The sequence below is a fragment of the Lepisma saccharinum genome, chromosome 2 (assembly GCF_977018435.1).
Source record: "Lepisma saccharinum chromosome 2, izLepSacc3.1, whole genome shotgun sequence".
Taxonomy (NCBI): Eukaryota; Metazoa; Arthropoda; class Insecta; order Zygentoma; family Lepismatidae; genus Lepisma; species Lepisma saccharinum.
The window spans coordinates 29,335,320-29,479,498 of NC_139230.1; the positions used below are offsets into that span (position 1 = coordinate 29,335,320).

At 38.2% G+C, this 144,179-nt stretch overlaps 3 protein-coding genes across 3 annotated transcripts; 1 reads left to right on the forward strand and 2 right to left on the reverse strand.

Annotated features, from left to right (window-relative positions):
• Positions 1-11,591: 11,591 nt before the first annotated feature.
• Positions 11,592-67,423, reverse strand: LOC145984388 (complex I assembly factor ACAD9, mitochondrial-like). The gene is made up of 10 exons (XM_083118049.1): positions 67,251-67,423; positions 34,277-34,485; positions 33,296-33,532; positions 32,286-32,411; positions 29,529-29,649; positions 27,650-27,861; positions 25,648-25,816; positions 17,492-17,658; positions 15,446-15,652; positions 11,592-11,887 (listed from the first exon to the last, which is right to left on the reverse strand). Exons 1-10 carry the CDS (start codon positions 67,285-67,287, stop codon positions 11,711-11,713), a joined length of 1,662 nt encoding a protein of 553 aa, XP_082974175.1. The 5' UTR covers positions 67,288-67,423; the 3' UTR covers positions 11,592-11,710.
• A 1,699-nt stretch (positions 67,424-69,122) lies between these two features.
• LOC145984389 (thioredoxin-like) lies at positions 69,123-88,285 on the forward strand. Its single transcript, XM_083118050.1, has 4 exons — positions 69,123-69,219; positions 75,820-75,930; positions 83,604-83,729; positions 87,973-88,285. The coding sequence occupies exons 1-4, from the start codon at positions 69,166-69,168 to the stop codon at positions 88,075-88,077; spliced, it is 396 nt and encodes a 131-aa protein (XP_082974176.1). The 5' UTR covers positions 69,123-69,165; the 3' UTR covers positions 88,078-88,285.
• A 26,615-nt stretch (positions 88,286-114,900) lies between these two features.
• LOC145981587 (uncharacterized) lies at positions 114,901-116,055 on the reverse strand. The gene has a single exon (XM_083114948.1). The coding sequence runs from the start codon at positions 116,053-116,055 to the stop codon at positions 114,901-114,903; it is 1,155 nt and encodes a 384-aa protein (XP_082971074.1).
• Positions 116,056-144,179: the final 28,124 nt, after the last annotated feature.

Below are 144,179 nucleotides of genomic sequence, written 5' to 3' on the forward strand. Positions count from 1 at the left end.
CAGAGCACATATTAGTTAGTGGACATAAGATCGCAACAAGGGAAGTTATCAGGAAAGTGAACAACAAATTGGATAGAAATGTTTTATGAAACAGCCTGTATATGCACAGATAATTGGAATAAACTTAATAGAGACAACGGGAATTTGGAAGACGGGTGGATTGCATTTTTCAAAAAATGGGATAAAGCCGTAAATATTAACGCCAAGATGGGTTTCCATTTACATCAGAGGTCAAGAGGGCTGCCGAGGTGGAAATTGAGTTCACCTTGGACTGGTGACGCACCAGTTTCAAGAGGGAAAAAACTACGGAGGGGAAGGGAGCTTCCTTCTCGGTGTTGAGCATAAGCTGCACATTCGCTTCTCCCGATCACTGGCCAGGTGGCTTGTAACAGCCGCTTAGGAAGTTTCCTTTAGTCTTTTCCATAGGTGTTTTATACCATAACCTTTTACCTGTATCCTCAACTAACACTTTCTTAACGTGACACCATGTCAGGTGCCTTAAGAATACTCATCAACCTGAAGGAGGCAGTCTTTGACTTCTGAAATGGTGTTTCGTTCGACATTTCATACTCACACACGTAAGTAATTGATCTTTTTAACGATTTCTCTTTATTCAGCAGTGAGTAATATGCACATCACAATATGTTATCCTAGTTTATCTGATGTGATGCAACATTTCATTGAACAAACCTTTTGGCTCTTTTTGTGCATGTGATTTTTGTTAGATGTTGCAGTCCAAAGACATCCAACAAAACGTCAAACATACAAGTTTGATACTTGTCATTCTGTGACATCTAACAAAAATCACATGCATTCCTGTATTATGAATCCGATGTTGGATGTTTCAGTGTGACATTTTTGTTACGACATCCAACAAAAATCACATGCATAAATGGAGCCTTTGTCTGCTGCACCACTGCAAATATGCTGCTGGAATTTTATTACTCTTCTGGTTCACTTAACCTTATTTAATGTAGTAAAGCGTGCAAAAGTTTTCATCATCCAGGCATAATACTGGTTTTGCACAAGTTAACATAAGTTTACAATGGCATTGAACTGTTGTTCAATGTCAAGAAGAGTCATAAAAACACATCAGGATATATATGTTCAATAATATCATGAAAAAGTGAAACCGAAATCTGCATTGGTAAATGTTATAAAAATTTGACAAGTGCATGCTCCCAGCCTCAAGTTATCTGCAATACTCATATTGCAATATACGTCCCTCTGTCCTGTCTGTCTTAACTCATGCTAGATGGGTATTACTCTGTCACTAAGTGAAAATTTCCAATATCATGAAATAAAATACTAATAAATAGGGATGTACCGAAGCCGATTACCGATGTTCGAATATCGGCCGAAATTGACACATCGGCTTCGGCATCGGCATCGGCAAAAGTCCGATATTTAAACCGGTACCGATTATACTTGAGTTTTACCTTGAAATAAGTTTTATATTTTAATTTTGTAAGATTTATTGAAAATTAGGTTAAATTGAGTTAAATCCGAGACTGTGCTTATAATGTTCACATAAAAAACAGAAAACCAACTAAAGTACAGTACCGGTGATGAACGTATTCACAAACACATACCGACTTGTTTCTTCTTTCCATTTTATTATGATTAATGCGTTTTAGGTTGGACAATCAGCAAATGCTAAGCCAAATTATATTTGCACCAACAACTAAAATATATTTATCATTATTTGAATGATATAATCTAATTTTAACATACATTGCAACAGCACGTACGCCGTAAGACGAAAAAGGTTAATACACAGGTTATAAAATGAAGTATGAACCTGTGTATGCAACCAGTGTTACTAACTCGAGTCAAGTTGTCATTCGTGCCAGATAAAGAGTAATATCGGCCCTCTTCTTGGTGTGTGCGGGATCCCGGAAAGTTGGGATCGGGAAAAAAATTTCCCTTCCGATATCGACTTGGGGAAATGGCTTCCTGACTTTTCGGGATCCCGAGCAGTCGGAAAATACCGAAAGGTCGTTTTACAAATTCGTGAATTCTCGACATATTCGGCATTGAAAATGTCTGGAACTTATCGGAAGTTGTTTGTTTTTAATTATTCCAGATATGCAAAAATAATCACTTAAGGTGAAAATGACGTGTAGAATTCGAGATTTCCCGAGGTTCACAAAATTTCGTACATTTTCCCACTTAGTCAGGAAATTGCGAATTTTTCTCGTCCCGACCAAAAAAAAAAAAAAATTGTCCGGCACGCCCCTACTCCCCTACTATTCTCACACGCTTCATGTGATCCCTAATCAGCATTCAGTTGTGTGATTCCGAAAAATCTGTTCAGGGACTTCGGGAAATAATTTCCCAATATTTCGGGATCCCGAAGTGTCAGAAATTGTCCAATAATCGAATTAAAAGGGGCTAATTCTCGATGCTTTCTTCACTTTGACTATCGGATGTGAGGGATAGAAATGTTTTGATCGGAATGGCACTAGGACTTTTTTTTAATCCTGACGTTTGGGATGGGAAAAATTTACAAGTTCCTGGCCAAGTTAGGATATTTTCAGTACGAGAAATGTTCAATTTTTCCCAACACTAGTAGTGCTGCAAAAACTCATGTTTTTAAAGTTGAATCTTACAGAATTGAACTTATTACTAAGAACAGGAAGTCCTTTGACTCATAACAACTGCTTTTGTACTAATGCTAAATCTCTGAAAATACATATGTATGTGTATAATGTGCAAATATAAGTGTTTAAAGGAAATTTATTTTTGTCATTCTCAAAATAACATTCCATTTTCGTTAAATAGTCTTATGTATCGGAATCGGTTAAATATCGGCATCGGTATCGGTTCCAAAAATAATCGGTGAGTACATCGGCATCGGCAAATTTTCAGCTTCGTCACATCCCTACTAATAAATATGTAAATATTTTAATATGATTACTTGAATAAGTCCTAAAAGCACAAAAGTCTCTTAAGTAATTGAGGTTTCTCTGCCAGGCCTGACAAATTTTAACTTTTCATCTACTGATTTGTACGAGGGCCATCCAGAAAGTAAGTTGCAATTAGTAGGACTTTGATTTTTTTGCAAACGCGATAACAGTGAAAAAGTTTAGTTGCTGCGAAATAGTGTTTAAGAATGTGCAGTGATGTGTGGACACATTTTTCACCCATTCGAAATAGCAAAATAATATAAATTAGGGATGGGACCGATTAATCGGTACTCTATCGGTATCGGCCGATATAGGCATATCGGTGTATCGGTTTATCGGTAAAATTACCGATTATTTTACCGATCCGATATATCGATAAATATCTTATAATTTAGTGCAAAATTCTGCCGTTTTGTTGTAATTTTTATGGATAATTTCCATGCTCTTCTTTCTAAAAAGTAAATGTCTAAATATTTAGCTTCTCTTGCACTGCAGTCACCTCAAAACACACAGTTATTAAGGAGATCAATGAACATTTCAGGTTCTTCAAGGACCATTTCTAATTTTATATCGGATCGGTAGAATATCGGTTATCGGTATCGGTAAATTTTATATCGGTACTTTATCGGTATCGGCCAAAATTTCATATCGGCCCATCCCTAATATAAATTATTAAAAAAAGTTCTTCAATACCACAAAATCCAATATTCTTATCTTTTGTATTCTTAAAGAAACAAAATAGACATTTTTCCAAGAGAAAACAACAAAATGCATGTTAGACAACTTCTGTCAGAACAATTTACATCACAGCAAAGTGGCAGAATTCTGACATGATTGAGTGCGTAACTACCATCAACAGGAGCTGCATCATCAGTATTTGTCCCACGAGGAGTGCTTTGAATTACCGAGCTAAGTAGTGGAATTTTGGTGAAGACCTAGTGCTCACCTACTGCCACAGTGGAGTCATATTATTCGCATTTGTCGAACAAGAAATGTTGGAAAATAACTTCCTCGAAAATCTGTTCCAACATGTCGCAAATTTCATGAAAATACATATGGAAGTATAAGTTTTGGTATATGTGGCAGGAAAATTTTATAAAATAAAATGCGAATTTTGGTAAACTTGACAATGCCAATTTTTGGTGTCATAATATATATGTGTATGTCATGTGAGATTGATTGATTTAAAATTTTTGGGTGTGTGCATTTTGCACCCTTCAGTATATACAGGATATATATATAATGCCTTTATCTAAAATGCTTACCTTAAAATTATAAAGGAGGTATGGACAAAGAACTTCCAAGGTATCAAACTTTCATGCATAGGCCATGTGACCTACAATTTAAAACAGTAGTTTAAAAACACCATGAAGGTATAATTTTAGGTAAATTTGGCAGAAAATGAGATAAAACTGAATTTTGGGAAAAATAACATCAAATAGTAAACCCATTTGCAAAAAAATTACAAAATTCACGTCCCTACTGATTAAGCACAAACAAAACAATAATATCAGTGGTAATGTAAAGCATTAGTTAGTTCTGACGCCTGACCTTATTTTGGCATAATCACCACTGTTGTTCTGGCATTTGTCTAGTCTGCCTACATTTTGTATGCCCATGGCATTGACAGCAATGACTGGAACTATCTGTACCACAGTGTAGCTGCCAAAACTTTGTCCTGCCATGAACCTCTTCAGCTGAACAAGGGAGATGAAAGTACATGCTAAACCAGAGCTGTACAGGGAGTGGTCCAAGATCTCTCACTTGAAGTAATGCAACAGTGTCTGCACCATCGTCGGATCATACTATCGCTCATGATGTCGTTATGGTCTCAACATAGAAAATAGTTCAGAAATGTCCTTGATGTAGAAAGTATTTTTTAAAACTTACTCGATTTTATATTTTCCCACATTTCAAATTTTCCTCAGCTTGGTTCCATGAAAACACAAAATCGAGATTCTACTGTATTCATAAAATGTTGCAGTGCAGCTATCCATCTCAGTTCTGAGAGTAGATATACTCACTAACCAAAACTATATTTACGATCCAGTCAAAGAACTGGTGGACATGGTACAGCCAAGGGCAAAGGTAGGCAAATTGTCCCATCACTATTTTCATTCTACGTTATGTGTCTTGAGGAATAGGTTTGTTGATTCAAAGCAGATATTGTCCTACATGTTAAGGTTTTTATTTCTATTCGCATATTGTGGAAAAAAGAATGAAAATGGTGGACAATTTTCCTACCCTTTCTTTTGCCATTGGGTGTACAAGCAAAGTATTATTAAGAGAGAATGATATTCAAATGGTAGATGATTTGATACATTTCTATTTTGGTTATTTCACATCACTTTTTGTGCCTCTTTGGGTAATTCTAATGATAGGAATGATGAATTGATGGAAAGTATGATGGGTAGGGACACAAATGTATTCTGAATGATAAATGGATACCTAAAAACAAACTTTTTCTTTTTTTGTTGCTGTAAATTTTTAAGTCATGTTATGTATATAGATAGATTGGATGAATTTTATTATGGCAAGAAATTTGCTTGTAGTAGAGACCTATTAAACAAGGTTTCGAAGGGCAGCAAGGTTTGTTTATATTTTACACATGATTCGTTCTCATATCTTATCTTGCCATGCAGGTGTGTTATTAGCAGAGCCACATATTTATGGTGAATAAAAGATGAAAATTTCGGTACAAAAACTCAGCACATTTTGGGATAAAAAGCAGTATATAAAATGGTGCATAAAACCCTAAATTAATTTAAAAACTACTTATGCAAAATTAACTTTTCCCTTCTAACGGCACATTTACATAGTTGTCAGGAGTATCAAGTTTATTCCTGTGTAGAGGAGCCCACTTTTGCCTCTGAAAATATTTACAGCAAAATCAATAAATTTTCCATGATTAGGAAACTCTTAAAGATAATTCAGACTTCAAAAAAGTCTGTAAATAAATTCTAGATTTCATGTTAATCACTTATCTCACATTTTGCAGTTCATTTTGTGACAAAACAAGGTAGGAAAATGCACTTAACAGAAGCGTGAAATATAAACATTACAGTGTTATATTTCATAGTTTCTGTTTCCGTCAAAAACAAAGTATGCATGCTTCTAGTTATTAGGAACTTGGGCACAGCAAATGAAAAGCAGAGCAGGTAAGAAAGTGTGTAGCAGCTCTTGCAAGAGAGATTGGAGTGGATTGGGACGGAAGTGCTACTCAACATTCATATGGTACAAATGTGCAATAGAAACATGTAGCCTTGTTTATGCATATTTCTGATCGAATTTGGTAATATTTTGCAAAACAATGTTCATTTTGCAGAAAATTAATTTTGTGTCACTTTGTAAATAAAGTTTGTGTAATTACATCAGTTTTTCACATTTTACATTTTTGCTCACGATCAAAATTCAATGTCATGGGACACATCCATGTGTTAACCAAGGTTCAAATCTGGCAGCCATGACTTTGTAGTGCATTTTGCTGATCATTCTACCATGGAGGTTAGCACTCTCTATAATGAGGAACAAAGATTCACAATTGTGGAAATAACCATCTGGGGAAGGGTATTATTGTTGCCATCCCTGGAATATGAACACGCATGATTTAATTTCCATCACTGTAATTTGAGTTTATCATAAAGGACCATTAAAAGTATGTCTCGTGGATAAAGTGAGATACTGTCTTTTATTCTCCAAACATGAATAAAGGAATACTGATACCGATCATTGATTGAACGTAATAAATTCAAACTAACACAGTGTTCCGGAGGGATTGTAAAAGGATAGTTTCTTCCAAATTACATCAGAATACAAATTCAGCTACGATCATCAGCATTGCTTGTTTGCAATAATAACAGCCTGGAACCTTTTAATTGATGCTATTATGTTATTCTTGTTTTTATCCTTGAAATTTTCTTGCTAGATAATAAATGCCACCACACTAAAGGGGAAAAAAAAATCGTGGATTCAATTTGCAGAATGAATTTGAAACACTTCAGTTCATGAGCAGTGCACTACTAGGTGTAACTAGGTGAGATTAAACCTCTTATGTAAACCCTATAGCGCTACAGCCCAATAATGGGCCAAGGCTTACCTACAGACTGCTGGCCTCCCTCCCACATGGGCCACCAAGGGGGCGTGGAGATCTGCAGTCAGACTAGGGGGACGGGTGGTCAGCCCGACTGACCCCAGTCATTGTAGGACTTCACGACCGGAAGTGAAGTAAAAGTGCCAACAGATAAGGGCCCCAGGTTTATTATTGTGTATGCCGGTGGTGAAAGTGGATTTGTGGAGGGGGCGAAGTTAGTGTTCCTTTCAAAAACAACTTCTGAGGACTATCATGGGGAGATGAACACTAACAATTTTATGTTGTGGTTCGAAGAACAGTGTCTTCCCAATTTGGCCCCAAACTTTGTTATTGTGTGTGACAGTGCTCCGTACCACAAGAAGTTAGTGGAAAAAACCCAACATCAAACAACAGTAAGGATGAAATGAAGTCGTGGCTGACATCTCACTGTATTCCGCATGCAGAAGGTTTGCTGAAAGCCGAATTATATGAAATAATTAAAATAAACATCTAGCAGTGCTAACATTAAATTGAAAATTGGTAGTTTGCGCCGCGATCCTTGCTGCTTGTACTCTTACTCGTGCCATGGTTCCTTTCATAGTAGTTGGCAACACTGACTTAGCAGGGAGTGACGTCATTGCCAGGTTTTTCCTTCCCGGCTGTAGTTTCATGAGGAATAAAAAAAATATATATATTTTCACATTTACCAAAGCAGATATGATATGAGGGAAATAAGTAATGCCTATAGTGATAAAATACCAATAAAATATTTACTGATAATGATAATCAATAACATTTGATATAAAATTGCTACTTCCATGAGTAACGCAAAATTTGAATTCACCTCTTCCTGCAATAACTTTTTGCTTTTATCTTACCTTGGTTGTTAACACAACCATGGAATACCCTTCATATTCACCAAAAACTCAATATGGCGACCAAGGCAGAAATTTATTTTATTTTAAAACAGCTAAATATTTCGTTTCAAGATTTTGTATTTGGTACAGTCTCTAAAGAAGATCTTGCTAGAAGGTTGAAACAACGTTTAGCTTATGTTTTAAAATAAATTTCTGCCTTGGTCAGCATATTGAGTTTTTGGTTATCATGGAAACAAGGCTTAATGGTGTTATCTTTATATTCATAAAAATAGTGACAAATGTCAGAATTTTGCACTAACTAAAGTTTACTTATAGAAATATTGGATTGTTAAAATTATCAGCAACTTTAGCAATAGACCAATATGTCCATGAAATACAGATTAAACAGAACCAATATTGAACCCAGGACCCCTTGATTATGACAAGGTGATGATGTTACAACTGTAGCATCGGGGAGGCTCATTGTATGTTGTAAGACAGCCATGTCAAACTCATTTCGTAAGTCGGGCCGCATAACGATAACCTTAAAACTCTCCGGGCCACACATCTCGAACATCAACCCCTTGAAGTCTAAAATTAATCTAGAAACTTACAAAATTATCAAAAAATATTCAGTGAACATGTGTGTAACAGTTAACAACACAAAAAAGCTTCCCCTCTCACTCTTGTTGAGAGAGATGGCTGTTACATTACTCAGTGGCGTAGTGATAAGAAGTCACCTTGTAATTACCCGGTGGAGGCACATATTCATTCAGATCCCACTTTCAACTGTAGGTCTAGTCCTGATTAGCCTATCTGTGCATAAAGTATAGTTGAAAACAACATCAATATTCAATAGAAATACATCATACTCCCAAGAAATAAATTAACAACTAACAATAAACAAGCAAAGAATACAGTTTGTGACAGCTTCAAATTACAAACCAGTGTTTTTTTTTCTGGTGAAAAGTAAAGGTGCACCATACCAGCACCTTCTTACAGGTGAGAATAAAACTATCATTTATGAACATACCAAAATATTTTGAGTAGTTGAAATGATGAACGCAATAACAATCACGATCGAAGTTGAAGGGTACCGGTACCTGTTTACGCAGATAAAAAGCAATGCTTAAAATCATTGTGGTATTTGAAGGATTACCAGTTGAGGGGAATCAAGTGATTACCCTTGCAGTATCGGTTGGTTCTTGGTTAGTTACTACTAACAATTAACAACTGGAGGGGATGCAAAAAACATAACCCCCCTTCAAATACCACTGTTCTTAGAACTGAATGATTATGAAAAATGTATAATGGAAAAATAATTAATTATAATAATCTTTATGTATTTTATTGAAATAAAATTAAACTGAAATATCTTTTCATAGTCAGTGATACCATTTTACACATTTGTTTTGATTATAAATTGGTTGAAATTGTGCAAACCTTTGTGGCAAGAAACAGTTTAGTTTCATTACCCAAAGATTTCACACCTTTTTTTTAGAAACCAGTTTCTCGATGTCCACATTTTGTTTTTTGAGAGCAGGAGACTCTTAACCCATCCGCTTACCATTTAAATGCAAATTTTTTTGCCATGAAATACCATTTAAATTTGGCTATCTCCCGTGAAGGTTGCACACCAAGACAAGATGTCAAATATTGTTTAAACTATCCAAGCAATTTACGTGAAAATTTTATATATTGAAGTGGAAGTATAGTAATAAGTATGCACATATGCAGTTTACTTGAAAGATAATTAGAAACTCACCTAATAAATTTGATCACACACATCATTGCATTCCATTTCCATTCCTCAACCTTTTATATTTTTCCTGCCACAGCCACCTCTTCCTCACTTTCACTACATTCTTCAATTTCACTAACATAAAATGAACCCCCGTGTTCATCTCCCTTTCCAAAATCCACATTTTCCTTTTCATCGCTATCGAAAAGCAACTTATCAATCGCAGAATCATCTACAACATTCTTATGCAACATGTTTGCAAGACGTAACAAATGAAGGTTTGTTTACATGAGAAATTACTGAACAAAACATGCTTCAATGGTATGAAAAACTTAGCAGCACAAACATACACGTCATAGATTTGAAAGATCATACAACCTCTGCCATCTATTGAATGATGAACATGATCTACATGATGAAAATCGGGAACCCGTCGATTCGACGACTAGGTATGGGAAGCGAACGTCCAGTCAGGCCGTCGATTCGACGACTAGGTAAGCGGATGGGTTAATGCAGACAACAGATGTTTGTCAGTCATTCTTGATCATTGGGCTGTATTGCTAATCTTCATGATTGAGAACAATTGTTCGCAAAGGTAAGTGCTACACAACATCACTAAAATTCCAGCATCAAAATGACTGCTGTGGGAGATATAAGAAAAACAGTAGGATTGTCGGTACCAAACGCAAGTGCTATCGTGAAGAACGATGGCGGTTGAAGTTCTGTGCTAATAGTACTGGCAGATACACAAGTAGGACACTTGATATATGAAGTGCATATCACTGGCAAACACAGCTCTGTGCTGTGCGTGTTCTTCCTATGGCATATTTACGTGGTTTCGGGTCAGATCCCCACTTCAATTTCTCCTCATTCTGCATTCTTCAATAGTTCTTTTCTTACTACCGCAAGGCTTAGACAGCGACATGGTTGTTTGAAACATTAACAGAAACTGACTTTTCTTTGAGAAAAACCCTTCCCATAGGTGACAGAACCCTCCCCCAGCCAGCAAGATATTTCAGAAGCAACCTGTCAATCAACTTCCTTCATTGACATCACAGCTACCCCTTCATGGAATGCAAGAATGTAAGCGGGTAGGGAAAATAGGTCAATCTGGTGTAGGTCGGATAATCGAGGCTTGTTTCTTGAGAAAAGGAAAAGCGGGATAGCTACAAATATACAAATAGTCCTGCATGCATTTCATTTTCATGGGGCCAGGGCAGGCCACATACAGCCCGCGAGTTTGACATGGCTGTTGTAAGAAAGTATGCAACTGAACATATGAAAGCTCCTCATAGCATCACTTAAGAAAGCTAGTAGTATACCAACCAAAAATACATTTCATATCTGGACTGCAGGTCCTAAATGGAACCACTTTATATGTAGAAAAAAGTACACTCAAATGCTCTTGCCCCTGAATAGAAATTGCAAGTCATTTAGGTGATTTCTCCCCATGTGAAAATTCAGCTTTTCTTTTCAATAAATACAGCCAACAGCAAAGACAATAGGCAAATTGTGCATTGCTATTTTTATTCTACATCCTCTGTTGTAAGGAATGGAATTCTGTTGGTACAAAGCAGATGTAGTCTTCTGCTTAATGACCTTTTTATTTGAATTCATGATCATCACATTGTGGAAAAAAGACTGGACAATTTGCCTATTGCTGTTACTATTGGGTGTACTACTTGAATTCATAGTCCTGTCTAGTGTGCTACACTTTTTGACACCAGGTGTAGTGCAGGTACATCCCAATGTCAGGCTGGTGCAAGGACATTGCATTCGACGGATTTCACATTTTACACAAAAATAGCTGTATAAATTCAACAACTACTTTTCTGCTGCTTTAAACGTACATTTCATTATTTAGCACACACCAAATACACTATGTGACACCAAATCGATGTTGCACTTCATAACCAACTAGGCACAAGAGTGCAAAAAGTGCAGAAAACTACATGGGGCTCGTGTTTTGGCCATGCTTTGCAAAATATTTGACACAAATTTGATTTTCACAATAATTTACTTTATTTAAAATAAATATTTAACAAATCAAAATTCATAAAAAATCATTATTGCTTGCAACATGTGTAAAAAAGTTTCTTATTACAATATTACAAAAAATATGATGCACTAAATTTTAGCTGTAATTTCTAGTGAGAGGGTGTTCTGCAAAATAACCACCAGCTGAAAATATTTTCTCAGCAATGATCTTGTAGTTCTGGTCAGAGGTATCGAATGGTCCCATTTCAAGTTCTTTAACATTGTTTTTCACTCTGTTGTGTGCATCACTGCAAAATGTGGATGCAAGGATCATCTGAAAAATAAAATTCATTGCTAGAACTTTATCACATCTCTGAAATGCAATGAACAATGTACAGTAGACTGAGTTTAAATATACATCAAGTAAATAATATTTATTTGATTCTCCATCATGTTAAAAAAATTAAAAGAGCCTACATATAATGAACAGTTTACAGAGTATATGCTCCCTACTACGTGGAAAATGTTTCACATTTCTGGCTATGTAAGAATAAATATAATTGAATGAATTGGTCTACCATAGTCAGCCACAATTCTTCCAGTCTGGGCATTCAGTATTATAATGTGACTAAATTACATTGCCTACTAGATGACTGTGATGCTGCTGTGTGAAGGATTTAGTAATTAGCATGATGTAACTAATCCTGAATTAGGTACATGTGTGAGACAGTTTGTAAACAAATGTCCAATGGACATTGTGCAGGTCATGTTTAACTTTGTCAATCGAGTGGTATCATTGCATTCAATGCATTTGTATTATGCATATATTGTATAAGAGAAGTTACATTGTACCAGAGAAGCAATAGCATGCACAAAACTACACACCTAGGATCATTTCAATGTAGGGTAGGAGTCTCATATGCAACCCTGCCATTGTGTATTTTGTTTCAGGTCCCTATATCTGAAAATTAAAACTTCAAATACCAGCTCCTAAACAGTAGAACTTTGTGATTTACCATGCACAATTTACATATTAGGACGTTGACGTTCCTTCAATGCATCTTTATTTGTACAAGACTTCATGCTTTAAAATTAAATATTCCTTGAGAACTATATTAAACATGACATGTCCAATTTATTGCATTTGTGGCATGGAAAATTTCATACTGCTTGTAATAGGAAGTTGGAAGTGAATTGTGAAATGCTGCTCAATTAGGAGACATATAATGTAGAAGTACGTGTTCAAGTTTATGCAGGATTTTATATTCACACATGCTGCAACATAGTATGGGGATTACATGCCACTTTAAAGAACATGGCATGCAATATAAAAATGACGTCATTCTGTAGAGGAGAAATTTATTTTTATATTCTGCTTCCTTGTTCTGTTATTACTGCTTTTTCAACTACATGTTATTTATCTGCATCCATTACGTTGGCAGTATATTACTTTCCACAAGTCTACTATTCTTGCTACCCTGTTGTTTTCTATCTGAACTGCTTCAACATTTCAGGAAAATGTGTAGTTTAAATGCTACTCATAACACAAGTGCTCCATTATGCCCTTATGCTTGGGCAACTTTTCCAAATTGTGGTCAAATTCATTTCTACTCTCTTCATATAAAGCATCTACATTCAAGGTCTCATTCCTGCATTTCAACATGACGACAGTGAATGTTATTTTTATTTAAATAATTTGGGGGGAGGGGGCTTGTGAAGCATAATTTGAGACTTGGAATTCTCATTTTCAGGTTCGTAATATTCACGATTAAAATTACAGCCAGAGAACTACGAACAAAAGACGCACGCCAAGCAACAGCGCAGCAAGTTCCAACGAGGATGGTGGCAGTGGCCACTGAAATTAATCGAAAAAGAAGAAAAAACAGCTTCGCGGATAAAAGTGAGTACTAGTTTCTCCGTATTTAAAATTACAACTTGAGAGCCAGTGTCACTTCGAATATAGCCGCTGCATGTGTGTTTACGCTCTGTCAAACAGTGCTGTATCATCTGATGATTTGAAAATAAAGCAATTGATCTGTACTTGCAAAGCTGGAGCAGAAGAAAAATGCAAACTTATTGTTGCCACTTCATATTAATAATAATATTCACAAATTGATGACCGGGTTATCTACACTGGGGAAGGATGCCATACTGAACAAAACAGTGATATTAACATGACTCTTTCTTTTTCTGGTTACATTTAAGACATTCTCAAACTATTTTCATCTTCGTACTTAATCAACTTGCATTTATCTCATACAGAATACATTATTAATCTGGAAGCCTTGAGCAAGACGCCTCATGACTTTTTGAAAAAAGAAAAAAAAACTTGTTTTATTTATAAAGTACAATTTAAAACTTTACTAGCCTGGCAATACATAATATTCTTTCAAAAGATGAAATGAGTAGACTCGTGCATTCTTCATGATTTTCTTGCTGCCACATTTCAGTATCATCTCTCATGCTCGACTTATGTCAATCAAGTCGGTTTCCTCTGATTTATTTACAAATTTTACTTTGTTGATTCCTTGGGGTGGAAACATGATAACTTGTCACATGTTCTGACCCATAAAATGATTTAGAGCCAAAAACTGAAGAGTAGACAGTACTTTTTTTTCATCTTCCCCATGCTTTGAATGACTTCAATGCAGCATAGTGTCCTACATGCAGTAGTTTCCAGAAATCTCACCAGATGGCATATCATATAATTTAAATCTCGAATTGATTTCCATGTTAAGTTATCTTGAGCCCTGAGTGTTAGTTTACCCTATGTACTGTAAATATATAATGTCATGTTTTGATGCAAGGATGCTTGAGAGAACTGGACTCATTTTTGACGGTATTTGTCACATCGTATGGGCAATTCCAATTTCACTATCCTATTTATTTTGCATCTTCATCACACTCTATTTGAGAGAGTTTTTGGATTTTGAGTTGTGCCGTATTCCTGTCTTGCTACCTGCACTTTTCCTTTGTTTTTAGTACAGGATCTATACTTGATGTGGGTTCGACTTACGCTAGGCAATGCACTGCATGTATATGATTGTTTTAAAACCAAAATGACTTAAGTGCCAAGTTTTCAAATATACAAATTCGAAGATGAATTGATAGTCCTACCTTACATGTACAGTCTTTGAGTCACAATTTGATTTGATTTGATTTTTTTCTTTAGCATCATTTTTCTGCCACTTTCACGATGATGAGGATGAGTGATGATATGATGAAGGAACACTCAAAAAGAACACCGATGCCCAGGTTGGGATTTGAACCCGGTAGCATGTAGCAAGTGGTGCTACCATTCCAAAAGTCAAATTAACTTCCAATGGAATCATTACAACCCAGAAGTGTCCACGACTGTACAATCAACATACACAAAACTTTTAGAACTCTGATGCACTAGGTGGCAAAAAAAATCTTTTTCACACCTCGTATTGATAATTAGAAATACCAGAATTTTGGCACAGGCCAAACTGTACTAGGGTGGGTTGAAAATAAAAATAAAATATACAAGTATCTACTGTAATAACAAATTTTGAAAACTGTTAAACAAAAAATGCTCTTGTGGCACACCTTAATGATGAACTAATGCAGTGAAATTTTGCACATGTACTTTTGAGGTATGACTAACTTTTATTTCTGTATTACAGGTTCATTTTATTTAAAAAGTGATTTTCAGCCCACCATAATGTATATAATATAAACAATGAATTGTAACATTTGTAACTAAACTTTAGAAAATGGATAGTAGGAAACTATACTTTAGAAAATGGGCAGTTGGAACTCTTGTGTTAATCTGATTCTTAATACTTGAAATGACACTATAATCGACTTCTTGTTAATTTAGCAAGAAACGTGCCATTACAGTAATTTAAACTATTTTATTTGTAATTACCTCTTCATGTGAATTCTTTAGGCCTATGCAGTATGAACGGGATGACCTTGATAACACAGCTGTCATTGCATATACATCTATAACTATGTCGGCTAATCTTTTCAACTCCATTTGGAAATCCATCACATTTCGACCATTTCTTGCCAACAGAATCTCTACAGCATACTGTAATCGAAGTACACTATATTCCAACAAATCAGATGCGTTCTATAAAGAAAGAATAAATGTAATTAGTTACTGTAAACAGCTAAATTGTTCTAATAGGTGTCAAAAATCTACTTTATATTTTAAGATGGCCTTTACAAATTTTGAATTTTTATCACAACCTTTTACATAACTTGGACAACTACCCAAAAATGAGACAAAATTTAATTTTGAGTTCAAGTGTTCTCAAATAGAGATTTGAAAATTTCAAGTTTAAAAAAATAATATATCACAAACTTTTGCCATGTTATTTAGTGTCACTTTTTTGCCACTTTTGGTAATCACAAAGATGAGAATGAGTGATGATATGATGAAACTGATGAAGGAAGACTCACAAAGAATACCCATGCCCAGGCCAGGATTTGAACTTGGGACACCTGGTTTTGTAGCACACTCTGATAACAATTCCACCACAGAGCTCAGTGCCAAATTTTGATGAAAATTGTCACAAAAATCCTAACAACATACTGTTTAGTTTTCCTAAAGGTTAAAAAAAGTGTAAAATAAAATACTGGTGAGCACCACATGTATCTTCTGCCTACTATAAATACAGGGTGTCGACTGGCCCCATGGCCAATATAATTTTATTTGTGTTGTCCTATGTTTTTTCCTTGAGTGCTTCTTTACAGCCTCAGCTTTTGACGAAAGTCAGAATATTTTATGATTTTAGTTATGCAACGTTAGAGTTGTTATGTGGAACGATAAGGGGCTGAACCCCGTATAATGTGACGGGTGCAAAATAGCCTTAGTGCTGACGCACCCAAAATTTTAAATTCAAATTCAAATTAAAAAAAATACAGGGTGTCCTTTTTGTAACTGACAGTTTTTAAATAGTTATTACATTTTGACAAACCAAGCAAATTTTCATACATGTATAACTACGGTCCTCCATTCATATTGGGGGTTAGGCATAGAGCTGACAACTCTGCACTGTAAAAAGACATGTCAAGAAACAGCAATAAGAGGCCATGGTGAAAGGCCTGTGTTGCTGCAGCCATGAACCTTTGGGTTTAAGAAGGCTACAGAGTTAGTTAGTTAGTATAACTAGTGGTGGTGGCGCTAGTGTTGCTCAAACAAAAATTGCATTGGTACAGGAATTCTAAGGTCCACTGTTCACAAAGTCATGCACAAAAGGATACATTTGTATGCATACAAGGTGCCATTGCTGGTTGCACCAAATTAAGCCAGATGACAAACCAAAAAGACATTCATTTGCCATTGACATTCTGCAGAAGATTGACGTTACCCCTCTGAGCTTTTTTCTTTGGGGGTACATTGAAGACATGATGTATTCTGGTTAAAAGAAAGATGATCTACAAGAACTGCAAGACCGTATTCGGAATGCTCATGCTCCTGTAACCCATCAGATGCTAAAGAGCACGTGGAGGGAGATTGAATACAGGCTGGACATTCTCCATGCAACAAACCAAGCTCATGTAGAGCTATACTGAGCTATACAAAAACTGTAACTTCTTCCAATAAAACTTGATGAGTTTGCCTTCAAAATGTATGTTTTTGTTTCTAGCTACTCCTTACCATATTAAAATAACACTTTTAAAAACTGTCAGTCCCACTCTGGACACCCTGTATGTAAGGTGGTCACATTGACTGGTATCAGGTGAACTTTTATACTGGCATACATGGCAAACATCAGCAGAACAAACAACATCATGTAAGTGTGGGTGGTCACACTGCTGCAAAGCTACTACCCTGGTATGCAGTGTTGACACTTTTCTCCACCCAACCAAAAGTAACAGAGCAAGTACTTAAGCACAATACAGAGGCAAGATGAGGTTAAATAACACACATGTCTTTAGTATAATTCACTATACATGAGCATACCTTTAATGATGGATGTAAGTACCCATCAATACCAAGGTTTAACTTGGGTGTATCCTTAGTTTGTCGTCTCCTTTCCATAAATTTTGAGATAATAAATCCTGGGTTAGATAATGGATTTCTCAACTTCTTGACAGTTTCACTTAATTCACCCCCAGCATGCTGAAGTCCTGTAAATGGCACAGTTGTAATTTGAAAAAGTTACTATGGTTACATATTAATTCATATTTTCAATAAATTAAAAATACAAAACTTTTGTTACATGAAATGAGTATCTATTTTGTGCAACGACGTTTTGGAAACAACTGTTTCCATCTTCAGGTTCTATTCTCGGCTATCCGAGAAAATACGAATTAATATATATAAAGTGAGTAAGTCGCACATATCGTGAATTATGAATACTATGGTTACATTTATAATTTATGGCACCTGGCTGGCCACACAAGATATTTATTTATAGTAGCGATTGCAGGAAACTCAAATCGCAGTGTTCACCATTATTATTGCATAGACATGGATCCTTCTAGGCAAGAGACCACTCACTACTAAACATATTCATCAGTGCATTTCAAGACAATATAAACACACAGGTGGAAGCATTGGGTGGTTGCACAAGTAGTGAGTGCATATACTGTATGCCCAAGTGGTGGCAGTACCAGTTTTGAATACTTCCTGCACATAAGGCATGTTGCCAAGTGTTAATGTGCAGGAACAAATGAGGGACAGGGTCACAGCAGTGGCGGCTTGTGGTCTGCACTTCAGTCTCGCATCCAGAAGTGTTATACCACCCCTGTGAAATACTCTCGCCCGTTTTTGCATACATAATGATGCTTAATATACTGGCAACCCAAGTTTTGATCACCTTTCACTGAAAATGAGGCTATGAATTATATCTCATGATTTTTTTAACACTGATTTTTTTACAAAATATCAAATATTTCGGAAATTATCCACCCAATCACGAGAAGAGTGATGTTATTGTGCAATATGTAATTCAACATTTGATAACCTGACAATTTCACTCAAAACGTAGAAATACGGATCTACAATATCAATACTATTGTCGATTTACAAAATATTTTTTTGAAAACTTTCTCCCCCACTCTGCTGATATTAATGAACAAGGAGAATAATAACAATGGTGTACACCAAAGAAGCCGATCCAACTACCACATGGAGGAAATCAGTTGTAATCTATCTAGCTGTTGTTTATATCTAATGACAGACTGATCAAATCAAGAGAATAATAAATGTTAAAGAAGCAAATAGCAGTAATCACTAAGTTCACACTGCTCTGCTTCATAATCGTACTTCAGAATTTTACTTCTCTTTCGCCATATCCATATATTACTGCAGTTGCTACAGGCTTTGTAGCTAACTTTCCTCCAAAAATTCAATAACGTTAATGTTAAAAATTAAGTCTGCTTGTGCTACCTACAGTTTCTCTATTCATCATGAAATCAAACACTTTACACTGAAACAGGAAATTACCTTTTGGCAGCGTTAAAACAATTTTATAATGCAGTAACAGCCACACAATGCAAAACAGCTGACTATTTGATGCACGCTCCCTCCCCGCGGGTTGATAATTCGGCTACTGCGCCACAGAGACAGTTTATTTTAGCCAAGATGCACTAAGCAAAGGCATGCTTAGAACACCAGTTTTGGTTTCAGTTGCCCTCTCCTCCTTTTCTTTCCCTGTTATGCTCGGGACAATATACCATCGAAATTTCCCTTTCATAAAAAAAAATCCCTCAATTTGCGATGATGTATGGGTTGCATCAACTCAATTAAATGGGTTTGCAACACTACATTTGCTAGCACACAGATCGCTGCATTCTCAGCCTTCCTAAATGATGCAACCTTCCCTCACACGGCACTCAAGCCAAAAGACCCAATCAGCATCCTCTATGTGACTGCTGTAACAGCATCATAGGGAGTGAAACTACCATTGTGTTCAAGGCCCGATCGCTGCTCAGTCTACATGGGTTGGTATCACTGATCGCAGGCTTCTCCACCATCCCTCTTGGTGGAGCGGCGTGGGAACACTTGATGTTTCGAAGGAGATAGAGTAAAATAAATAAGTATAATAATAATGATTTGCATTACAGATTTATTTGGGTGTGCACGTGTGAATGTACGAATAGGCAGAAGCCGTTACTGAGTCATAGGCGGTCGGTCAGTAACATGTGGAGGTGCCCCAGGATATAAACATCCCCAAGGGGCCCATTTCCCAACATTGGAGGAGGTTCAACAAGGACAAGGTTGGAACATTCAATGATGATCAGGTAGTGGATGTCCACATGTCAAAGTAACTTAGAAAAACTGGCACTAAACACTTGGTGTTTGAGATGAAACACAACAGGGGAGCCTCGTAAATGGCCTCGTGTAGTAACAGACAGTTGTATCGTTTCATACAGTAGGCTCTCATGGTGCACACCCTTCACTGCAATCTAGAGAGAGTTGGTTGGTGTGGACTAGAATCATGTTGGGTACTACTACACAACTCTGCATGTTTGTCAGTGGTACCATTCAGGCAGACAAAACAGGATGTACACCAATGTCTCTGACTTTGCTTATCGGGTCCTCCTGGTGGATAAGAGGACATTTGGCACACAGTTTGGCCAGCCTTTTTGCAGACACAAATCCCATCGTTTTTGCCTGAAGCATTTCAGAACTCCAAACAGCCTTGGACAGGGTGGCCCTACTGCATAACAAAAGAGTCTGTATCACCAGACAGCAGTGATATGATGGGAAAGTGTGCCAGGCATTAGCAATAAGATGGCATCTGGCATAAAGATGTTACTTGTTTCGAATCAGGGCTGCCACTGGTCTTGGATTGTGTTTCTAATCTTTGAAGGTGCTATTGCATGTGCCTGGCAGGTTTGGTAGTGGCTGGATGCCTTGAAAAATCCAATCCTGTGAATTCCTTAACTTCTGAGCAATGTTGTTACCAGTGGCGCAGGAACGGGGGGGAACAGGGGTACATTGTACCCCCGCAAATTTTTGAAGGGGGGTACTGTACCCCCCTAAATCCGTAAATCGAGTTGTACCCCCCTTTGGTAATTTGACAGCAGACGGAAGGTGCTGCTGTTAAAATGACCTATTATCAATTCGCCCAATAAAAAATGTATTATTGTTTATAAATTTTAAGCATTATAGTCCTTACCACAGAAATTCAAAACATTTAATTGTAAACTTATTATACTACATTGTGCTTGCTACTAGTTAGTTCATTGACCTAAGTTCTTGGAAACCTCTTTAACGAGATGAAAATTGTTTAAAATGTGTGTGGAACGATGGAATCAGATTGACTCTCAGAAAACCACGCTGCAGACGATTGCTGCTTTGCGTAAGGGGGGGGTACACATTTCTAAAGCAGTGGTCGCGTCGATTCGAAGATAAGATACAAATCTTCATCAGAAGAGTATATGAATGACCCCATTTTCTTTTGAATATTTATAATGGAATTTTCCGAAACGGAACACTTACACGAAAGAGACGAGACACGACAGACCAACTGGGGGGGGGGGGGTTACAATGCACTCCTGTACCTCACCCATATTTTTCATAAATTTGTAAGATGGTGTTGGGAAAACTATACTTAAACCTATATATTAAGATATATTTTTTTAAAAAAAATAGTGCCGATTAGCCTATCTGAGAATGAGGTGAATTTGGAATAAGTTTTCATAACTTCAGAGTGGAAACCGAAAGAAAAATAAGCACAAACAAGAACAAGAAGGACCTCACCACACAGGATACAAGATGAGACTGTGACAATTCTCGACTCATCGCATCGCGATACCATTCCTAGGTGAAATGAAATATTTCCTAGACATTTAAACAGGGTGCAATTTGCGATTTTATCAGAGGGGGGACTATTTTTTACCTATGTATTAGGTATACTTATAATTGGACATAAATTGCTTAAAATCTTATTGTGATATCGAATGCAACACAAACACAACGCCATTTTATGTTAAACTCTAAAGTCAAATTGTAAGAAAATTACATTAGTCAGATGAATGCACGAGATAAATGAGACTCACTGCAGGTTCTATTGGTAGATTTTGGATTGGATTTACAAGGTCTCTGGGAGTAAGATGGGAATATTTGATTGATTGATTTGGTTTATTTTACTTCGCATTTCTGTCACTTTTGGCTAATTGCGAAGATGAGGATGAGTGATGATGATATGATGAAATTGATGGACACTCAAAAATAAAAGCCCGACCCTGTGGCCGAGTGGTTAGCACATCGCGCTGCGACGCCAAGGGTCCCGGGTTTGAATCCCGGTCGGGCTTGGTTGTTTGTGAATGTCCATTCATCAATTTCAACATTTCATCACTCATCCCCATCTTCGCAAATTAGCCAAGAGGCACAAAACGCGAAGTAAAATAAACTAAATCAATCAATCAAACAAAAATAACACCCATGGGCAGGCCAGGATTCGAACGTGGGAACTCAGGCGTCATAGCGAGCTATGCTAACCCCTCCGCCACGGAGTACGGCGAGGTGGGAATGTGTTTTGGATTTTCTTTGTAGATGCGAAAATCTTTAACAGTGACGCGCACATGCTTCTGCTTAAATTAAAGTTTACATTTTCACATAAACGAGAAATTGACATCTCATCCTAACACACACGCATGTATCTGCATTTAATACCACTACATACGAAAATAAACCTTGGCCGGTTCTTCACATTGTCCACCAAAAATTGAAAAGAAATAATAAACTTTTGAGGGTATGGATTTCCTTGCTACTTCTGAGAGCTGAAGGATTTCGGTTTTGTAAATGAACCGAATGATATTACTTTCAGTACTTGAAGAGCGTCATTAGGTACAGCTAATTATATTACAAATAAATGATTTGTCATATTTTTCACAAATATTTCAAAGTTAGACTTCTTACGAGTTGATTGGGAACCATCTGAACTCATTTTTTTCTTCTTTAATACAACACCCTATAGATGTCTGAGAAAATACCAAATACATGGCTTCTAAAAGGCATTGGATATGGTACACACCTGCCATAAATTGTTTAAAGATATTTTTATGCGTAGCTATGGGACTTTTAAAATTAGAAAGAACGGAACTGAAGTGGAACTCTATATAATGTAGTTTCTATATCCAGTGGGTGGGAGATGATTATTCCTGGTTGGGGTGGCTCAAGATCCCCCTCACTCATGATTTTCCATTCCGTGAAATCCAAATAAGCCTAGAATGAGGTCCAGAGCTTAGCCTTATATGTTTCAGAATTGTTATCTGATTTTAAAATCTGTTTTTTCTTTTAAACTTAAATTCTAACAAAAACAATGAAAAATATTTATGCATATTTTTTATGCATATTTTGCATTAAATAACAGGACATTCGTGTGTGCTGTTCTAAACAAGAATATTTCTCATGGCTTCACATTATACCAGTAGCGGCTCGTGCCTAAAATAACAGGTGAAGAAGTATATTTATAGGCAATGAAAACAAATAGTAAGTGCCAGTGCCCCCCCCCCCCCAATTTAAAACGCCTTTTTTGTCTTCATCCGTCCATCTGGAAAATGGTGTCTGCAACAAATTACACACTAAGTCATTTACTGGGTTCATTGTAGAAACCACAGCTCAACACATGAACACAACACACGATAGGAAACGCGAAACACACACGCGGAACAAGATCTCGCGAGAACGCGAAGATTTTGCCACAAGCACTGGATGCGATGTTTTCTCCGACGAGAGAACTGATTCACGTAGAGGGCGACACCATGTTCAAGGCCAACGCTAGGTGACGTCACCGTTGCCATGACAACCGGCTAAGTCTTCCGCAACCTAGCGGTGTTTGCTCTTGGGTTGGGACGAACTCAATACGTGTGTAGCGCCGAGCGGCGTGTTATTTGAGTATTATCGTGTGCGTTCTGCTGGGAAATAGTTTAATTTAATAAGCAAATGAAAAATGTCAATATTAATTTGAAAATTAGGTGAAAACATCTGCACTTGTTGCACTTGGCCAGCCGCCACTGCATTATACCTATGTATCAAGGACGTTTTTGTGGGGGTCCAGGGGGTCCGGACCCCTTCCCCCAAAAGACTTACCAAGTAGTAAAATTAATTTATCAAAATATAATTGTTTAGCATTTGTTATACTCAATTTTCGTCAATGCCAATACCATGCTTGAACAGCGTAACAATTAAAAGTTAGGGTGCGGCAGAAATATATCCCGGATTTCATTTGTGAATAACAAAGCAATGATAGATGTTATGCAAAATTTATTGCACAGTTGGAAAGAACAAGGTTTACCATTTTATTGCACATTTGCAAAGAACAAAATGTTCCAATTATTTTTTACAAAATTGCCACAAGTCACCATTTTGGGTGACATAGTTGACTTTGTTTTAAAATGATATTGTCCAAATGCCGATCTGCACGGTGTACGCATTTCTGAAGTCTCGCCCTGAAGTTCTGCATTACCCTCCTAGTCATGTCTGGTCGGTATTGCCGCTCTTTCCTCTCTGATACCATCTTTCAGATCATTGGCTGTCCTCGGCCTTCCTTGGTAAACTTTAGCCTGCAGGTACTCCCACAGAAAGAAGTCGCAGGGTGCGAGCTCGGGGGAACGAGTTGGCCATGGAAGGTGACTTAAAAGTGAGATCAGACGCCCTGGAAACATTTCACGTAGCACGTTCATCGATACGCGTGCTGTGGCACCATCCTATTGGAACCACACAGCCAATTTGCCACGTTCGTTCAATTGCTGCTGCAGGAAGTTGCGTAACATCCATGCATTACGGTCAGACGTTACATTAACTGCGTGCCGTCTTCCTCATGGAGTTGTCTCGGTACATATGGGAAACAAAATGGTAATCCTTGTTCTTTCCAACTGTGAAATAAAATTTTGCATGACATCTATCGTTGCTTTGTTATTCACGAATGAAATCCGTGAGTTATTTCTGCTGCACCCTGTATACTCGATGGTTTTATCCGCTGAACTTATTGGAAGGCAAGGAATTTGGCTCATACGGCTTTGAAGGATTCCAAAGATTTATGCACACTACTAATGATAATATCCATAAAATATTAATCAGGAACTTTACTTTTCGTTAATTGGATCTAACTTCTTTTTTGTTATTCAATAAATATTCAATTCTTTTTCTATCTGACATTAAATTCCTTGCCAGGGCAGTTGTTTTTGTGCAAATCTTGGCGATCTTAACTACACGTAAGCTAGATAATGAATACTTGCTGTTATATTTCTATTCTTTTACTATCTTTTACCTATTCATGTAATAATAACAATACAATCTTAATTAATGTACATATTTAATTAATTAATATATTAATTTAATTGAATATAATTATCCTAATTATTATTATTGCGACACTTGATTCGACATATATATATGGGAGGCTGAATTTTGTACCCCCCCCCCCCAAATGAAAAACGTTCCTGCGCCACTGGTTGTTACTAGGGATGGGACAGATTAATTGGTACTCTATTGTAAACCAATTTTTCAGTAAAATTACCAATCCAATATATCTATAAATATCTTATAATTTAGTGCAAAATTCTACCATTTTGTTACAATTTTTATGGATAATCTCAATGCCCTACATTTATGAAAGTAAATGTCTAAATATGCAACTTCTTTTGCAGTGCAGTCACATTGAAACACACATTTATTAAGGTCAATGAGCCATTTAAGTCTTCAAGGACCATTTGGAATATTATATCGGATCGGTAAAATATCAGTTATTGGTATTGGTAAATTGGTCTGTACTTTATCGGTATCGGCCCATCCCAAGTTCTTACTTATTCTGAGATATGAAATATGGTTATTGACTACATGCATATGTTGTTTGTGATAAGATTAACAATCTTGATGATGTTCTGTCAAAGTTCACCATGAGCAGCATCAAATTTGATATGAGAAATTCTTTAGCAAGCAACACAGAATTCTTGTTTTCTACATGTGACAAAGTTGTTCCAGATTCATTTTATAGCAGCATACAACCATGTTCACTGTACACTTGATGTTCATAAATTATCTTTCATATGTACGATGATGTTCTTTCACTTGCATATTGGTGTCAAGATTGATTTGAGCCCACAGGAACAAAATATATAGCACTAATAAGGTAACACTGGAAATAAAATAATCTTACATACCCATTAAAGCAATAAACAAACGAAGTATTTCATTTGTGCCTTCGAATATCATCATGATTCTACTATCTCTTAGACAGCGTTCAATAGGACAATCTCTCATGTACCCCATCCCACCAAATATCTGCAGTATTTCACTTGTAGCATTCCAACATGCTTCTGAACTAAAAACCTGCAAAATGAATAACAAAATACACATCAAGAACATGACCTCTCATATAAAGTTCTTATTGAATGAACTTAAAAACGAACTTATTGATGTGTACCAATGCCGATTCTCTTATAGATTCCCACTGGTAGTGAGTGATACTTGAAAATTGCAACAAGCAGTTCAGAGTATTTACAAATTGTTTCACATAAGCCTGTGTAATCCTAGACATGATATTTTATCTAAAATGGTGTACTAATATTGATGTCCTCTTTTTTTTTTTTTTCTGGTAGAACATTTTGACATCCTATACCATATTTAAATTAACTGAAGAAGATATCTCTGTGTGTGGTGTCAAAAGGTTCCAATAGAAGAAAACATATTTTTAATATTTTGGTTCCGTTTCAGATACGCAATGTTACAGCCCCATTTTCTAGACCTTTAGATTTTACATGAATCACAATGGGAGTGAAATAAGAGTACATGGATTGAATTAATAATAATAAAATTTCCAAACACAAGAGTAAAATTTCAAACATCTTCAATCAAGTTCAACACAACAAGCAAGTTTTGTTTATCTGACAGCTTTTGCAAGGTAGAAGAGAGGGTAGGAAGAAGCCTAGCAGATACACTTAGTGTTGTTCAGTCGACTTAAAATGCACCTAGAAGAAAGTTCTAACTATGGCCTTGTAATGACAGCACTTTGTTTGCTGCCATCCTTCCACCTTTCTATTTTATCCTTTTAGCTGTTTACCTTTTGGCCAATGAAGTGAGCTTTTTAATGCTTGAACCCTCCGTTACTACGAGATGCCAGAGTGTCTATCAGTAACGATAACTTCTGAAACAAGGTAGCTCTGGTATTCCCCATCCCTGTACCTTTCTGGTATGAGCAAATGATTATTCAGAATGAGTTACGACATTTTTTGCGGTGAGAAGTTATTAGTGATATTGTCTGCACAGAGTCTCTCAGATGCCACGCGAGTACTTGTGTTACAAAATCGTACAAACAACATATGTTATAAAACATGAGTTCTAGAAACAACAAGGCTAACAATGTGTTTTATCCAACTAAAAATATAAGTTTTTGTTGTGTACTGCTCAGGTTTTGTATTTTAGAACACTCAATGCATATTTGTTGCATTTGTGCCCAAAACAAATAATGTGTTTTATTCAACTAAAAATGTAAGTTTTTGTTGTGTATTGCTAGTTTTTTTATTAAATATGTAGGTTTTCTATTTTTTTAATAAATATATGAGTATGAAATACAATTGGGTTCATGCTTCGATTCATCTGAACCACAATAATCCTCAAAAAGAAATATGCTTCAACGCAGGTCATCATGCAAGTCTGTCAGACGCCATGCGAACATCAGAGTTAGGAATATTGGTACGAGCAAGGGAGGGTTAAATGTCATGGAAAACACAAAGAAGACCTAGAAAACAGGGCTAAAATGTTGAGTATCAGAAATAAAGCTACAAGTATGTACTTTTAAAATATTTTTCTTATTGTGAAACTGTGATTGTGTGGAAAGTGTTAAATAAGACATCACAATAAGTATACACCATTACAGGCGAAATATGCAAACTGCACTTAGATAAATGTTTGTCATGTTTTATTAGACATATTATTTCTTACCGGAAAAATTGACATGATATAAAGCAGTCACACATACATATTGGATTGGATTGAGTTGGTGTTTCAAGTCCACTTTATGCACAGTAAGGCTAATCAGGACTGGACCTACAGTTTAAAGTGGGATCTGAACCACTACGTGCCTCCACCGGGTATCGAACTCACACATACATATATTTGCCTTGCAAGTTTTTAAAATTTAAAAATCAACAGAACAAATTTTACCTTAACTACTGCTGCTTCCACTGAACAATCAGGACTTTCAACACTATCTAATATCCCAGCCGTGAGATATGCCATACTTTCCATTGCATATGTTGAACAAGCCATTTTCGCAAACTTTTCTTGGATGAGTTCAAAATCCTTCAACTGTTTACCAAATTGTTTTCGGTTGACGGCATGTTCTACTGCCATTTGCATCAAATACTTCAATACACCTGTGAACAATAATCAATAAATATAGAGGCTATTCTGTTACAGTAAGCAGAACTATATTTTTTACCTTCATTGAACATTTCATTATCAAAAGGAAGTAGAGATATACATTGATTTTACATTTTTATGGTCCTGTGGATTTTAAAGAGGGAAAAGAAAGACCAAGAGTTTGGAGGAGAAGATGGTTTGAGTTGCTCTTTGTTATTTAGCATTGCTTTTCTGCCACTTTTGGCTAAAGATGAAGAGGAAGTGATGATATCATGGAATTGATGAAGGGGACACTAACAAAGAACAGGCTGGGACTCGAACTTGAGATGCTGGCATCGTAGCATGCTGTACTAACTACTCTACCATGCAGGTGAGCTAGAGAAGAGGATGGCAGAGATGTAGCTCAATTGCATGCAACTCATAATTAAGAAAGAAAATTGATACAAAATAAGAAAATAACAACATTATCAATTGCAAGAGGGAATTTGATGCATTATCAGTTTTCCTGATATAATGTGCTGGAAAGTTACTGTACTAAGAATATTAAGGGGAAGGGGTAGCCTTCTCAACCTTCCTTCCACATTGTACACCCTGGACAGCATTTTGCAGACTAAAGATGCTTTGTCATCTGGACTCATAGTCAGTATAATCCTGTGCAATTTGTGCTGTCCATGTTTGTGATTGTCCTTTCATCCATTTCGCCTCATCTTCACAATTAGCCAAATTGGCAGAAAAGCAAAGTAAAATAAAATAAATAAATCAATCAGCTTAAGTAAGTAAACATTTCATGAACACATACATTTCATAAGAAACACAAAAATTCAGATTTATGTCTTTGTAGGCTTGCTAAAGAGAGGTACTCATTTCTATGGACTGTATTGTTGTCTAGATCAGAAACCAACAATGTGTAAGAGAGGTAGGGAAATACTACAAGCATTTGAGATGTGGGTTTGGCAGAGTGGAAAGACCTGAGTAGCCCATGAAAAGCTAAAAATTTGAAAGGAACAAGTACCTGAAACATTTTAGAAAATAAACCAACAGAGCCTGTTTTGCAAGAGGTGAAAGGAAACTGGGAATGGCAGGAAAGCTATGTGGAAGGAAGTGAGCACTACTCACTTGATGGGAATAAAGGGATACAAAATATTGAAGATGAAGATATAAATTAATGAAAACTTAACACTAGAGTACCACATGATTACAACAAAATAACAAAGTGGAATAACAGGTCTTGTAATGCATTTAATGTAAAATCCAGTAACATAAAACTGATCTTTAAAATATATATGTATTTTCATTGCATTTATAACTACCACACAATGGAACACCATTACCTAGAAGTACAAAAATTTGAAGAACATAAATCATTCAGAACATGTAGCAGCATATATACAGTGGAAACTCAGATTTACGTTTTTCAGGGAACCAAGTTGAAAGAACTTAAAATGCAGGAAATGTAAAATCCTGGAAAATTTTATAGCATTTGCCTCTATTGGGGCCATGAAGATTGAATATATAATGCAGGAATATGTAAAACCAGGGAACATAAAATCAGGGTTCCACTGTAAATGTATGTATCTGTATATCTGTATGTGTGTGTGTCCATCCATCTGTCCCTTCTTAACTGCATAAAGTACAAAAAATGTAAACACTACTTCCTACAAATAAAAGGTAAACAACTTACCTGCTCCTGAACTTCCCATGCTAAATCTGCCACTATTAAGTATATTCATAGCAACTTTAAATCCACCACCAACTTCTCCAAGAACGTTTTCAACTGGAACTGGAGTGTTTTCAAAATAGACCTTAAGAAAAAAGGGAGAATTTGTTACAAAAAAGTTTTACTTTAAGAATTTGTTATTAGGTGGCAATGCAAGAGATGTTACATTTTCAATAATGTTAATACTTCCCTTACAAAATGGAATTGTATACTAATCAATGATTTCTCTAACCTATGGCAGATCTATATATAGGATCTCTTAAAAGTGGTCTTTTTTTGCAGAGCATCTATACATAAGACAGTATTTCTAAATTAACAGTTGTTGCATTGTGGTAAGTCATTTTTATAGACACCACTTTTTGTGCTTTCAATTGTCTACATGGGCAAACAATTCATTGTTGATGGATTGTCGGTTCCTGAGAAATATATATTTTTTGCAATGAGTATTTTCCTACAATTTACAATTTGCGGCAGAGTCTACATTTAGATTGCTTTCCTAGCTTCATTATGCAGATGATCTATATAAGTGTAGTTAAGTGCTCCCCTGTGCTTTGCACCACGCCATGAAGGCATATAAGGGGTGTGGCATTAGGGCCCCACACTTTCTTGATCTTGGCCGGGCTGGGGGTGATGTGATCAGCACCATGCCCCAGATGATCTATATACAGATGATTTATTTTCGGAAGTACTGCCCTTCAACATCACTGCAGAGAAGGGGTTCATGGAATTTTGTACTGAAAAATGATTTCTTTAAAACAAACTGTTATACACTGGTCAAAAAAATTAGGGGAGCAAGCAAGAAATCCCAAAACCAAAGTTGGTAAGTCAAAAGTAGCAATGTATTTTGATTAGGTGAGTATGTCCTCAACCAGTACAATACATGTCTATTGAGTCATTAGCACAACAGAGTTCTAGGGGTGATTTCTGCAAGGTACTGCACAAAATCAGGAGAACAGCACGGTGATAAGACAACAGAAATGGACAGATACGCAACAGATCCATACCTCTAATAAGGCGTGTGGTCGCCATGAACTACTATGACAGCTGCACATCTGTTTTGCATGGAACCAATAAGGTTATCAACAACAGCCTGCGGGATATTCACCCATTCCTCCAGAAGGGCCATTTCCAACTGTTGCAGAGTTGTAGGCGGCGCTGGCCGAGCAGCAATGCGTCTTCTGAGTGTGTCCCACACATGTTCAATGGGATTCAAGTCTGGGGAGGATGCTGGCCATACCATTCGTTCGATACCCTCATCCCGTAGCATGGCGTCAACCAGACGTGCTCCATCACTGATATCTGCAGCCATTGGGACAACATAAGGCCTGAGGATCTCATCCCGGTATCGTAAGGCTGTCAAAGTACCGTTCCGGATAATGTGCAGGGGGGTACGTCGACCAACACTGATCCCTGCCCATACCATTAAGCCACCGCCACCATACTGAGACACTTCACGCACATGTGCGGGATAATTGCAAGTCCCACGTTCCCTCCAGATGAGAATGTGTCGATTATCTGACTGGAGACTGAAACGCGACTCATCCGACAAGAGAACTGAACTCCACTCTCCATGTCCCCACTCACGATGTTCCACAGCCCACTGTCTGCGGGCCCTACGGTGTTGGGCATTCAGAGGGACACACACCATTGGTCTTCCTGTATAAAGACCCCTTTCCCGCAGGCGATTTCATACAGTTTGGCCTGAGACTCTTCGTCCTGTTGCCAAAACAAGGCCGCGTTGCAAGTCAGTTGCAGTTTGCTGCCTATTCCTGCAAGCCGACAATGCTAAGTACCGGTCTTCCCTAACTCTTGTTGACCGTGAGCGACCTTGCCCAGGCCTCCTTCGTACTGTACCTGTCTGTTGAAATCGTGTCCACAACCTGGAAATGACAGTGCGTGACACACCAAGGGCTGCAGCCACCTCACGTTGTGTTTGCCCTGCTTCCATCCTCCCAATGGCTCTCCATGCACTAGATTCCCCTAAATCGTGTTGTTCTGTCATCGTTCCTATTCAACACTACTCAACTGAATCCCACCTGCACTTACGGTCTGCCAGCACCACACAAACTGTGTTCCCAAGTGACCTCGTGATTGCTCCTCATATCACAAATTCTGCCACGTGCCTTATGGTGTCACTAGAGAGCTCTTCATGCTGATGATTCATCACAGATGAATTGTACTGGTTGAGGACACACTCACTTCATCAACATACATTGCTACTTTTGACTTTCCAACTTTGGTTTTGGGATTTCTTGCTTGCTCCCCTAATTGTTTTGACCAGTGTATATCGAGAGCACTGCATAAATTAACATCAGAGCAGTTTCAGTACTAGCCTTTGAAAGGTGAACAATGAATGGCTTGAAAAGAACTGATAAACTTTGGAATCTTTGTGAAAGAATAGGTTTGCTTTCAGAATTGAAGAGGGTGCTCACTATCAGAAGAAAAATATACCATAATTATAAAATTTAATCATCCAAGGGGAATATATGATACACAGATTATTTAATGGTGAGCCTTACCAAAATATGAAAAAGGAACTTTGAGTTTAAGTTCACCTTATGCACAGATAGGCTAATCAGGACTGGAATAACAGTTGAAAAGTGGGATCCAAACCACCATATGCTTCAAACCAGGTGTTGATGCAGGAACCCCTTCATTACATCCCATTGGGGATGCCCCGAAACTTTATTTGACATTTGCTACTAAACAATATGAACTTACCTCAGACGTATTTGATCCTCTTATTCCAAGTTTATCTTCTGACTTGCCACTTGTGACACCTCCAAAATCTCTCTCCACAATGAAGGCTGTCACTTTATCTACCTTGTTTCCCAAATTATCTTCCACCTATGCAAAAAAGCAGAATATCAAACATTTTCCTAACAGTTTATTCTTTTACAGTAAAAAAAAGGTATAAAAAACTTACGTGAGCGAGTATAATTGATTCTTTCATTCTGTATGGTAATATGGGCACACTGTTCTTTTAGAATTATCTCTTAGCCTCATGGCATTTTTATCTTCATGTAATTTTAAATTCCATATCCAAACACCCCCTTTTACCTAATCCTGGATTTTTTACATATATGACGAAGTATTTTATGTACTGAAAAGAGACCTGAAGAAGCGGAGTGTAGCTTCGCGAAACGTCGTCTGCAACCATTATGCTCACTCACGTAAGTTTTTTATACCTTTTTTTTTTACTGTAAAATAATATATTTAGTGAGTAAACGCACAGATTTCCAAAATGTACATTTTCCTAACAGAAAAAGAATTACAAATATTTAAACAAACAAATTGTAATTGTTACAATATTTATCTGTATAAGCAGGAATCTAAGTGTATTGGCACCAGTATTGTTTCTACGATGTTTCAACTACACACAAAAAAATTAGTTCCTTTAGTTAAAGGCCACTTTATGCTCAGTTTAAAGTGGCATCCTAACCACTGCGCAATATGCCTCCACCGGGAATTGAACAAGAGACTCCATGATTACAAGATGACAATGTTACCACTATGGTATCAAGGAGGCCCTTAAAAAAACAATACATACAATGATCAATCTGCGTATGATTCAAGTAATCAGTTCTTCAGCAGTAGGCAAATTACAGAGTCAGTCTTCCAGAAAACACCACTAATATCCTGCATGGATGTTGCTCTTAAAGCAAATTTAAAGTGACAAATTTTATAATAGTAAATGAAAGGAAGGAAGGCCACCAAATTCAAATACTCACTTCTGTTTTTGCAAAAACAGTGAAGAAATTTGCCCATCCGCCATTAGATATCCATATTTTGCTGCCATTAAGTATCCAGGTTTTTCCATCTTCAGAAAGTTTTGCACGTGCCTGTATAGATGCTGCATCAGATCCACTACTTGGCTCTGTTAAGCAGAATGCAGCAATCCACTCTCCTGATGCTAATCGTGGAAGATATTTCTCCTTTTGCTGCTCATTGCCTGCTATAAACAAGCCCTCAAAAAAGAAAATGAATAATAAATACATTACTTCAAACAGCAAGAAGTAAAATAGCTACAAAACATAACAAACAAAAAAATAAATAAATCTAAATTTACACTGTAACTAATGAGATAAATTGTGCATTCATTTAATATTTGGTGCACACAGCAGATGCTCAATTCTAAAAATCTGGATATGTCACATCTAAGTTCATCTTTTTCACAAAATCTTTATGATTGAATATCGTATGTTCTGATATTACACATTTAATTAAACGAATAAGCTAATTCACTCAAACAACTGTACCTAGGTATAACTGTACTCACAATTGGAAAATATTTAAACACAACCATGGACAGATACAAAGTGTTTATACATATATTAAGGCTTGCATATCATTATCTATTTCTAACATTTCTTTCATATTTCATATGCAAGTGGAATGTTACCTGTATCTGTGACACAGCCAGACATGGGTTCAAAAGATGTAAAAATTTTAACAATATCTATGAAATTTCATTGTTGTGATCATTTTTTACTTTTGTCTCATTCTTATTACATTAAAAAGTGAATAATTTAAAATATATAACCTTGAATTTCCATTTTTCTTAGGTTTATTTTTATTAATTTTGTGATAAAATTGTGTGTATACATGAAAACAATTTAAACACACATTACATATAAAAGTTAGCAAGCACAAAGTATACACATAATTTACTTAATATGTAACACAAAACATGATGTGTCTAGCTGACTTACTTTAAATCCTATTGCTTGATGTGCTGCTAAAGTAACAGCTATCGAACCATCACGAGAAGTAACTTCTCCAATTCTAGCATACTCAGTTGCACTAAGGTCAAGCCCTCCATATTTTGTTGGTACTTGCTGGCCAAAGAGACCCATCTCTTTGAGTGATTTTAAAGTCTCCTCTGGTATTTTCCCTGTCTCATCTATAGTTTTTGAATCCACTGCAAGTCAAAGATATGAATATGTGAGAATGTTGGAATTAACAGTAAGAATGCAAATTCAAGCAGAAATGCACATATATTAAAAAAAAAAACAAGTTCATAAATTGTTCTTCTGTATCCAAGGTCAATTTTTGTTATTCACATTGCTATTAGTTATTTCATGTCCTGTGTTGAGGTTATAATCTTGGCAAAATATGACAAATAAACTTATTAATAATAATGTTTAAATGATAGGTTTTGCCTCAGAAAAATATATTTATTTTTCAAAACTAGAGTACACGAATGTAACTTAAAAATTCATAAAAGTATTGACAAAGTAAGAGAATAGTACTATATATATATATATATATATATATATATATATATATATATATATTACAGTCTGTAAGTATTAATAGAAATACTGAATTGGTAAAATGTTCAGAATTTAACCTCAAACCAAATCTGGCCTATTCATATTGTGTGTGTGTGGCGGTGGTGGTGGTGGGGGGGGGGTGATACAAGGAAATGAAAGAACCAAGTGAACAGAGAATATCAAAATTTGAGGAAACCAGTAACACTAGCCAGACGAAACAAAACAGTTGAAAATTTCATGGACTAGCCTCATTTTCATCAGAGAACAAAAGATTACATCAGATGACTGTACCCAAAGGCATGGTATTACTACAAACAAGCATCAGACAATATGGTTCTTGCACCAGTGACAAGACTGACTAGGTGCATGAGTGAGGGTTGGTGGATAGATGTCAGCTGAGTATTGGAATAAGTGAAGAGGAAGCCATTAGGTCATTGAGTGGCTAGGTTGAGTTCATGGGCTATGTGTACATGATTGGTTTGGTCTTCACAAGTTGGAACAGAGCCCAAATTTACTGCAAATTGCAGCTAGTAATGGATTGGAGGGCAGAATTTTTCCCAAGTCAGACCCTCACCCTGTTCTGGTGGTTGTGTGAAGTCTTTCTCAATGTACAAAAATTTCCTGACAGTAAACCGAAAGATTTGAACCCATCAACATATAAAAGTGCAATGAAATTCAGTACAAATTACTTGAAATGTATGGAGAAACCAGTACCAGGGCTGTGCTGATATCCATACTGATACAAATTTTCTCTACAATTCTCACTGATACCAATGTTTGAAAATACTGATTAATATTAGTGGGTCCAATATTTCACTCCAATCACAAGCTACAAAAATACCTGTTATGTAATTACAAAATAAAAAAATTTTCAAATAATATTAGCAAATAAATTTTGTGGACCAAAATGTCGGAAAAGTATTGGCTGGTATTGGTAAATAAAATCTAACTGAAATTTCCGATACTGATGGCATCGGTATCAGCTCAGTCTTAACCAGTACCATGGATGAGCAAAGGCATGAGTAAACACTGGTGAGTGTAAATGTGGCTGATGTATAACTAAATTTGTCACAGAACTATCATTTAATGTTTAAAATGAAAAATTATGTAAAAAAGGTGCACCTCGATAGTAAAAAGTTCACACTTAATATGACTAATAGTCAGTGGCGGATTACCAAATAAGCCCACTAGGCACGTGCCTAGGGGCGGCAACTCTTGGGGGCGGCAAATCTTTTTTCCAGAATATCAAGAATAATAAAAAGTGTCTTACGTACACAGTGACAATTTAGACCTATGAAACCAATGTTTCAAATCAACGGTTTGCAACACTTTGGCTTCATATGAAAGAAACCTTGATGAAATCAAGAAATGTTTTGTCTGCTCTGCCTCCTTCAGGCGCCAATCAATTTGTTTTTAACCCTTGCTGTGGCTTTTATCGCTTATAATAACAATGCAAGCCACCCAGCCTTTGTTGGTTTGTTTTTGTAAATAAGTACATACCCCTCGATCTTCCACTAAGCGTTTGTTAATGGCCAGGCAGGAAAGAAGACTGATTGTTTGAAACTCGCATCTGTAACAATGCCAGTCTTAAAAAAAAATAAACACATAAACACTGCTGATAAGTGAGTGAGTGAGTGCAACTAGTTTTTGTCTTACTGTATTCTCTGGCTGGTGCATTCAGTTTAATTTGTCGCTAGTGCGTTTGCGATTTGGTGTTTTTTTTTTTTGTTTTTTTTTATGCAGCAGGCAGCATGAAGTGAACAAAGTTAAGTGGGGCGGCTTATCGTAAACTTGCAAACGAAAAGTGTGCAAGAGAAGCAACCTTACAGAAAAAGCTTGGTACAGTGGACACGTTTTTTAGGAGAAAGGAACAAGTGATTTCCGAAAGCAGTTAAAAAATTGAAGTGGAAGCGGCTACATCGAGTGAACTCTGCAAAATGCAAAATGTCGAAAATATTGTGGGTTTAGTGGAGGAAGAAAGTGCACCTGAGGCAGTGTCCCCTCAGTTCGTAGGAGTTCCTGATTGTGACAGTGAGAGTTCAAATTTCGTTAGTGACGATCCTGCCGAGTGATGTCTGAATGAGTCTACAATTGACATTCTTCTAAGACGTGGAATTAATCAGAATGCTGAAAACGATTTTTCTAAGATTTTAAAGTAATAGTGTTTTTTGTGTACTGCTGTAGCAAACTGTTCAGCTGAACGTTCGTTTTCTGCCCTAAAAAGACTGAAGACTTATCTCCGTTCAACCATGTGTAATAAAAGACTGAACGCGTTATCTATTCTCTACATCGAAGCAGACATCTTGACTGATGGACACATTAACTTTGAAGAACTTATACAGGAGTTTGCAGCAACCAAAGTGAGGCGGAAGCGGCTTCATTTATGACTGGTGAATTTAATTTCTCAATACATTACATAATTTTAGGTATAGCACATACAGAAAATGAATAGTTTGTTATTGATTTTTATCCTTTGTTTTTTATTTCAGTATGTTCACTAATTTTTATATTAGCCTGTAAAATTACTGCAAATAAGTTACTACTTTTCTTTTGAGAAGGGCGCATATTAAGTTTGTGCCTAGGGGCGGCGAGGAAGCTTAATCCGCCACTGCTAATAGTACTGTGAGATTATCTAGAAGCTCTACACCAAAACAGATCACCTTAGAGAGCTGAAAAAATTCAATGAAAAAAAACATATAAAAAATTATTGTATCAAATTTAGTGAGGTAGGATGTGTTAAGACAGTACACAACAGTATCATCAATATGCATTTCTTTGTATAGCTTATTTCTAGTTAAGTCATTATTTACATAGAAAAGCATGATATTCTGCAAAACAAGCTAACTATAAGATACAGAGACTAACATGAAGCTTCCAAAGCATAAAAAAAGGTTGTTAGTGATAGCTGAAGTAAAGCTCTTGAATATGTAATTAATATTTTTAATCATCCACTTTTAAGTGGCGTTGGGGGTCATAACCCTCCCCCATCCCTACTTTGGCCCAGTATTCCTAAAAAAAAAGAACATCAAAGGCACAAAAATGTGACCAAAGGAGGGGCACACCACTAAAAAAAATTTTGAATTGTCGCAACAGTAAGGTCAGCTGTGTGTGGGCGGGAGTTGTCATGAATAAGCAGAATTCCAGACCGTAACATTGCTCTTCGCCGGTTTTGGATGGCAAGCCGCAGATTCGACAGTGTTTGGTTGGTTGGTGTTTTAAGTCCACTTTATGCACAGTAAGGCTAATCGGGACTGGACCTACAGTTTAAAGTGGGATCCGAACCACTTGTGCCTCCACTGGGTATCGAACTCGACAGTGTTTGGCAATACACATCTGCTGTGATGGTTCATCCCAGTTCCAGGAATTCCACGAGGATTACACCTTTTTGGTCCCAAAACACGGTTGCTATGATTTTGCGATGTGATGGTCTTTGCTTGAATTTCTTCAGTTTTGGTGAACCGGAGTGACACCATTGCATGGATTTGTGCTTCGACTCACCAGTGATGTACGATATCCAGGTTTCGTCTCCAGTCACTATGTGATAAAACAAGTCATCCCCATCCTTCTCCCAACGGGCCAAAAAATCACATGCTGATTGCATTCCTTCAACTTTGTGAGTGTTCGTCAATATTTTTGGCACCCACCTCACACACAGTTTGCGGTAACCCAGATTGTCCATTACAATTCGGTGCAATGTTTTATCAGACACTTCAGGAAAGTCCTTGCATAGATCAGTAATGGTGAAATGGCGATTGGATCGCACTTTCTCAACACATTGCACAAGGTCGTCCGTCTGAACACTAGGCCTGCGCTCCACTTGTCATCATGAACAGTTGAACGTCCTTCCCGAAAAGCACGGCACCATTGTCTTACCTTTCCTTCACTCATTACTGTTGGTCCGTAAATGGCACACAATTCCTGATGAATGTCAGCTGCACTCAGTCCTTTTGCATTGAGAAATCTAATCACCGACCTAACCTCGCATTTGGCAGGATTTTCTATTACAGCAGCCATTTCAACTTCCTGCTACTCACACGTACAGACCTCCACACTAAGAAATATACCTCTGTTGCAGACACAGAATACTAAAGCATGCTTCCGTGCATGCACAGCTTTGTCAGTGTTGTCAGTCCCAAGTAAAAAATTATCGGCCCTTTTTTTTACTTGTGCCTCGTACTTATGTAGAGATATAGTGAAACCACAGGCAAAAGAGCCTGCGCAGACCCGTGACTTCTGTGCATCCTACTCCCACATGAAGGGGAGGGGCAAAGTGGAGTATGCTTCCATATGGCCAGAGTTGAATGGATGAAGGGAAAGGTGCACGAAGGATTTTGGCCGAAGATTCTTTTCCTTGTGGTCGCTCTACATGAAAATGTGATGTAATGGAAAGAAATGCCAACATATTCCCACCCTAAGCAGCTGTCTTGATCATTTGAAGGGTAAGCTTTCCACCATCACTGAATAGTGGACAGACATTGATGACCATCGGCATCTAGTGCACATATATCGCTGAGACCAAGGGTGATAGAAGCAGGGATAGACAGAGAACCCAGAAACATTTATTATGTGCAGGGTGAATCTTTAACAGGCTAATATTGCTGACACTGATAATACAGGGTTCAAATTTAGAATGTCACTGCATGACAACCTATGGGCTGAGCGATGAATATTGTTTGCAATATTCAGTGGGGAAGAATGGTCCTAAGATGGCCAGCAATGTTTAAATACAATAGATATTGTACATTGAATACCTTTGCATTCCTGAAAGGAGGTGGGGATGTATAAATTATAAAAGTATATAGTCTAATTGGCAAAATTCTCATTAGGTGGAAAAACGATTTATGATTCATTAAGGGAGATTTCACATCAAAGCAACATGAGAATTTCACACTGAAACGATACTTGTTTCTCTGCTCAGTTAGCATGATAGCTTTCCTTTCCAGTCTGGATAAATCAAAGACAAACACTAGAGCAGTGGTTCTCAACTTTTGAGACTTTGGCCCAGTAAATTATTTCTTTAAAAGTCAATGCCCGAATCCCAAGAATTTTCCTCGTACATACCTTTCAGTATTACAAATTTTATACAATGAATTAACATTTGTCCTTGAAATTAAATACTGATAAATAAATTCTGGCAAAATCATCAAGAGTAATACATTGATTGCTTCTAGGCTTGTTGACAAATATAAAAATATGGATGGTGTAGCAGTAACGTTGATGCATTGTAATCAATTGATTATGGGTTCAATATCTGGTGGAGGCACATAGTAGTGGTGATCCCCCTTTAAACTGTAGGTCCAGTCTTGATTAGTCTATTTGTGCATAAAGTGGACTTTAAAAAACAAACACAATGTTGACATGATGTTCAAGGCAAATTTTAACCGATAACTGAACACAAACTTGATGAAGCCAAAAGAACGTCGTGTTTAAATTTTGAAACATTGTACATATTGGTACTTTATTTTATCAACAAATTAGAGATTCAAAAATGAAATAAGGCCTCCGGTTGGGCTCTCTCTCTCTCTTCTAGAGATAAAATATAGCTCATAGGGGTGAAGCATATGTGAACAACAAACTAAGGTGACACGATGAATGAATGAACGGTATTGAGAAATCGACCCAGTACAAGCAGCATGTGCAGCGCAGCTTGTCGTGTCATTTCATTTCAAAAGGTTCAATTTATTACTGAGAGTTTGCTTCCAAAAGACATGTGTCGCTTGTCGCTTCAGTGTGAATTCTTCCTAAAAGACAATAATATTAAAAACAAAAGCATATCCCCCCCAACAGCCATATCCCCCTTTCAAAATTCCCAGTGGCATTACTGACATATAAAAATGCTTGCTATAACTTACAGTTTCTTCTCGTGGCTAAAATATTAACTGGTCCTTTTGGTAGATACATAAACATTACCTTACACTTCAAAACAACCAAACTACAGTAGCAGAAATCAGATATTATTCTGATGATCTATCACAATAGAAAAATAATACCACTTAGCAGATTAAATTATGTGAATTAACTAATTTGTGTTAATTAATTAATTGGTAGGGATGGGAAAGAGTATATAGATCTTGCTGAAGATAGGGAAAGATGGAAGGCCTGTGTTGCTGCAGCCATAAACCTTCGGGTTTAAGAAGGCTAGAGAGTTACATATGTCCACATATTATTAGAATAATTAAATCAAGAAGACTTAGGTGGGCACGAATGGGAGAGGAAAGAGGAGTTCACAGGATTCTTGTTGGGAACCCTGATGGTAACAGACCTGTAGGAAGGCCAAGACAAAGATGGAGGGATAACGTTGAGATGGACCTAAAGGAAATCGGTAGGGATGGAAAAGAGTATATAGATCTTGCTCAAGATAGGGACAGATGGAAGGCCTGTGTTGCTGCAGCCATGAACCTTCGGGTTTAAGAAGGCTAGAGAGTTAGCTAGTTAGTTTTTTAGTTAGTTAGTAGTTCGAGCTTAGTAAGACATAGGGTTTAACTTGTGTGTTAATATTTGCAGACGTCAGAAGACAGTTTCATTGCTTTCTTCATCTCTAAATTACATGTACAGGGTGTAGCAATGAAGAAGGCAATTTTGCAACATTGGATATAGCTAGTTGTTGCACCAGAGGTAATACATGACTACCACCATGTTGCAGCCTCTGCTTCACCATTCAGCTATAATAGTCATGGAATGGGGCACATTTGCTGTAAAAGCATATTACAAAAACAACAATAGTTACATGTCTGCACAGTGTGCATTTTGGGAACATTTTAATATTCCACACCTTCTGCTCATGCCATCAAATATGGATCAAGAAATTCAAGAAAACTGGTTCTACATTGAAGAAAAATGAAAATTTCCTGTGCCCATGCTGCACACTGTCAGGGTATGTGGAACAAAATGGAGGCTATCATAGGAATGTTATTTTTCAAATAAATCAAAATGTATGGATTTCATTTGTATTTCTTCTTCAATGAAGAAAGTAGCTTATTAATTATGTATGTTTTGGTACGTATTATGAATTATTTTGTCTTAAGCATGGAGTATTTAAAATAGCCAAATCATTGCCGCACTCTGTAAAAGGCTAAGTTTGGGTAGTGTTGGGGCTTGAATTTTAATGCAGATCAACCTTTGCTATGTAATGCACCAGGTGCACTGGTTTTCCTGTAGTGGCAAAGTGCTTCCTACCAGGGTGGGAAATTCCGGGGGAATCCCCCCCACCAAACTTTTAAGGCGGGGAGAGCTTTTGTTCTAACAACAAAAATAAACAATTAATTTGGTATCCGAATATATTTTACTGGAATACTATCGAAAACATACAGAAAGAACAGACAACAAAGGACATCTCTGACACAGAACCCAGCAATTCCCTTGTCCATTTCTCATCATCTTTCATCAGCAAAGTATATAATATATTAAATTATTAAAACCTGTAATAGCATTTGGATGTGAATTTTATGTAGGAAACTATTATTTTCTTAATATGTCTTAATTTTTGCCCCTCTCCCCTTTATCACACACATCATTTGCAATTGAATTCTGAATGAAGGGCAGTATATAATGTAATATATAGTATATTTATAATATAATTTAATTGATATTTGATTATAAGTGACACATATTTATATATATAAAGAATGAGAAAGGAAACACTCACCAGACAGTGAAAAAATTAGAATTTTCAGACTATCGCTGCATCTTCGGTGTAAGAAAAAAAAACGGAACCGGAAGTTGGAGGTTTGGCAGAGTTGCCAGGGCCCTTTTGGCCCTCCTTCCCTTTAACCATTATATACAGGGGATGGACAAAAATATGGAAACACCTGCATAAATGCACATTACCTTTATTAATATCGAGTAGGACCACCTTTGGCACGCATAACGGCATGCAGTCGACGTGGGGTGGACAAATACAGGTCGTGTATGGTTGTCAAAGGGATGTTGTAGCATTCTTCCTCCAAAGCAGCTGCAAGTTGTTGTAGAGATGATGGTGGTGGGTAGTGAGCTCGCACCTTGGTCTCCAAAACCAACCACAGGGGCTCAATAATATTGAAGTCTGGCGATTGTGGAGGTCATGGCAGATGTGACACTTCATCTTCGTGCTCATCAAACCAGTCCTGGACGATGTGAGCTGCATGAACAGGGGCTCTCATCTTGAAACACGGCATCACCATCTGGGAACAAAGTTTGCACCATGGGATGCAGCTGGTCACTCAAAATGGTTACGTAGTTCACGGGCAGTGACATGTCCATGCAAGGTCATGATAGGTCCGGCAGAATACCAGGAGATGGCTGCCCAAATCATCACCGAACCATCACCATGCTTCACTCTCGGTAACAGACAGTCTGTATCGTACACTTGTGCTAGTGTTCTCCACACGTACATTCGGCCCAGCAGTTGGAAACAATGTAAAGGATGAATCATCCGACCAGATTACAGTCTTCAACTGCTCCATTGTCCAGTTTTTATGGGCATTGCACCACTGTATTCATCTAGCAGCATGGTCAACAGTCACGAGTGGTTTGGGAATTGCAGATCTGCCATGAATACCCTGCTTGTGGAGTTCTCTTCTGACTGTGTTGATGCTAACAGGGTTTGTAAGCTGTATTCAGCTCAGCAGTGACTTTTGGAGCCGTGGTGATCTTCTGCTTGGTCACAATCCTACCCAATGTGAGTCTGTCTCTGTCGTGCAACACACACTTGCGTCCACGCTGGTGCTTCACTGATGCGGTTTTTCCGGAAGTCTCGTAGGCAGTCATGATCTTCGAGACTGTGCCTCTTGATACACCAAACATTTCCGCTACTTTCGTCATGGAAGCTCCCACCATACGCGCACCCACAATTTGCCCTCTTTGAAACTCTGTCAGCTCAGACATGATTCACGATAACCTGCACGGACCGATCGCTGAACTGTAACTGGCCCATCTGTCAGGTTGACCAGGGTGTATACCTCGCAGGAAGTGCCAGTGACTACAGTGCCACCTACCATTCAGATGCAAATCGTGTTTGAAATGGCTACCTGTTTTATACCAGGTGTTTCCATATTTTTGTCCATCCCCTGCATATATATTGTGTGTGTGTGTGTGTGTCTGCTCCTTCCCCTCACCAATCTGCAGTGATTTTGCACCCTGCAGTTCCAACTGAGCTACTGAGGGAGCGTGGGGATGTAAATTTTCATAAAGGCAACATTGGTGACCCTTCCCATTTCACAATCACAGAAAGGTTTTCCAATGTAGAAGGAACAGTTCAGCTGCTATCAGTTGTGTACAATGACGAAATTCACATGGTGGCCTGTTACTTGTGCACACACACAAAAAAAAAGATAACCCTGCAATTTACTGCACATTCAATAAAGTGAGTAATACAATGAACAATTATCAAAACAATAAAGCATTTAACAAACTTTATTTTGAAAGTATTGAGAAATATTTATGGAAAATGAAGAGAGAATACTATGAGGGTTAAAGGATAGGAACAATAAGATATGGAAACAAAGATTTAACAGTGATTTTCTAGGATTAAAAAATTAAATCACAGGGTGGTCAAATACACTGTTTCAGAAAGGAAACTAATAACAATGTAAGAAACATTTACATTGCAAGCAGTTCAAAGGCACATTAAAGATCACCCATACAGTGCATCACATGGTCAACTTGGCCATGGAGTGATGCCGGACGGGGGGAGTGCATCTGCTGACATATAGACCCAAAGCTTTATGCTGACTTTGGCACTGGATGCCTCAGTGCTTCAGCATCCAGATCGCTGTTGTCCAGTTTGTACATGTTTGTGAAGTGTTAAGGTGCTAACAAGTGTTTTGTTTTAGTTTATGCATTACTGGTGCTTTTCTACAGTTTTTTAATATATTTTTTTACAATTTTTATGAATGACTCTTATGTCATTACAAATTATTGTAGGGAAGGAAGTTAGAAGGCATGTTGCAGCAAAATTCCCAGAAACTCCTGTTCCAAACAGAGACAGTTTTCAAAAACTTGTGAAGAATTGAAAGAAAATACCAGGAGAGAAATTGAAGCAATTTCAGAAGAGGAATTGATACGTGTTAGCGAAAATTTCCCAAAAAGATGTTGGGAAAATAAATGTATATTTATTTGTATATATCTTTGGAACTAAGAGAGAGAGAGCAATGGTACATGGTATGTTTTCTCCAGCTTGGAAGGGGCTACACGATGATGTAAGCGGTGTCACGGCAAAGTCGAGTCCAGTGTGAAACTAAATGCGAAAAAGGACATACTGCTCATCAGAACTCGGCGAACAAGTGCAGTGCTTTGAAAATAACGGATTCTCTCCACTTGAAACGCTAACCTCTGAGCCACCGAGTCGGTTACCTTTTCACACAAGGATCCAATGTTAAGAATTCACACAGTAAGGATAGTCTAACAGTCAGCATCTTGGTGCAAGCAGAGGCAAACCACGATTGCAACTGGAGGTTGCAGGGATGCAAAAGGGTTAAGATTCGGAAGGTTGAATGTATGTCAATACACTAACATGAGAAAAGACAAGTGTGGCAATAAGCATGCCAGGTTGACCAATATGTCATGGGTTCAAGTCATGAAATGGGTGATCCATGCATGTGTATATATATAGCACTTGCAAACTTTGGCCAGAAGGACAAGGTCTCCAAGAAGCTCATTTATGTCAAGCCGAAGCAATTGATTTCCATTATGTTTTGGCAGGAAACTCGGAAAAGGAATGACATGTGATCAAAATGTGAGAAAAACAAACATAAAGGGTGAGTTTTTAATGAAAATTAAAAAATAAAAAAGGCTCTAAATCCTAGTCAAAGCAAGTTCAACAATGGCAGAAAATGTCCCATTGTTGATGAAAAAGGAAAGATAAAGACACATAATGTGATCAAAATTAAAGAGAAACATTGCAGGAGGGCTCAGATTTGTAGGGAAAAATGAACGAAAAAGGCTCAAAAATGCTCGGCCCTCAGAACCCGAGTCCACTGTTCACAACTGGGCATGCAGTAAAAATCTCGAATAACTCGCTCGAAAATGAACACAGAAACAATTCACAATCACGTGCAAACTGGACACCAGCTATCTGGATACTACTAATGTGTCCAGTGCCAAAGTCAGCGCAAAGCTTGTTACCTTGCCCCCATGTCAGGGCAACAGTGCTTTTTTTCCTTATTTAAATATTTTATCAATATGTTAATTAATTAGGTAATCAAGTGTATAAACATATTTATGTGTGATTAGTGTAAATCAATTTATTATGCATTTTTTTTAGGTTCGTATTATTAAATGTATAAATACCATGTAGCTCTCTGTTCTTTCTTCGTGTTTCGTACGTTCAAAAGAAAGGTGGGCAGTTTAGCTGTTAAAGATTAAAAATTTGAAATAAGGGCCGTTGGCAACAGACGCCAACAAAACGTATATAAACTCCAAGATGAGAGTGGAGGAGGTCGGCTGTTGGAACTGAGACTTAGAAGGGAGAGGCTGTTTTTGCTTCGGTCAGCTAGAACCGGAGGACAGGTCTCCTGAAAAGGATGCTGTCAGAGATTGGATTGCCGAGCAAGCTAGTGCCTTGGTGTCCAGTTTACAGGTGAAAAGGTAGTTTGTACTGGATGTTATTTTGAAGTAATTATGGTGAGCCGGGCAGCCTAGTGCCTTGTCACCATGGTGTGTTGAGAAATGTACACATCGGGCGACCTCACACATGTTAAGACGTTTCTTGGAGTAACGGAAGTCTACCTTGTGACAAGCATACTCCCGATGTAATTCATGAAATGTAAAGCATCCAGGTACAGTGTCTCTCAAAAGTTTTAGGACAACGACATTTTAAACCAGGCAACCCAATTTACAGAAGGCGTTGGTGGGTTGCGTGTAGAGTTAGGCTCAATTTCAGGGTTGCCACATGCACAATAGATATTTATAAAATACGCGAAAGAAATATAAACAATTATTATTGTATAAAATTATTAAAAATATCACTATTATATCGCAAATGACAAAATTCTTTCTGAAAGAAAAAAATAGGTTTTCTAGTATTTCATCGCTGATGAGTCTACAGTAAGGAAAAGAGGTGAGAGGAAACGAAGGAGAGGAGAAAGAGAAAGCGAAAGGAGAAGAGGAAAAGTAGAGGAGAGAAGAAAGAGAGGATAGACGAGGAGAGGAGATGTAGTGAGGAGAATGGAAAAAGATTCGAGGAGAGATGAGGAAAAAAGAACAAAGAAGAGAAAAGAGGAGGAAAACGAGAGGAGAGGAGAGGAGAGGGGGAGACGAGAAGAGGGAAGTGGAGAGTAGAGTAAAGGAGAGAAAAAGAGAGGAAGAAAAAAGAGAGTGCAGTGGAGTCGGAAATCTAAGACAGGAAAGGAGATAAGAGGAGTGGAGAAGAGTGGGATGGAGATAAGATGCGAGAAAAGTAGGGAAGGCGATATGAGATAAAAGCAGAACAGAAAGAGGGAAGAGAAGAAGGAGAAAAAACTGGAGAGAAGAGGTAGTTACAGAAAATATCGTCTGAGCGTCAAGAATGGATGCATTGGTCAAATTATCGACATGAAATATCCAATAACATTTTGAAATGTATTGGAGAATATATTAGATCGGTGCGAAATGCCTTTTGGCTGAGTTCAGAGCAAATTAAAATCTTCCATGTAAGATCTTTGATTTTACCTGCGATTACACCACTAAAAAAATGAACGTAATTTTTAATATTTATAAGAATTATTCAATATTTCTCTACTTCTCGGTTCGTTGAAATTGAGATTTTGTAATTCAATCATTCCCCTCCCCCCATCGTTAATTCCAAACTGAATCATTCCGTTTCACACGGCGTGGACAATGAACACAATGAGATATGTCTAAAACTTACGAAAATTTTCTGCCACCGGAAGGGTTTGAACCTACGTCCATCAGATTGACAATCCTGAACGGTAGCCACTACCCTACAAGCTTTCGTTCCTTAAACCATTTAGAAGAACCGCTACACCACGCCTTTACCTTCGAATTAAACAACAATTTTTTTTAAAATATTCTGTCCCTTTAATATTGTATATGTCGTTTGGTATACGCGTAGTTGAATTTTGACTTTAATTTTGATTTCCTTTCTTGTAGTATAACCGATAACTTCGAGAAATAATTTTCGAAGTGATTAAAGCGAGAATATTGGTAGTTGTGAAAATGCCAGTTATTTCTTCTAACTTATTATTGTGATTAGACATTACTAATGGAAAATATCTAGAGGCTTGAACATTACAGGACGATGTTCTTTTCCTGTGATACTGTAACAGACAAGATGCTTGTTTACTGATGCAAGTATTGTGTCCAGAACAGTCTTATGAAATGTATTTGCTGTTGCGTAAGGTAACACGAAATAATTACACCGTGTGCGAACTACCAAATCTGTGCAACGTTATACGTAAACAGGAGGAAAATTTTATTCATAAAATCATGTCACATTTGACAGTATTAGTCAAGAGAGACTCGTGGGACACTGTGTTAAGGTGCTGGACTATATCCTTCCAATTTTTCTTCCTCGAAGAACAACAATTTCTAAGGAAGAGCAACAGTGATGATCTTTCTTATTTCTTTTAAATGCTTACACTTTCCTTTAATTGGGTTAAAAATAAATAAGAATATTGCTTGTATTTCCTGTCATTGACGTAGACCAGAGAAAGAGACAGACCGACAGATATTACAAAATAGTTCAAATAGTGCGAGCGCCATTAAAAAGTCATGATAATTCTATGTTGCGTACTTAGAATTATTCATACAATAAAGAACATGTCTAATTATGAGTTAACAAAAAAAAACAATAATATAGAGACATTTTCGCATCACGATTGCAGTTCGAAAAAGTCGGGACAGGGATTGAAAGTAACGCACTGTCCTGACTAAATCGGTGAATCGGGCGTCTGCTAGCCTTGCATCAATGATTAAATTTAAAAAAAACCACCCAATATTGCAGCTTGAAGACTTTTGCGCAAGAAACAGATTCATTTATGCAAGAGCAAAATTGAAATGTTTACACATTTCAAAAATCGACGATGTTATTTTCGTATTTATTTATTTATAGGTTCACATTTAAATATTTTAGGGTTCGAGGGGGTAGCATGGCCCACATGGCCACTCCCCTGGGTACTGACCTTACGTAGACAGTGGAAGAGAAATTTTGGAGAATCTTTCTATTAAATTTAGTATTTACATTCACCTTATGCTCAGATAGATTAAACCGTTTATTGACAATCGTGAACTTTTCGTTTAATAGATACTATTTGGTTTTAGACGACGGGAGAACATTGGTCGAATTTCCTTTCTTGCTCTTTTGAGAGAATATATATTTCTACAATAGCAATCGTGTTCGGAAACCGTGAAAAAAATGACTTGGTTTTCAAAGGCAGACAAGCTTGGTAGTCTAGCTTGCTCGCGATCAATGTGACTCACTCACGCTATTCAAGGCCGCTTCTTATCGCAAAACACTGTGGTTCGATGCACAGTGTCTGCACCCAGCACGTTACAAGTGACCAGAGTCGAATTTTAAAGAGAATCTGAAGAATGGTAGATTTCATCAGAGGCGGCTAGGTAGGCACCAGCTCAACATGCAATAGTTTAAGTGATAATTCCTGACAAACAAAAAACCGTATTGAATTATTATTGGGATAGTAATACGTGTATCCGCTCCTTTTTAACAATGTAAGCTCGAAGACAATCTGTATTCCATTTATTTATATTGGCAACTTGGTCAACCGGAGGTTATTTTATCGCCTTCGATGATCGAATTGTCTTTTGTTTACCCAGGAACATGCCCCATAGGAGATTTCCGAGACCGGGCTACGCTACTCACTCGTAGCTCCCCAATTTCTTCACGATGGTGGGTTTCTACCGGTCCCATACACAGGCCGAGAACCTAGAGAGTGAGCATAGGCGGACTCGAATTCATGCCGTCCTGCAGTCGGAGTCCAAAGCACAGCTCCTTTGACCGCACGGTCACGGAGGAGAACTTTTCTTATCTTACCTTTGGCTAATCGCGACGATGAGGATGAATTATGAATAGAAAAATAAAGAAGGTCACGCACAAAGTAGAGGACGATCTTCAACCTCTTGGGATGACGAGTTCAAGCCCTAAATATGAGGATTTCAACCTTAGACGACCTCAATTTCAAAATTATAAACAAAATGCCTACTTACACTAAACTTCTCATCAAGGCCAAAATAGTTTGTAACTGTGAAACTACCCCTGAATACAAATTGACATTTTTTATCCATGTGAGTAAGAATTCAATGTGTGGCATACAGAGATAGATGAGAAACCTTTTGAGAAACAATTAACTGTATTCTGTCCCAGCATCTCTGGAGCAAAGCCACGCATAGCGGAAGAGAAGTGGGGAGAGGGGATCAAGTGGACAGAGCGAATCAGTGCACGCTGCTGGGAAGGCTGGTAACTGCAGTGGTTTTCCTCCCTCCACGCAATCCCATTCCTCTCACGTGTTCATAGCTGCTCAGATACTTTTTTTTCGTTCACCTGCTCCAGAGATAAGTGGGACAGAGTGTAGTTCGCATACATGTAGCAAGTAAAGAAACTTATCCCAGAATGAAAATTCCACGTAGTTTTAAAACGTTTGTTTAAGCAATGAATGAATGCCAAAATCTAATGGTCGAAAATTAATTTCAAGACATTTCATATCTATTCACCATATTCCAAGTTATAAGGAACTATTTCGTAAATGTTCATGAAACCGTTATAAAATTACAAATAAAATATATTCACAAGCTTAGATATACTAATACGAAGAAAGAACTTCAGAGTTAAATTTCAAATGCATGTGTATAAAGTAATTCTAGAAGTACAGAGCTATATCTGAGTATTTAACTTCTTTTTTGCAGATAACGTTACAATATTGAGGCGACAGAATAATTAGGAACTGTAGCTCCAAGAAAACAAAGGGCGTAGTGTATTGGTAAGAGTTCGTGAAAGCATCGCGGTCCCACGTTCGATCCTCCATACTAGATGTTCCTTAAAAAAGAATCCCTTCCATTAAACAAGAGCATGGTAACATCATTTGTAATAGCAGTATATAGTCGCTACATTGTTCTGCATATGAAATTTATATAAAAAAATAAACATATAAATGAATTGACACACGTTCAACGGGATATTATTATATATAAGATCGTGAATTATGATACTCTAACGGTAATTGTGTACTGCTTCAAAGACATTGACAAATATTAATGAAATAACTATTTATATGTGTGGCAATTCAGGACATGCTTTTCCCACTTAATTTCAATGCAAGGATACCTCCGCAAATATCCAATGAAAAGTTCTCACCATGTGCAATTCTCCATTAAATGTTTTCGCCGAGTCTTACTACTTTCGTTTTCTTTGTTACAAACAATACTTGTTTGCACGTTACATGCAGGAGAGTTACATCTACATTTCACATTGGTCAGCTCCTTTTACCTTGCTTAAGGAGCGAAAGCTTGTAGGGTAGTGGCTACCGTTCAGGATTGTCAATCTGATGGGCGTAGGTTCAAACCCTTCCGGTGGCAGAAAATTTTCGTAAGTTTTAGACATATCCCATTGCGTTCATTGTCCACGCCGTGTGAAACGGAATGATTCAATTTGGAATTAACGATGGGGGAAGGGAAATATTGAATTACAAAATCTCAATTTCAACGAACCGAGAAGTAGAGAAAAATTGAATAATTCTTATAAATATTAAAAATTACGTTCATTTTTTTAGTGGTGTAATCGCAGGTAAAATCAAAGATCTTACATGGAAGATTTTAATTTGCTCTGAACTCAGCCAAAAGGCATTTCGCACCGATCTAATATATTCTCCAATACATTTCAAAATGTTATTGGATATTTCATGTCGATAATTTGACCAATGCATCCATTCTTGACGCTCAGACGATATTTTCTGCAACTACCTCTTCTCTCCAGTTCCTTCTCCTTCTTCTCTCCCCTCTTTCTGTTCTGCTTTTATCTCATATCGCCTTCCCTACTTTTCTCGCATCTTATCTCCATCCCACTCTTCTCCACTCCTCTTATCTCCTTTCCTGTCTTAGATTTCCGACTCCACTGCACTCTCTTTTTTCTTCCTCTCTTTTTCTCTCCTTTACTCTACTCTCCACTTCCCTCTTCTCGTCTCCCCCTCTCCTCTCCTCTCCTCTCGTTTTCCTCCTCTTTTCTCTTCTTTGTTCTTTTTTCCTCATCTCTCCTCGAATCTTTTTCCATTCTCCTCACTACATCTCCTCTCCTCGTCTATCCTCTCTTTCTTCTCTCCTCTACTTTTCCTCTTCTCCTTTCGCTTTCCCTTTCTCCTCTCCTTCGTTTCCTCTCACCTCTTTTCCTTACTGTAGACTCATCAGCGATGAAATACTAGAAAACCTATTTTTTTCTTTCAGAAAGAATTTTGTCATTTGCGATATAATAGTGATATTTTTAATAATTTTATACAATAATAATTGTTTATATTTCTTTCGCGTATTTTATAAATATCTATTGTGCATGTGGCAACCCTGAAATTGAGCCTAACTCTGCACGCAACCCACCAACGCCTTGTGTAAATTGGGTTGCCTAGTTTAAAATGTCGTTGTCCTAAAACTTTTGAGAGACACTGTACAAACAATAGAGATTTCCAACTTCCAAATTAGAGTTTTGGCCCGATAAATTAGAGAAATGAATGTTCGGATAAGACTCGTATATACTTAAAATTTTACGTTAATTAAACTATAGAAAATATCCAAAAATTCAGTTTGTAATTTCACAAATGCTGGACAAGGTCATTTATCCCCTATAGCAATAAGGTTTTGCAAAGGTTTTCCGTTGTCTCTTGTAGTTAATTATATAATTATGTTGACTTGTAGCAACCCACGTGCATTGTCGTACAAAGAAAGATACCCCTAGACAAATCAGAGCCGAGTACGAAGTGCACAGAACCTCGAGTGTGGAGGTAAAGTGTGTGTGTGGGGGGGGGGGGCATGCGAGTAACAAGCTGAGAGTAAGTGAAAGTCTAAATGGTGGCAGTCAAGCTGGGGCCAAGTTTTCCGTAAGATACACTGCATAAAATGTGAATAAAAAATACTTCATAATTGAATATATAAGAAATAAGAACCCAAGCAATACATTTTGCAACAACCAGCAAATTTAAAAAAAGCGTAGATACAATTTGAATTTACCTTCAAATATCATCAATAATAATGGCTTTCAAGGTCAAACAACATTGGAGATGGTACACATATGACTTCAATTGGCCAGACCCTATAATTGACATGCGGTGTTTCACACTGGTGCATTTGAAGTAATTATACGGTAAGCATTGTGGTGGCACTATCGGCAAGTAGATGAGCATCTCTTCTTTAGACAGTCTGTAGAAACAATGCAACACTGGTGGGTCATATTCCTAAATGAGACTTAAATTGAAATTACATACCACATTTCTTGCTCAAATAGAAACCTATGACTGTCACACTAGAAGTACCGTATACTACATTGCAATCTTGGCTGTGTAAAAAAATAGATAAAGGTAAAGTTCCCCGTGCACTTTGCACCATGCCAGGAGGCATATATAGGAGGATGTAGGTGTAAGGCCCAACACATTCTATTGACCTCTGCCATTTTGAAGGTGATGTGATCAGCACCATGCTCTGGTCACCTTTACCCCCAGGTACCCATTTAATTGAGGCTGGGTGAGTCACTTTATGCAGGGACAAGGTCGGAAAAATCACACGCCCTGGAAATCAAACCCTGGTCTCCCATGTGGCAGTCAGACACCCCACTGACTACACCACAGCACCTTACATATTAAAATAGAGGGTGCCTGTAATTTCCCTGGGGCTAAGATTCTAACATTACTATTTTGGGAAAATCAGATCACTGTCATAAAATGGATAACTTAACATTCTATTAACTTGCTTTCAGTTAAGACATTCAGTTTTAATAAAATTGAAAATTTACTTATGTTTAAGAACTGACCTGCTTACCTAATTGGGTACTACTTCCGTATAATGGAAACACCTAGAAATCATTTCTTTCACACTTTTTTACATTGCTAGCCTACAATTCTACATTGCTGAACATTTCTTTAGGTGTAATAATGAATTTCTAATGAAAATAATGTCTATTTTTTTTAAAATTTATGAGTACTCACTATTTTTCCTTTCTCCGGTTCTGTAACACACAATGTGGCGATAGCATACTGGTTCATCGTGCATTGTGGCAGTGTTTTGTCGATTTGGAGTGTACATGCAGTGTTTCCAACCTTCTTCACCGAAAAATACCTAATTTCGTAGCCAGATTTGAAATTATGCTAATACCTCGTTAGCCTCACAAACCATTGGCGTTAGCCCCACAGACCATTGGCGTTAGCCCCACAAACCTTTGACGTTAGCCCACAAACCTTTGATGTTAGCCCCACAAACCATTCACGTTAACCCCACAAACCATTCACGTTAGCCCCACAAACCATTCACGTTAGCCCCACAAACCATTTCCAGTAAGGTTAGGCAAGCATAGTTTGAATTTTCGAAAAATAAAAAATCGTTCAACAAAAAAGTGTGATTGGAAACACTGACAGGGGGGTTACGTCATGAAACGCATGGACCATCCTTGACGTATAGAAGCAAATGGAAGCAACAGGGATTGCGTGTCGGAGAGATATTTTTATAGGGAAAAAAATATTTCACGCTAAAAAATATTACACGGCGAAAGAAAACACATTGAGGAACTTCAACGATGATACAGAAAGTGATTTCCGTAAGTAGTTTCTTCTGTAAAAATGAAGAAATCCATTTCCACTATATGGAAGTGTTACCCCTAATTCACAGGTAATTTCCAGATGCTGGAAAGCACTAATATCAGATTCAGATACAATGACAAGAATACAGGCAATCGGGGTGGCTACAAACAAGCAGAAATGAAATTCCCTGACTTTTCCAGGTTTTCCAGGACAAAATTTACATTTTTCCCTAACAGTTACAAACTAAACTAAATCGATGTTTTTGCAAATGGAAATAATAAACTCATACAGATCCATGTATGGTTGTGTTAAGTACCAATATTATCTTCTATGAAATTGACTTTTTTTCTCTATTCTCTGTGATATTAATTCAAACTGCAAAATAGTGAATTTGGAAAATTATTAAAATTCACAAGCTAAAGAAGGATTACGGAATTCTGTCATATGCAGTAAGTTTAAAATAAAATACTTGATTATTTTTAAAGTTACGACTGAATGAGATAAGAGTGAAGAGTGATTGACTAAGAAATAAAGTCACTTAACATTTAATGAACTAATGACAAATCTTTTCTTTTTTCCAAGTGATCTGATAAAATATACTCTACAGAAGAGAAAATAGCCATTGTTTGTGCTCATCTGCGTGGAATGACGTATGAACAGGTGCGGACGGACTTCACTCGGAAATTCAGAAAACCAGGCCCCACCAGGCTGGCTATTAAGGACCTGGTCAACAAATTCAAGTGAATAGGTACTGTTGAGGATGAAGAACGTCCTGGTAGGCCAGCCATAACACCACAAATTGTGGAAAATGTACAGGACGCGATCACACATAGGCCCACCGCATCGACCACGCGACTCAGTATCCATAATCCCAGCATCCACCAACTGTGGCTCATAGTACGGTGGAGTGGGCACACCAAGCTTCTTACTATGCACCAACAGGATTGGGCACCACCCCATCTTGCCATCATCGTTTGTGATCACCTAAATAAAGTTTTCACCAATTGATGGATTGTTCGTGTCTCGCAATGAGGAGTTACCCCTCCCCCTCGATCTGACCCCATTAGATTTTTACATTTGAGGGTTTATCAAGTCTAAGGTGTACGGGGTGAGGATTCACAGCATAGCCCAGTTGAAACAATGCATTACGGCCGCAGTTGCTGAGATTACACCAGCTATGTTGAAGAAGGTGTTTTGGGCTGTGGTGGATTGTTGGCATAAGTGCCTAGACTTGAGGGGTGGTTACATTGAGTTATACTGATTTTGTGTCCTACTGTGATATATGTTTCAGTACATATTGTATTTTGCACCATAAATCCTGTTCATGCAGAAATTTTAAGTGACTTTATAGACACCCTGTACAATTTGTAATTTATCATCTCCTTATACATTCTCGGTATTATATGTTGATATTTCCACTGAGGTTTGGAACCCTCTGCTTGCAAGAACCATGAGTGCGGACTCATTTTTCCATGCATAAAGCTACTTCTCTCTTCTCTGTAAAGCAAATAACTTAACTCTTGCATATACGGGAAACAATTGAATCGAACAAAATAAAGTGTCTTAGTTCCTTATATTATCAATGGGATTTCTGCTTCAGTACAATATATCCAAGTGAAGTACTGTGAAACTGACAACATGCAGTTATACCATCAATGCTGACGAAAAGGGTATTTAGGTATTAGAAATGTAACGCAAGGAATTTATATAATTGCATTGTATAGGTACCTGATTTAGCTAACCACACATTAAAACAGGAACACTCTAATAATAAAAGCGTCTGAAAGTTAATATACGAGGGGCATCCTGAGAAAAGCTCCAATCGTGCCTATACGCAGCACTAGTGGTCAGAGAGCGACACACACACACATGCAGGCAGGCAGGAAGAAGTGACATGTAGTTGTAATCTGGTACAGTTGCAATGCAGCCATTTTAGGACAGTTCTAGGTTAAAGATTGCACCAGCAATCGTGTGAGGTGTGCAGACCGGACGTCGTGAGTGATAGTATGGTCAGACGATGGTGCAGACAATTCACGGAAGGCCAATCGAATGTGCACAACCCCATACAGCTGAGTACCCATGGGACCTTTGCATCACTTCAGGTGAGAGATCTGACAGCTACACTGCAGTACAGATAGTTCCAGTCTTTGCTGTCAGACACATATGCCATGGGCATACAAAATTTAGTGCCATGCTCAGGCGCGTGCCCAGGATTTTCGTAAGGGGGGAGTTATGAATCCAACACATTTTCCAGTTCACAGGTCAAATTTCTTGTAATAAATTAGATAATTAATATACTTGGATTTTACCCCAAGGAACGCAATCAATGTATTTGCCATGGATGCTTCATGTTTTTATTGCATCATATAAAAGCACCTGCTTGAATATTTCCAAATTATTAATATTTTATATTTAATTGCTCAAATCTAATTTTCAAACAAAAAATATGTACACTCAACATTGTAACAACATTAAAGAGATTAAGACTACTTGATGTCTTAAAGACAGTAATAAATAAGGTACCACAGTTCAACAATTTAAATTCTGAAATTTAGGCATCGAGGTTTCTGTGCGAATTCTGACAATATGTCGTCACAAGTAACTTTTATATCCCGGTGAATGTTCAGAGCAGCTAACCCATTTAATCTTTCTTCGCAAATGGTATTTCGAAGATAGGTCTTCAACCGCCTCAAAGTTGAGAATGATTTCTCATTTGATGTTGTTGTTACCGGGATTGTACATAATATGCGCAAACGTGTGTTTACCCAGGGAAATATTACTTCACTGCATATATCAATTGCTTCAAGAGCATTTACTGGACGTCTTTGCATTGCTGCAAGATGATGATACCACAGTTTCATTTCAGTGTGAGCGTCGTCGCCTTGTAATCAAGGTGTTCCGGGTTCAATACCCGGTGGAGGCTAATAGTGGTTCGGATCTCACTTTAAACTTTAGGCCCAGTCCCAATTAGCCTTACTGTGCATAAAGTGGATTTAAATATCAATTCAATCAACATTGTACTTGTTGTGGAGATGGTTTTGCTAAATATTGTGTACATTTTTGGCATTGTATTATTATATTATTGGTCAAAACGTTTGTTTGACAGTCGATAAACAAATACGAACCCCTTCAGTAATTAACATTTTCTACTACAGTGTCATTAATGTGTTATATTCATTTTCATATGGAGAGGAATTTTGTGGAACTGCGAAACCAACTGCTGAAGGGGCCACTCCCCCCTTCCCCTCCGAAGCCCAGTACCACACCACAGGATCTGTCACTGAGCCCGACAAAATCTTGCCAGACAGTGCTCAAAATAGAAATTCGTAGCCGAAAAGGGAGGGGATATTTGATCGATTTTGGAAATACGAGGGGGTACATCCTTGTATGGATCAACATGGAGACAATACAGTAGGTGGAGGATGCTCAATATGAAAATTATTCTAATTGGGGGTATGATTTGTCAAACTTTCTTAACTGGAGGCAGCATCCCCTACTTCGACCACTGATGCCAGAAAAGATGCTTTCAGAAAATGAATTTATTACTGCACACATATATTACTTATTGTATTTGTTGCGTTTGTATAAGAGAAATATACAGAAAATTTGTAAGGAATATTTACAGTTAATAGGATGCCTATCTAGTCTATCCCATTTTATCCCTTTCCTACAAAATAATAAAACTGTCCATGGCAACCGTGATTTTATAATGTGGTTGCATACATATATAGTAGCACCAAGCTTTCTGGGACCTCGTAAAATACGTGAACCACAGGCTTCCCCGTGGCTTTAACTAGCGACACTAGTGCCACTGCTCCGACGCCAGGGTTTCAAATGCCTTGGTGGATCTATAAGATAGGTAATATCGTTTTTCGAGGGTTCGTGAACAAAACAAAAAGTAAATGATTTTAAAGTCCATTTTATATTCAGATACGTTAATCGGGACTGGACTTAAAGTTTAAATCGGGATATGTACCACTGTGCAATGCACCTTCACAGGGGATCAAACCCAGGACCTCTTTGATTACACCACCATCAGTGAGGCCCCTGAAATCATTGAGGAAACTTGTTCATCTTCATGTTCTCTCGCCCTGCGAAAGTTCATTGGTGATATAGGGTGACATCCTACACACGTCTTCGAGACATACACACGCGGGCAACCCCCTTCCCTGCACACACACGATTGTATGCTTACAGCACATGCTGTGCCCTCCCAGAAAAACAATTCTAAATCTGCCTATTGATATGTCTGCTATCAAATAATGAACGTCACTTACCTCGACAGTTCCTTGACATAATTTTGCAACAAGGTTTGCAATATCTTCTGTTATGCCTTCTTGTTGAATATCAAGAGTCTGAAAGTTCGCACGTTTCACTCTCGCAATTCGGATGGAATTCCTCTGAACTTAAATCGACCTTTTCTGACGTTCTATTTGTGGAAGGTGAAGCTTCAACTTCCATTTTTTGTTTCTTTTAGGAATAATCTAATACGTATTTCTCCTCTTTTCTCTATCCATCTTTAGTTCCACGTCAAAAATCTATTACACACGCAGAAACGTAACACACAACACGACCACTTCGACTTGCTACCTTGCAGACTGCAACTCGCAACAACCCCAGTGAACACCAAGACTTCGGACAAAGATACCGGGCGGTCGAATGTCTGAACCATGCATCCAGCTTGGTCCAGCTCAAATTACGTCACCAGTGTTGACAGCAACCAGTAGTGTTGGCAACTGATAAATTATTTACGCACAAATTCAAGTGAGATCTTTCACACATGTTACAAGAAAATTCAATAAACTGAAGGCTGCAAATTGGTTGAGAAAAAAATATCTAATTTGTAAAGAGCACAAGAGTAAAACATATATTATTTTGGCATATTAATTGCTTTTATTTTGTTTATGAAACTGACTGGGCCAGTTGGGCTATATAACACATCCTTCACCCCTCCCTTCCTCCCAGCATGCTATTGTACAAAACATCGCTTGCCTCCTTCGTAAAACCATGCTTTGCTACTGCCTGCAACAATTATTATTATTATTATAATTATTAATATTTTGAAATAAATATGCATCCAGGTGCAATATAAGATTTTGACTTACTTTGCCTACTAATTGTAGTGATTCAAATCTCACAGAACTTTGCTCTGCTGGCATAAATGGTATAAGAAGGGGAAAGAAAGAAAAGGGAAGTTAGCAGCACTGTCGTAACAGGAAAGGGAGGGTCATTCTCCTAAGTGGGTCATCGTGGGTGAAAGAAAGGGGAGGAGGGATTCCTTCAGTTCGCATTCCAAGGGTTACGGCTCTTTTCTTGACCATACTGAGAAGGAAATTCTCCTTCCTTTTCAGTGACTAAGGAATGAATGAATGCTTGTGCATTGCTGTAACTCAACTCCAATATTATCAAAAGTAATTGAAGCAGCAATACATTTCTCATTGCCAAATGTAAACATTTCACAATATTGGCAATTTATGAAATAAAATGTATTTCTGCTTTGAATTTTTTAAAATGACGAAACCAATTGGGGGGGTTAACCCCCACCAACCCCCCCTGGGCATGCCACTGGCCATGCTACAACAAATGCCAGAATAACGGTGGTGAATATGCCGAAAATTTGATTAGGACTCACTGTTACTAATGCAATAAATTACAACTGATATTCTTAAAACCAATACGTTGCTGACCAAGGCAGTTTATTAAGATAAAACACTTAACACGTAACGTTCGTGTTAAGTGTTTTATCTTAATAAACTGCCTTGGTCAGCAACGTATTGGTTTTAATATGGAAAAAACAAGGCTTAATTATATTACAACTGATATTCTTGTTTTATTTATGCCTAATCAGTAGGAACCTTGATATTTTGTTATTTTTTTAAATTGGTGTATTTTTTTTTTACTATACGGTGTTATTTTTCTCAAAATTTACATTTTCATTTTAGCACATTTTCTGGCAAATATCTGAAATTATACCTTCATGGTGTTTTTAAACTACTGTTTCAAATTGGAAGTCACATGGCTTTCGCCTCTTGGTGAGAGTTTGATATCTTGAAAGTTATTTTGGGAAAGTTTTTTTCCATGCCCCTTTTTTTAATTTTAAGGTAAGGCTTTTAGATAATGGAATTTTCCTCGTATATACTGAAGGGTGCATAATGACCATAAGTGGCAACGCACCCAAAAAATTAAAATCAATCAATCTCACGTGACAGATACCGATATATTATGGCACCAAAAATTGGCATTTTCTTTTTTGACTTGTTAGTGTTACATTTCCCAAAATTCGCGTTTTTGTTTTAGAACATTTATCTGCCAAATATAGCAAAACTTAATACTCCATTGTGCTTTTAAACTATTATTTTAAATTGTAGGTCACATGGTCTACACATTTTCGTGACAGTCTGATATGTTGGAACAGATTTTTGAGGAAGTAAACGTAAAGTGCTCCCCTGCACTTTTCCATGAAGGTGTATAGTAGGGGTGTGGAGTTAGGGCCCCACACTTTCTTGATCACGGCTGAAGGTGGGGGTAATGTGATCAGCACCATGCTCCTGACTACTTTTATCCCTCAAAGTTTCCTCAAGGTACCAGCTTCATATGATGTTGGGTGGGTGCCGGAGCAATTTGAATAGGTGGAAAACATCCCGGTTCTCCCCCGCAGGGATCGACTCCAGGTCTCTTGCATAGTAATCAAGATGCCCTAACGACTGAGCTCCATTATTACTCGCTCGACAAATGCCGATGGTGTGCACTTAGCTTGGTTATTCAAAACATATCTCATGCGACAAATACGAAGATGTGGCTCCCGTGTGACGGTAGATATGCACTCGATCTCCTGTTAGAACCCTGACACTTTGCTCTGTGATGCAAATGGTTTTGATAGAAGTTGAAAGAATCGTGGGAAATAGATGATTTAATGTGGCTGTCGGAATTATTCCATGTACATATAACTCTATAGTTTACTCTTGAGTAAAATGTTTCAAATGGGCAAAAAAAGTGTCCAGACATCACTGCCCATTCCTAAACATAACTTCGCAGCAATTACCATTTTGCACGGTTTTGGCGTTTGCTAAAAATCAATGTCCCTACTAATCGGAAATTACTTTCTGGCCACCCCTCATATAAATCACTAGATGGAAAGTGAAAATTTAGCAGGGCTGGCAGAGAAAAGTCAATTCTTGAAGAAAGTGATTTGCTTTTATGATTGAATGATTCGAGTAAATATGATATTAAAATATTTACGTATTTATTATTAGTATTTTATTTCATAATATTGGACATTAACCTTACTCAGTGAGAGATTAATGACCATCTCACACGAGTTTAAACAGACAGGACACAGAGTGGCATTAATTTCATTGCAATAATAGTGTTGCAGTAAATTTGAGGTTGGGAGCATGCACTTGCCAATTTTTATAACATTCACCAATGCAGATTTATGATTCAGTTTTTCGTGATAGTATTCAATATACAGGGTGGGAAATAACCTTTTGCTAGGGGTCCACAGTAAAAAGTAACAACAATTAAGAAATGATGGTAATACCAAATGTTTACTACGACAATTGTGGTTACAAAAACAAAATTAAAAGTTAGTATGTCCGCCGTTTGCTTCTCTCACAGCACGAAGACGATCAGGGTAGGAGCTCAGGAGATTCGCAAACAGTCCGTATTACATTCCATGTCACGGAGGACTTGTTCCAGATGTGCAAGGAGTGTTGGCCGGGAATAGCAGTCCGGTCCGCGTTCCGCTATCATCAAGGACTCAACTGCGTCCTTCAGAACAGCCCCAAAGTGCTCCGCTGCATTTATGTCCGGTGATGCACCCGGCCATTCAGAACTGCTGAAGAAGTCAATGCCACTTCGCCGAAGAAGGTCTTGGTTTTAGCATTTGCCTTGAAGCAAGGTGCTATGTCGTGAACTAACTTTTAATTTTGTTTTTGTAACCACAATTGTCGTAGTAAACATTTGGTATTACCATAATTTCTTAATTGTTGTTACTTTTTCCTGCAGACCCCTAGCAAAAGGTTATTTCCCACCCTGTATATCCCATTTGGTTGGATTCTTCTTGATATCTAAGAATAGTGCAATGTCATTGTAAACGTATGTTAACTTGTGCAAAACCAGTAACATGTCAGGATGATGAAAGGAAACCTTTGTAAGCACTGCTACATTAAATAAGGTGAAGTGAGCCAGAAGAGTAATAAAATTCCAGCAGCATATTTGCAGTCTAAGGCTCTTCTTGTTTATGCATGCAATTTTTGTTTGATGTTGCAGTCCATGCAATTTCTGTCGCATGTTGTAGTGAGATACTTTGTCGGGTGGCGATATTCGACAAAAATCGTATGTATCAATGGAACCTATTTGTTTCTATGTTCCTTTAGTTTGCCCAACAAAATGCCTTACTATGACATCTGACAACTATCGGACGGCGCCACCCACTCTTATCCTCTCCATCTGTTGACTACTCCCATATGGACAAGAAAAAATTATAATTCAATGAAATTTTCATGTAATATTCAGAGGCTTAACCTTTACTCCCCCAGTTTTTGTGTTCATTTTTCATTGAAATTTGCTGGTCGCACCCCCAACCCCCCCCCCCTTTCCTTGGTTCGGCGTTCTGAATTTGAACACGGTTACTATTTTTCGTAGAAAAACAGTTTCACATTTTGGCTTATTATTCAACTTGTATGGCACCCAAGAACATGAAAAATGTTTCATTCTCTTTGGAAACGTCCATTCTTGGAGAGAATACTAAAGTTTGCACCTTCTCCCCAAAATAGTGGGAGAAGAGAAGGCAAACTCCACATTTTTTTTTTTTTTTTGAAATTCGGAGGTCACGCCCCCCAAACCCCCCTTCCTCGGTTCTACATTCTGAATTGTACACGGTTCCATGTTCTGATGTTTTAGCTGCAAAACAAAACTTATCCGAAGTAGATTGCTCCCATAGTGCCAGAGTTATAACAATTCTCCTCCAAAAATGCAAATTACCTATTTTTCGTAAAAAATAATAATCATATTTTGGCGCATTATTCAACTTGTATGGCACCCAAGAACATGAAACATGTTTCATTCTCTTGAGAAATGTCCATTCTTTGAAAAGAATACTAAAGTTCTCGCCTTCTCACCAAAATGGTGGGAGTAGAGGAGGCAAACTCCACATTTTTGTTTTTTTCCATTGAAATTCGAGGGTCACGCCACCCAAAAACCCCCTTCCTCGGTTCGGCGTTCTGAATTGTACACGGTTGCATGCTCTGATGTTTAAGCTGAAAAACAAAACTTATCCGAAGTAGATTGCTCCTATAGTGCCCGAGTTATAACAATTTTCCTCCAAAAATGCAAATTACCTATTTTTCATAAAAAAAATCACATTTTGGCTTATTATTCAACTTGTATGGCACCCAAGAACATGAAACATGTTTCACTCTCTTGAGAAATGTCCATTCTTTGAAACGAATACTAAAGTTCGCACCTTCTCCCCAAAATAGTGGGAGAAGAGGGGGAAAACTTCATATTTTTGTTTTATTCCATTGAAATTCTGGTGTCGTGCCCCCCAAACCCCCCTTCCTCGGTTCGGCATTCTGAGTTGTACACGGTTGCATGCACTGATGTTTTAGCTGCAAAACAAAACTTATCCAAAGTAGATTGCTCTCATAGTGCCAGAGTTATAACAATTTTCCTGTAAAGAGTGTTGGAATTTAAAATTCCTGCCGAGAAGCCCGGGCGAGAGAAACTTTTCTCTCTCTCTCCTCCTGTCATCACTGGTTTCTGGCACCATGGTTGTGTTGCACATAAAAGGGGCCTAAAAGTTGAGGCCGACACTTACGAACGACATTTCCTGTTCCCCTGCAGAGTTACATAACGATATCTTTAACTCAATAAATAAAAAAAAAGGTCAATGAAGACGAAATTTCCTGACATTTCCCTTTTTTTTAACACCTCAAATTCCCTGACTTTTCCCTGTTTTCCAGGTCTGTCGCCACCCTGGGCAATAGAAATGCTGGTGAAAGACGGTGAAAGCCTTTCACTGGACCAATGAAAATTGTAGAGAGCCTAAAGTGAAAATTGTAAATAGCCTAAAGTGATCAAAACCACAATCCATTTGCCTTTACCTCTTCAAAGGTTGCCCCAGTTGCCTATTTATGTGAGGCTTGGTGAGCACCAGAGTTGCTTATGCACGGATATTACAGAAAAATTCCTACCTAAAATGACCAATGCTAAGAGCCTTAACCTGATCCAACTAACATAACAAAAGCATTTGGCAACATAATGCTCCTTTGCATCCGACATGGGTGAAGTAGATGTCAGCAGCAGTTCATACCCAAGACAACAGTAACCAGAAGTAAACAAAGAATCATATAGGGGTATGTGAAAGGGAAAAATCATGCTCCAGAAAACACACAGTAAGTGATCTCTAAGACACTAAAATATATGTTAACAGACATCATTAGAAATCGAGCCATGTAAAAAATGCCTCTGTACCATGATAAATTCAGAATTAAACATCCAGTGTCAGAAATTTGCCTCTTTTTACTTGTGAATGAGAAAGCATCTAATGGAGTTTAAAAGATTTGGACATATTTATTTTGAATATCCTGGGCACACCACTGTCTGGAGATACTTTTACTATTATCTTCTCACAAACCCTAACAGATTTTGGCAGAATTTACAACTATGCCAAAGTGCCAACACGTTTCAAGTCATGAAGTCATTCTTGTTTGAGACAGTAGTGCGTGCAGGTGTGTAGAATCGCGATTATGGGAAGAAATGAAATGTCCAGGGAACGGGACAAATTTCATAAATTTCAATCACAATTCCAGAAGGTTATAAAAAAAAAAGGAAAGAATGGGCAAAGCATTTTTAAAAAGTCAGTAAGGTACCTTCGAAAAATTGTTACAGCCTCTAAATACAGTTTGCTTCAAATTCTGCCACGATCAATAAACATAAACGGAAATAAAGACGAATCCTGGGGTTTAGCATTAGTGTTGGTGGTGGTGATATAGTCAAAGCCTTGAGTGCCATTGGCGGTGGTATCTAAAATTTTTCTCTTCTGTGAGCCAGGTGGCAAATGTAGAAACAAATTGAGAGGAATAGTGTATTTCATTTTCTGCACCAGATGATAGATTAGCTCTGCTTCTAGACTCAAGCAAGTGACCGTCAATTTTAAACAATAAATTTGCAGTATATATATCTCCATACACAAAGGATATTTTGTTCTAGGACTTAAAGTGCAGAAACAAGGTCTCAATCAGCAAGTGTCATTAGTTGTTTGCTTTGATGTCACCTGCCTCTACAGGGTGTCAAATCTTAGATTTCATTGGTGGTAAAAGGGGATACCACGAACACACACACGGGTAAAATAGGTAATAATTACATAATACTAATAACCATGTTTGTTTTAGCATATAGTTTTACAAAAAAACAAATGATATGGATATTTTCACTTTTCATAACACAGGGGTCTCTGGGGTCTCTCTGATATAGTTCCCACAGGGCCTCGCATTCCCTAATGGCAGCCCTGATGAAACTCAAAGGAGTATATGCATTTCAAAATGAATTGGGGAAATACACCGGAACGACTTGAGATGACCGGACCCCTCTCCGATTTTCTTCATATTTGGCATACTCACTAATTGAGGCCTCCTAATCATGAATCTGAAGTTAAAATTTGTCGGAAACATCTAGAAATTGCAAAATAATTGCGCTAGCTAGCCCCACGAACCATTTTGGTAAAAGTTTACTATCCGTCGGACACCTATAAATTCTGAGTTTCGTCAATTTTTGACATTTTTACTTACCGGTCTGCTTCGCGGAACATTCCGTGAATGGTTTTTGGGAATATCCATCCCGGAATCAGTGCGAAATTTAAACAAAAAAATTATTTTCGTTTGAAATTTTTGACTCAAATTTCCCACCGATTCCGGGCTCCGCCCCTGGGGTAATTGACTTACCGCCCCCAACCGCTAACGCAGCCCCGCCTCCGCTCCGGCTTTTTCTGTAGGCTCCCTGTTAAAGGCATGTTAGAAATTGGCCAGAGTCACCTGCCCCCAAATGAGCCCCAAACTTTTAAATTTGAAGAAATCAGTTTCCAGGATACGGAAAACTTACCTGAATTTCACACAAAACACCTTCCCGATGTTAGACAATACTACAGGAACTTATTACGGTAAGTAGTTCCTTCTGTAGAAATGAAGAAATCTGTCCGACGGATAGTAAACTAGTACCACCATTTTTTTGGAATGGAAACAGTAGATTTACGCGAATTTTTTTGTTTCACAAGCAAATATGTATATTCCTGATACTACCACGACACCAAATTTTAACTATGTTTGCCTAACCTAACCACACACCAATGGTTCGTGGGGCTAGCATCAATGGTTCGCAATTATTTGCAATTTCTAGATCCTGATACTACCAAGACATGAAATTTTAACTATGTTTGCCTAACCTAACCGAAACTAACCTAAGCACACGCCAATGGTTCATGGGGCTAGCGTCAATGGTTCGCAATTTCTAGACGTTTCCGACAAATTTTAACTTCAGATTCGTGATTAGGAGGCCTCAATTAGTGACTATGTCAAATATGAAGAAAATCGGAGAGGGGTCCGGTCATCTCAAGTCATACAAATTCTGGAAACAGGTTTGGCTCGTTTATTAGAATCACAGTAGTGTCGGTATTTAGTACAAGGCTGTATAAACACACGCACAAAGTATCTCACCTTTTTCGTCAAAAAATTTTTCAATTGTCCGTATCATTTCCTCTAGTGTCTCTAGTCTGTCCTTATTCAATACTTCTGGGTAAGTCAAGACCTCATAACCAAACTTCCCAAGAAATAGGTTTTTAACGAATGGTGGTCTGACTGGTTTCTTGTCTTCTATCCCTTCAGTACGTGTAGCGAGTTGAACTGTACTTTCATTGCAGCATTGAATATTAAATAGTGATCTAAATTTTAAAGCCTTTCCTGTAAACCTCAAACTATAAATTGAACGATTCATTTTGTCCTCAATATGAAATACACAATCCAAGTGTTCAATTGCTGTTAAATTTCTCTATGTATGGTGCAACTTTGCACTTATTTACAAGTCATGCTTGCTGCCAGATGCTAGACACACACAAACAGTGTTGCCACAATATGAGGGCACAATTTTCCTTTCCAAAGAACAAAATTTCCCTTTTTGGAGATGACCTTAAAATTTCCCTGCAATTGTGGTATTTTCCATCGAAATTCCCTTTTTCCCTTTTGGCTAAAATTTCGGTCCGAATTTCCCTACAAAAGGGAAATTTCTTTCATGTGGCAACACTGCACACAAACAGTACCCGCAGTGTTGCCAAAACAAAGGGAGAAAAATTTGGAGCGAATTTACAATATAGAGAAAGTCTCCAATTTTGTTAATTTTCGGTATACTAACTAATTTTGACCTCCTAATCACGAATCTGTTGAAAAAAACCGGGGGTCACGTCTGAAAATTTGAAAAAAAGCTGATTGAATTTTTTATATATATATATAGGTGTATATGCGTAGTTTTACGAACAAAAATGTAATATCCTGTCATTGTGTCTTACCACGCCATTGTTTTACAAGAAAATGATTTATGATGTTCAATTCTAGTACGATCCCTATTTATTCGATGAATTTAGGGGTGAAATGAGTGCTAATGGAACCTAACCTAACAGGCCTAACCTAACCTCGTGTGAATGGTTCGTGGGGCTACCCGTGGATGGTTTTTGGGGCTAACGTCAATGGTTTGTGGGGCTACCCGTGGATGTTTTTGGGGCTAACGTCAATGGTTTGTGGGGCTACCCGTGGATGGTTTTTGTTAACGAACAATTTTTCATCAAATGTACAATTTCCAGACGTGACCCCCGGTTTTTTACAACAGATTAGTGATTAGGAGGCCAAAATTAGTTAGTATACCGAAAATTAACGAAATTGGAGACTTTCTCTATATTGTACATTCTAGCCAAAAATTTTATTTGACTATGATCTCACCTACTGAATTTCTCTGCACAGATAGAAATTTCGTTTCATGTGGCAACACTGAGCGCTTGAAAAATATATATTCTGTGCAAATTATCTGTGGGTCTCACTTATCGCACAACATCTAAGCAACCTTGTGTTCTGACGTCACTAAAAACTTTTTAATTTTAGGATAAGTGCCTACATTGCTAGGTTAGGCTAGCTAGGTTTAGTTCTCTTAACCTAAATAATAATTTTTCATTGTATTCATGCTAATGGAATCTAACCTAACAGGCCTAACTTCAACTCGTACGCTTTCCTCATCTGACGTCAGAACACAAGGTTGCAGAAGGGAAGTGAAACAAGGCAGACCCAATTATTTGTGGTGCTGCAAAGGTATTTGTGCGTGTATTTAATTATCGCATACCGCACATCAAATTCATAGCCGAGAAAATATGAGATATTTCTCCTGAAGATGATGACCAAAATAACTCTCTAACTTTTGGCCTTTGTGTGTAAACTAGATGATTGAGAATAATCTGTAGGCGAATCAAGGAAACCATAAATCATTAACTTACAGTTTGTTTTATGATCCGGGACTAATTGACTAATCGACTGTGTCGATAATTCGGTTTCAACATATTTAAGTGATGTTAAATTCTCAAAACCAAAAAAGATGTTTCGTCCTTTGCATAAGTTTCACAATAACCCACGTAATATTTTGAATGAAGTAAGTCAACGTCTTTCTTTTCCAGGGAAGTATCAGATATATATATATAACACATCTTCCGAATTATATAAAGTTGCTTAAATTGGAAACGGTCATATCGGTACCAGTTAATTAGTCGGAGATACATTCAACTCGTTTTTTTTTCAAATAAAAATCATTTATACTTATCTCATATGCATAGCAGAACATTTTTCAACCTGGGGATCACTTTTTTTCCATGAAAAACATGTTATTTGTAACATTATAATTCTTTATTTGTCGTTGCTAATTCGGCGGCCAAATCTTGACTCACGTTGTCTGTCGTCAGCTGATGTGCAGTGTTTCCAAACGTATGAACCTATAAATGCCGCACAAGCTATTCACAAAACGTTTTGAATCGAAAATTGTTCCACAAACCATTCACGGAAGGTTAGGTTAGGAAAATTTAGAAAAATAAATTTCAACAAAAAAAATTAACTTTCACTACACTTAAATGTATTGCATGCTATGAACCTATAAATGCCACACAAGCTATTCACAAAACGTTTTTATTCGAAAATTGTTCCACAAACCTTTCACGTAAGGTAAGGTTAGGTTCAGTTAGGTTAGGAAAATTTAGAAAAATAAATTTCAACAAAAAAAAATATAGCATCTTGTCAAACTACCGCGTGGTTGCTACACTGACAGGGGGTTACATAACCGAACGCATGGAACATTTGATTCATGTAGTCGACGACAATGGTGGCACGAGCTATCGTGCAACGGAGATGCATGAATGACGAAAAATACCTTACTTACAGGCCAAATAAGTTGCACCATTCAAAAAAACTATTTCCCCGGCTTCAGAATGTCTACAAGAATGCAATTCCGTAAGTGCTTTCTCGTCTTTTTTCCTGTAAATTTGAAGAAATCCATCTCCGGCTTATCTAATCGTTACCGTCATATCTTGTAATTTTGGAGAGAGCCATTTAACTCATCACAGGCAAATTATAGAAACTTGTTACCACTTACTTTGTGAGAGAAGTGCTAAACCATGATGAATCATGAAATCAAATTGCAAAACTCACCACTAGTCAGCAATGGCTACAAGGAAAACCTAATACCTTGTTGAAGAAAGTATGAAAATATATACATCCATTACCATGAGAGTTACTAGGCTACATCAGAGTAATGCCGCTTTGTACTAAATACACACGTATCGTTTATAACAATCTCTCCAATTAAAAATAATTAAGAATTATCCATTTTTTTGCAGCCATGTAAATTGGTAGACCTAATGTGTCCACTTACTCTCAATGGGATCGTTACAGCCCAGAAGTGTCCATAGCGGCACAAGCTCAAATTGTTTAATTCTGAATTAATCATGGTACACAGGCATTTCTTACGTTGTTCGATTTCTGTTGATGTCTGTGAACACACATTTTAAAGTCTTAGTGACTATACTTACTGCATGTTTTTTGGATGAGTAGCTGTTAGTTTACTGTTGTCTTGGATATGGCCTGTTTCTGCAATGTACTTCAGATGCATGGGGTGTGAAGAGGTATTTCGTTGCTAAATACTGTCGTCGTCGGGTTAGGCAGGTCAGGTTTAAGACTTAGCATTAATAAAATATCCCTAAATCCTTTTGTTGTTAAGTTTAGAGTGCTTAGCATGAAGGTAATACCCCTAAATGTTTTAAGCACCTGATAACATAATATCTGATCTCGAGCACAATACCTCTTTCAAGCCTTGATTGAAAATCCACAAAAACTTGTATCCGAGTCGACTGGAAGCCAAGAACACTTGCTACATTTCAGATCGTAAGTTCTCCAGTACTTAATGAACTTTTATCTGTGCTAATTTGTTCTCCAAGCTTCGAACTTACTCCTACGATTGTTTCCAGTATTCTAAAGCTCTTCCTAATACTCTACTGAACATTCATTTTGATATAATTCGAAATATTGACAAAATAATGCATAGGCTTTCAAAGGATGAGAAGAGAGGATTAGAATTTCTTCTCTAGGTGTAAGGCTTTTTTGTCAAGATCCTGAAATTTTATCTTGTTCATATCTTTTTGAGACAAACATTATGTGATATGGTATAACTTAACAATACAGGGAATTTATCCAATTTGTTTGAAATTTGTGATACTTACTAATTTGGGCCTCGTAATCACGAATCTGCACTTTAAAATTTGGTGCTCACGTATAAATTTGGGGACAGGTGAATCCGGCCAATTTCTAACATGCCTTTAACAGGGACTCTATAGAGAATGCCTTGGAGCCGGAGCATAGCAGAGCTGAGGCTGGGCCGAGTTAGCAGTTGGGGGTGGTAAGTCAATTACCCCAGGGGCGGAGCCTGGAATCGGTGGGAAATTTGGACTCAAAAATTTCAAACGGCAATATCTGACCTTCAGTCGGCTATAAATTGGTAAATAGTTCTTTCCGCCCTCCAGATGTATGTTCTTCACCATTAGCATTACATAATGTTCACAAAAAAAAAAGTCCGAAATTGAGGGTGTAGAAATAAGAACTTAATTTAGATTTTTTCCGTGTGTGAGCGCCGAATTTTAACTGTAGATTCGTGATTAGGGGTCCAAAATTAGTGAGTATGCCAAATTTGAAACAAAATGGAGAAATTCCCGGTATTGTAAAATCGCTCCAAATTATACGATCTCTCTGACATCAATTCCCCCTTACTCTCCACCAAATCAATCCCCAAAAATTCTTGGCATGGGGTGTCTAGCATTATTCATGAGCATGCAATGATATTTATGGTTAGGCAAGTGATTGGATAGGATTCCATTTGACACAAACGTGTAAATAATAAGAATTTGCTGCTGATACATGCAGTTTGAACATGCCATACAAAGTAGCTTATCGACCCTTACGGTTGTGTAGTGGTTATGCCTGTTGGATTATGTAGAAGTTGCCCTCTTTACTAGCCAATTTAAATATATATGTTGAATGTAGTATTCTAAGTGGAGAGTGCCATCCCCTCAGAACCCCCTTCCCAAGGCTTGAACAAACACTTAGCACTTCGAGCACAAAAACTATTATGAATTCAACTGCGAAAATGATTTTATTGATTGTTCTATCACTTCAGAAATTTAATATGAAGGAGATATTTAATTTATTCATGTGAATTGTAGGTTTACAACAAATTACATAAAAAATTTCTATCATCTGCTTGAGTTTCAATCAGAGATGAATACGAGTGTCTCTTCTTGATTGTAGGAAGTTACTATTTTTTTTCACTGCAAAAAGTTGTATTTTGTCAAAGATTGAAGCATAAAGCTGTTTGTAAATGATCAAATAACTCATGAGCAAGTCATTGAATTGAACGCTTAAAATGAAATGGCATCAGAGACCATGTCATTTTTCTCATTGGATGCAAGGTTAGGTCCAAGAATTTCTATTTAGGAACACTTCTAAATAACTTAATCCAAGTCTGTCGACCAATCTGAGCACATGCTATCGAAATTGGTTATCGAAAAAAGAAGCATCGAGGTACAGAATCCTGTTTATTTCTATTCTGTGGTGAAGTGAAAGCATCAGAGCAACATGTGGGGAATTGAAGTGTAAACACATGTTTGTGACTTACGAGAAAGGAAAGGAGAAGTGGTGGAACGTTCTGTATTTATTTAATCTTGATTATACGAAAGAAGAATAATGAATATTTTTACAGCAGTGAGTAATGTGATAATAAAATATGTTCGACATGATGACAACCAACTGAAGAACATAATATTTTGTGTTGATCTTAAATTGAAGTTTAGGTAAACACAATGAAAAACAACTATCTGTGGAAATGAAATTTTTACAAAATTCTTTTGTTGTGTTCACATTTTTTTCTGGTATGTTTGGTTACATTTAAGCTATTAATACCGAGAAAATACATCAACATCACTCTTCTTTCACATTTCTAATATGCCCTACTTTTTCCTTTGGAAAATTAAATTACAATTATTATGTTTGTTATGGCTAATCGCTAGTCTATTTATTTCTTTTCAAGCCATATACACACTGCCATGTTTTAGTAAAATGTGGATTTGTCCAATTTCAGATCATTGAAGATAAATGAATTGTATAGAGTAGAGTTTATAACTGTTGCACACACTGGCAGTCACAATTCTCATGAAGACAAGAGTACTTTTTTCAGCATGTTTCAGCTGGACAGAGCCCTGTGTCAACTTACCATGGAACAGGCTTCAAGTATAGACAGGGACACACACACAGAGAATTACAATACATCTTTCCTAGACATAGAACGAGTGCAGTCAAAAAGGAAGCATGAAAACATTCTATGTGAAGTGTAATCATGGCTTCAGATTATAAAAACACTTTATCCTTTCATAGAATATGCAGAAAGCAACAAATACACAAACTATTCTGTGAGAACTAGAAAATCTATGCAAGTGGTGCTTGCCCCCACCTACTTAGTGCAAGATACTGGCATTATTATAACAAAATAAGAAAACCTTAGGAGGAGGCTTGCCACATTACCTTTAATATGTGTGTGTGTGCAGAACTCTCTCATGAAGATTCAATGGTACAATACACCAGTTTTCTTATTACTCTATTCTTCTCTTATCATCCTGTCTCCCCTTATGTGATAGTGCATGATGAAAGTGCCACTTTGAGGGCCAATTGGGTTGGCTTACAACCTACCTCTGAAGTTCCAGAGTCTAACTCCTGAGCTGCATATGTGTGTTCTTGTATAAGTGTTATTTCATCAATTTCATATACACTGCTCAAAATAATTAGGGGATCAGGCAAAAATAAGTAATGGATCAGACCAGATATGTTGTCAGCGCCTGTATGAGCTACAATCAGCTGCTAAAGCCCCATAAACGAAGGTTCCAGTGCCTTAAATATGATGTAACCTTTGCAATGGTGATATCAAAGGGTAGAGGGGAGGAGTGTGTGCGTGCTGGTGTTGTATGCTAGTCGTCTCTGGTTAGCGATACCGTTCAGTTGGGGAAGCCAAAGGTTCAGGTGAGAAAGGCAATGCCACACCAACGTGATTTACCGGAAGCTATGGCTTGGGGAGCCATATGAAGGATTGAAGCTCGGCAGTCAGAATCCCAGGTAGCACATGCCATTGGAGTGTCGCAAAGTGTAATTTCCAGACTATGGAATCGTTTTGAAACAGCAGGAAGTGTTCGCAGAAGACAAGGCCAAGGCCGTCCACGAGCAACAATATCCAGGAACAGGGGGCAGAATGCAACGCTACTGCAATGTGCCTGGCAAACAGCAACGGGATGCAGAGTGTCATCGCAAACTGTCCGGAATCGTCTTCATGAGGGTGGCCTCTATGCACGTAGGCCCATGGAGTATGTTCCATTAACGTTACAACACCGTAGAGCTCGTAGAAACTAGGCGGAGGAACATCGTGGTTGGGGACATGCCGAATGGAGGTCCGTTCTGTTCTCTGATGAGTCGCGATTCAGTGTGGAACCTGACAATTGACGTGCTCTCATCTGGAGGGAACGCGGAACACGAAACAACCCAGCTTTTGTGCATGAACGCTCCCTATATGGTGGCGGTGGACTGACGGTGTGGGCAGGAATCAGTATTGGTGGATATTCGGACCTGCACATCATCCGCGATGGCACCTTGACAACTCGAAGGTATAGAGACGAGATCCTCCGACCTTATGTCGTGCCATTGGTGATCCTTTCCGTTTCATGGATGATAATGCTCGTCCACACCGAGCTGGGTTTGTGGTCGACATGCTGGACCAGGAGGGTATCGAGCATCTCCAGACTTAAATCCAGTCGAGCACATCTGGGATGCACTAGGCCGACAAGTTGCAGCACGATCAACACCTCCCACAACTTGGGCAGAGCTGGAAATTGCCCTTCTGGCAGAGTGGTGATGTATCCCCCAACAGCTCATTGATTCCATGCCACGCAGGTGTGCAGCAATATTGGCCGTTAGGGGAGACCATACACCGTACTAGAGGAGAGTTGCTGTAGTGTTTGTGTCTGTTTTTGTGCTTTTTTGTGTGCTGTCCTACTGATGCTCTAACTGTCATATCAAGTCACATGTCATTAATGTCATTAACATCAGGTATGATGGCAGCTTATCTTAAAGTAAAAAAAAAGGTAAAGTGTTCCCCTGTGCTTAGCACCATGCCATGAAGGCGTGTAGGGGGTGTGGGGGTAACGCCCCACACTTTCTTGATCCGGTCGTGAGTGGGGGTGATGTGATCAGCATCACGCCCCTGACCACCTTTACCCCCCAGGGTTTCCCCCAGGTACCCATGTTATTCGACGCTGGGTGGGCGCTTCCATCGTTAGAAAAGTTCCCGGATTTGAACCGGCCGGGGATCGAACCCGGGACCTTTAGCATGGTAGTCAGACGCGTTACCGACTGAGCCACCGCGGCAGCATATCTTGCTGTAACTAATCTCAGAATGAAATAAAGGCTCTGGTATTAGTATGCCTACATGAGTTTTGATATCTGGTCTGATCCCCTAATTATTTTGAGCAGTGTAGCTAGTCACCTTTCATCCTCATTGTCATAATAAGCCAATAGGGTTATGTTTGGTCTGTGTACTGTGTTGCTAATAGATCTTACAGTTATTTTTATTTTAGTAGTTTGAGATGGTCTCATTTCTTTTTGGAAAATTTTGCAGGAGATGTTCTATAGAAAACTAGAAGAAGCAAACAGAAAATCTCGTTTTGTAGTAATATTCTGTTATGCATACCCAAATCCATTATGTGGTGAACTATACCCCACAGTGCAGGTAAGAAGAGAATAGAAAGTTTACTGAAACTAGATCAACTAAATTAAAACTTTGCATACTTTATTATGTTATAATTCTGCCAAAACTTTGGAACTTACATATTTTCTGCTCTATGCTATTATTATGCTCTGATATAGTAGAAGTGTCATCTAGAGCCTGGAAGTTTGACAAAATATCCCCACCCTGCTGCATTTATTGATAATATTTTTTCTGATACACATTTTTTATTTTACTTATTTTGTATCCTACTGCCCATTTTTAATCTTAATACCTTTATGGCCATTTTCAATTAAATTTTAGAATTTTTGTAAAAAATTTGTATGTGACTTATGTTTCTTTTAAAAATGTTATTTATTAGCATTTATTTTTATTTGGTTTATGTGAATAATTTTTCCTTGTATATTGGACTTGCCCATCTTTCAACACTGTTGAAGGAGAAAAGTGTGAGAAGAGAGTGGTTCATATCCAGTTAGAATATTGCTTTTGGGTTTGCATTTTCTTGTACGTACGTGACTGACAGCTGATAACCTGCTGCAAATGACCTCTTCACGTTCAACTTCAGTGCCAACACATTGTTGACAAACAACAATATACATAGACACCTGCGGCCCTTTGCCTGGATTTTTAGAAATCCATCTTTAGTTTGGACCTACACTTTGGAGAGAAAGAATTGTGTGTTGTCATCATGCTGAAATTTTGTGAGACATTAAAACAACTTACATGGTTATGTGCAAGAATATATCTCAGCATGTAGCAACAGAAAACATAAATCTGTGACTGCTAAAACAATAGGACAGAAGAAGATATCCCTAATTTTGACAGTGGCCACTTCATCCAGCAGGCAATATCAGTTTTCTCTTAAAATCTGCGAAGCTTTCATGGAAGCAGGAATTCCTGAAACTGGAAAACAAGCAGTGCTGGCTGCTTAATATGTGCTGCAGCACATTATTCAATTTGCTAAAATGAAAAGAAAGGAAAGGACAAATTTCATGTATTTAAGAAGTTCAATAAAGCATTGAACTGAATGTGGAACATTTCATGTTAAGAGGCTTAAAAATTTGCAGTGTGCTATGTATTTTCCGCATGCTGTTAAGCTTTAATGAATACTAGGCTATTGGCTTCATATTATGTTTTTTTCCACCTCGCGGTGCATATGGATACACCCCATCATGCCCCTAATTTCTTACAGGGGAAATAGGGTCTCGGCTTGGGAATATGATCTGCTAGCATGATGGTAAGTGTTGTAATTTTGCATGAACCTTCGCTTCTTATCTCGGTCAGAATAACATCTTATAATGTTCTCAAGCTTTCCGTAGATTATTAGTGTACATTTGTGTAATGTTTGCAATGTGTAATATGTAAAGAGTTTGAACATGACTTGACAATATCGCTGAGCCTTTACTCTATTTTTGTGGTAATACCTTGTTGGTCAATCCCTGCCTGACCTTCATCTTCTGACATAAGCATGGGTAGCTTTACAAATTGTGTTGTTCCATTCCAACTGGCTTCAGATTCAGACCTGAAAGTTTTTCATGAAGTTCATTATCAGGCACATGGCATAAAGCAGTCATTTTGCATTGTTCCATGTATCGGCATACGTGGTGTTGGGGGGAGTTGATGGGGCTACACCCCCTCTCAAAAATTTGAGAATATCAATACTTTCAAATGGAAGCAGTAAAGAACTAGGCAATTTAAATGCAGACTCCCCTTAAAATCACCTCCAATTACCATGTTTGTCTTTGAACAGCTTTTAAAATGAAGGTTAAAAGCGGTGATTGCAAAATACATTGTAGTTTATTCCACCCCTACCTAGAAGGCAGCTATGTGATACTGACTTTTACATTTCCAGTCCCTCCGAAAAAAAAAAAATCCTGGGGGAGGGCGTCATTGTAAATGCAAGAAAGAACCTGTAATGTCCTTGAAATGTCATGAGTCGCCACTGAAAACAACCCACTGAGGACATCCCTAGAGAAATACACTAAAGAAGAGATGCCATTGGAAACTACCAAAGGTGGTTTGATTTAAATCGCAATGTAAATCAAGATTTAAATCAGGTGATTTTTTTTAATTACTAATTTAAATCACTAAAAGAAATAATTCATACAATAAAGGAATTTGTAGATATTGGAATCACTTTTGGCGAAAGTGCATTATCCCATAGTCATTGAATGGTGTTTATTAGGCTCTAAGAAAGGAAACAAACTATATGTACTGATGGGGTGAAGCTCATATGAAAGGAAATGTAATATGTAAACTGTAAACACTAAGTTTTACTTGATTTAAAATTCAATAATTCTTGTAGGCAAAAGGAGCAAACATTTTGTGTAATGTACAAAATACTAATGATGTGAAACTGAAACCATAAATTGGGTCATTATCATTAAGCTGTAAGTAAACATGGCAGCTGATATTTTGCAAACTATCATTTGAAAAATCACCAAGATTTATCTACAAAAGTATTTTAAGTTACAATTATGTAGTATGTTTTATTTTCATTGAAGCAAAGTTATGAAATGATTACAGTTTCATTATCACACTCAACAAAAATGGCCATAATACATAAATCAAACTGTTCAAATATTTTACAGATCCATTTACCAGAAATAGCCTTTCTATGAAAAAGAAAGCACGTACATCTATATGTATGGTGCTAAAAAAGCATATTTTAAGTGTTTTTTCTTTTAAAAAATCTGATTTAATTTTTTTAAAAACCATCAAAAATTAGTTTTTAAATAAAAATACATTAATTTCATCCACTCTGGAAAACATATTTAAGTGTCTGCTACAAAGAAGCTCTGCAAATAATTCATGGCGAAGATGGTGGAAAGAATATATGGATTTTAATAGAAGAAACTACTGATGCTATGGAATGCTTAGCCAATGTGATAATTGGAACAATGGAACCAATATTTATGAGTCCTTGTCATTTCTTCTCACCATGGAACAACTAGAGGAAGCCAATGGTTCATGGATGGCTCACTTATCTCAAATTTCCAGCTTCTGCTCTGGCCAGAACATCACAATGATGTGTTACTTTTCATCAGTGATGCAGCTCCTTGCATGAATAAGGCAACCACAGCATTGAAAGTACTCTTCCCAAACATGCTTCATATCTAGGGTGACCGGACACACAAAAGGAGGACAAAGTCATGAAAAAGAGGACGTCACAAAAAATGGCAACACATTTTCCATTACTCATAATTTAATCAATATAAAGAAAATCTTACCAACATTATGATCACAGATACTTTTCAGGTGATCTATTTCAATAATTTCCTCTTACATTTAAGCAAAGAAAGCAATCTCCTAATCTGTTACTTTACAAAGGACAAAGAATATCTACAATTTGAAGCACAGAATATTACTCCTTTTCTAATTCTTGGATATTAGAATGAAATCTCCCCACAAGTTAATACAAATGTAACAAGTAAGATTTGCTTTAACTTATTTCCAAAAAACAAATTAAAATTTTTAGGTAATTTAGATTGAGTAGAGAAATATGATTTTAATGGCACGAACATTCCTAGTACTCTTTCAACAGCAGGGGAAAAGTGACAGCCACCTTACACTTTACCTCATATTCGTTTCTTCCATCCTATCCTTTAAAACCTGAATATTTTCTTGTAAGATCATTGTTGAATTTACACTTTTGCTTCGTTATTTCATGAAAGTAAATATTACTTAACAATCAAAATTCTCACTACGCGTTTCTGTATCAGGGATGTATAACTCGAATAGGAGTGGCAGAGTGATTAGCACACTGCGCCACAATTCCAGCGATCCTGAATTGAAGTCCCGGCCTGGTCATGAGTGTTCTTTCAGAGTATCTCTTCATCAAAATCATCATAACATTGCTCATACCCATCTTTGCGATTAGCCAAAAGTGGCAGAAAAGCGAAGTAAAATAAACCCAATCAATCAAAAAGGAACTGCACAGAGTACATGCATTCCAGCAGTCTCCGAGGGCGAAGCAATGAGTTTGAGTAATACTAATGACTAGGGTGCAGAATTTTGCCTGATTTGCCATTTTTATGCCTTTGTAGTAAAACATAGAGCCTAAAGTTTAAGGTTCGTTTCATGGTGTTTCTAGTCCAAAAACACATTTTTATAGTGCCTATAATTGCCTATTTTGAGGGTTAGTGCCTATTTTGCTTAATGGTGTCAAAAAATGTATATTCTGCAATTTTTGCATCCTTCAGCTTTCTTTATGTGCCTTTGGCTTTCCCCACATTGAAAGATGTAAGGCTTTGTTGATGTTGTACTGACTGAAATCTGGAATTCGCCAGATTTGATGGTCTCAATTGGAACATTGTTTTAATATTTATTTTTTTTTGTTACAATGGTACAAATTGTTTTGTTTTTTTTATCATTTGTTCAAATTCGCACAGTCGTTAGCACAAGCTCTTTTTGTGAGAATTACTTTAACTGACGGTTCCCGCAAATGTGAATTTTGATCAAAAGAAAAACCGTTTGTTAACCGCTGGTGCACTTTTATGTATAAACTGAAGTGCTAACACTGTATAACTGTGCATTGTAAGAAGAAAATTTAAATAAGTTCACATTAATTTTTTTTATTTTATGGTGCCTTTTTAAGTGGCTATTTTCATCATTTTGGTGCCTATTTGATTGCCGAGGTTTTTAGTGCCTATAAATCCACCCCCTACTAATGACTCAGTCGGGAAAGTGATTGTGTTCAGTTCCCAGATGCTAGGTGAACATTGTTTGAATATTAACGTGCCCCAAGTCATAGGCTATGCCTTGAATGATGATCATTATGTGTGGATTGTCAATGCAGCACATTTGCTATGATCAATTCTATACTCTTTCCAAAAAGGGAGGACATTTAGCGATTTCTAAAAAATCCACCCGGACGCCGGACACACCCCTAAAAAGGAGGACATGTCCGGATAAAAGAGGATGTGTGGTCACCCTATTCATATCACATTTGTAGGCCACATGATGCACAGACTTGCCAAAGAAGTAGGAGTATTCCACTCGGTGGCAAATTGATTTCAAACACAAAGAAAATTTTTGTGAAATCTCCCTCTCAATCCCGAATCTTTCAGGAAGTTCCTCCTGAGCTTAGTCTACCTCCACAGCCAGTCTTGACCGATGGGAAACCTGGATATTAGCCTATGTATATAATGCTAACAATCTTGAAAAACAGTGAAGTGAATGAAGCTCTACCAGAAAAGAAAGCAGCTTCAATTCATGAAGTGAAAAAACTCTTTGTTCAGAACTGAAGAGTAAACTTTCATTTATATTGGCACATTATGGCCAATGGAAAATGGAATGAAACTCTTACAGCATCCATGAAAGTCTTTGAGGAATCTTGCAGCAGTTGATGAAAGTGCCAGGAGAAAAGTGGTTTTCTCTTGCAGAAAAGTGCGAATGTGAACTTGGAAAAATTTGAAACAATTTGTAATAGGAAAAATTTGAAACAATTTGTAATATTCTTTTCTTGACAATATGAATCCAGCAACAATATCCTGTTTTGTGTATGCTCTAATTACTTCTGTTGAAGTAGAGAGATAATTTTTTTTATGAAAGCATTCTTTCTGAAAGTTGCAAACTAAAAATAAAAATAAAACACCCAGTGGTTATGTGCAATCAAGACAACACAGGAAAGTGAAATGCTATTTCCATGTAGATTTTAATGTTTTGAATGAAACTATAGATATAAGTGAAGTGCAATTTGCCACTTTTTTCAGTTTATTGTGCCTATTTTTTTGCATTTGGTGGCTATTTTTTACATTATAAATACCTTTTTGCCTGCTCATTTTAACTAAAATAAATGCCTGAACTTCCTGGCTCTAGTCATCACTTTCAACTACCTGGGTATATTGGTTGTATTGTATTGTAAGTAATGTTAGCTTTTATAACATTATAAAAGCTAACAAAAACATCCTTACCTCAGGTCATTCCACATCAAATCATACAGAAAAAGTAAAAAAATGTAACACACCACCTCTGATATTCTTCAAATTTGCTACATCTGTTCCTCAAATAGTCCATACAAAAATGCAAATTTTTAATATTCTTGAACATTTGGTTTAGGAAATACAGGGGTGTAAAGTTTGCCAGAACACTCGTCTGACAAAAAAGTTGGAATCATGCATTCATTATTTCAAGATCTCATTGCTCAGCCGTTAGAATTTGTTGAAAATTTGCAGTTGTCTTAAGAATAAGTGAACTTGCTTTGAAACATAAAATCCTATGAAACAAACTCTCCATGAATACTCCTTTGAGCTGCTGCTGCTATAAAAAAAATGCTTGGTTTGAAAATAGTTTTTTACTATGAGCCCACCTTTGAGAATGGATGGAAAGTGCTAAGGTGACATCTTAATATATGTATATTAACAAGACCAAAATCCAAAGGAGAAATGTTGAAATACAAAACTACACTTTCCTAGCCCCCCTCCCCACACACACACACTGTGACAAGCGAAGACTGGAACGAAGTTCCCAAAGTAGCACTAAATTTTTGGATTGTATCTTTGTTTGAATTACCTGTGTTGTATTATTTCTCTCCTTTTTTATTAAATGAATGACTTTGGTTGGTACAATTGATTGCTTGATTTAGTTTATTTTACTTTGTTTTTTGCCACTTTTGGCTAATCACAAAGATGGAAGTGCATGAAGGGACAATCACAAACATATAGGGACAACACAATACAAGCCCTGCAGAGGATTATTACTGGCTGTGAGTTCAGATGTCAGTGTCTTGCTAGTATGCAAAGTACAATCCAAGGATGCTGACATATGTGTCTCTTGAGAAAGGAGTTACCCCTTACACCCCTTTAGTTGGTATAAACAAGACAAGTGGCATCAAAGTCAGCCTTAGTGTAAATTTTGAATGCTCGTGTATGTGTGTGATTTTCTGCAGCTGCACCCGGTCATTGAGATGCAGTAGCCAAGTGCAGACACATTCTTTGTGGCATTAGCACATGTACATGAAATTCCTTTTCAGACTTCCAAATTAGCTATGAAATCCAGTGGATTGATACAGCAGTCATGAGTCAAACAGTGGTGTTTGATTGACACAGACACTTATGGAATGGACATGTGAGAATATACAATGATCCTCTCATACAGACCACCCTTCAACCACACTCACTGGTGACAGTGTTTCTTAAATCAATGGTTCGATTTGGTCAAATAATTGGTGGATCATAGATGAGGGAATGTGATGTGTGGAAGTCTGCCAGGATCTTCAAGAGACTGTCATGAATGTTTCAAACTGCATGTTTGGCTATTTTCAACCTATTTCATATTTGTGTGTGTGTGCTGCTTGTGTTCATCTATTCTCTTGTCCAGGTTCTCTTATGTAAGCTTGCCTACATTCACATGGTATGGTGTATGTTGTATATGCAGCTATCTGAGCATAAAGTGGACTTACAACAAACTAACAAACTTTGACAGCTTTCTGCAACTGTCTGTTACTGTACCAGACTTTAGCAATTACAACTCTTTTGCACACACACATATATACAGTGAAACTCCTATTTTGCATTTTATTTCACACTTTGTACATTCTTTTACCATGGTCCCTTGAAAAGTATACAACTGAGGCTTGTCTGCATATATAATGTAAACAAAGAACATTTAAGTTGAATCTAAATTGGCATTTTATGTATGAACTGCATATTGCAAAACATTCTATTTCTTTTCAGATTCTGGTAGATAAATATCCTCAGGTCATGTTTCTTCTTCTCAATGTTGACCTTTTTCCTGACTTGGCCATGTTGTTTGGATTTGAACTCATACCAGCATTTATCTTTATAAAGAACAAGGTTATGGTAAGGATTTTGGGTTCTACAATTTTGGATGTTTTTAAATTTTAAAAAAACAAACACAGATGGCAACCACAAAATGTGCCAAGTATGTAATATTGACACAAACATGGTGTGGCATGGTAAAGGAGGTGAAATAATTGCATGGGAAGTTCTCTGTTTCCTTGTTGCTCTTTTTTAGTTGTTGTTGTCCTGATTAATTACAAAGGGCCTCTGCCTTCATTAACACAGGTTTTGGTATCCAGGATGGAGATGGTAGTGCCTCACTGCTTTGTTTTATTCTGTCATATGGTTGGGCTGGAGGCTGTTGAGTGCCAGGCTAACACAGCTGCTTGGTGTAGTGTGGTTCAGCACACCACCCCTAACCCAGTAAACATGAACCACATCATATCAAGCAGCACAACCTGGCACTCAATATTCTCCAGCACTACCAGATGATGGAAATCTGAAATATTGCTAACCTGAAGAAAGCAAAGTTACCATCTCCATCCTAGATGCCAAAATCTGTGTTAATGAAGGCAGCGGTCCTTTGTAATTAACCAGAACAACAACTACAAAAAGAAGGAGCAATGTAGAAATACAGAAAGTACAATGCAAACACATTTATGTAGTTTTCCATATTTTTAGTATGTTCTAAAAGCACAACTTATGCATCATTTCTTTCGTACATCTAATAAATGTAAACCAGATAGTTTGTTTTCATGAAATTGCAAAATGTTATGTTTTCATCATGTACAATCAAATCATAGCATGTCAGATTGACAATGGAAAGTCGTATTAATCTTTGTGGTAACTAATCTGATATCACCAACTGCATAGTGGTTTGGATCCCACTATAGGTGCAGTTCCAATTAGTCTGTATGTGCAGTAAGTTAACTTAAAAACGAACTATGGTAACTAAGCATTTTGAAAGCTTGCTACTCAGAAAGTTTGCAGTTCGGCTGATAATGTACATAACAGTCAAAATTAAGACATTGACTACCCACACAATCAGACAACCTGTTGGCCATTTGATTTGACTTATGAATGTTGAAAAGTAGCCATTAATTCCAAAATAGTATATCAATATTTGAATAAAATAAAATATTACGCACCACTGCAAAGTATGTTTTTAAATGTAATTTTTGAAATAAATCATCAACTTTTTGCAATGGAACAATCCTTTAATGTACTTCAATAGTCAATTTCTACATAAGAACCAAAAAAGTGTAATTGAGATTTTCTTCTCCTTGTACACTTTGGAAGGACTTTCCATGTGAAGCTTTTTGAGAAACTGGTTGGTTGATGCACTTGCTTAGTTTGTTAATGACAACAGAATGCAAGATGGTGGAATGCTTCCATGACCTTCATTTAAGGTATTATCACAGTATTACTTTCAGAGAAAATCTAGGTATGTGAGCAGGCATGTGCACATTTGTGCTGACTTCAGTGATTTGTTATAGCAGATCAACAAGTCTATGTAGGTATACATATGTTGGGATGGATTAAGAAACTAAATAATTTGAAATTTCACTGCTCAAATTCTTGAAAATGTTCCAATTTAAGAATAAACATAGCAAAAACATTCAAGTCGGCATTATCCAGGACTTGCCATGAGGAAGTGTCTGCATGTTGAGTCGTGACCATGTCCTCCCAATCAGCTCTATTTTGGGCACTTTTATTAGCTATGACAGTTTAATGCTGTCCAGCTTTATAGTTCGTTTGTGTTTCAAACTCTGGTAATTTGTCCCTAGGCATAAGGGTACCTCTTCATTTTTGCCTCGCCTATCTTTTGTATTGCTCTTGTAGATTCTATCATAAGGTAAATACATCCCTCAAATTCTTGTGCACCACAGGAAGATTCAGTGAAATTTGCAGCAGAGTGAGATTGCTCCTCAATGAAGATTTTGTCTGTTAGTTCATCAACAGAGTCTGAGTCAGCCAAGGACCCATCCATTGTGTGTAGCACAGGAATTAGGCCTTACCTGCTACTTCTTTGACACCCCCAATGCTGTTTGAGCAGTCCACTGGAGAACTTTCGGAGTGTGGATTGTGTCAGGATGGCCAATACACATTTTGTGTCGTACAATTAAGCTGTAGGGGAGGTGATTGTATCTTCTCTTCAATTGCATGCACCACAGATGGTCAACCACTTCAAATATCATCATGTATATTTCCGCATCCTTCATTTTCATGCCATTGAATCACTCCTGGCATATTCTCTATACACTTCCCAAAGTTGACAGTAAATTTCAACCAGTTTGATGTTCCTCACATTCAAGTAATGGATTACAGAAACACACACCACAATGCATAAAGGCTGTTTGCATGTCTGCAAGTGGCATCCATTCCTTGCTTACCATTGTGACCACAGCATTACATCAGCAATATATTTGCAAACTGGAGTTGTTTTGTGAATCTCTTTCATGTAATGTAGGATTGCTTACACAAAGTAACTTGAAAGTCATTGTGATGAGATTTAAGACTAAAGTGACGAGCAAGATGGGCCCCCTTCAGTCTAAAGCGTAACATTCACTGTATATTCGCAAACATCAGACCAAGGCAACACAACACATAGTATTGAGAAAAATGACACAGTCTGAGGCAGGGTTGTTAAAGGTCCACAAACCCATAAATTCTAATGGGTTCTATTGGGTTCCGCTGCATGACCGGCACCTTTTTTCTCGCACAATTTAAATTCGGTCCAAGTTGCGTATTGTTACATTGAAAAAAGGTGCCTGGATCGTATTTTAATTGTTTCTGAAAAAAGGTTCATGGACCGTATTTAAATTGATGCAGGAAAAAAAGGTTCCTGGACCAAATTGAAATTCTTCTGTAAAAAAGGTTCCTGGACCGAATTTGAATTTATCCAGAAAAAAGGTTCCTGGACCGTATTTAAATTGATCCAGAAAAAAGATTCCTGGACAGAATTGAAATGATTTAAATATGAAAAGATTATACACTGTCTAGAACTCATTTACGTTTGCTGATTTTCTCTCCCAGTCCGGGATTGAATTTATTTGCAATTACAGACCAGGCTTGACCGATTAAAAGTTGCCTTCTAAACATGTCTGCGAGTACGTTTTACATTAGAATGTTACACTGCGGTTGTAGAAAACATAGCACAGGGAATAAATCAAAACTCTGTTGTCCTCTCATGGGCCAGATTCAAAACTCCCTTGTCAAAGAGTTACTGTACATAATGCAATGGACTATATGGCGTCACATTGAGTTCAAACAAACCCATCACGTGTTCCTCCGGCAACCAATCCAGGAATTGCAGCCAATAGGAGCCGTCGATGAGGTAACATGAGGCTGCTGTGTTCCCAGCAGATATTACAACAGGGAACGGCAGTGCTGCTACAACCAAGTGAAGGAACGTGCACGAGAGAATGGGGCTACTTATGTGGAGAGTGGTAACGTGACTGCAGCATTTGCTTTCTCCCATTTCTACCTTGTACCTTAGATTCCCGAGACAGCCAGCACCTGGATTAGTCTTTCATGCTCACAAGTGGATAATTGTTTATCGCCAGGTCCATATTTGATCCAAGTTGCATATTGTTTCATTTCAATATGGAACTTGGACCCTATTTAAACTGATTCGGAAAAAAAGGTTCCTGGACCGAATTTAAATTGGTTGGGAAAAAATTTCCCGGACGTATATAAATTCATCTGGAAAAAAGGTTCGTGGACCGTATTTAAATTCATTCAGAAGAAAGGTTCATGGACTGTATTTAAATTGATCCTGGAATAAAGGTTCCTGGATGATATTTAAATTGATGGGGAAAAAAGATTCCTGGACCGAATTGAAATACTTTACAGATAAAAAGGTTCTTTACGGTCCAGAACCCATTTACGCTTGCGGATTTTCTCTCCTTGACTGGAATTGAATTTATTTAAAATTCCTTGACCTTTAACAACCCTGGTCTGAGGGACTGTATATGCAAGTGATACATGCAGTCTTGTTGTATCACTTCTGTTCAAAAGGTTTAATTGATTACTGAGGGTTTTCTTCCAAGCAACATGTGTCACTTCAGTGTGAAAGCTTCTTTAGAGTCGAAGTGACTAAGTGAAATTTTTAACTCATCCTTTTTTAACTAAAGGACAACATAATTATACTATTAAAATTAAAATTTTGATTTATTTCATTTTTCAATCCACCCTAATATGAACATTCCTGAATGAAAACATGGTACAAGATAACATTTTTTTTAATTTTTTTTTATGTATGCATGTTACAGTATAATCAATAAACTTGTTTTATTTACAGTTGGGACAATATGTAGGTTCTTGCCAATTTGCTCTCAGACACACTCTCCGTGAATGTTTAAAAAGATACAAGAAAGATTGCCCTACAACTCCTGTTCTCTTTTGAGAATTCAAGAATTTAGTTGAGAGTTCATGGAGCTGTCAGTAATTTCAATACAACATGTATTATTGTTATTTTGTGCTGATATTTCTCATGGATACAATTTCCATCAGTATCCCACATCAAATTAATAATGAAGCTGTCATTAATATCAATGCAACATGTATTATTATTTATTTTGTGCTGATATTTTTCAGAGATAAAATTTTCATCAGTATCCTGTATCAAATTCAAAAATAAAAACTACGATTTATTTACTTTCTTTTTTTTTAACACCCTGGAGATACATAAAACAGAGAACACAGCATGAAAATTGACCTAGGAGTCATTCCATGCCAAATCAACACAGATATGTGCAATTTTTAACCTGACCATCTCCGATTTTCATGAAATTTGGGGAGTTGAAACTATGCATAGAACTTAGTAACTATGAAAATTTTTAGTCTCGTGCGTCTTGTAATTGTTAAATTATTCAAGGTCAAAGTTTGCAGAAATTGCCTTTTTTGAGCCCGCTTAGCTATACTAAATGTGCTGTTACTCCGCCCCTATTTCGCCTAGGAAGCTCAAATAAAGCTTATTGTACAGGGAATTGAACAAGCTTTCCAGTGATATATAACAAGCCTACCTTTGGATAAAAATATAATTTTGTCACGTGACCTTGACTTTTGACCTTGAATATCTCAAAACATGTCATCACCAAATATCGTGAAAAAAATATATTTGGTCCCCCATACCATACTCTAAAACATACCAAAAAATCATTCTGGGACTGCAATGGGATCGGAAGATACAAAATAATATGTGTAACTATGTGACTGATAAAAGCCCCATTACATGAACTATGAAGAGTCAAATGTCCCTTAACACCCTCTACAAAATGTGAAGGAGTTATCCTGGGTATAATTGGTCATAAAAGAAATAGGTTAGGCACAGGGAGATCCCTAGCCGTGTGTGTCAAGCGCAGATCCGGCATATTGTTGACCGCCATATTGAATTCAACGCAAAAATTTCAAAGGAAAGGGGGTTGTGTGATATATCAAATCAGGCTAGAATTTCATGAGAAATGAAGTGACGAAGGATTTTCCAACATATATTTAACCAGCAAAAATTTATTACTGCATGCTTGTAACCATTTTCTCCTTTTCGAGGTGTTAAAAACAAAGCATTGGAATGCTCCTAACGTGTTAGGAACTCATCAAGATCACGCTGACATCTTGGGAGAGAAAGAAGTATACGCACCATTGCATATGATTTTAATCAGCTACATTCACCAAATAGTTGAATAGTGAAGAATATTGGGAAAAGTATCTCAAACAATTACGTGACACTTCCTTTGGAATGAAAAATTCTTCAGTGACGAGACAAATTTTTATGTTCACGGTGAAGTTAATAAAAATAATATGCAATACCTGTGATTTGCTCAGTCGAATGGTTGTTGCTGGTAAGCTAATTATGTGGTATAATGTATGGCAAACGGAAATGGTTGGTCCATATTCAACAACGGAACTTTAAATGGTGAGGGCTTCTTGGATTTGTTAAGTGAACAGGTTTTTTCACCCTTGCTTACGGGATATGGCACTTTTTGAGAGTTTTGAAACAGGACAGATTGTGACCACACTATGTAGACATTTTCGCAATTTCTTCATGGTAATTTTCTAGGTAGATTGAGGTGCAGATGGGGATCTATTAAAAGGCCTGCACATTCCCCAAATCTAACATCTTAGGAGGACTTTTACCTTCAGAAACATTTGAAGAGAATGGTGCATGCACTAAAAGTCCTGATATTGACCATCTGAGAGAAGGCATAGTTGCTGCTTGCGATGTTGTTGCACATGCTACATTACCAAATGTTCTATGCGAGTGTGAGAGACGTCAACGAGTGTGCTCACAGGAACATTGACAACATTATAATGTGCATATATCATAAGTGAAAGATATGTGTATAATTTTTTGCTGGCGTAAGATACATTGGAAAATCCTTCGTCACTTCATTTTTCGTGAAATTCTAGCCTCATTTGATATATCACATAACCCCCTTTCCTTTGAAATGTTTGCGTTGAATTCAATATGGCGGTCAACAATATGCCGGACCTGCGCTTGACACACACGGCTAGAAATCTCCCTGTGCCTAACCTATTTCTTTTATGACCAATTATACCCAGGATAACTCCTTCACATTTTGTACGGGGTGTTAAGGGACATTTGACTCTTCATAGTTCATGTAATGGGGCTTTTATCAGTCGCATAGTTACACATATTATTTTGTATCTTCTGATCCCATTGCAGTCCCAGAATGATTTTTTGGTATGTTTTAGAGTATGGTATGAGGGACCAAATATATTTTTTTAACATTTTTGGTGATGACATGTTTTGAGATATTCAAGGTCAAAAGTCAAGGTCACGTGACAAAATTATATTTTTATCCAAAGGTAGGCTTGTTATATATCACTGGAAAGCTTGTTCAATTCCCTGTACAATAAGCTTTATTTGAGCTTCCTAGGCAAAATAGGGGCGGAGTTACAGCACATTTAGTATAGCTAAGCGGGCTCAAAAAGGGCAATTTATGCTAACTTTGACCTTGAATAATTTAACAATTACAAGACGCACGAAACTAAAAATTTTCATAGTTACTAAGTTCCATGCATAGTTTCAATTCCCCAAATTTCATGAAAATCGGAGATGGTCAGGTCAAAGGCTGTGTTGATTTCGCATGGAATGACTCCTATGTAACCAGAATACAAAATGGAAAAGGGTCAAAGACTGTCATGGATATATCTTTTGGGGAGAAGAGATCTAAATGAAGAAAAAATATTATGATTCAGAAAAGGAGGTCCAACTTATGAGTAAGTTGGAAGTAGGCTGCAGGCAGTAGTGTAGCGGTCACCCCCACAACCCCAGCAATGCAGGGGGGGGGGAGCAATGTTCTCTCTCTGTGCTCTTGAAATTTTATATAATTCCAGAAATTCAACAGTGTGTGTTGCTTACTTAAAATGGATGTACGAAACAGAAATTTGGTTCCCAGTAACATATTACATGACGACATCTGTGATAAGAAGCAGTGGTGTATTATCTCAACCAGAGCGGGCCGGGCAACATGGGTCTCCTCCAAAATGCAGAATTAACTTACTTGCCCACAAGTGGCAATCGACAGGAACATTCTCTCATCTCATACCTTTATAGGTACGCAGTTTAGTGAATTACAGTTATGAATCCAGTAGAAAGATTCAGTTGCTCAACCAGTCTATGCCTTTTTGCTACACAATACCTAAACAAACTTGAAAATTCATGACCTTTTTTTTAGCAGTAAGTAATGTTAGTTTTACAAGTGATATTTAAAATGTAACTTCCCACAAAATATTTTCAAAGGAGCCCCTATAGTCTCAATATGAAATTGAGATAAGATCTGAGATAAATTTCCCATATTGTCCACACGTGTTAAGTCTTACTTCAAAGAGGACCAAAAACTCAGGAGGTGGAGCCCAGGGACAATTATCCCTTTGCCTTTAGGTTCAGTAGCCCCTATTCCACCATGCAGGGTAAACAGACTATTCAGTTTTCTGAGTGAAAATTCCTAGCTGCGAATCTGGTTGCTTGAGTTAGGTTTGAGTTTTTGTTTTAACTCCACTTTATGCACATGCTAATCAGGACTGAACCTATAGTTTAAAGTGGGATTCGAACCACTATGTGCCTCCACCGGGTATCGAATCCAGGACCCCTTGATTACAAAGTGAAGACACTACCACTGCACCATCGGGGAAGCCCTGTTCAAGTTAGGGGATCGAAGGAAGGATCATTATATGGATCAATGTGAAGACAATGCAGTAGGTGGAGGAGGATGCATATGCAAATTATTATTCTAGCTGAAAGATAGCATCCCCTTGCGTACCTTAACCCCATTCCTCTCACCTACACTCTTCGGGCACTGGTGATCCATTAATAAAACAGTTCTTGTTTCATGAAAAAGTCTTAAGAAATATCAGTGGTTCATCAAAAAGAAATGGCATCATTAAAATTAAGAATAATAATGTTGAAGTCCACTAACACCAAAATAAAACACCATGCCAGTGTGGCAACAAACTTTAGGGGGGGGGGGCTCAACGCTTCCAATCGGCATTTCATTGAGTGACAAATTTTAAGTGAATTAGAGTCCCATTGCTGCTTTATTATCTATCTCTCAAGACTCGAGTCCGCTGCTATTTCTTCGTAGCAGATTGCAATTGACCTTATAATGTTAGATCACCATTGACAATCTAGAGGTCTGTTTCAACCCCCATAACTGAAATGATATGTTTGCTTGAGTACATAACTCACTATTAGTAGTCTATTAGAAGTGTAATGTGAGGGACTCTTCCTTCGAATTGTGTCCTGGCACAGCCAGGGGACAGTAGCGGCTCGTGCCTAAAATAACAGGTGAAGAAGTATATTTATAGGCAATGAAAACAAATAGTAAGTGCCAGTGCCCCCCCCCCAATTTAAAACGTCTTTTTTGTCTTCATCCGTCCATCTGGAAAATGGTGTCTGCAACAAATTACACACTAAGTCATTTACTGGGTTCATTGTAGAAACCACAGCTCAACACATGAACACAACACACGATAGGAAACGCGAAACACACACGCGGAACAAGATCTCGCGAGAACGCGAAGATTTTGCCACAAGCACTGGATGCGATGTTTTCTCCGACGAGAGAACTGCTTCATCTAGAAGGCGACACCCGTTCAAGGCCAACGCTAGGTGACGTCACCGTTGCCATGACAACCGGCTAAGTTTTCCGCAACCTAGCGGTGTTTGCTCTTGGGTTGGGACGAACTCAATACTTGCGTAGCGCCGAGCGGCGTGTTATTTGAGTATTATCGTGTGCGTTCTGCTGGGAAATAGTTTAATTTAACAAGCAAATTAAAAATGTCAATATTAATTTGAAAATTAGGTGAAAACATCTGCACTTGTTGCACTTGGCCAGCCGCCACTGCCAGGGGATAGCTTTTGGGGATGAAGCTGCATCCACCTCAAAGCCCAAGAAAGTAGTGTTTACTATCCTTTAAACAATTTCCCCAAACTGTATTTTTTTAAATATGTGTATTGTGTGTAACCTAATTTTATAAAAAATGTTTCGAACAAAAAATACAAAGGATCAGGAACAAAATATTTGGCAGTGTGAGGCTTCGCTCCTTCTCCACCAAAAAAGAATCCTAGCTGTGACACTGAGTTAAATTAAGAGAAAATATTTCTAATTTCTTCTTCCAGTTAGGCCTCCCTGATGGCGCAGTAGTAGCATCGTTGCCTTGTAATCAAGGGGTCCTTGGTTCAATACCAGTGGAGGCACATAGTTGTTTGGATCCCACTCTAAACTATAGGTCCAGTCCCGATAGCCTTACTGTGCATAAAGTGGACTTAAAACACCAACTCAATCAATCGATCAAATCTTCTTCCAGTTATTTATCAGAGATTCAGACCATCCTGATTTAGTTTTGAGAAACTACTACACTGATGTATATTCTAACTTGAGGACATAAAATGGGAACGTAAAGTATTTGCGGTAAAAGTTAATTTATTTTACAACGGGGGGGAGGGGTACCTAAATATTGTGTGTCTGTCCCACTATGGCATCATCTCGATTTTTTTTCTTTTTTTTTTCCTAAGAGGGCCCCCAAAATTTTGTTGCAGGGGGTTCCCCAGAGAACTGCGCTATGCCACTGGCTGCAGGTAGAGGTGAATTTACCTATGTGCACACAAAATCGTGTTGCAAAATAATACTATAAATGCCACTTTTAAAATTATTCTTTATTCTTGTTTTGACATTTCATCCTGGTTTCCCAAACCAGGTTTCAAACTTACGCTACCAAGATACACACACATTTTAATATACAGCGAGCAGGCTAAGATTTTTATATATGTGAAGGCCAATTGCTAATATCATTGTGAGGCCCTCTATAACTTCAGTTATGTCAAATGGTTGCTTGTATTTTAAAAAAGTATTTTACAAACATTCAATATATATATATATCATATATCAGTTATGTCAAATGGTTGCTTGTATTTAAAAAAAAGTATTTTACAAACATTCAATATATATATACGTATATATATATATATATATATATATATATATATATATATATATATACTTAATTTTGTAGCCTTTTAAAGCAATATTCCTCGATGGTGGTCCCTTTTGCAGACCCAGGGCTGTAGCTGCCCAATCAGTGCTCCTAGGGAACTAGGAAGAAATGTCACAACAAGAATGAAAAGTCAATTTGAAAGTAACATTCATTGTATTATCTTGTAATACACAACAGCTGTGTGAACTTTTGAGAACAACATAATATCCTTCCCTTTTTAATGCCATGTCAAATCACTCAAGACGAACATTACATTGCTGTCATCTGTGAGTTTATTTATCCTGAAAGAAACACTACATACACATTATTAGCGAGTTATAACTTCCTTTTCACTACTGAGAGCACGAGCGGCTGGAGCTATGCCCCATTGACAAACACACATGCGCGTTCGAGGTGCGCGAGTTTCAGTACTGTATATTTTAGCCCATACCGTATTACCAAGGTATGAACACCCCCCCCCCCCGTTTTTTTTTACACCTCATAGTTACTGAGAAACAGTAGGCTAAAATTTCGTAATTTTGTTTGGATTGGTCAGTGTCAGGGCCATGATAGGTAGTAGTCTGTAGTTCTTAACAGATAATGTCATACAAATAATCTGATTTGTGTGTGCAAAACTGAATGTTTGATGGCACTGGCTATAAATGGGCACACTCATCTTTGGCGCAAGAAGTCCAGAGTTCGATTCACAGCTGTAGCTACAAAATTTCTGTAACCTAACATCATGAGGAACATTGATGACCTATTTAAGAGCAGTATGATAGCAGACTCCAGTCTTAAAAACCACATGGGACTGAACATGCTGACCACACATCACCGAATGAAAAACCACCTTGCAGGTTTTGGCCCTCAAAGGGCTATTGTACCATCACATCACATTTGTATCCCTTACGTTAATTGCAATGGTGAGGATGAATGATGAACTGGTGCAATGCATGATGGGACAAACATGGTGGTAAATCCATGGCTTAACAGTAGGGGTGTGCGGGACAATTTTTTTGGTCGGGATGTGAATATTTTTTAATCCCGACATTCGGGACGGGAAAAAGTTGCCATTTCCTGACAAAGTCGGAAAATTTTCGGGACGGGAAATGTTCGAAATTTCCCGAAGCTCTGAAAATCTCGATTTCTACACGTCATTTTCAACTTAAGTGATTGCTTTTGCATTTCTGTAATAAAAACAATTTCCAATAAGTTCCAGACACTTGCAATGCAGAAAACGTGCAGAATTAACAACTTCTTAAAATGAACATTTGGTATTTCCCGACTGGTCGGGAAAAGTCGGGATCGGGACAGGAATTTTTTTCCCAAATTTTCGGCATCCCGCACACCCACTTAACAGTGTTTTGAATCTGGAGCCTCTGGCTTCATAGAACATTCTTATTAAGTGGTGGCACATGAATAAACTCCATAGTATGGCTTTATCAAAAATAAGTGGCTCAGTCGGTAACGCGTCTGACTACCATGCTAAAGGTCCCGGGTTCGATCCCCGGCCGGTTCAAATCCGGGAACTTTTCTAACGGTGGAAGCGGCCCCGGCGCCCACCCAGTGTCGAATAACATGGGTACCTGGGGGAAACCCTGGGGGGTAAAGGCGGTCAGGGGCGTGATGCTGATCACATCACCCCCACTCACGACCGGATCAAGAAAGTGTGGGGCGTTACCCCCACACCCCCTATACGCCTTCATGGCGTGGTGCTATGCACAGGGGAGTACTTTACCTTTTTTTTTACAAAGATAAAGCTGTATGTTGTACATTGCTCCATACCACATAGGCGAGATGTCTACTGATTCTCTTTCTCTGACAGATTGGAGATATGATTTGCACCACTCTCCAGCAACCTTTACCCCTAATGGTTGTCCCCAAGCATCTATTTATGAAAGGCTGTGTGTGTCCCAGATCAACTTATACAGGAACATTGCACATGAGGTCCATCCTGAGAGTGGAACCCTGGCTCATATTATAGACATTTCACAAGAATTGTAAGGAATTGGGTCCATTCTGAAAGTCGCATGAGTTTAATGCGTTAAATGAGTTATGGTAACTGGCGGTCCCATAAGTGCTTCCACAAGTTTCATTATGCTGTCCCAAAAGTCTCATTCCATGCGTCTTGTGAAAGAACGAGATTCACCAAACACACGGGCCAGAAGGTTGGTTTGTTCAGTGAGAATCGTCTGCTGCTTGAAGACAACGTGCGTGCATGATGGCTTCAAACTGCACTAGTTCGGAAAATGTATTATAATTTTAACAGCGAGCGATATGAAGCAACATGCTCAAGATGAGTGTGCCTTAACTCTTCTTACAATGTGGTTGATGAGTAACAGTGTTTGCAGCAGAGTTTATTTCTGCCAGAAGAACATGCCTTCACTGGACGCCATGTGGAACATTTTTATAAACAAGACTCTGTGCCTGCGCTTTCGTCTAGAGCGTCCCATAAGTCTGAAAAATTAACTGATTTCACCAGGTTCACGAGGCCAGTTACTTTCGTTCGTTTCGTTAAGAATTTCGGAACGCACCCACACATTGATTAAAAAAAATGACGTTATATAGTGACCTTCAAAAGACTCAAACACATGTACATAATATTTTAAGCTCCACGACTTCATTGGGAATGACATCAATGTCATGGTGAATATGGTCGATCAATCAATTGTTTCCAGAGGAAGACATGCTGGTAATTTTTCCCTTTCGCTTTTACAGAAGCTATATGATCATGGATTCCTCTCGAGGCATCAAACCTTGCTTCACACTAGCTGACAATCAACAATTGGCTGCCAAATCTACACACAACAGCGAGCCAGTGGCGCAACCACAGGGCGGGGGTGCCCCCCAACCTTCGACGGAAGTCTTATCTAGAGGGAGCAAACATTGATAGTTAAGGACACCTGCAGGGGAGTCGGAGGAGAATTGCCCCCTTCGATTTCAAATGTTATGCAAATAACAGCACATTTTGTAAAATTTTCTTGCTCGCTTCACTCGCAGCTCCTCCTTTTTCTCAGTTTCGTCAAGTTCAAAGCTGTAGCAAGGAGGCAGCTCGAGTCAGCCATGGGCGCCGAATGATCTAATTAAAAAAAACCGTTGTGAAAGAGAGAATGCCTTGGCACTCCGTGATATTATTTGTGCCCTATTAGGGGCAAATAGGAGGGGGGCAATGGGGGTGCAAACAAGGGCACCTGCAAGGGGCCGCAGAGGAGAAATTGCCCCCTTCGATTTCAAATTTTATACAAATTATAAAATACATTTCATAAAATTTTCTTGTTCGCTTCCCTCGCAAAGCCCACTTTTCTCGGTTTCGTCAAGTTCAGACCCTTAGCTATGGGGCAGTAGGAGTCGGCCATGGATGCCGAGCGATCTAAATGAAGAAAGTTGTGTAAGGAAGAATGCTATTCCGTCCAGTGAAATTATTTCTGCCCTATTAAATCAATATTGTTTCAAATTGCAAAAGTTGGATCTAAAAATTTTCTGTGATGTGATACAGAGGCGTGGCGTGCATGTAACAAGTGTTACCGCAGGTAATAGCAATATGTAAAGAAATTAAAAAGCTTTTTTTCTCAATAAAATAACAACATTTTTAACTACGTTAACCGACAGAGTTGCAGTTGAGTGTATAGACGGTGTTAAAGGCGGAGCTACTGCGGAGCATGCGCACTCGTCTGGTCCCCCTCGAACATCCGGTTACGCTTAGGATGCTATGGACGTTAATACGAAAGGGCAAAGTGGTGATTCTTTTACAAGGAAATAGGGTGTCGGCTGTGTAGCATATGGTTACACAGTTCGATCGGGAAGAAATTTATTGAGTCAAGTATCACTTCGTAGGTTTCTGAAGGACGTAGAGAGACGAAACCTGTTGATACAAGCAGAACGAGAAAGGACTGGTACCCAGAAAGAATTTTTACGACTTGCATTTTGTTACAAGCATGTTGATCGTTTATCTGCGTATTGTGTTGTGGTGAAAAGCACGCCTCTTAGTGAGGTTTCAAACCGAAGCGACACGCAACAGCAGTAGTTCGTACCGAAGTGACAAGCGACACAGGCCCATTTAGTCTATAAATAAGGATTTCCCATGAGCGGTAAATGAAGTCTCAGGCGGCACAATACACGCCATTGGGAATCTGAGCGACACGTGCAGCTTGTAGTGTCGCTTCGTTTCGAAAAATTTCATTGATCACTGAGGATTCACTTTATGTTAAGTGGCACGGAGATTAACACCGAAGCGACAAGCAACAGCCCCTTTACTCTAAAGGAAACAATTCATCTTGCATACGAGTACAACAGAGCGAGGCGACACGATGTATGGTACTGAGAAAACAACAGTCCAGTCCAAGCGACACGGAAGGAAGCTTTCAGACTGCAGCGATACGTGTCTCTTGGAAATCAATATTAAAAAAACAATACCTTCCGAACGACAAATTGCAGGTGTCGCTTGTCGCTTGGACTGGGCCGCTTTATCAATACCGTGCATTGTGTTGCCCCGGCCTGTTATTTGCGCAAGCGTGACTTGTGAATGGTTTGCTTTAGATCGAATGCTTCTGTGCGAAAGCCCGATATCGCTTGTCGCTTCAATCTGAAAACTCCCTTGTTGCTTGAAGTAAATTCGTGCAAGTGAAAGTGGCATGCCATATCATAGGTTTTCCTCAGGCGGAAAGGCGACGTTGAAAGCACATATATTTACTAGCATTTGTTATGTGTCATTACTTCTGCTGATTTGTTGGCAAAGATTCATTTTAGCATACTTTATAATATAATAATAGCACTTGTTTTATAGAATTATCTTTCTCTCACTTTTCCATTTACAAAATAATTCAATATATTTAAACGTTCGTCGTGCGTGTACGTGAGATACTTGTATGTGCGAAGATTCTGTAGTACGTAGTGTGCTATACAACTGGTGGCCACAAAGACACGTCATATTTTAATAATCTGCTCTGCAGTTGATCATCCGACGGAATCTAGACGTCCACTCCTTCATAGTAGAAGTTTAACAAATACCTTTCTTGACTATCGTCGCATAACTGATGAAAACAAGTGCTCATTTCTTACTTCGTATGCTGGTGAATCTGCACTGGCAACAACGGGGACTGGCCTAAACCGAAAGTTCCGGGGGGACCGGGCAAGACCTCACCAATGTTTATGTTTACGTTTTTAACACGGTGTATATTGCAGAGGACATTTTTTTCTACAGCCGACAAGAGCGAAGAGGCAGGCCGTTCCGTTACCCTCAAGAGGTAACAAGAGGAAAGGGCGCGAATGCAAGTTAACAGCGGGGAAAGACTTAGAGGCAAGTGTGCTAGGGGGTTATTCATATGCCTGTTTAGGGGCCCAGTTGTCGCTGATGCCTACCGGATCAGTAAGTGTTGTCATAGAAAAGTTATGGAATAGAAGTGGAAGCTACATTTAAACCTCGCTGCGCTTTGAAATTGCATTGCCATCGGTGGCCAGTAGATGGCGCGGCCGTCTTCTTTTGCTGCTCGCAGTAAATAGGGGGGGAGATTCATTGTCCCACTGGAGTGTCCTTCACCACAGAAAGGACAGGGGTGGGTTGTGAAACAGGTTTTCTGAAAACGAGGGGGAATATATGTCTTTTTCTGATTTCATGCAGTTCGTGAATTTACGGAATGAGGACTTTGCCAGGCAGCTACATACCCTACCATGGCGCGAAATCATTGAAGATTGATTTTTTTTCAGGGGGGGGCGCAAGAAGATTGTGGTCTACACAGACATACACAAACTATACATATATATTATGTATGTGCATGAAACTTTTCAAATTTTCTACCAAGCATCTGAGAAGAAAGAGCCTATATGATTAATATTTATAATGTTATTAAATATAAATTTAAATTACTAAACATGTAAAAATACATTAGTATTTAATACATATAAGGGAATTTATTTGATATTTTTTATGTATCAGATATTTATAACTGCCTTCTCGATTGCGCCGTGAATACGTTTTCGCCTTGCAATCAAGGAGTCCCGGGTTCGATACCTGGTGGACAGGCACGTATCCAAGGAGGGGGCTTAGGGGGCTCGAGCCCCCCCGAAAGTTTTCAGTTTACCCTAGATAAAATGAGGTTTTTGGTTCCTTGTGGTGTGAAATAAAATAAAATAAGGATAATTTAAGAAGATAATTAATTATGGAAGAAAGACGGAGAATGTTCTGTAACTATATTATTGATAATAGCTCGTATCCAAGTTGGGAATCAGGGGGATCGAGCCTCCTTCCCCAGGAAATTTTCAGTTTACACTAGATAAAATTAGGTTTTTGGCTTCTTGAATAATGTGACAATTATTTAAGGAGAGAAATAATTATCGAGGCAAGACGGGGAATGTTCTATAACCCTGTTAATAGCGCGTATCCAAGGTGGGGATCATGGGCTCGAGTCCCCTTCCCAGGAAATTTTTTAGTTTACACTAGATAAAATTAGGCTATTGGCTTTTTGGATTATGTGACGATAATTTGAGGAGAAAAATAATTATCGAGGCAAGACTGAGAACGTTCTATAACATTGTTATTGTTAATAGCACGTATCCAAGATGGGGATCAGCGGGCTCGAGCCCCCGTCAGTAAAATTTTTCACATTTCGTTAGGTTATTGGAGATTTAATAATATGATGATAATTTAAGAGTAATAATTATAGAGGCAAGACGGAGAATGTTCTATAACCTTATTATTGTTAATATCATGTATCCAAGGTGGGGATCAGAGGGCTCGAGCCGGCCCTTAAGGAAATTTTTCAGTTTACACTGCATAAAATTATGTTTTTGTCTTCTTGAATAATGTGACGATTCAAGGAGATACATAATTATAAAGACAAGACGGAGAATGTTCTATAACCCTGTTATTGTCAATTGCATGTATCCAAGGTGGGGATCAGGGTACTTGAGCCCCCCTCCCACACACATACACACAAACAGGAAATGTTCAGTTTACACTACATAAAATTATGTTTTTGTATTCTTGAATACTGTGACGATAATTGAAGGAGATTCTTAATTATAAAGACGGAGAATGTTCTATATAACCCTTTTGTTGATAATATTGCACGTAAACCATTCTTGTGCTTTTGGTGTTGTCGCAGCAAACTTTTTGGAAGCTGCACAACAAAGGTAGCGCAACTAGTAGGACGATTCGTTGTAATTTTTAATCTCTGGAAAGCACGAGAGGGAACGTTCTTGAATAAGAGGAGTCGAACTACTGGCCATATTAACGAATCGTTTTATCTGCGGAACGTTCTAGAATATAATGAGGATATAAATATGCGGCTTCAATTTACCAGTTGATTTGTACAACAGAATCGGTTAATGAGACTTCAGAATTTCCAGAGTATGGCAATTCATACAGTCGATTAGTGATCTGTGAGTGTCCATTGCTTGCTTTGTAAGATCTAGTGATTCGAAAATAAAAAAGACTGAATATCGTAAAGTAACGAAGTCTACTAGTTCGGGTCCAAAGCTGAAGACATTGACGACAGCGGAACTTTCGGAGCCTCAGTGTAGTGCAGCTAGTTCAGGTCGAGGGCCGAAGAGATCGAAGGTGTCTCTCTCTCTAAAGCGAATATTTCAGAGGTTTATTAAAACAGAAATATGCTTCACAGATCAACTGAAAATCAAAGTTTTGAGTGATGATTTAGTTGTGCCCGAACAAAATTTCATGTATGCAGTCCGAGAATTTCATGGCATAAAAGAAATAAATTTGTTTAAGCCTACTGGGTTCACACACACACAAATACTTAACTACCATGAAGGGACAGCCGAAAATTTCATGAATGTCGAGAAGAGAAACAAGAAGATGTTGCCTATGTAGTTATTTTAAGGGAAATTGCAGGCTCTACCAGTACCCGAATCAGGGCTCTGGCACACCATGCCATTGCTCTACCAACTGATCCACGAGCCACCCTTGACTTCGACTGAGCTTGCGCTAAAATGTATAGGCTACATAGTACATGTTCTGTGTATGTCAAATTGTAAGATGTTACCTGTTTTATTAACAAGCACAGAAAATAAAGGAGAAAGAAGAAAACTGATGGGCATTCCCACCGGTTGAGGAGACATTTTTCTTCGGTGGTCAACACGAGCTGCTGCTCGTGGCCTATTGATGGAGTTTTCACACTGTGTTGCCCGAGGATTTCACAAGTCGAACGTTGGTTTGTGAGGCCTTTTGTGTCGCTACGGTGTGAAACGTTTTGTTCATTGGCTCATTCCATACGTCATGTATCGCGTATCACTTCGGTCTGAAATCTACTCAAGTCGTGAAGATCCAAGTCACAAGGATGGAAAATTAGGGCTTTGTTAAGGTTAGGTACGAAAGCAGGCGAAAGCACTCTAAAGGATAAAATCCAAACCTGCAGGAAGACTTTACTTAAGTCTCGAATACGAAATGATAAAAACTTCTGGTGAGTTGATTTTTAAAAAAATGTGTCCGAGATAAAGAATGGCGTTCCCAGGATTATCGGTAGGGAGAAGGGTTACGAATACTATTTTTGGTAGTCAGTCCTCATTTTGCCATCCTTTCCTGTCTTTGAAGTTTTTTTTTTTGTTTTGTTTTAAGGAATACTGGATCAAATGGGGTTATGACCCCACCAATGCTCCCTTCGGCACGTCAATAGAAATAAATAAGTAAGCATTTGATCATATTGGGAGACGAAACATTAGATGTGTTGGGAACGGAAGGTTTTTTAGAGGCCTGAATATGAACAATTTAGTGGGGTTCAGCTTTTATAAGAGCTGCAAACATGGGAGGACAAGACACAGTAGTGGTGTTCAGGCTCGAACCAGAGAGTAATATTCGAGAACTGTCTGCGTCCAACTCGCAGCCCACAGTTTCAATCTTGCATTGTCGAGTGGATTGTCCATCCCGTGCATGTGTAACGGCTTCTTAAAAACACTCAGGCACCATAGATGTGTTGATGCCTGATGAGAAGAACTGGACAAACACACACACTCAGATGGTACTGGTACACAATGTTAATGCATGGAAAGAGGGGAGTCGAGTGGTAAAAAACGTTCCGATTTCACGTTGATTAAAATGGCAGCCTTAAACAGTGGCAACCATTTACTGGATAGTTGCTCCCCATTTTTTTGCCTCTTATTCCTAGGCCTTGTCTACCAAGAGAAAGTAAACTTTCCTTGCACCCCCCCCCCCCGTTTTGGAACCCAATCGCCACCACAGGCCTTAAACATACAATTGTGAGGTTCTATCTATATATCTTAAAGAGATGATGTTCAGCCCCCCCCGAAAGGAATTCCTGGATACGTGCCTGCTGGTGGAGGCACATAGTGATTCGGATCCCACTTTAAACTATCGTTTGATTGACTTGTTATTGATTTTTAGTTTTGGTTATTATGTATAGGTTTTCTACCTACCTGTGGGTGATCGCGGCGATAGGGTTGAAATAAAACATTATCTCTTATGCCTTTAGAATCGGTTTGGATGGAAGGGGGAAGGGTGCGTGGTATTCGCATTAACACAAGGTTAGTCGAGCAACTGTGCAGAATAAGGTTGACTAACAATGGCAGTGAGCCTAAAGTATCCAAAGTAAACATATATTGCTTAAATATGTCTGCATTATACAGTGACTCAACTACAGGGGGGACAGGGGCTAATGTGAGCAATTACCCCTTCGATTTCAAATTTTATGCAAATAAAAATTCATTTTGTAAAATTTTCTTCCTTGTTTCGCTCGCATTATCTGCTATTCTTGTTTTCATCAAGTTCAGAGGGGCGGCGGGAGCCAGCCATTGGGCACGAATGATCTAAAAAAAGTTGTAAAAGAGAGAATGCCATACCGTCCAGGGAAATTAATTGCGCACTAATAAATCAATATTGTTTTCAATTGCACAAATTGGATCTAAAAATTTTTGAGGTATCTATCTGCATTTTACGGACCTTCTCATCGGACTAAAATGTATGATATAAAGTAATCCCCTCACATTAGCCTTCTAATACTAATAGTAACTAATGTATTCAACAATGTGCTCATTTCTGTTTTGGGGGTTGAACTGGACCTCTAGATTTCTAGTGTTAACCCAGCATCACAAGTTCAATTGAAATCTAGTAGAAGGAAATATGGCGGAACTCCAGCCTTGAAAGACGGGTAATAGGGCGGTGATGGGACTTCATTCACTGAAAATTCGTCACTCAATGAAAGTCGATCGGAAAGACTGAATTCCGAAAAGGATTTCAATTTTAATAATAGTGGACATTATTAATAATAATTTCAACAATAGCATTTCTTTTCGATATATTTCATGAAACAAGACCTTTTTATATTAATAATAGATCATCAGTGTGGAGAAGGAGTGCAGAGGGGTGCTTTTCCCCCAGTTATGTACATTTCCATTAACCATCGCCTCCTGCTAGGATAATTTGCATAAGCATCCCCCACTTCTTCATTGTCTCCATGCTGATCTACACAAAGACCCTCCTCGACCAAGAGGCCTCCCTGATGGCGCAGTGGTAGCGTCGTCGCCTTGTAATCAAGGGGTCCCGGGTTCGATACCCGGTGGAGGCACAAGTGGTTCGGATCCCACTTTAAACTGTAGGTCCAGTCCCGATTACTGTGCATAAAGTGGACTTAAAACACCAAATCAATCCAATCCTCCTCGACCAAGCATACCAGCTATAGGAGTATCCACTTCGAGCACTGTAGATCATAAAATAAAAACACACTGGAAAGAAGGAAATGTCCACAGAATTTCAATATGGAAGAAAAATGAACTTCACAAAATGCCCACCAATTAATGGTAACATTTAACCCATACGCTGTGAACCCTTAGGGCAAAGGGATAATTCGACTCCACATCAAACTGAGTTTTGGGACCACTTTGAAGTAACATGGAACAGGTGTAAACTATTTTAGAGTTTTTTTCAGCTCTTATTTGAATATAAAAAGGCTTAGAGCCATCTTGAAAATATTTGATGTGAAGTTACATTCAAATACCACACGTAAAATTAAAATTAGTGATAAAACTTCATGATTTATCAAATTTAATTCTTTATATTGTGCAGCAACAAAGCAACGACTGGTTGAGTAACTGGATCTTTTTATACTGGATTCATGCAAGAAATAATAAGTTATGTCAGCGTTTCGTTAAAAAACGCAACAAAAGTTTTTTAGTGCCTAAAAACCTTTTTTGCTTGTTAGAACCTATTTTAGGTTACACTGTGACCTGTGCAATACAAAGTGGTCTGATCTGTGTGGTCTTGCTCACTTTGGCGTCACTTCCATGCTTTGTGGCATTCACGCCTTGCAAACTAACATTTCAGCATTGAAGTTTGTACCACTCACTATATTTTTGTTGTAAGATTTTCAGAATATAAGATGATCTTCACAGACAAAATTGCGGAGTTTTTGTGGATAACATGAAAACAGATTGGTGCCTAACTATACGGCGATGAGTGGATTTTAATAGCAAATTTCCAATGTTGAGTTCTGCCATCGCCGTAGGGTTAGGCAACACACATAACGTTATGCAAGATAGTGCATATTTCAGGATATATGTGTCCCATTTTCATTGCCGGTGACTATACCTAATCAGCAGTATTCAGAAATTTTGAACTATTTTAAGTTTTTTTTTTTAACCTACTTCAGGATTTTTCGAGTCTAACTTAAGATTTTTAGGACCTATTTCAGGATTTTTAGCAGTGACGTGCACTGAGGAGTAGCTAGTCTAGCAGAGATAGATCAATCAATCTCAAATCTCTAATTATTTTCAAATCACAATATTTATTGTTTTGTTGAAGCCACAGTTTATATGCAATACTTTTTTCACGCGCTTCTCGTCCCTCGGTGCGTTCAGCGGCTTAGCTCGCTCTTTTTCCGCCTCACAGTTCCAGGTAGAAACGGGTTTTCGAAAGGGAAGATTTCTGCCTCTACCTCCCTTGCCCCCTCGCCCCCGCTGCAATGGTTGAAAGCCTGTGCTTTCAGGTCCTCCAGTCTATCTCCTATAGGACAGATAGGGGATTGGTTTCCCTTCGATTTCTTTGAAGTCCTCTAAAGAACTAAGGGGAATTTTTCCTGCAGTACTTCTGTCTTCTGTATTTACACTACTTTTTACACGTTGTACAATATGTATGTATACTATGGGATGTGCTTTTATCATTTATGCAATTGGAATTGTGCAGACAAAATTTTATGCTTTTTTTTAAAATATGGAATATATAATGGTTAAATAACAAATATGTGCTCACACTCTCTCTTGATCTCGTTTTAGTAGTGTTTTATTAAAATATACAAATCTCTTGGCCTCCAATAAAAAAATGGATAAGCTAAACAATCATAAATACGGATTTATTTATTTGGGAAAGTGAACGCTCGTTCTAATTCTTGTTGTTGGTTTATTTTACTTCGCTTTTCTGTCACATTTGGTTATAGCGAAAATGAGGATGAGTGATGATATAATGAAATTGATGAAGGGACCTCGCAAAGAACAATTCAGGCCGGGATTCGTGACGAGCGTGCATTCTTGTTCTTATGTGTTGTACTCTGCCTGCAGTGGATAATGAGAAAATTAGAAATGAAAAATGTATCCCAGAACTCAAAAAGCCAAATGAATATCATTGAAGAAAGTAGAAAAATGGTTTGTTTAAAGTTGTGTTTTGTTACCCATCGCTTTTTCTAGCTGTATAGATTTAATCGGAATAAGTAGCTAAGAGCTTGGAAAGTCGTGAGGGACAATCATAAACAGAGAATTCTAGGCTCCTGATTTCACAGTACCCTGCAGATGCACTGGGAGGAAATTATTTGTATTTTCTTCTCTCTTCCATTGCTTTTCCTAATTTCTGCCATGACGATGAACGTTGATTAAATTAAACGAGTGAAGAGTGGTTGCAAATAAACACTCATGCACAGGCCAGGGCTCGAGCCCGGATCCTTCAGTAACGAGATCGTGAGAAATTATGGAAATCAAGCAATGCAAAATTTTTTTAAAAAAGAAAGATGGTATTTCTAAAATTCAACTGAAAATTACTACTCAGGAAAAATGCAGTTTGCTTTACCGATACCCACGTATCCGAATGGTTAGCGCCTTCCTCACATGTTTTGTTGTCGGCCGACCGGATCTGTACCCGATGGAGGCCTATAGTGGTTCGTATCCCACATTAAACTATAGGTCTAGTCCCGATTAGCCTTTCTGTGTGTAAAGTGGACTTAAAACGTCAAATCAACCATCAAATCAACCAACCGTGGGGGAGTGGTTACCACAGCGCGCTACAACACCAGGAGTTCCTGGTTCGAACCCCTACCTGGACATGGGTGTCATTAATTTTGTCGCATCATCTTCGCGATTAAACAAATGTATAAAAAAGCGAATCAAATCAAATCATTGATTGATTGATTGTTTGATTTAGTTTATTTTACTTCGCTTTCCGCCATATTTGGCTAATTGCGAAGACGATATGATAAAATTGATGAAGGGCAAGGGACACACAAAGATCACCCATTGCCAAGCCAAGATTCAAACCCGGCATCTCTGGCTCAGTAGTCAAATCAAATCGTTTTTGATTTTCGAAAGTGGGTGGAAGTTATGTGTACAATTTTTTGTAGTCATTCCTAACTTTGCAATTTTTCCTGTATTTGACGTTCTTCTTTTAGGAATACCGGGCCCTAAAAAGGGGGGGGGATTATGACCCGTTGGGCACGCCACTCATTGCTACCCCAAGTGTCGACGTCACTGCACGTCACTGATTTTTAGAACCTATTTTAGGTTTTTTCGAACCTATTTTAGGATTTTTCGAGCCTAACTTAAGATTTTTAGGACCTATTTCAGGATTTTTAGAATCTAAAAATCCGAGGTCTAGTTATGAGATATGGGATTTTTCCTATAGATGTCCACCTGCGAGCAAGGAAGTTAATTCTGCATTTCGGAGGGGACACATATGTTCAGTTAGCAGGGCCCCTTTGGCCGAACCAGAACGCCCCTGCTTATTATCGAAGATGTCGTATCATATGTTACTGGAAACCAGATTTCTGTCTTGTAAATTAAATTATTTCATAAGCGACACTTCCTGTTGAATTTCTAAGCTATATAAAATTTCAGAAGCAGAGAGAGAGAAAGAATATTGCGGGGCTGGTTCTACACCTCGCCACACCCTGCATTGCCGGGCGGCCACTACGCCACTGTCTCTAATTATCATGATCAATTGAGCTTTCGTGGCTGCCTTCAGTAGCTGTTATGTCAATCTTCGCAGGTTTCAGATTCAAATCTTCTGTGGAAAAATAGCGACGCATTGGCTTCGAGGAGGAGAGGGGGGGGGGGGTAACCTTGAGTTAGGACTCACTCACTGTCGTAATGTTCCCAAGTTTACGACCGCAACCATTACCCCCCCCCCCCCCCGATGCCCAAACTGCTCGCGGATCTGATTCAGGTTTGGCCCGCTTTTGAAGGTCCTACAGGCATTTTCTTCCCCCAACTCTCGTGTTTACAATCCCGCCAGAGCCAGTTTCTCTGTGACGCAGGCCCGTAGCCAGGAATTTTTAGTAGGGGGGCGAAGTCAATCCTAGAGGGAGCAAATTTTTAATATATTGTGTTGCATTGGAAGATGCCCCCCTCCCCCTCCTCCAAAAGTGATAAGTAACAGGAAAAGGATGATATCTTGAAACTCCAACGAACAAAAAAAGTTCGAGCAACATCAAATAACAATATTTCGATAATGACATTTTCGGACTACCAAAGAATACAAAGATAAAGTTTAACATAAATAGGCTAATCGGGACTGGATCTACGTTACATTTACAGGTCAATAATGTTAATACACGATTAATATGTACCAACAGCTTTGGGCTTCTCTGCAGAACTGATTAAGGAAGACGTTTATAAATCGTGCTTCATAATGTTTTCCTCTAGTTTCCAGTATGCAAGATTTTTACGCACAAAGGAATCTAACGAGAATCCAACAACACCATTGTGTTGTGTTAGGCAAGAAAAATAGAAGTAATTAAATAATAATGGTTACATATTATCTACACTTTGATGAATTGTTTAAACATTTACATTTTTTTTAGGCCTACTTGCTAAAACATTAAAATGGGTCCCTTAGTCCACCATGGATTCTATTTGCTTCAAATGAAAGACTCTTGCATCACTTCAGACAATCTTTGCCTACGTTAACCATTTTGCAAAATATTGTGTTGACACCTGACAAACCAATAGGAATCCCTTGATTGATCAGCGACTTCTTGGATTACACTGTCATCATTAATATTTCATATTTTTATCAAGTTTTATCGAGGGAAATGCTGTATCCTCTTTACATTTTGAAAAATACCTTCCTTAATGACTATGGTACGAAACCGAAAGATATAAGGGGCCTCCTTCGCTTTACCCCATTTCCGCGGCACGAAGTCTCTGAGCAGCTTATCGTCACCACTTTTTGAGCAGAAGAGTACAAACCCCAAATATCAGGGATTTTTATTCTGATACTAATTTTTACCAGTCACACAATGGCTTAAGATATATGAATAAAATTAGGAGAATCCACTACATAGCAGAAGAGTTGACATAATTATTTGTCAAAAAATTAGGTTGTGCCTGAGGTAGGTTTAACAGACAACTTCTGCTACAGACACAATTTATTATTATAAATATAAGAAAATAAATAGAATGTAATTTGAGAGATTTTCAATCGTATTTATTTCACTGCAGCTTTTTTCTACTTGTCATTTTCTTGAACCTATATTCATAAGGTGCCGCCTGATAACATCGACAACTTTCACAGTGTGTGCAGGACATCAATGCAAGCAACTTTTCTCAGTCACTATTTGCGCCTCTAATTCAACTTTCGATGTTACAAGGAATCAAAATAGGCATCTTCTGTCCTTAATGAATGCAATCCCATTGTAAGCTTCGTAGTTGCAAATGTCATTTATTTTTACTGCCGTTTAAAATTCTGAGAGCAATATATAACATGCTATTGAAACGATATCATGCAAACAGTCAGGGTTAAAACTTAACTTTTCCTTTATAAAATGGATATCATAACACACACCTATGTTGCTTACCATATTTGATGCGTTTGCATAGAGAAATGATTCATAAGATTTGAAATTGATATTTACACTCCATAAGATGCTTAGTGTAACCCAATCGAACTACAAATTTTATCGCTTTCTAACCGAAATAATAATTGTGAAACACTATCACATTTTCATCGTGTTTGATAATAATTTGAGCCAGTAAGCTGTCCTACATCTTTCATTAGCCGACCTACATGGTAGGATGGTTACATAACGCGCTGCGAAGCCAGGGGTTCCAGGTTCGAGCCTGGGCATGAGTCTTCTTTGTGAGCAGAGGCGAAACCACAATTTTTTATCTGGAGAGGGGGGTCAAGTACCAGGACAAACGTGCTAATAATAATAATAGTAATATAGTGGTGGTAATGGTAGTAATAATAGTAGCATTACAAGACGTTATTATCGTCGTAAATCATGCAAAAGGGGATAGAAGTCGGTGTTAAAGCATTTGTGTTTGAACAAATTATTTGAAATATTTTTCCAACACGTTCAATTTCATATTAGCTAATAATGGAAAACAAGCACACAAACCGTATTTTTCAAGGACAGAATAATTACGAACATTATTATTTTGTACATATGACAAGAATAACTTTCATGTATACAACATATATTTTAAACATATGTAACATAGAGGGACATAAAATAAGAAAACACATATGCAACATGTTAACGCTAAATTGTGTACGTATTCAAAGTTTCCTTAATATATATATAAAATTTAAATACATTACATGGTCAATTCATCCGCCAAATTGTCTCTCAAATGTGAACGCTCCATTTCCTCAAAAGAATTGTTCATGCATTTAAGCAGCAACAGTCTGAAGTATATATATCTGGCCTTACCTCTCTCTCGGGTAATTTAGAATGCATTACAGAAAATAATCATATTGGGATCGAAGCGAGCAGGAAAATCTTTAGTATCAAATATTTGCAAACTGAAAACAATATTTATTTAATAGGGCGCAACAAATTTCACGGCGAACATGGCATTCTCTTTAACATTTTTTTATTTAGATCGTTTTGGCTCCCAGGGCTGACTCCCGCCGTCCCCTAGCTATAGCTCTGAACGTGGGACTATAAGAATAGTAGATATCGAAAATTTTACGAAATGTACTTTTATTTGTAAACAAAAATTGAAATCGAGGGAGCAATTACCCCTCTTTGTCCCCTGCAAGTGCCCTTGGCCGTCTGGAGGAAAATAGCAAGAAACACTTGAAAACTAATTCCAACTTGAGTATCCATTTTGTTCTACTATACTTAGATTCTGCTAGTCATGTTTCTTTACTTCAATGTTTGCCCCCTCCCAGATTGGACTTCCGTTCAAGATTGGGGGGGACAATGCCCCTACCCCCTGTGGTTGCAGCACTGTTTGTGAGTGTCTCTTCATCAATTTCACGTCACTCCCTCTCTCTATCACATGAATCGCTATTACCAAAAGGTAGACTTGGGAAACAAAAAATGATGCTGTTCAAACTTCTTAGCAACACATCCAAGAAAAACGTCCAAATACATTAGGCACTTTTAATACAAGACTACTCAAAATATCACAACTATTCTACATACAGAAAATTGATAAATCATTTCCCGAAGTTTGAATCTGGAAGAGATTTTATTCCCCAAATCCTGATCCGACATTATACGGAATCCCACACACCTTCATAAATCACAAAATCAATAAATGTCTTTGTTATGTTGCTAGAGTAATACAGGATCAAATTGTAAAGATTAGTGAGAATTCCAGGTAGATATGTATTCTGTATTTTTTACAGGGGGGGGGGCAGTTGCCCCTCTGCTCCGTATAGCTACAGGCCTGCTGTGACGTCACCTACGTAGGTGAAACTTCTTCCGAGGGTCGCCATTTCAGCAACGAAAACATGTTGATTTGAAGAAGATTTATGTCAGGCTCACACAAAGCATTTGTGGGGGGGGGGGGGCAGATTCGAAAGTGTTGAATGCTCAATTGATTGAATTAGGTTATTTACGTCGTTTTCTGCCACTTTGGCTAATCACGGCGATGAGGATGAGTGATGATATGATGAAATTTATATGAGAAAGCTTATGAAAAGTCTGTATTGCGAAAGCGGGAACGGCTATGATCAAGGGCATTATTGCTAAAGCATGGCGTGCTATGTATTTATTTATTATTGCAAAATTAAATTTAAAAAGTAAAATATTGTAGCAAGAACAAAAAAGTAAAACTATTTGCCTCCGATTTGTGTTAGCATTTATGTAAATAATTAAATAAAACTGTTAAATATTGTAAATATTCGCTATTTTTATGGGTACGTCAACACTAAGGTTCTTTGCACCCGTCACATGTCCTTTCTTTACAAGTCTGTTGCGGACATTAAAACACACCCATGCCCTCGCCGGGACTCGAATCCGACACCTCCGGATCAAAGCGAGTTGAGCCGACCACCCAACACGCTCGGCTACCGAGGCCGGCATAAAACTGGCCTCTTAATTTAAATACATAGCCTACTTTTAAATAAAAATGTTAACTGTTATCTAAAAAACAAATGAGCAGACACACGTTTTTCATGTTACATTTCATTTGCATGAGGAATATAATAGCTGCTTAAATCTGCTATACGAAGACGTAATTTTTATTTTTTAAAAAGGGAGGGAGTGAGTCATTCATTCATTTATTTCAGTGATCAGAGCCACCCCAATAATTTTGACAAGTCGGCGCCCCTGGGCACCCAGGGCACGGTGTCATATGCACGGGAAAATTTACATTACCTCTACCTATGGAACTCACCAGAATACATGTTGCTAAATTCCACTGAGTCTATTTTTGCGTTCAAAAGTAAATTTTAAAAAATTGCAACGCATTAATCACTTCTAGGCTATTCAGAAAGCACTTCATCAACATTATTTACTGATGTAGATGTAGATTCAGTACCACTTGAGAGTTCACAAGGGGATACGTAATCAATACCGGGAAGAACGTTCGCAATAACGACGACCCAATGCGACGAGGCAAGGAATTTTCACAATTCTGGCAAGAGTCACCGCGTGACTTTTTTGTGGGGGCGGGGAGCGGGAATGCAAAATTGGATTTTGCGGTGGCGGTAGCTTACATGGTTTAGACATATCAAAAGTTCTCAAACGACACTGTAAAGATTTGTGATAAACCTCCAATACCGCTCTCCAAATTTTCCATTATATAATCAAAGCTCAAGAATGGGTTTAAACTAGGGATGGCCAAACGGATCCGGATCCGAAAAATCCGGATCCATTCGGATCCGGATCCAAAAGTTACGGATCTGAATCCGGATCCGGGTCTGAAAGTTTCGGATCTGGATCCGGATCCGAAAGTTCCGGATCTGGATCCGGATCCGAGGGTTTCGTATCTCAATCCCATTATAATATTACCACACCTTAAAAGGTATTATGATCTTCGATTACAAAGAAATTTTTCATTAGTCCTACAAGAATTCTTTTCAAGTGTTGTTCCTAAAATACTTTGCTACGCATCGGCTAACACACTCGTGCAGAAAAATAATCTTACTTGTTTAACATAAAATGTCAGAGGTGATTTTGTAAATGCCATTGAAACGAATATGTATTCATTCGAATGTATTGGAAATGAAAACACACATAAATGTGAGACATTCCATTCCAGGATGAAACCTTTAACACATATAACAAGATAGAAATGTTATACAAAAATTATACAATTGTTCTACAGTTACAGTTTTACAAATTAAAATAAAACATTATAATATCTGCAGTGTTATATAATTACGAAGTGTAAGACTAACAAGGGAGGTTATCTAGGTGTCCCCCTCCGATTTCCATGAAACTAAACTAAGAATCACGAACCTTCCGACCCTCTGTAAACAACCGTCTCACTTCGAGTAACGTATCACTCCGCGTCAGCTGTTCATGGATGGCGCGGTCATCATATGCTGTTGTTCACTCGCATTTCACCCGAATACGTTACATGAAAAGAAAACGTATTCCTATGTTTTATGACATCCCTACACATTGAAGCAAAATAAATTTTCGAAGTGAGATTAAATACGTGTTCTTGTTGAAGCTTGAAGTACAGGTATGAACATATTTTCGACTTCAAAAAATTCATTTATCTTAAACTGGGTTAACGGGTCCCTCCTCCCTCCCTTTTCTCTCAGTATGACGGGGCCAAAGTAAAACTAAGAGAGCGAGAGTCGATTCAGTAAATTCAAGCCTTTTCTTTTCCTTGCTACCCCTTCCACCAAGCTATTGCCCAACATTGTTGACATGCAGAGAATTGTTTCTCTCCTTTGTCCAACAATGTCCCGCCAGTTTTAGCAGAAACTAGACAAAGATAAGCCGAAACATAAAAAATAGATTGTTTATCTCCATTCATTTCTCTTTCTTGAGCACTGAAAAAAAAGCGACAATAAGAACTCACATTATTTATGCAAGGGAAAAATATTTACTTACTTTAATCCGATGGGAGAGGTTCGATGCCTGTCAGATCTACATCACAACTAGCTTCCGATTCACTTTCTCCGTCATTAACTTGGATAATGAATATTTCCAAATCTAAATCGTGTCAGGTTGTCCACTTCACACAATTTCCGCTCTTCGGTTTCAATGACATGCCGCACTGCGTCAGCCCAGTTACGCACCGAAATCTGAGACATGGCAATCTCAGTCAGTCTCTTGACCTCGTCCAACTTGAAGGTCTTGTTGTTGCGCGCAACTTACCCTTTGACCTGAGCCCATATCATTTCAATGGGATTCAGGTTGCAATGGTAAGGTGGTAGACGCAACACGGTGTGCCCGGCTCTCTTCGCCATTTCGTTGACAACGTATTTGTCATAGCTTGGCTTCATACGCGAAACGTGATCCAAAAGTTCCGCCTTGAGCACGTCAGCTGGAAGTACAACGCCTTTTTCGCTCAGCCAAGCTAATATGTCAGCCTTCTTCCAAGCAGTGGTTGGCAACTTTTCACATTTCACACTGTGATAGGGAGCATTATCCAGCACAATAACACTGTTCGGGTCAAGTTTTGGCAGAACAGATGAAAACCACTGCTCAAAAACATCACCGTTCATTTCTTCGTGGTAGTCACCTGTAGTCTTGGACACAAAAATTAGCTGTGCACCGTCCACGAACCCACTTCCACTTCCAACATGAACAATGATGAGCCTCTTGCCTTTTCCTGACGGTTGCTTCATTCCGGTTGACAGTCCTTCGAGAAAAGCTTTCTTCCTGGAGGTGACAGTGCTATCGTGCCACGCCTTGCTCACAGTGTGTCCTGCGTTTACCCACGTCTCATCCAAGTAATAAATGTTCTTACCTTGCTTTCGCAGTTCCCTTATGGACCGGAGGTATTTTCGTCGCCAAAAAACAATATCGTCCCTGTCGATGAGTGCTGTCTGCCGACTTCGCTTCCCATAAACGAACCCAACGTCCAACAAGAGGCGCTTTAACGTGGACGCGCTAAAATCGGGGAGATCCTCATCGTTATTAACATCCGCCAATACCTTCCGCACGGTGGGTAGTTCTTGATTAAAAAAATAGGAATGCACTTTGCGCCGTATTGCGCTTATTTCAAAATCTGTGTACTTGTTCACACGAGCAACAACGTTGTGTTTCTTCCCGGGAGTCACAATTTCACCGGTCGTTTTCCGTTCTTTCAACGCACCGAAAACAGAAGACGCTGACACACCACTGCACTCGGACACCAACTTCACCACCTCCTTCACTGTTTTTTCAGGATGCCACCGACAGAATGTTGCATAAACGTTCAGAACAATCTGCTTCTCGCCACTTTTCAACGGCTGTCCTTGCCGATGTTTCTGAAAGAAACTCGGAGAACACGGAGACCTTCCTGCACGCATGGAAGTCGCCATATTTGAAACTGGCGCTACTTTCTTGCCGCTCACGTGATCAGTTGTAATTTATTCAATCATCACGTATTATTATTATAAGCAGAAACCTTTAATGAAAAGCTATTTTAAAATTCATATTTCGGGATAATTTACATATTTTTCTAGCATTGGCAAGCTTTTTTAAAACGGACTATATGCGGCGGAAGAAATCCGCTATTAGGTTGTTGCCAACCCCAATATCTTCGCACTAAGTCGGTGAAGAAACTGAAGTGGTGTGGCAAATGTCGGCACATGATAATTTGATTTCACGATGTCAGTGAGGGTGCTGTGGGGTGAAGGGGCACAGATGCGCTGACCATAGCAGAGGTGTGCACCATCGATTGCGACCCTCATGACTGCAGACCTCATAAACACCCTCACACTTTGTAAGACTTGTGGGGGTGAGGGAGGGCAATGGCAGACCGTGAGGTTGAGATGAGGGCAAGACGCGAGAGGGGTATGGGTGGAGGTTGATTGAAAATGAACACCTTCGCTCTAGAAAGAAGAAAAACATGGTAATTTTTTTTTAAAAAAAATAAAAACCCTGCAAATATGCATTTTATATGTAGGGTGCAATAAAATGTGACTGCCTCTTACCGTCCTCTTCCCCCACTTTTCTTTCCAGTGACAATGCTTCATTGAGATGCCGTTTTAGTCTCCCTCGGCGTTTTTGCTGCTTAACCCAGAATTTTAGATAGAGCTGAAAAGGTCATACGAGTGTTTTGGGATAGCATAACTTTAGAGACGTTGAAGAAAACTCTGGAGCATGTTGTAATGTGTGACATTGAGGTGTAGATCACCCACACTGTGACACGCACTTTATGTCATTAGTTACCGAGACGATGAATACGATTCAAGAACTTAGTTAATCAAATTAAATCTATCAGCTTACTTATGTGCAATAGTAATAATAAATCATGCTTTCAAACCCCAATGAATTTAATCAATAAAAAGCTGTTTTAAAAACGTCATTTATCTGAATGTGTCATCGAATTCCCTAGCAAAGGTTAATTTTAGCATAAGACGACAGAAGAAGAATCATTTGGTACTGAACTGTCACATCCGGTAGGGGATAAGATCATGGACGTCCGTAGGATTTTTTCCAGGGAGGGGCAAGGAAGGTATTTTTTCCAGGGGGGAGGGCAAACAAGGCACATTTTCCCCAAGGGCAATAATTAACACACATTATTGTGGCTGAAACTAAATTGTATGTAAAAAATATATAATTTTGGTTGGATTTCATTTTCCAGGGGGGCCATAGCCCCCTTGCCCCCCCCTTCCGGACGCCCATGGATAAAATATACATTTTGTTCTTTATTTTTTACATTTAAGACTTTATCTTCCACATTTGGGTAGTCGTCTCTATTTGCACTCAGCCACCGAGCAGCCAAGTTGTATATTTAATTGTTCTTTTTAAGCTATGTATCAAATTAACTCCCAACAAGTGATAGGGCCTCCTTAAGAGAAACATTGCTATAACGCGTCCGTTGACAAATAGAACGTCTCTGCATCTTGTAGGCTACGTAGATAATTTTATTGTCATAAGTTGGCAACACTGTTATGATACACGTGCTTTTGTTTACAGAAGGTCTTAAGTTCTATGATTCTCACTTTAGGCAGGCGTATAGTGGGGCCCAAATGAAGAAATACGTATTTTTTTTTTTCGGCTAAAAATCTGTTCTAGGAGGCAACCTCCCCTCAAATGTCAAGATGAGGACAAATTGAAGTGGGGATATGACCCCTGTGTTCCCCTCCGATTTCCATGAAACGTGGTAGGTGTATAGAGGTTCCCAAAGGAAGAAATACGTGTTTTTTGTTTCAGCTAAAAACTGTTTTAGGGGGCAAAATCCCCTCAAATGTCAATTGATTGATTTATTTTTTTATTTTACTTCAAGTTTTGTGCCTCTTGGCTTTTTTGCGAAGATGGGGATGAGTGATGATATGATGAAAGTGATGAATGGACATTCACAAACAACCGTGCCCGAGCGGGATTCGAACCCGGGGCGCCTGAGGTTGCAGCGCGATTTGCTAACCACTCAGCCACAGGGTCCGGCCCTCAAATGTCAAGATGAGGACAAATTGACGTGGGGATCATCTGACCCGTGTGTTCCCCTCCGATTTCCATGAAATTTGGCAGGTGTATAGAGAGGCCCTATGCACCCTGTTTCTTCCTATGTCATATTTACGTGGTTTCAGGGTCAGATCCCCACTTCAATTTCTCCTCATCTTGACATTTGAGGGGGGGTGCCTCTATACACCTGCCAAGTTTCATGGAAATCGGAGGGAGAAACTTAGACCTCCCTTGTAAGTGTATTAATTAATTACAAATCGCGCACGCGCGCACACACACTATATATATGTGTATGTATGTATATTATATATATATGTGTAAGGTGTTTTTGTCAATAAACATATAAAGTGTATAAACGAGAGATCAAGAGTTAATATACTACATAGGTTGTAGTCTGTGCAAAGCTGCACTATCGATGTTCTACTGTTTTGGTTCTCGAATATTTTTTTTGTAGCACTTGTGTTCGTCCGAGTGAGAAGCACAATAAAACTTCTCGGAATAAACTGTACGTGTTCTTTTATTAAACCAACATAGGTTATGGGCCCAGAACACCCAGAACACGTCTAATGCAGTTGTAATAAGGAAAACGAGAAAGTGCGGCTGTTCATGTTTGAATACGGACTGTGAAAATGGAGTCTGTGAAATCGACTATACAGAAGTTAAATAACAGGAACTATCAAACGTGGAAGTACAAATTGGAGTTACTACTTCTAAAGGAAGAATTGTTGGATGTAGTGACGGGTGTGCAGCCAAAAGAACCGGACGAGGAATGGAAGAAAAAAGACGGAAAAGCTAGGGCCACCATTGGACTTTTGCTGGAAGATGATCAACTCGTTCATGTAAGAAAGCAGGAAACAGCGAAAGGATATTGGGATTCTTTGAAACGGTATCATGAAAAATCAAGTCTCACAACTAAAGTGTATTTATTGAAGAAATTGTGCCGCTTACAGCTTAGTGAAAATGGCGACATGGAGCAGCACATTAATGCAATGTTGGATATTGTGGATCAACTTGCAGCTTTTGGTGAAAATTTAGCGGAACATTTGCAAGTAGCAATGTTGTTGTGTAGCCTGCCGGACAGTTACGAGACGCTAATTACTGCACTGGAGACGAGACCGGAAGAAGACCTAACTTTAGAAATGGTGAAAGGGAAGCTCATACATGAATATAAGAGAAGAAAGGAAGCCAAAACTGACAGTGGTGTTTATTCAGAAAGTGCTCTTAAAGTGAAATCCGATAATGTGAAAAGTGTCTGTTTTTTTTGTAAAAAGCCAGGTCACTTTAAACGTGATTGTTTTAAGTACAAGGCACATAAAAGGAAAATTGTGTATAAAGCAAACCAGGTGAGTAATGTTGAAGAAAGTGAAAAAAGAGATGATGAAAGTGGTTCTGATTGTGATAATGTTCATTTTCTGTGTTTGTATGTAAAAAACAAATTTAAAAGAAAACCTAAAGTAATCAGGACCGATAATGGAGGAGAGTATATGTCATTACAATTGAAAGATTTCTTCAAAAGGGAAGGAATAGAACATCAAACTACAGTACCATATACCCCACAACAGAACGGCGTTGCGGAAAGGAAAAACAGAAGCTTAGTTGAAATGGCTCGTTGCATGATAATTGATGCTGGCATGCACAAGAAGTACTGGGGTGAAGCTATAAATACAGCAAATTACTTACAGAACAGGTTACCCACAAAGATATTGGAGACTACTCCATATGAAAAATGGTACGGAAAGCAACCATACATGGGTCATGTGAAAGTGTTTGGCAGTGTTGGATATGCTATGATTCTAAGTCATCGACACAAGATGGACGTTAAAGGAAAGAAACTTGTCTTAGTTGGATATGAAGGATATAAAGGATATAGGTTACTAGATATGACATCTGATAAGATTTACATAAGCAGAGACTGTAAATTTATTGAAAACTCAAGTCATGTAATTTCAACTTTGAAACCTATCCAAAAATCTGAATCTAATCATAATACTGATTGTGAATTATCCGTGGACATTCTTGGAGAGGAACCAGAAATGCATTCACATTTTGGTAAAAAGGAAGTGAAGAGTGATTCAGAACTAATTTGTGATTCAAAAACTGATGAACATACAGATATCAAAGTAAAGAAAAGGACACCAGATGTTATCAGAAAATCTACTCGTACAACAAAAGGACAATTACCAGCTAGATATCTACAAAAGGTCATTGTGGAAAGAAAGTTACCAACATCTTTTGAAGAGGCAGTTACAGGACCTGATAATAATAAATGGGAGATGGCAATGAATGAAGAAATGAACTCATTAAAAGAAAATAAAACTTGGGAACTAGTTCAACCAGTAAATGGAAGAAATGTAATTGGTAGTAAATGGGTGTATACCATTAAAGAAGATGCACAAGGAAAAGTTACTCGTTACAAAGCCAGACTAGTTGCTCAAGGATATTCACAAATCTATGGTGATGATTACGATCTAGTGTTTGCACCAGTTGGAAAACAAGCAACATTCAGAATTCTTTTAACAGTTGCAGGACAAATGAATATGGCAGTCAAGCATTTTGATGTAAAGACAGCATTTTTGTATGGTGATTTAGATGAAGAAATATACATGAAACAACCTGAGGGATATCATCAACCTGGAAAAGAAGAATATGTATGCAGATTGAAGAAAAGCATATATGGGTTAAAACAAGCCGCAAGATCATGGTATAATAAAATTGATGAATTTTTGGTTAACAATAATTTCAAAAGAGGTGAGGCAGATCCGTGTCTTTATACAAAATCAGTTGATGGGAATATGATCTATATTCTAATGTATGTAGATGATCTTGTGATTGCATGTACAAATGTTGATTTAATTAATGATGTAGCAGTGTTAATGTCAAAGAAATTTCAGATTAATTGTCTTGGTGATATTAATTGTTATCTGGGAATTCAAGTTGAGAGAAGTAAGGATGGAATTTTTGCTCTTCATCAAAGTAATTACATAGGAAAGTTAATCAAACAATTTGGATTGGAAGATGCAAAGTCATCAAAAATTCCAATGGATCCTGGATACATTAAATATGCAGAAACTTCTGAACCATTACCAAGTAATGAGCAATACAGACAAGCTATTGGAGCATTATTGTACATAAGTATAAATACTAGACCAGACATATCGGCAAGTGTGTCAATTTTGAGTCAAAAGGTCAGTTGTCCTACTAAAGCTGATTGGATTGAAGTTAAAAGAATTTTTCGTTATTTAAAGGGAACTCAATCATATAAGTTAAAATTAGGAAACACATTTGAATTTGAAAATGATTATTTGTTAGGTTACGCAGATGCTGATTGGGCTGGGGATGTGTCAACTAGAAAATCAAACAGTGGTTATGTATTTATGTATAAGGGAGGTATGATAAGCTGGGCTTGTAGAAAACAATCTTATGTTTCATTATCTTCCACTGAAGCTGAGTATGTGGCAATTGCAGAAGCATGTAAGGAAGCAAAATGGATAAAATATGTGTTAAATGATATGGATAAAAAATGTGATTATCCAATTATCATAAATGAAGATAATCAAAGTTGTATCAAACTAATTAAAAATGAAAGGGTTAGTTTGAGAACTAAACATATTGATGTAAAATATCATTTTGTTCGTGATCTGTATTATAAAGGTGAAGTAACATTTAAGTACTGTGCTTCAGACGACATGATTGCAGATACATTAACAAAACCACAAACAGGTATAAAGTTAAGAAGGAATTGTAACTTAATGAATATGATGAGTGAGTAATTATGATGATACACACTTTATTATTCATTGAAAAAAAAGGGGGGTTACATGTAAGGTATTTTTGTCAATAAACATATAAAGTGTATAAACGAGAGATCAAGAGTTAATATACTACATAGGTTGTAGTCTGTGCAAAGCTGCACTATCGATGTTCTACTGTTTTGGTTCTCGAATATTTTTTTTGTAGCACTTGTGTTCGTCCGAGTGAGAAGCACAATAAAACTTCTCGGAATAAACTGTACGTGTTCTTTTATTAAACCAACAATATGTATATTAGCAGGTAACAATATGTTATAAGCACATTCTTACTTTCCAAAGAAGCGCATGTGGGATGGCAAAACGGATCCGGATCCGGATCCAAAAGAACCAACCGGATCCGGATCTGGCCATCCCTAGTTTAAACTCGGTACACTCAGTACACTCCACTGATGTTTTTATTTCTATACGCTTCCACGTGAACACATCACAGGAAGGCAAGTTATTCAAGCCGATGTGACGATGACGTCACAGAATTTTCAGACCGCGAGGGTTGACAAAATCCCATTCATTCTCTTTGCAAAAGGGGATGAGGCCTTGCTCGAAAAAGGTTTTATATCCCTGCAAAAGGAGACCTTCAGGCAGTGGGCAGAGAACACAACGTAACTTGACTGCGGGACAGAAGGGATGCCTTCTTGCGAGGCATAGAGGACCAGTCGTCCTTGAGCGAGGGAAGGTTGGGGGAGACACGGATCCATTGACCATAGTTTGATGTCGTGCGTCAACGATTTCTTTAAAAACAACCCGCAAACTCCGTGCTGTGACTTCCTGCGTGATGTAGGCTTTGTCTTGGTTGGGACCAGAGGCGCAAACACGAATTTTTGTCTGGGGGGAGGCAAGTACCAGGATAATCGTACCAATAATAATAATAATAATGTTAATAAAATAATGTTAATAATAATGTTGCTAATAATGTTATTGTAACATTATTATTATTATTATTATTGATTTACTTTATTTTACTTCTCTTCTTGTGCCGATCACCACTACTAGTTAGCAGTCTTAAAAATATTCCCGAATCAAACGATAGTATTATATATATTGTAATATTGGGCAATGTTTGTTAGAAGTTTTAATTTAAATTTTAGATTAACTGAATACTTAAGAAGAAATGATGCCTCTCGCTCAGGGTTGGCAAAATTTGTTTTTTTTTAAAAGATCAAAACAAACTGTTTTTTTTGTTTAAAACATGTTTTTTTTGTTTTAAACATAGTTTTAAACATGAGTTTTAAAAAACAAGTTTTAAACATGTGTTTTAAACAAAAGAAAGTCAACTTTTCCCAGTAAATTATAGTTAAAGTCGTTAAAGAAAAAAATAGGGGTGTGCGGAATCCCGAAGAGTCGGGACCGGGATCTGGAAAAAAATTTCCCGACTTTTCGGGTTCCCGAGCAGTTAGTTTTTGTACCAGAAGTGCAAAACAAGTACTTAAGATGAAAATTACGTGTAGAATTCGAGATTTTTAGAGCTTCGGGAAATTTCGATCATTTCCCGTCCCGAAAATTTCCTGACTTTGTCGGGAAATGGCAAATATTTCCCGTCCCGAATGTCGGGATTTAAAAAAAATTTCCTGTCCCGATCCCGTCCCGACCAAAAACATTCTGTCTCGCACACCTATAGAAAAAATACTCATTTTTATGAATCTATATTACTGAAGTACAGTGGCTGCAAGGACAGTTTATATCCCTTTGCAGATAAGGTTTACCATACTGTAGGATAGGGGTGTGCGGGACAGAATTTTTAGGTCGGGACGGGAAATTCTTTAAATCCCGACATTCGGGACGGGATATGTTCGAAATTTCCCGAAGCTCTTGTAATCGCGAATTCTACACGTAATTTTCATCTTAAGTGTTTGTTTTTGCACTTCTGGAACAAAAACTAACAATTTCCGATACGTTCCAGACATACATTTACATTGAAGAAAATGTTCAGAATTGGCGACTTTTTAAAATGACCATTCTGTATTTCCCTACTGCTTGGGACCTCAAAAAGTGGGGATTCGGACGGGAATTTCTTTTCCCGATCCCGGTGCCGACTCTTCGGGATCCCGCACACCTCTACTGAGGGACAAAAGTAGGGAGTAATACCCCCATTTTCCGCCACTGCTGAAGTAGATTAGGATTCTTATTCATCTAAATCTCAAGAAACTAAATATTATAGAATTACTATCTTCGTCGTGGAAAAATCAGTGTGAAATAGTTCCTGCTGCCTGAACAGTTTATATAGGAGAAAACAACCTGCAGTGTCATAATAGATTCTCCAGATCAATTTATCTATCCAAAGTACAAAATTGTGTTACCAAAAGTAAGCGTCTGCGCTTTATTCAGTTATACAAACGAATGAATCCTATCGCAAGAGAAAAAAGTCACATCATCATCAAAATCACGCATTGTGTATTCAGATACTTCCACCAGTCTCAAACTTACAGGACGGTACGAAACAAAGAACTGAGAAGTTTCCATTTCTACAGTAAAGTACGGGCCCTTCTTGTCGCAAAACAGTTTTTCTACCTTGTGCATACATAGCTAGCCTGCCTAACCAACGTAGCCCGTGATGTCAGAACATAAGGTTGGTCAAGTGTTGTGCGATAAGTGAGACCCGTAAAGCACGGATTAATTGACACTGATTCAATGAAAAGACAGGGTTGCCAAACAAAAAAATTATCACAGACTATAAAATATCAAGTACCAAAATGTGTTTTAAACACTTCTAAAAAAACATGTTTAAAACACATTGTTTTAAACGTTTAAAACGTTTGTAAAAAACAAAGCCGTGTGTTTTAAACGTTTAAAACAAAGTGTTTTAAACACTTTTGTTTTAAACATGCCAACCCTGCTCTCGCTCGAGCGCGTTCGTCTCCCGAGTTTTCCCCGTTTACTTCTGAAAGAAGTAATCAATTCCACTTCTCCGTAACTATTGGACTTATGACCTTCAAATTTTTATGGGACACTTTTCAAAGGTTTATTTCATAATCCATTCATTCAAATTTTCATTCTCACAAATGGTTTGATATTTGGTTTTATTTACATTAAATTTGGCAATGTTCATTCCAAATGCCATAAACAGGCGAAGTTCCTTTACACGGAACGGGGTCTTTCCCGGCGGTTGGAGTTTTTCCCCCCTCATTTCGGCAGGACCGCGAAGGAAGGGAGGGGTGCTGCTAATGGCCCGCCTGCTTTTGACCACGGAATGCTTGAACCTCCTTTCAGTGTGTTTTACGAAGCAACGGGAGTTTGTGTTATTTGTAACAAGTGCCAAACCTTCGTTGGAAGAGTAAACCTTCAAGAAATGGAAGATCGAAGAGAGAAAAGGCGCAGAACACCATATTCAAAGGTTCCAAAGAATAAATCTCGGCAGGGTGCTCTTCTTCGGAATTAATGGAAAAACCACAATTCATCTCTTTTCATTTAGATCGTTCGGCGCCCAAGGCAGACTCTCGCCACCCCCAGCTACGGTTCGGAACTTGATAATACTAAGAAAATCAGGTACTGCTAGCGAAGCGAGGAAGAAAATTTTACGAAAAGTATTTTTATTTACATAAAATTTCACAATATTTTTTATTAGCTTTATTTTTACTTCAACTTCTGTTCACTTTTTGGCTAATTTGCGAAGACGGCGATGAGTGATTATATGATGAAATTGATGAATGGACACTCACAAACATCCATGCCCAGGCCGGGAACCCGAGACCCCTGGCGTTGGAGCGCAATGTGCTAACCACTCCGCCACGGGAGCCGGCTGAGTTCACAATTAAAATTGTTTGCATGTGCGGGTAAAAACAAATATTTAATTTCGATTTTGTGGTTTGATTGAATTGGTTTATTTTATTTGCTTTTCTGCCACTTTTAGCTAATCGTGAAGATGAGGATGATTGATGTTCTGATGAACCGACACTCACAAAGAACAACCATGCAAAGCCCTGGCTTCGAACCTTGCATCCCTGGCATTGTTGCGCACAGTGCTAACCACAGCGTCATGTAGGTCGGCGATTTGGTGTATTAAAAATAAACAGAGAATCCTTGTGTATTAAATCATTCTTAAGCGAAGTGATAGCAAGGGACACCAGATCACCAAAAATAAAAAAAAATAAAGACAAAATGAAATAAAAATAAAGAATACGGCTTCGGTAGTCTACTCGGTAGGGCGTCTGACTGCCACGTGGGAGACACAGTTTCGATTCTGGAGGTGGGCCTTGTCCTCTCATAAAGCGGCTCTGAGGCTCACCTAGCCTCTAATCAATGTGTATCTGGGGGCAACCCTTGGGATAAAGGCGGCCGGATCGTGGTGCTGATCACATGACCGAGACCGAGAATGTGTGGGGCCCTACCTCACATCCCCTAAATGTGTGTTATGGCACGGTGAACTTTGCTTTACCTTACCTGTGAAAGTAATGACGTCCTATACAGAAATTTATCCACGCACCCCTAACGACTACAAAATTTCTCAACTCTCACCAAAAATTTTTCACTGAAGTCAAATTTATGATTATTTCGGCTCTAAATTTACCCTTACACTTCTGTAAAATTCTAGGTTGACCCCTGGTCATATAAAATCAGTATCGTTCGGCTTGCAATTGCAAAACAGTGATAGACTTTTTGCTAGCTTCCTAGTAATACAAACTTTCTAGTAGAACCATATCAAATTCTTACTTATTATACTTAGAAAATATTTCTACTTAGTAAGAACTTTTCTCCCGAAAATTTTGGCCAGGGTATGAGGTCGGAGGCCACTCACCATCGTGAGCAAATTGGGGAGCTACGAAAGATTAGTGTAATCAGGTCGTGGAAACCTATAACAACAACTGAGCGTTCGTCGTGCTAATCACACGTCATCCCGTAACTGGTAGCATGACAGAGGCGGAACCACGAATTTTTAAATTTTTTGTCTGGGGGCGGGGCAAGTACCATAATAAACGTACCAATAATAATAATAATGTTATTATTATTGATTTTCTTTATTTTACTTTGCTTCTTGTGTCACTTTTGACTTATTTGCGAAGATGGGGATGAATGATATGATGAAATTGATGAATTGACACTCAAGCCGGGATTCGAACCCGGGACCAACATTATTATTATTATTATTATTGGTAGTAGTAGTAGTAGTAGCGGTAGTAGTAGTAGTAGTATCAAAGACGTTATTACCCTCGTAAATTATGCAAAAATGGGTAGAAGTTGGTGCTAAAGTACAGTAGAGCGTCGATTATCCGAAGTAATTGGGGGGGCATGGGTGTTCGGAAAACTGGTTTGTTCGGATAATCGAACTGTACATGTTTATTTGCCAAAAAGAAGTACTGTACAGTAAATTTATTCATAAAAACAGGCATCTCTCTAAGTATTACAAAGTAACGTACAAAGGCAACTTTAGTAGGAATATATAGTATGTGGTACAGTTTATTAAACAAAAATATGTACATATTACATACGCATTTTGCATGAACAATACACACAGTACACAAAATTAATGTTTAAAAAAATCCTTTATTTTGGTCAGCAGCGCCTTATGAAGGCCCCATTAGAAGCAATGTTCCGCCAGCGGTGGCTCTGTGCGGCGACTACTGTGGGAAACTTGGTTTGGGAGTGAGGGGGATGATGGACGGTAGGGTGGGAGAGTAACAGGTGCGAGCGAGTACACAGTTCGGTTAAGCGGTCGTTCGGTTGACCGACGTTCGGATAATCGACGCTCTACTGTATTTGTTTTCGATCACACGATCTAAATTATTTTTCAACACGTTCAATTTCACATTAATAATGGAAAACAAGTACTCAAACTATTTTTGAAAGATAGTAATGCTTGATAAATGCATTCCAAATATAATTCCCTTTTACATTAACATGTATAACTCATGCACGATATATGTTTCGCACATATGCAACACTAAATTGTGTACGTATTCAAAGTTTCTTTAATGCATATTATATACAATATAATATATTATTTAAATACATTACACAATAAATTCACCCATCTCACAATAAACCAACAGCAAAAATTACATAAATTGTGCACGCTCCTTTTCCTCAACAATTGCTCATACATTTAAAACAAAATCAATTAATAAAAGTGTTACTCTCTCTCTGGTAATTTACAATGCATTACAGAAAACAACCTGCGAGCAAGAATATTTTAGATCCATTTTTTTTAATTTAATAGGGGGCAAATAATTTCACGGGACGCCAACGCATTCTCTCTTTTACAACTTTTTAGCCTCCCCGATGGCGTAGTGGTAACGTCGTCACCTTTTGATGGAGTCCCGGGCTCGATAGCCGGCGGAGGCACATGACAGTGCTTCGGATCCCACTTTAAACTGTATGTCCAGTCCCTATTAGCCTTTCTGTGCATAAAGTGGACTTAAAACCACAATTCATCTCTTTTCATTTAGATCGTTCGGCGCCCAAGGCTGACTTTCGCCATTCCCAGATATGTTTCGGGACTTGATAATACTAAGAAAAGCAGGTACTGCAAGCGAAGCGAGGAAGAAAATTTTACGAAAAGCATTTTTATTTACATAAAATTTGAAGTTGTGGGCGGTAATTGCCCCTTGCAGATGCACTTGGCCGTCAATGTTCCCCCCCCAGAACTCATTTCCGTCCAAGGGTGGGGTGGGGGGCAATGCCCCCCTGTAGTTGCGCCACTGTTGCATGATCTCCCTCTGCTGAGGCATGTGGGAGTGATGCCGGCAGTATCTTGACCTGCTTGGACCTTTGCGCCATGGGTTATAATTATAATTATTGTTTACACGGAGAGAGAAATTGTATTGTATACGCTTCATCATCCTCATAGTCGCGATTAAGCTAAGAATTATAAAAGCAACGAAAATAATAAATACAGTCAGTTTATGTGAATTATAAGACTGTGTTTTCCATAAAGACCTCGTATGCTTTCTTTCAATTTTCTTTACCTTGAAACTTTTTCCCATCAAAGTTGATCTAACGGTGAGGTGAATATAAGTGTAATAAACTTAAATATATTGCTCTTTATATCATTAGATTAAGAAAGACGAGATGGAGGAATAAAAATATGAAACTGGGAGGAAAAGGATCCATTATGGTACCGTCTTTGAATTTATCCGGAGTGATTAAGTACAAACTGATACACGTACCTATATTTTCTACATTTAATGGACAGCCTCAGTGGCCAAATGATTTGAGTTATCGACTCAAAATCTCACCGCCGAAGATTCCAGGTTCGAACTTCGCCCTGGGTAATGTACACGTTTTCTTGAAAATTCTATTAATGTTTGAATTAGTAAGATTTTCGGACAGATTTCATTAGTGTATATCCCACGACATATATTGATCGCTGATCATATAAATTAGAAACTATCTGTTGAAAATATAAATTACAAATTTGCGCTGTCTGGATGTCGTTCAATTTGTCTTTCGAACATGGATTCGTATAAAGTGTACGCAATTGAGGCTTTTCAAATCTCATTTCACAGTGGATGTTTTTTATGTGGAAGCAATTCTGTGAAGACTGAACTAAATATAATCTAAAAACTAATTTCTGACATAAGCACAGAAATAAGCATAATATTTCTAATGACGCCTTCTTTGACGAGATCCCAAGAGAAGAAATGGAGGACCTCTTCAACCTGGACATTAACGATAGGTTAATTATCATCTCTTAAACATGTAATTCAATTTCTGTAACAGTGCATTAATTATTATAATAGGCCCGAACCCGAAGTGACATTGGAACATGCTCTTCACAGGAATATTAGAAAATGGAATCCAAGAAGTTAAATGAAGATAGAAGTGTTTTAGTGTTCCAAGGTAAAAACCTGCAATTTTGTGACTGTCTTCGTTTGGATATCACTTTAATTCATTCCTGAATTAACAAACTTACGGACAGAAAACGGCAGCAAAAGTTTCACTAGAATAACTTACAAAAAAAGAAGCTCAGTTGTAATAAAATAAGCCAACTATTTTTTTCAGCGAGTTTGCAGATTCAAAATAAAATACCAGGCTGTTCCAGAAGACCTGCACCATACTAGAACGAAAACGAAACACAGAATATCAGAAACAAAGACAGACTTTATTCAGCAAAGTACAGGCCTCCATGTTCAATTACCTTCACCCACCTCTGCGACAACAGTTCAATCTGATGGCAATACCAGGTGGCAGGTTTAGAATTGAAAAACTCACGACAGGCAGAATTTACCTCATCATATGAACTGAAGCGCCGACCACACAGAAAATGAGAGAGAGCGAAACAAACCGTAATCCGATGGTGCAACTTCCAGACTATAGGCGGGATGAGGTAACAACTCAAATCCGTCAAGCTCAGCTAGTGTGTTGGTCACTCTTCGAGACCGGTGACTCGGAGCATTGTCATTTTGCAGCAGTAACCTCTTCCTCCTCGTTAATGCCGGGTATTTCCCGTCCAGAATGGCATACGCTCGGCGTAATTGTTCAGAATACATTTCACCTGTTACAGCATGGTCTTCTGGAACAAACTCATAATGGACAATCCCGTCAATATTCCACCACACACTCAGCATGAGCTTTTTCCCAAATCTGTTCTGTTTCACATGGGAGATGGCCTCCTGCCTTCTTTTCACCCACTGTTTACGTGTATCGGGGTTTTCAGAAACACATACTTCTCGTCTCCTGTCACAATTCTCCTCCAAAAACGAATATCATGCGGGTTTTGTAGCAATGTCTGGCAAATTGCAACTCTGCGCTGGGCCTGCACCTCTGTCAGCTCGTGTGGACTTTGTCGAGACTGTTTATTGGTGTAATCCATGTCATGCAAGCGAAGTTTTACTGTCGATTTGGATGCCCCAACCACCCTGGCTAACACGTGTGCTGGATTGTGGTGTAGCATGCACAGCATCCTGCAGAGACTCGTTAATGTCCATCGGAGGTCACCCCGTGCGGGCCTTGTCCGCGAAGCGTAGATCACCCGAAGAGAATTTTTTAAACCAACTGGAAGCTGTCCATCGATTCACCACTTCTTCGTTCTCCACACGACAAATTTCCTCCGCTGCCGCTTTTGCTGTTAGACATTTTTTCCATAAAAAAAAAGCTAGCACTGCACGAAGTGCAATTTGGTCCTCACTCATCGTGCCCACTTTAATTTCAAAGGAACACTCGCTACACATGCTGCGCGTGCCTTCACTTGATCCCACGAACCTGTCCTCTATGCCTGCCAACAGCCTTTCACCGGTGGCGCCACCTACCCTCGCAAACTTCATCTCGTAGGGCTCAGTGTGCTGATGGTGCAGGTCTTCTGGGACAGCCTGGTATTAGTGTTGAACTAGTGTTTATTGACTAAATTATATATTTTACGCATGTACATATTTGTTGTGTGTATATGATAGGACAGGGTTTCGCCGATAAGCTGTCATTCTTCTGCTGGCTTCCTGCTTAATTGACTTCTATAGTGAGTACAGTTTTAATTAAAATTATTGATTTGATTTGCTTTCTTTTACTTCGCTTTTTGTGCCATTTTTGTCTAATTTGCGAGGATGGTGATGAGGAATGATATGATGAAATTGATAAATGGACACTCACAAACATCCATGCCCAGGCCGGAATTCGAGCCCAGGACCCCTGTCGTCGTAGCGCGATGTGCTAAGCACTCCGCCACGGGGGCCGGCAGTTTTAATTACACAATTAAAATCAATCAATTTAATAAAACAATAATCAATTTTATACGGAATAATATTATATATTTTTTATCAGAAAGGGGTTTGTCAATAATAATGAACAGAAATTAATTTAATGATGATGGCTTGAGGAACTTATATGCTATAATATTGCATTGCTCCAGTGATTGGTAACTAATTTAAATTTATATTTGTCAGTCTTTATGATTATACCACACTTTCCAATTGTTAGTATAAACTATAAAAAAATGAAAAGTATTTACGAATAAATTTGTTGGGATTGGACATCGTCCTACAAAATAAAAAAATACTAGGCCGAGGTCTTGAAAAGGTTGAGAACCACTGGGATAGAGTAACCAACCTACCATCTGCTCTGTGTTCCTATGGACACAAGCAAGTGGAGAATAGAAGCTGCTGCGAATTTTGTCACCCTGCCCCTGCCCATGGCTATGGTAAAAGGCCGAGGCTATTTATTCTGGAGGAGGCAGTTCACTCCCCCCTCCCCTCTCTCTCAATCCCTCCCATCGGGCGAAACACTAGAAACCACTGCCAGCTCGGTCACGTCGATTCTCGAAACCTGTTTTGTTTACCCTCGGAATCGGAAAGTGAGAAGCCGACCATTTAGTGAGGCAATTGTACGCTGTTACCAAACTCAATATAATTAAAATCAAGTATGAAATCATTATTGCTACAGAGAATTTGAGTGAATAGATTATGAAATAAACCTTTAAAAAGTGTCCCATAAAAATACGAAGGTCGTAAGTCCAATAGTTACCGAGGAGTGGAATTGATTACTTCTTTTACAAATAAACGGGGAAAACTCGTCTTTCTAGGAAAGGGAGAGGGAGACGGTCGCGCTCAGGCAAGGGGCATGATTTCCTCTTAAAATACTATTTTTATATTTATAAAGTTACTGGACAAATGACAGTTATACAAAATTTTATTGCTTGAGACCTCAATTCGAGATGTTGGAATGAGCTCTAATTTATATGACTGAAAATGTAAGAACATAACCATCAACAAAATTTTCAATATGCAGTTATTCTCACAAAATACTTTGAAAATGAGTATTTCACAAAATAATCGTTTATTTTTTAAAAATAGATTTATTGATTTAGTGTGAAAGTTTATACTATTTGGAGCACTTCTGAGAAAACCAGACATTCATAGGCGTCACCGTTCCCGAGAAATATCAAACCAAAATAAATCTAATACGGTGAACTATTTTGAACATGGGAGGCATCGGCACGCACATAGCGATTGGCTCCTCGACTGAAAATTCCTTAAATGGCATAACAATTATACTACCAAGTCTCTTGCTTTTATCAAAAAGTGTAACAATTCGTCAATCATTAGGGACTTAGCCGCTGGACAGTGATCAAGATGGTGGGTACGAGTCCTCTATTTGGAGACACATCTTATGGCGATTCTTTGATTAAATACATTAAAACTTATATCAGTTTAACGCTTATAAATTAGGCTATAATTTTTATTCCAAATAATTTTCTGTCGCATAATTTATTTGATAGTTACAATCGAGAAAATTCTAAAAGTACAGGAAGACTTGTCTCTATTTTACAGGGGAAGACAAGACTTGTCTTTATTTTAAAAGATGATTTCTTACATAACGTGAAAACCACTTACATTCGTATCATTGCCTATCCTTCCAATTTTCATTTATTTCGAATTGAAATAAATGAATATCCCACATCTATCACCACGTGGGATCGTACTACGGGTAATGTAGCTCATTCATCATTCATCACCCAAACTATTGGCATACTCGCTGTTCATGGCAAACCTGATGGTAAGGTGCAAGTGGTACTGACTAAACACATACGTGTGGCTAGGGTTAGCACTTAGCAGATCGCTGTAAGGGAAATGTAGGACATGCTATCCCAAAATGTAGGTAGGACACAAAACATTCTCAATAAATAATAGATATTTCTATAGAACACTTTAGAAAGTAGTTGAAAAGTGACACTTTTCAGTTTTTAAAAAATTAATTCTTAATGAATTTTTAAATGCAAAATTTCAAAACTTGCAATCATACTAATCAATGCACCTCTCACTACATGATTTAAGCGGTACTTCTCAGAGGAGACAATCTTTATCAAAATTTCAGGTTTAGCCAAACTATATTTATGTTAGAGTGGACAGTCAAACTCTTTGAAATTATAGGGACCAGTATCAAACAAACATTTTACAGACTTCATGAAAAAATAATTTCTCTCGTGAGTCTGTTGTGCTGATGGTAATGAAAGTACTCTCTCAACATTTGAATTATGACCTATAATGGCAAACAAATATTCAGCAGTTACCGTAATTGAAAATGGTTCGAGAAGTTTCATCTTGAGTAGTGTCCAGGGTGTCTACCAAAATAACACATCCAGAATTCTTGACTTTTTCTGGACTTTTCTATACCTTTTTCCGTTTTTCTTAATGTCTATTTATTCGACCGCTACTTAGGTAAAGTTGAAAATTATTAATTAAGAAAATAAATATTTATTTAATGAAAACCCCTACTAAAGAGCCTGAACTGTGTTTGGCAGATAAGCGAGGCTTTGGCGTCTACTCATGTGGGGCTTGTGTCGGTTGTCCCTATATGTTTGTGACTGTCTCTTCATCCATCTTATCTTACCACCATTCATCCTCATCTTCGCGATTAGCCAAAGGGACAGAAAAAAGTGAAGTAAAATAAACTAAATCAACCAATCAGTCATTATGATAGCAAAACTTCTTGACCACAAGAATAATTTATTGCCTTTTTATTGACTTCTTGACCTACTTGTTAATATATTTACTTTTTCTTGACTACCATGACTTTCTTGACTGGCAGACACCATGAATAATTTTGTTACCTATACCCCTGCTTTACAATCAAATTGTATTGAATATTGAATCAGAATGGGCAAGACCTTGTTCCATCAGTATAAACCCTAAGGCAAGAAATTCTGCTCAGGCATTGAACAGTGACGTTATCAGAAAGTGGTCCCAAAACTTTGTTCATTAAGTGCTTCCGTTTTCCTGTTTGTTTAATAGCAGGACAAACTTTTTTGGGGGGGGGCAATGACTCATGGCCGCGTTCACCGACTCCGATTATTTCGAAGTTCAGATGAACGAGATCAATTTTAATCCACAATAAATGAACTTGGTTTAAGGATTTGCATTGCACCAACGAAAAACGACGTTCAGGAGATTCCGTTCAACTGATCCGAGATTAATTTGTAAGGCTATACCTGATTGGTTGGCTAACACAAATCACAACCAAGAACTCCATAGAGTAATGTGATGTGGTAAAGTATCAACATGTAGGAGGAGAAGATAATTCGGGCTGCAAACTTCTCTGAATTTGAGAGATGTACTAATCAACCTTGTCAATATGTACAAGGATGTAGTGGAGTGTAAAGAAATAATGATATTAAAAAAGAACTGACGGCACAACACAAAGGAGAAGGAGAAAGCATGGAACCTTCTTCTACGGGACTTTAATGCCTTACGAAATACATTCGATTTTGAGAGAACAGTGTACGCTGAACCTCGCCCGCAATAAAGATATATTATTATTATTATTTCTATTATTACTGTACTGTAGTAACTATTTGAATCTTTCATTTCTTAATTCTTATATATTTATATTGTCGTGTCGTGTAAATAGCCAGTAACATGTATTTTCGTAAATTTATACAATCATATTTCCAACAGCATGTAGCAATAGCGTAAACATTGCTGTGTTCTAATTTACCTTGCGCGTAATATATGACATTTATATATGTTTTGTGTTCTGGGATAGAAAGTACAGTATTTATAAATATTACAACTTTGCACCACAGAACCACAAATTATTATTATTATTATTTTAACAGTTTTTAGTTTACATAGTTCTCGAATTATTAGCATTGTACATCCAACATCTCTAGCGTTTGCACGCCCTCGATATCACTTTCCGCTCTTTTTATATTAAAAAACAACTGCCTGCAGTCGAAGCGTCAGTATCGTGAACCAGGATCACACACCAAAACAGTCTCGAATGGCCGATCAGAAGGTAAACAAGTGTTGAACCGTCTTCGTGCAATGGAATTTTCCAGTGATCCTTTCCCGATCCGAGTTTAAAATTTGATCTTCGTTCGTGCACACGGACATCAATGACTGAAGCAAAATAAATTTCACTATTGAGTTTGGAAGCGTAGTCCATAGACTTGTAACTAGCATGATTTCTTTCTGTTACCTATTTTCCTAATTAATATTTTGTGACGCTCAAAATGTAGGACTTTTATGATATTTTTTAAATTCCTCCCGGACGCCGGACATAAGGCTAAAATGTAGGACATGTCCGGGAAAAACCGGACGTCTGGTAACCCTACGTGTGGCAAGACACACCACTTGAGTTTTAAACCCCCAAAGACTGGATCAACATGGCTTATTGGAAAGGGTATACTTGTCTCTGCACTACTGAAGATATGCGATGAGAGGTTACGCTCGAGACTATACAAAGAGTCTGACTTGCGACTCGCCTCGACACGGTCTTCCCAAGGCGTCCTCTTATCTCTCTTCGTAATCCTCGTACTCGCTCCTCGATTGACTGACTTAGAACTGACCACTGACCTCTCTCCTTCCAGACATTTATTCCAATCGAATTAGTTATCTGTAGACTCTTCCTTGATTGCGATCGTTTACACCTGTTTGCAACGACGGCGATCAAGGAAGCTCGGCAATGTCTAACAAGACATTCATTCCTTAGATGGTTCTAGCAATTTCCTGATTTGGAAAGTGATGGCTAAATGTCTGGGATTTTAGAGTTCGTTGTACGTTACATTTAAAAGATTCTACAGATCGTTACGATGCCCCTCTCCGGAAAATAATTCCTTTGAATTCGTCTTTATATGTGATCCAATCTTATAGGGGTATCGTTCATTACCAAAACATAAAATCCTACAGATCGTTACGCATTATTGAACAACGAAACATTACCTTTTCTTCAGTCTATCTAATGAGGATCAAAAGTTTAATAGAAAAATAACTGCTTAGATATAAGCCAGTAACTAAGAGTCTGTGAATCCGATGCTTGAGGGGAAGCACAGGGGAGAAGGACGTGAACTTTTGAGATTTTTTTCTTCTAGTAGAGGTCTAACAACTGACCAAAATCCATCTTTTACGGAATCATTCCCAACATTCGTCGTTTTCAACTTTTTTTTTTTGGCTAACACAGAAGTTTTCACAACACTCCCACATCTCGTCCCCATGAACGCGGCTAAAAATATGAAAACAGTAACGTATAAATTAGCAATAACAGCACAAAATAAAGGCAATTATCAAGAGGAATATCATCTGTCCCTGAACAGTACGTATGTATATCCTCTAGCGCGACACAAATGAAAAGTCTCATTATAGCTCAGTTCATTGCTGATGCAGGACAAATTTCAAATTCATTTTTCTCTCTTACATAAAGAAAAAACCTCGATAAAACTTTATTAGTATGAAGAGGTAGGATGGTAGTTAAAAATATTCAAAAATGAGAAAAATCGATGGGGGGATGTTTTGAGCTGTTCAAACTTGAAATTTGAACATTTGAACAGTGTGTTCAAATTTTACAAAGTTTCAACATTTTATCATCTCATAATATGCAACCGTTTTCCCCTTTACAACGAGCTCAAGAACGCTTCTGTATCTTCGTTCGTTCCCGAGATATACTTAATTGAAAAGAGCATGATGCTCAAAACTGACATTTTGAACAACCCTCATATAATTCGTAATAATCATATTTCAGCAAAATCCTTTCACAGGTTTTGGAGCAAAGCAAAGCTGTGTCCGAAATATCATCAACATCGTGACTATGAGGGTCAACTCCTGCCTGATTTGACATGGAATGAATGACCCGACCCATATTTATATATATAATGTCATTAAATGTCTCAAATTATTTTATAATATATACAATATATTATATCGACTGTCTTTCATTCAAAATGTATAATTGCAAATAGATGAACAATGATGTGCATAAGGGAGGAGGGATAAAAAATAAGATATATTAAGATGATAATAGTTTCATGTATAAAATTCACATATAAATGCTATTACGTGTTTTATTAATATATCTATGTACTTCGTGGTTGCTAACGAAAGACGATGAGAAATGGAGAAGAAGTAACAAGTCGGTCCAATTTCTGTGTTCTGGGGATTGCTGGGTTTAGTGTCCTTAGAGGTGAGGCTCTTTGTTGTCCGTTCTTTTTGTATGTTCTCGATATTATTCCAGTCATGTATATTCGAATCTCAAACTAATTGTTTATATTTGTTGTTAAAACAAAAACTCTTCCCACCTTGGAAGAATTTTTGTGGGGGGAGGGGGGGAATTTCAAGACAAGATCGTTGGTGGGAGGAATTCCCCCGTCCCCCCGGGATTCCGCACCCTGGTTTGGAACATTTATGTTACATATTATGCTGTTCATTAAATCACATTTTTGTAATCTGTAATTTTAAGGCAGTATATTGTTTGAAATAAAATATGCCAAACCATTTCAAAGGTAGAATTACAAGTATTGTCAACTGACCCCGAACATATCGTCAACTCACTCCACATACAGGTTGAATTGACAATTGTCACTCTTCAAAAAAAAAAAATAAAAAAAAAAAATAACAAAATAAAAAAGCAATAATTTTACAAGTTTTTTGGAGCATGGTGAATTAAAAATTTGTAGTGGTTGAGGAAAATACAAATATTGCTCGTAGGATTTCATCAATAGTATATCTTAATTTTTAAAAGCTGCAAAAATTTAAACATAAAAACATGGTCAAGTACGATTTGATGTTGCTCTTAAAGTAGGGTGACCATAATATTTTGACCCAAAGGTCACTTTACTCCCTCCTGAAAAATTGGTTAGGCCTAATTAGCTATACAATTATTGTCATTAACGTATTATTATTCTTATTTATAGTAACCGCTGTAGCTCAGTCGGTGGTCGGCCTCCGTGGAGGAGTGGTTAGCATAGTGGTCCCGGGTTCGAATCCCGGCTAGGACTTGGATGTTTGTGTTGTCCGTAAATTTAGAAAACCGAGAATATAGAGAAAAACTGATATGTACGAATGTTGAGAAAATGTGTGTGAATGACGGGGGATACCACCGAATAGGGGAATTTCTTTATTTTATATATAAAAAAGTCGGTATGGCGTCTGACTACCATGCGAGAGGCCCGGGTTCGATCCCCGGCTGAGAGAACCGGGACTATTTCCACCTGTTTATGCGGCTCCGGCGCTCGCCCAGTGTTGTATAAAGTGGATACCTGGAGGAAACTCTGGGAGGTAAATGCGGCCAGGGGCGTGGTGCTGATCACATCACTCCAAGCTTCGGCCGAGATACGCCTTCATGGCGTGGTGCAAAGCACAGGGGAGCACTTTACCTTTTTTATTATTTATTATAGTATGGATCACATAAATGATACATCATGAACAATATCTATGTAAAATATGATCTCTCGTTGTCAAGAGCTATTAATTTTTATAATCTCGGTATGACTACTATGCCAGAAGTATTTTGCAGAAGGACCAATCTTCTTGAGAACAACTTTATTCTTTACTAACCGTTAATAAAGCTCCCCGAAAAAGTTGCACCACATATTAATATCTAACACAAAACGCGGGATTTGACATTTGAATTTCCGCCAAGACACAGAAAGTCATTCTTTTTAAGAATCTCTCAAATTTAGACTTGGTTTTCAAGATAATTCCTAGACTTTTAAAAAACGGGACAAATAGTGTTTCTTGTATAATATCGACGGGACAACTGGGACACGCCTATGAAACGGGACTCTCCCGGTCAAAACGAGACGAATGGTCACCCTATCTTAAAGAAACGATTTTATTTCGAGCAAAGTGAAACAAAAATTATTTGAATTTCACGCTATTCAGTTCATTTTCATTTCTTGTGCGGCAAGGCCGAGTAAAGATTGTTGCAGTCAAGAAATGATTGTTGCGCCGGTGCATGGAATTCGCCGCCCCCCGTTTGTACTTCAGTTATGAGCTATTATTTTTTTCTTTTTGCTCAGGCCAATCGGGACAAGACCTACAGTTTAAAGTGGGATCCGAACCACTTGTAGCTCCACCGAGTATCGAACCCGGAACCCCTTGATTACAAGGCGACGACGCTACCACTGAGCCATCGGGGAGGCCCACACACTGTACTCGTTATTTCAAAAGTGGTAATGAAAATTTCCACAAGCGAAGTTGAAATATTTTTTAAAAAAAAGTTTTTTGAGAACTGAATTTGAAAATTCAGGCGCCAGTTGAAAATGCCTACATTTTACATTCCCAATTTCGCCTTCAAACAAACACTCAAAGAATCTGTTAATTGCATAGGAACGGCAACCTTACTTTCGAGTAAAAGATTCCGAAGAACTTTGCGGTGGCGGAAACGCATCACCCATCCCATCTCTTCACCCCACCCCTAACAGCGGTGCTTGGAAGGGAACCAGCGAAAAAGAAAGCCCTTGCCATTGGTAACAGCCTTGATGGGATACAAGAGATCTGACCAATAAGGACGTTTGAAACCCACGTGACTGTCACCGAAAAAGCTCTCCCCCCAATTTGTGCTGGAAACAGCAAAAGAAGACGGCCGCGCCATCTACTGGCCACCGATGGAAATGCAATTTCAAAGCGCAGCGAGGTTTAAATGTGGGATAATCCTCTACTCCCTAACTCCTCTATGGTGTTGTCACATTGGATTTCCAGAAAAGAGCTAAATCCCGCCTAAAACGGGGATACTATTTCTCTGAAGCAACAAGATTTGATTTTTTGATTTGATTTAGTTTATTTTACTTCGCGTTTTGTGCCTCTTGGCTAATTTGCGAAGATGGGGATGAGTGATGAAATGATGAAATTGATGAATGGACATTCACAAACAACCAAGCCCGACCGGGATTCGAACCCGGGACCCTTGGCGTCGCAGCGCGATGTGCTAACCACTCGGCCACAGGGTCGGGCTGAAGCAACAAGAGCTAGACTACAAAGCCAAAGCTGAATTTAACTACAACTGAGGCCGTTTACGTAATAGACGAAAAGATAAGTACTTGATGCGATTCGTGGTTTGGACAAACCTTGCTCCAAAAAACTAAGTTGGCAACAGTACAGGCGCGTATATTCTAGGCTACCTAGGCTATCGCCGAAGCCCATATTAAAATACAGGAAATAATCGACTAGCAAATTTAACCGATGCTTCACTCTCAACTTACGACCAAGGGGGAAAGCGCTAGTGTAAGGTCGTCTTTATTTATCGCCAGGCTTCTTCGTCTGAGGATAAAGTCTTTGAACCAGCAGGCGGTCCTTTCAACCTATGACGTATTTGTGCTGGCAGGGACGACCTTGGTGGTCCCTGGTGCTGGCTTCCAAACCCAAGCGCTGGAGAGTGAAGACTTCGCTGCATCCTGGCGATATTGTAGTGTTGCCAACAATGGAAATACGAAATTCGCTAGATCGCTGGAAAAGAAATTATAGGCGGGGGTGTCAATGCAAATTATTCAAGCTAGGGGATGCCTCATGAAAATTACATCACCTCCCCCCCCTCCATCCCTTCGAGCATTGCCCGTCTCTCTTCCAGTTCCATGAATTTCGTCACATACAAGCATTATAAATCCGCCAAATTTAGTGATTTTCGCCTGAAGGTGGCACTCTGCTTCTCCATGAAATTCGACTGTGGTCGCAGCCGATCGCAGCTATATGGGACATTCTGATGACGTCAGCCATGTTGCCATCCTGTTTACTTCTGTTTCAAGCAACCCCCCTCCCACCTCCCCCCGCTGTCAAAATGTCAAAACCTTCGCCCTCGCGGTGGGAGTTTCGGCCCGAGTCATCCCAATGAAATACGTTTGGCAACATAAACAATCCATGTTGTCATAGCAACCATTCACGCACGTGTTTTCAACCACGCGGGTCGGTGGTAGTTTCCGCAAAAGGAAGGGATATATGGTCAAACTTGTTGTGTCCGAGATCCGAGTTCTTTGTGTCGCCCGCGTATCGTGTTCATGGATGGGAATCCTTTTTTAAAAAAAAATCAGTGATCGAGGCCCTTTTGTTGTGCTGTGTTTTTGACATGTGTTGTGTTGTTCTGTGTTTTTGTTCCGTGGGCGTGTGAAAATGGATTTAATCACCGAACTTGTCTCAAAGACGCCATTCTCACGGCTTCCTTACGAGGATAGGATGCAAATAATAGACAGGTAGGCCTCTTCCACCTCTTCCGGACCTTACAGTCGTGCAGAAAGACAAAAATAAGGTATATATTAGGCGTTTTCACGAGACCAGCTGCCAAAAATATCTTTGGTTGACTGAGTCGAGTGCACTTAATAAATTGTATTGCTGGGCATGTTTGCTTTTTTCTACCGACAAAAGTCCTTAGAATACAACAGGATTTAGTAATTTAAACTATTTGGTAACTGCTTGCCATAAACACCAAAAATCCCTTAGTCATATACGTGCGTTCAGTAACTTACAGACATTCGGTTCTCAAAGAATTGATCATTCCTTGAATTTGCAAAAGAAGATTGCTGACAGTTTGCATAATGAAAAAGTGAAGGAAAACAGAATTATTATAAGAAGATTAATTGATGCAATAGCATTTCTGTGGAAGCAAGAATGTGCATTTAGGGGCCACAATGAGCAACACAGGGACAAGTGCTGCTTAGCAATTTAGCTATAATGTCTATTGAGATAGGGGTTCTAATCAACATCAGAAATTCATGTGAGGACACATTCTTCGATAAAGTGACAAAAAAAATTCACGGAAAAGGAGGGAAGAATGGAGTTTATCTTCAAGTAAGGTAAGAAGTTAATTATTATTTCATACTCGCATGTAGGTCCTACATATTGCATGTTATAGACCGCTCCTCTTTATAAATAAGCATGAAATAGTTTATGTCCATTGCCTACTATTGTTGTTTTTAATGGCAAGATTTCGATGTAAACAAAAAAAATCCAAAATGAATGAGGAAGAGCCAGTGGCGTGCCCAGGATTTTCAAAAGGGAGGGGTTATGTATACTTTTTCTTGATAGTTAGCCTTCAATTTGTCATATTTTCCTAACTTTGACGTTCTTTTTTTAAGAATACTGGAACAAATGGGGGGGTTATAACCCCCACCAACCCCCCCCTTGGGCACGCCACTGGGAAGAGCCCCCCCCTCTTTTTTGCCGGATCCATTTTCATTTAAAATTGAAACACTACTATATTTGGAGATAGCCCTGATCTTGGTCTCAGCATACGCCACTGCAACAGTAGTACGTACACCGGTGACCAGACGTCCTCTTTTATCCGGAAATGTCCTCCTTTTTAGGTGTCTGTCCGGCGTCCGGTCGGATTTTTTAGAAATCGGTAAATGTCCTCCTTTTTTTGGAAAGAGTATAGAATCGACCGTAACAAATGTGCTCCACAGGGAATGTTTCCACACATAACGATCATCACATCACTTGGGGCGCGTTAAGTATTCGAGCAATGCTCACCTGGCATAGGAGCTGAACACGATCACTTTCCCGACTGAGTCATTAGTAAGGGTGTGTGGGATCCAGAAAAATCGGTACCGGGATCGGTTTAAAAAATCTACAGTCCCGATCCCGACTTCCAGAAATGATTTCCAGACTTTTCGGGATTCCGAGCAGTCCGGAACTTCCAAATGGTAATTTTTAAAAGTGGTTAATTCTTGATGTTTTCAGCATTGTGTCTTGACACTTCTCGGAAATTGTTAGCTTTTATATATAAAAAAAAAAAAAAACCTTAAGACAAAATTAAGTGTATAATTCGTGATTTCCACAGCATTGGAGTTTTTTCCCCGTCCAGAAAATTTCCTGACCTCATCGGGAATTTGCGAATTTTTTCCCGTCCCGAACGTCGGGATTTAAAACAATTTTCCGTCCCGACCAAACAAAGTTCTGTCCCGCACTGCCTAGTCATTTGTACGTATTATTATTCTAACTCGTTGCTTCGCAATCTGAAACTTGTGAAACACATGTAATCTGAGCAATTCCTTTTCGGTTGATCGATATGATTTATTTTAATTCGCTTTTCTCACACTTTGGGCTAATCGCGAAGATGAGGATGAGCGATGATATGATGATTTTGATGAAGGAAGACTCACAAAGAACACCCATGCCCAGGCTGAGATTCGAACCCGGGACCTCTGGGACCCACCGCCAGAGGTTGGGGGGTTCATTTTCGAGTCATACATACGCGATACAGAAGCGTGTAGTGAGAATTTTGATTATTATGTCATATTCATTTTTATGAGATAACGAACCGAAACTGTAAATTCATCAATGATGTTGCAAGAAAATATCCAGTTTTTAAGGAATTGAAGAATCGATTATGAGGTAAAGTGTAAGGTGGCTGTCAGTATCCCCTGCTGTTGAAAGAAATGTTTGTGGCATTAAAATCATATTTCTTGACCCAATCTAAACTACCTAAAATGTAAATTAGGTTCTTGGAAATATGTTTAAGCGAAGCTTACGTGTTACATTTGCATTCACGTATGGGGATATTGCATTCTAATATCCAAGAATTGGAAAAAGAATAAAATTCTGTTCTTCAAAGTATAGATATTTTAGTTATGATTGTCATGTGTTAAATAATAGATTTGGAGATTG

What these genes read in the sequence shown, in the direction of transcription:
- LOC145984388 (XM_083118049.1), bottom strand. Translation starts at nt 67,287, where the DNA reads ATGATACGGACAATTGAAAAATTTTTTGACGAAAAAG. An exon ending in ATCAAGCAATAGGATTTAAA is followed by an intron (nt 33,533 to 34,276) that starts GTAAGTCAGCTA and finishes TTCTTTTTTGAG; the next exon opens with GGCTTGTTTATAGCAGGCAA. An exon ending in TGGAAGCAGCAGTAGTTAAG is followed by an intron (nt 25,817 to 27,649) that starts GTAAAATTTGTT and finishes TTCATTTTGCAG; the next exon opens with GTTTTTAGTTCAGAAGCATG.
- LOC145984389 (XM_083118050.1), top strand. Translation starts at nt 69,166, where the DNA reads ATGTTTCGTCCTTTGCATAAGTTTCACAATAACCCACGTAATATTTTG. An exon ending in CACGTAATATTTTGAATGAA is followed by an intron (nt 69,220 to 75,819) that starts GTAAGTCAACGT and finishes AAAATTTTGCAG; the next exon opens with GAGATGTTCTATAGAAAACT. An exon ending in TTATAAAGAACAAGGTTATG is followed by an intron (nt 83,730 to 87,972) that starts GTAAGGATTTTG and finishes TTTTATTTACAG; the next exon opens with TTGGGACAATATGTAGGTTC.
- LOC145981587 (XM_083114948.1), bottom strand. Translation starts at nt 116,055, where the DNA reads ATGGCGACTTCCATGCGTGCAGGAAGGTCTCCGTGTTCTCCGAGTTTC.